A 130,380-nucleotide genomic window follows, 5' to 3' on the forward strand; every position below is an offset into this window, starting at 1 on the left:
ACGTTGATAAGCGTACAGCTTGGTCCATCGAATTTTCTGAATCCCTACAAACCTAAATCCCCTGTCCTTCATTTTCCCGATATATTCAGTTTTTGGTTTAGTTGCAATCTCTTGCTTCCTTTTTCATCACTCTTTTGTAATAGCATTGATCGATAAATAAGGGTTGGCAATGAATTCAATTAATTGCACCGACAAATCCAACATGTAGATACATTTGCTTCATTTCAAGGGACAAAAGCATAATTAATTAATATTAATTATGTCTTCAGAATTAATCAATTAATATGTCTCTTGTTATACGGTCTGACAGATCTTTATTCATGATATTAGTCAACCATGTTCATATTTATAATAAAAAGTAAAAATTTTGGCATAAAAAACTATATTTTTTCATTGGTGACCCAAATAAAATATCTGTCTTACAAAATTGACATGTCAGACCGTCTCAAATGAATTTTTGTGTTAGTCGTTCTAGTTCCAAATATATAATTCATTGTCTATATTTTTTAATTTTATCGATTCTTTTACTAATTTATTCTTATTCATTAAATAAATTATCTACTTCCAATGAATTTTGATATCCTATTAAAACACTCATTAAAGAAATATGAGCCAAAAGTAGACAAATTTAATTTTTTTTAATAATTTTCTTAATCCACATAAAAGACACAACTAAACCTATGTATATTGGATAGATGGAGTATCGTCTTGATAAGCGAGAAATCAATCATATTCAAACATTATATTCGTATCAACGTATGATATTACATCGAACAAGAGATTTTCTTTAGAAATAAATTTAGGTATTTAAGTTTGGAGGTCGTGTCTGGATGAATTAATTACGCCGCAAACTCATGTTTATCATTCTGAAATTACGTAGAAGCGTCACATTTATTTATTTATTTTTTAACTTTTTTGCAAATACATTAATCTCACATTAAAATTGTAGTTTCAAATGTAGCGTGAACTATCTAGGCAAATGAGATAGTTCGAGTAGAACAATACATTCTACGTCCTACACATATATATTTGTTTGATTTTTCTCACGAATTAAGAAAGTATCGGAAGGACTTTACGACGAATTTTAAATTTTATCTTTATTTAATTAATTAAAAAATAGTTCAAAAAAATTGTTAATATGAGTATATCAGTAAATAAGAAGAAAAATTGTTTCTAAACGTATAAACTTAACTATATTTTTGAGATAATGGAGAAATTTTTGTATCATATAATATAGATGAAAATAGTATAAAAAATTTAAACGAAAATCTAGATGACAGTAATTTCAAAATACGTTGACCTTTCGCTATTGTATATTATTATTATTATTATTATTATTATTATTATATATTGATCAAATTATTATTATATCATTACATGAATTCCCTTATATCGCTCTCAATAAAATTTTCTGCATCTTACATGCGACATCAAAAGTCAAACGATGTGTGCTTCAAATTCAAAATTTTAAATTATTAAAAAAGAAGAAAAAAATATATAATTTATGGTTTCGGAAGTCAGTGTTTGTGTCACGTGCTTAGGTTGAATAAGTGACAGTGTCACAATTTAATGAAATAAATTTGCCAGACATGCAATTTCCCTAAAGCTTTCGAATTTGTACCAAATTAATGAAACCACTTGCCAGCAAGGAATCCTGATTTTATTAAATGGATTAAATAAATAAAACTCAATAAAAAGGCATAATACCAATACATTTTTTATTATAATGTATTACTCGATGTCGATGTATCACCAATGTGATCTATGCGTCTTCATCCTCACAAAAGACTAAAAAAATCAAATAAAAATTCATGATTAAGAGCAAAATCGAAAAATACAAATATGCATCACGAAAATAATACATTTTTCTTAAAGTTTTATAATTTTTGGTGCATTAAAGTTCTTGATAGCAACATGTGAATATGCCGAAATTACGTAAAAGGTATTTGAATTTTCGGTTATGAGTAGGTTTGATGTGAGACCGTCTCACGGATACTAATCTATGAGACGAGTCAAATCTACCCATATTTACAATAAAAAGTAATATTCTTAGCATAAAAAATTATACTTTTTCATGGATAACCTAAATAAGAGATTCGTCTTACAAATTCGACCCGTGAGACCGTCTCACACAAGTTTTTGCCTTCATTTATATATATGAGACGGTGCTACGTTCAAAGATTATGATATGATCTTTATAAATATATAGACTAGATAACATGCATGTGAAATGTGAATAGTGCTTCTTCTTTTTTTTTTTTTTATATGCTTGAAATTTGAATATGCAAGAAATCGGACGTACGGAAAATAATAATAAAAGAGGACCAAACATACAGTAATTAATGCAGGGCTCTTTGATAATATATATTTTTTTTTGTGTATTTTGACATTTTTGTCCAAAATTCTTGATAATAAATTAAATGTACAACTCCAACATGTTAATGTATCACCGGACTTCACATGTAATTATGCATATATATTTTTCATCAGGACTTTTAAAATTATGTATACATTTATATATTTAATAAAAGAGGAAAATAATCATAAAAAAGTGTCATGATAAGTCGTCCACTTTGTTATTTGAAATGGAGTAGGTATGTTGTGAGATGGTTTTACGAATCTTTATCTGTGAGATGTGTCAACCCTACCGATATTGATAATAAAAAATAATATTCTTAGCATAAAAAATTATACTTTTTCATGGACGACTCAAATAAAAGATCCATATCACAAATTATGATCCGTGAGATCGTCAACGATAAAAACATATGCTATTGTATAAAGATTTATGTCATAGAATTTGGAATAATAAATCTTTGAATTAATTATCATGATACACATGGAAATCACATTTTTATAATTACCGTGATTATTTAATGAATCGTATCGGATAAATATGACATATAATCATGAAATTATAGCTAATAGTAAATCATATTTTTCGTGCAATACATAAAGTTATTTCTATATAGAAAAATCATGACATGCATTTTCATATATTACATTAAATTTGTAACCTCAGAAAGTATTATAAAATGTGACAAATAGATTTACCGACTAACCATTCGTTTGTGTTTAAATTTAATGTCGAAAAGATAAAACAAATTAGCCACCATTAATTCTATAATAAATTAATTAATAATAATAAAAAAAAACAGATTGTAAAGCGGATCCCTATCCACCCGCTTTGCTATAAATCCATCTCTTTTTCTTGGTTTGCCCTGTTTGCACTTCACTGTAAACTTCACTCAAGTTTCCACCTTTCTCACTTTAAAGAAACCCAATCTTCGATCCTCAGGCAAAGTTTGAGATCAACAACCGAAAGCTGGATTCTTTTCTTCTTTTCCTTGTTGTTAAAGACCCCATCTCCCCTCATGGTTGATGTGGACAGGAGGATGGCCGGGCTGAACGCTTCCCACGTGGCCGGACTCCGCCGTCTATCCGCACGGGCCGCCTCTTCCGCTCCGTCCACGCCGCGCAAAAGCCTCCTATCTTTCTCGTCGTTGGCGGAGAAAGTGATCCGCCATTTGAAGAGCTCGGGTGTTAGAGTCCAAGCTGGTTTATCGGTGTCGGAGTTCGCGTTAGCCGAAGCCGAGTTCGGGTTTGCATTCCCACCGGACCTGAAAGCGGTTCTGTCGTTGGGTTTGCCCGTGGGGACCGGGTTTCCCGACTGGCGGTCATCGGGCTCGGCCAGGCTTCACCTCCGAACCTCCATTGAACTTCCTGTTGCTTCAATCTCTTTCCACATAGCTCGAAATGTTCTATGGTCTAAGTCGTGGGGCCCGCGCCCGTCCAACCCGGAGAAGGCCCTGAAGATAGCCCGGAACGCTCTCAAACAAGCCCCGCTTTTGATCCCCGTCTTCAACCGTTGTTACATCCCTTGCAACCCTTGTTTGGCAGGAAACCCTATTTTCTACGTAGATGAGAACAGAATCTTCTGTTGCGGGTTTGATTTGTCAGACTTTTTTGATCGCGAATCCTCTCTCTTCAAACCGAGTCGGGATTCAAGTATTCTATCAACCTACCGCTCAGGAAGCGAGCTGAACTCAGCTGGATCATCGAGCAGCTTCTCCAGGAGAAGCCTTGACGCGATCTCCGGCGGGCGGACGCCACGGTGGGTGGAGTTCTGGAGCGACGCCGCCGTGGATCGCCGGCAGAGGAACTCTAACTCATCCTCCTCATCCTCATCATCACCCGACAGGTACCGCGACATACCAAGATCCGAAATGCCCAAATGGGTCGAAGAATACGTGACCGAAATCGGGTCGGTTTTGAAACAAGGAGGTTGGAAGGAATCCGACGTCTCGGAGATCATACACGTGTCGGCATCCGGGTTCTTCGAAGGCGAGATGGTTATGGTGGATAACGAGGCCGTGTTGGATGCTTTGCTGCTGAAAGCGGATCGGTTATCAGATACACTCCTGAAATCCGGGTGGAGCTCCGAAGAGGTTTCGGATGCTCTTGGTTTCAATTTCCGACGGGAGAAGGAGAAGAAACCGGTGAAGATGCTGTCTCCTGAGCTGGTCGAGAGGATTGGGAAACTGGCTGTGGCGGTGAACCGGTCTTCGTCGTCCTCAACCGGTTCGCTGTCTTAGTAAACCCGGGGAACATCGAGATTGCCTCGTGTTCCCAGCTAGCGTCGTGCCTCAATTGGATACAAAAATATTTCTTAGGAAGTTGTAAAAGGTTGAATAAAGTAAGACAAATGGTATAGAAATTAGAAATTATGAATATTTTTGGGGGAAAAAACAGAAAAGAAAATGATTACACACTATACGTGTAATACGAAATTAAAAAGGTATTATACCGTTACTCCGAATCTGTCTTCAATTTTATTGATTCAAACGTCTGTTTTACTCTACATTCTGAAATTTTAGTTGTGTAATAATATATATTATGTTAGTGAGATTTCTATAAACTTTTTCGCTGAATCATTTTCACACGAAGATAAGAGTCACGCGACTGCTGGACTAGCTCAAATACTTCACTTTCTTCTGCAAACAAATTTAGAAGGAAAATTTTCTTGGGGAAATGTATAAATAAAACATAATAATATAAAAAAAATTACGGAGTGACACAGATATCAAACCAAGGGGCGCACGTGTGCTCAAAAAGACGTAGAATGGGTCCCATATCTTGGGGATTGTAAAATAATGTTTTTAAAAATTATATTTTTGAAAGAGTTGGGAGATCGACTGGGATTCGTGAGTGACCTTCCCTCTCCAAGTGTCACAAATAAATGGTGCGTCGAAATAGTCGGCATGTTCCACATTCGGGTCCTAAGCCATCCACCTATTTAGTTAAGGATTCAACAAACTTAACATTTTTGTATTACTCCATTTTATACAATAATTTGTCAAAGAAAATGGAGTAAGGATTATACATAGTTATGTTATCTTTATTTTTCGATTTATCACCTCATCCTATGTCATGAGTGGAACATATTAAAAACAGAGTGAGGATCATTGCAAAAATTAAAGTAATTAATTTGTTATATGATAAAAGAAAAATTACAAGTGGAAAATGGGTATTGAAAAAGAAATATGAGGGATGAAAAGGCAAATGTGTATAATATATTCTTTTGAGAGGAGATAGGAGTTGACAGACAGGAAATAAAGAGAAGCCACTGTGTTATCCACATTCGAGTGGGAAACCTGACACCTAATTCTTGACGTCTTAACCTTCAAGAGACACAACAACGAGGTGGGTGGTGTTTGCTCCTCCCTAACTTCAACTTTTGTCGCATTTATTATATTTCTTGTCTTTTCTATCGGCGAACAATTCTATGTTTTTATAAAATATACACAAAATAACATTTTGTCTTGAGATATATAGAAATTCCACATCGACCATTCCTATAAAACATAAGCAAATTAGTCCATAATGGGATCAATCAGCATATAACATAACCACAGTTGTCCCATCACCATGGTCAAGACTGTCATCATATGATCTCACGAGTCCTGTTATTATTTAAGACAACAAAACATATAGAGGAGGATGATTAGGTCAATACCTTCTCTCGATAAAACATACAAAAATAACACACAACTTTTTAGATCAAAAGTGAATTATAAGAAATGATTAAAATTTCGAAATAGATGTAGCTCATGGCTCGTAGCAATCCAACATGGAGATTTTTGAATTTTCTTTTTGTTGCACACATTGAAATCGACTTGTATCGTAAATATCTTTTTTTACAGACGTTTTATGTGGTTTGTTTTTTAAAATGCTGAGTATCATTGCCACAAATAAACTCCATCGAATTTTACATTTTAATTTGAAGTGTTCATGTTCTTGACAGGTTAGAACTAATTCACATGACATTTATTCTTACTAAAACACAATACCAGTTGCATGACAGGAAGACATGGGAGATGCATGCCCCTCTGCCGCCCGTAATGGTGGCGATTTCATCACTTGTCCACCGCGGGCGTGGCACATTTATGTATGTGAGACGAGATTGTGTGTGTATGGCGAGACAGTGAAACATCTACAGATTTATGATAAGCTTAATTATAATACTATAATTTGATATGTGGTTCATGCAATGTATTTATAGGAAGGAGGGGCCACTCTTGATATCTTATTTTATTTGGAAATTTGGATGGTGACTACACCGGCACATCTAATTTAAGTGCAGACTTATTGCAAACTGTTGGTGTGTTATTAAATAATATTTATTTTGAGGAAATTAAATAATATATTTTTTTAAAATAATCCTGTTTATAGATGTAGGGTCCCATCCTTCCAAGTCCATTGTCCTTTTTCCCTGCGTTTCTGGCCAATTATTTTGGTGGAAGATTTGAATCATGTTGGTTGGCCTTTTGATCCATTGTCAATTAGGAAATCTATCGTATTGAATTTGTACAAGATATTAATAGTTTAAATTTTGAAAGTAACAAAAAATAAGATATATAATTTACTCCAAGTTATGTTACAAGAAAAAATCCATGTGTGGGCAGTTCCTGAAATTTTATCGATTAAATAGTTCGAAGTTTTTAAGCAACAAATTTGAATTAGCTCGAATAATGTTCTTCGAGTGTTTATTACAACTATCTAATTCGAGGTTTTCTGTGCGTGCTTCAAAACATAGTCTCAAACTGAATTTGCGTCCGAATTATTTCGTTGCATTATGCATAAAATGTGCTGGAGAATGAATTTGAATATGTAACTCATAGAGTTTGATAATTAAATTCAAATCGAAACAATGGAATGCGAATTGTAATTATAAAACAAGCTAAACTTGATTGCAAAATAGTTCATTTTGTGGGTTTAATGGAGAAAAAAAGGTTTCAATTTCAAATTCAATCTAGTAGAATTCAGGAAAGCTGAGATTTGAATTTTTTTAACTCCATAATTTGTCCAATTTTTTTTCCAATAACAATTGGAGCCATTTCCATGTATAATTAGAGCGTATAAATATTTTAATTACATGTCACGACTCCTATCCCAAAATGCAGCAGCATGACACCGTTCAATTGCCACCAATTAAAATTCTATACAAGTTTCCCTATAATTCAATCTCCTTCCGCGGTCTCACTTTGAATCCTATACAGCTTGCAGAACTTCAGTTTCATCTGTTTTCTTTGCGATTTTTGGTGGAAGCTTTAAAACCTTTACGCGAAATACCGCCTGCAATGGCTTCCATACAACACGTCAATGTGACGAAAACCAAGGGCCGTTCAAGAACATAAAGTATCAAGATCCAGTTAAAGCCTAAAGGATGATGTAAGATTAAACAAGACGACGGCCCAAAAAGAGGGACAGTGTATCGTGCTCTTTCTACGTTTTTTGCAACAAAATATGGGGATGAGAATTGAGAAACTAGGTAATGATGTAAAAACTCTGACCTTCTTATCAGACCCAAATTCAATCACATCCGTAGGATGAAAACGAGTAGGGACATTGGGTGACACACGATATCGCCTGTCCTCGTTGCTGTAAAATTTTCTACACTTAGTATGTAGATTCATGTCACATCATGCGTATAGAAGTGGGAAAAATGCATTCCAAGACATACTCAGATATCCAGGTGCCATATTCACTCCTTAAGTCAGTTACGAAGAAGGCTCCATCTTTATAGCTTATTCGAGCATGTGTTTTGGAAACCTGAAGTGTCGCAATTGAAGGAAAAAATGAAACTTCCGGAAAATTATAAAAGGGAAATGAGAATTCAGTGAACTTGCCTGAGGTGAAGGTATACATACTGATACTCCAGCAAAATTTGGGTGGTGTACATTCCTACGATTGAAAAGGGTATGCTATAAGTATCACAGTCTAATATAGACATGTAAGCAAATGAATCACACGGTTTCTTTCATAAGCTGTAGACGAAAAGGCATACCCAATAACATATGGATTCTTCTCATCTCGGCTTAGAATGATGGTATCAGTTGCAGCGGTTGAATCTTCAATGGAAAATAGAAACCAACTATACACACGACAGGGCAACAGTTGAGCAAATCGATAAAGGAATAGTACCTCGTCCACGTTGAAATGTTTGGGGAATGGGTCTATAAAGATGTAAAAAAAAGAATTCTTCTAGCATTTGGATGAATGCAAGATAATTGCTAGCAGAACCCATGAGTGCGATGCGTGACAAAATGAAGAAAGTATTCTCTTCATAAATTTAAGGTTATGATATACTCACTCTGCATCCAGAGCTCGCTCTAGAGCATCATCATCTGTAAACCATCTTCGTAACTGGTCATTGGCCTTCACGAGTAATAGATACGACACATTAGTCACCTGGTCATCATACCATAATCATAGAACACAAACTGCAATTTTATTCCAAGTTTATTGGCTTACTTTATCAGAAAGTCTGCACTGCAGCGTTCTTCCTTCAAGTTTTGAACTGAAAGCCATACAATTCATTCATTATATTCAACATTCTCTCCACATCACGAAAAGTCCAAATATAAAATTGTCGATTTGTCGTGCGTGTACACGCGCACACACATGTTTTTCTATCACACTTGGTGCAAATAAAGGTTACACAGCTTAGACGTCATGTTTTTCAACACTAAGTGCTTCCAACCAAATTCATATTAAACATCCCGGTTCCAATACATCTCATAAAAAAATTAAAATCTTGTAACACACTTATTCAATCCATCGGTGGAAACCAAAAATCATACCAAATATATTGACAAATAAAGGAAAATAAGATCTCACCCATTACCACCAAGAACCCAACTCAACATTAAAGGCATAGCAATGTCGACAAAAAATCTCCCACCAACTCTTCCGGGATGTGGTATTCTAAATTTTGTCAGGAACTACAAAACCAAATACCGACTTTCATCAACTTCTAAAATTTCTGGACCATACCCGGATATTCTCAATCTTCTCATGCATTAAATTCACATTCTTACCGACAGCGGACCGAGACCAACACCAAGGTATGCTTTGTAAGTTGTTGCCATAATTGCAGCCATCCTTGCTAGTCCATGAATGACTGCAACTCTTATTTTTCGAGCATTCTCATATCTGAAGAAAGCCAACAAATGCTTTGAAGTTTTGGTGGGTGATCTTCATGAAACTTTAACGAGGCTTATGGAGACAGCAGTAAGGGAAACAAATACATTACACCTTTTCAAAGCAGAGGCTATATCCATTGGCCTACTAGACTCGATACTTTCTTTCCATACTTTATCAAGCTCCAGTGATAGTTGATATCCATCCTGAATTCATAACATATTATTTCAATATTATCGCCTTTTAGTTCAAAATCAGAAAAGATTCGTGATCCGGAAATAAATTCAATATCCATGCACATGATGGAATTCTTATATATACATATTTTTAGTGGTCCACAGTCTTTTTAAAAAGTTCTATAATCAAATAAAGGCAGTGTGTACCTTAAGAAAATGGTAGAGAAGTTCAGAAAAAGAACTGTTCAAAATACATCATACCTCAATTGCCATGCATCCCCCTTGACCCAAGTTTGGTTGCATGGCATGGACAGAATCACCAAGTAACGTGACACGGCCCTTTCCCCATGTTAAGGCTGGGGTCCGGTCATATATATCACGACGGAGAATTGCATCATCATCCGTGGTGAGTAATAGATCTATGACATTATCACACCAACCTCCAAACAATTTAAGTAGCCTCTCCTTTTTACCTAAAAGATCAAGAGAATCACTCCTTTTAAGGATGAAACTTCATCCTAGCTGTACAACTCAAATAATTTAAATTTATCATGGCATCGATAAGTATCCTTCTTTCAAGGCAGTATTTATGCCATAAAATCAGAATTCAGTTATAAGTAAAATTAACAGTTGACTATCATTCATCTTTCCACTCAGGGGTGTCACATACGTCCCAGACTGGATAAGCTCGGTGAACTATATACTAGAAGGTTTTTCCCAGTGAAATTGCCTGGCCGGAGTCAACTGAAGAGAAACAAATATCGAATCAGTAAGGGGTAAAGCTGGAGATTGTTTACCTCCGACATCTACACCACCTGGCGGTTCATTATGAAACGCATACCATTGCATCTTTCCTCCCCCAACATCTGAAGAAACAAAGTATTGTTTGTGGCCCAGGAATACTCGGTACCTGTAAGAGAATTGCAAACTTAGTGGCCTTACTCAATATCATAGACAAGGAAATGTTACAGACATTGGAACGAGAATAGACAACATACCCAACCGTCTCTATATCAGCAGGAACAAAATCTGCTATTCCGGTGTAACAAGTGTACCCTGAGTATATAGCTTCACTTGGGCCAAACAGAGTTTTCCTCACCTGTGCTAGCATTAACAGTGATACCAGAATCACGAGCATAAGAATTCGGAGTCAAATTTCAATATTTCATGATTCATTTTTTTTTATTCTTTGTTTTTCTGCTCTACATTCAGTTTTTGGTCGAGCGGAATTGTATCTAATCATCATTATAATCATAGCACATTCCCGCTAGTTGCGGGATCGACTGCATGGATATTAGTTCTCCAAGCTAAGCGATTTTCTCACATGTCATCCCTTAAACCAAGATCTAATATATGCTCCTTAAGACCTTTATCCAAGTTTCCAATGGATAATCGGAATCGTATCACACATATAAAGTAAAAAGTACCTTCGACCGTATCCCATCAGCACCAACAAGAAGATCACCCTCATAACACTGCCCATTCTCAAGCTTCACAGTAACCTGAATTTGTGCAAAGTATTAGTCGTACCAAAGCAGACACGGGATCAACATTAATTTTTTTGGGATACGTTAGGGCGTGGAGCGCTTAATAGACCTAGAAAATATGCGATATTGATGAATTTTCATTTGGATTTGCATTGGGATCTAGCAAGCTACTAAACCAGTGAAGAAAGGTGTAACTTGAGACTACCTTTTCACCGTCATCTTTGAAGTCCACTACATTGCTTTCATTAATAATAATATCTGAGCCAACTGCATAGGCAAGAATTTGTTGCAAAGTCATGCGGCTAATGACTCTGGTGACGGGAAGTCCCCGCTCCGCTGCGGGAGTGAACGTGTCAAACTTGACGTACCTGATTATAAACAGTATCATTTTATGCACTTAAATCACATAAAATGGGAAAAGAAAAGTCACATCTTCCTTTCGCAAACAAAGATAACAAAAATAACTGCTGCATCGACGACCCCTCCCTCCGCTTTCCATATAGTATGTATATGATTAAGGAAACCAAACCGATTCCTCGAGTAAGAATTCTTCATCATTTACAGATTAACCAAGAGAAAAGAGAAACACTAGATAGCATAATCAGGGAAACAAAAATGGTGACAGTGTAAGGCAAAAAACATGGATTCGTGTCATATATTTGAAAGGACAGGATATTGATAACAATAGTACAAAGCCCACAACCATTAAGGGAGAGCACTTTAGAATTTATAACTGCAAGATTCATTTTCGGTCTTTCTGCTACCATCCAAACATACAATAATACACCGCTTAATGAGGAACATCCAGACAGATATTGCACAAGCATGATATACCACGGATACAAAGGCAACACTTTGAGCAGAAACAGGGCGAGGAGGGAAGCACTCAAAACCAAAAAAAAAGTAGATTTTTTTTCCATGACGTAAGAGTTCATCATCCTCGCCTCCTAACCCCAATTATCAGTCCTTAGCAGTACGAAAGTACTTTATAGTTCTATTGGACACTTGAAGCATTCTACTCATCCATGAAAACACGAAAAAGACCAGCACGAAATGTTTGGAAGGAATTAGCATGGTTTCAGATAATAACCAAGTGAAGTTTTAATTTTTACAAAAAAATTGCATTTATTTTCGGAGCTGCTTCTATACCCTTTGTTAATTAATTCACTGCCTAGCCCCACCAAACACCGTTTTAAACCGCGGGTGAATCAAATATTTGGCAGATAATATCCTTCTAAACGACAACTCAGCACAACTAAATCTAGAAACCTACCAATTACCAGAGATCCCATCCACCAAACCGTTAATTCGATCACCGGTGATGCAGCCGGCGCTCATTATTTCCTCGGCAACATCCATATCTATAGCCTCCAAAGCAGCCAATGCATTGCTCTGTATCTGAATTGGCCCTCTATACTGCCCCTCCCCTCTGATAGCACTCAAATCCCTCTCGAACACCACCACGTCAAACCCCCGCTTTTTAGCAGCCAAAGCCAGAACCAGCCCACCAATCCCGCCGCCAGCCACCAGAATCCTCAGCTTCTTCACCGTGTCTTTCGAGACTCCACCGCTAACAGAAGCCTCACACTCTGGGACTTCCACTACAGCAGCCTTCACTTTCGTTTGTTTCCTGTGGTGCCCATTTTCTTGGTAACTCAAGTAGGATTTCTGGCCCGGAAAAGCGCAGACTTCTGCTGGGATATCTTTGAATACCAGAGATGGGGAATGGGTTCTTGAAAACAGCGATGTAGATGGATTGATTGAGTGATAGAGTACAGATGAAGTCATCTTTCTAGAACTAGGCAAACATACCGAACAAAATTCAGTGTATCAGTATTAAAGCACCAGTCTTTTTTGTGGTAAAACACCGAAATTTCGAGAATTGAATGAAGAAGCAGAACCAATAAAAACTGGTGTGGTCTTCGCAATCTTCTATCCTCGAAATTCGATTAGCTCGAATAGAAATTCGGAGGATATATAGTGAGAGCGACGGTTACGGTTTTGGGTGGTGGGGCTGTAAGAAATCTGAGCCAATCCCATCATAGCAGAAGAAGCAACGGTGGAGATTTCATGGCAATGCCATGTTGCCCAGCTCTCTGTCAGCATATTCAAGTGTCCAAACTTGGTGGTCTGGAGATGAGATCTTTACTTCATTTTATATATTTAATTTCAAAAAAAAAATGGGTCTTATATATAAATAGACAAATCTTGATCGTTCATCTTATCATAGAGACAATATCTATATGAGTAGAATGAAATAAACCGGTTGGAAGGATGAGTAGGATGGCTAAAAGAACAGCAAAATTAATTTGTTTTACATTAATTGTTGATTAAATCACAAATTGGTATATCAATTTTTGTGAATGATCTAATAGGTACCCAATTCCAACTCATTTCTAATTAAAAAAGTTTGTGTATTAATTTGTCATTTAAAAATAATTCATATATCAAATTATTTTTTACTCAATAATAAAATGTTACCTAATTTGTTTACTTTAGAATAATTTAAGGAATAAAACTTTCTTGAGTATTATTCCACTCATATTTTAAAAAATCATCTCGATTCAAAAAATCCTTACCATACAACTTATAAGTCATGTCAATAAACTTATTGAAATCAAAATTAGTCATTTAATGCCCTAACTATATACTCCTATTCTCTTCAATTCCTAATACTCATAAAAATGAGTCGATTTTGAAACCGGACTTTAACCCAACTGGTCTTAATTGTGTAGAGGTTTGTATCGATGTGTGTTCGAGTTCAATACTCATAAAAATAATGGTCGGGTTTAGAAAATAATTATCTTAAAAAAACTTCTTGTATGTAGACAAGTTGGATCTATCTCAAATTTAACCGTCACACCATTCAAATAGTGCCACGTACGCCTCTAGTGACCAATCGATAAACTTCAAATATCCCTTTTAAAAAAAGTGTTATATGTGGTCGAAGCCTACAACGACAGCAACATTTCCTATCTGTGATCAAATCATGTCCAGAAAAATTAAGATTTTTTTTAAAAAGTAAAATAATTTTGTTTTTTTTTTTATAAAAAAAGGCTACTCTACAAGTTTCTAATGAGTTCTAAATATGATTATCATAAATTATAATTTTATTTTTAGATATTAGAAAATTATAATAATTGAATAGGGCTTTTTCTGGTGGCGACAATTGACCGGGACCAACATAATTTCATAGTTTTCTCTAATTTTCTTGCTTCACTCGTTTCATATAGTTGACAATTTCATGACAATTGATATCCATAATTATAGAAGTAACTGGATAAATTATTATAAGCCTAAAAAAAATGGGAATGTATATATAATTTAAGAGAAAGTTTGACGATATAAATACGAATTTAAGCTCTAAAATTATGCTACAAATATGTTCAAGAATTTTTTAGTATAAGTTCGAATAATTCGATATTTTCACTGATTTAACTCGAAAGTTCAAAATTTAAATACAGTAGACCTCAACTATTGGCCCATGTTATATATCTGGAAACATTGAAACCCCATTGATTCCAGTGCAAAAGGCCCATGTAAAAAGTTAGGATATACATGTAGTTTACAAAATGCCCAAATTTATTAGGCCCAATGGAATGAAGAAGTTTTTCTTCACAAAAAGAAAGTAGGGAAGACCGAGGAAAAAAGTAAGGTAAAACTAGGAAGTCGGTATGATAAATGAAATTTGGGATTGTTTTGTCAGTCATATGTATTTTAGTTTCAAATTAATTTGGATGATGTACAAAACTCTCTCTTTTCCCCATATTAGGGATGACAACGAGTCATGTTAGAATTTGATCTTATATTAAACCCTCTTCGCTGGGATGAGTTTAAACCTGGTTAAGTAAGTCCGAGAACAGCCCTGAAATTTGATGGACCATACCCACCACTCTATATTACATATAATACAAGAGTAGGTCTCTCGTAAGACCGTCTCACGAATTTTTGTCTGTAAGACGGGTCAACCCTACCAATATTCACAATAAAAAGTAATACTCTTTGCATAAAAAGTAATATTTTTTTCATGGATGATCTAAATAAGAGATTTTTCTCACAAAATACGACATGTGAGACCGTCTAACACAAATTTTTTATCATAATATAAATATATAAGTATACATATACACGTACATATTTATGGTTAAGAATATTTTTACATTTTTATTTATTGAATCATGTATATTTTAATATCTAAATTTAACTCATAATATTTTAGGATTGAAATAATTTTATTTTATAATGATATGTTTTAAATTTTAAATATATAATTATAAATTTTATTTTGTTATAAATTGAATATAAATCAATATATTTTAACTTATGACAATAGTTTTTCCTAAATATTATTAACATAAATTTGGAAAGTAAATTTAATGATTTATTAATTTCTAAAAAATTTGTTGTATAATGATTAAATTTCAAAAAAGTATATAATTTTTAGCAGATATAAGTCTGATTGGAACCACTAGATTTCATGGTGGGGGTAGGTGTCGGTTTTGGCGAACAACTCCATATCTGTCTCATTATCATCTCTACTCTCGTCTGTGTGATTTATGCGCTAAGATATCATCGAATCAACTAAATCACATTTATTTCAAGTATTTTGAGCGTAGCTCACATAGGGGAAAAATCAAGCATTTGTTTTATGGAACATATTTTAGATGATATCGTTCGATGTATCAAGTTTTCTTTATCCGCAACAAAAAAAAAAATTTAAAAATAAGTTATATTTTGCCAATCAAAAAAATTATATTTAAATTTCTACCAACCTGATTTTATTATCATTTGACGAGGAAAAAATATTCAATTATCATATTTTGAAATATCAGTTGAATTGATATAATATGCGTTACTGACCAATTCGAGACGATTGATCTTTAAAATATTATATTTTCAGGATTTCCCAATAAAAATGAGTTTGCAATCAACAAAAGCTACGCAGCATTTGTCCTTAAAATTACATGTAACAAAATCCATCACTTCAAATGATGGCAACAACCTTAACTTCTCCAAACAGTTTCCTTTTCAATGAATACATTTCATTTTATTCCCATCTCAAGTCCACCCATACATGATTTGCAAAGATTCTCGAAATTTTATTGGTTGGAAATTGTACACTGTCTACGTATGCATTAGATATGCAAGAATTGGGCACACATAATTAAATAGTTTGATGAAGACACATTTAGTTTTTTTTTTTTTTTTTAAATATTCAATAGCATAATATTGTCATAATTTACAAAAATAAAAAATAAAAAAAAAAGGTCCAAAACAATTTTAGAAAAATTCTATACAATCCAATAACACCCCGGATTAGAAAACAAAATATACTAATGTATGAACAACTTGATTAGCCAACCGCGTACAATGTTGAACCACAAACGAAGAAGCTTGCCTGTTTTATTGTTGTATATACTTCCATAACAACATCAGAAACATTTGTTTCCATCAAGTTATTAGGCCATCCAAAAAGATACATCAGCGTCACGCAATATAGGAAAGTGAAATTCAATAACACTAGTGTTAGATCAATATAGGGAAAAAACAAACACGAAAGATTAAAAAAAAATCCCAAAATATTTGAAGTTAACTATTCTATTCCTAGGTACAGTTTGGTACATAGGATATGATAAGTAAGGGATATACAGTATAAAGATAAATCAATGATAAATATAATGATAAGATAATATGTTGAATGTTTGGTATGATTTTAACTAGAGTGATTAAATTTATATATTGACATGTAATGACAAAATTAACCCTATCATAAAAACTTATATTTCATTGTTATCAAGATCTTGTAATTGTACTTTTTTTTTTATTTTTTTTATAATCTTTTTCATATCGAATGAGCCTAGTAACTATTTGTGTGTGTATATATATGTATCTATATATTTGTATATATGTATGTATTTAATAAACATTTAACATTAACTTAAATGTATTTAAACAAATGGGGGTAATTAAGTAATTTGTAGTATATTTTATCATTAAATTAAAACTATCACACCTCTTACTAAAGATGTTTTATCCTTCTAAAAATGTATTTCTCAAGGGCCCATGATATTATCATGGGCTTTTTAAAAACGTACCAAACGTGGGAATGCGGATTTTTATCAATCTCACCCTTATCTCATGTACCAAACAATGCCCAAAGTCAATATCAAATATAATTAGGAACTAGCATAGTTGCCAACATAATCCAAAGTCTGTAGCCAAAGAGTCCCTGTATTTGCATGTATTGTCACATGGGATTGCATTTTGGACGCAGACAACCTTGTCCCTCTCCCATGTCTTGAGCCAAATCAACTGCTCTATGTGCCAACTCATAATGCCAGAACAATCCTCATGCTTCCAGAGCAATTAAATGCTCATAGACAGATAAAACCTCTTGAAAATTCACGTCTCATTTATGCTTAGAATCGATCCTCGGTTGTCAAAAACCTCTTGTTTTTTATGACATGATCACTTCCACATGGAGGAAATATACTAGGTTCAAATACTCCACCCTAGTTGTTTTTGTCTATATATATATCGGTTAATCCAAGATTTTTTGGGTAGAAAAGATACTGGATGGGACGAGACTTGTCAATGGAATTAGGTGATCTCGGATTTTCTAACAATAATTTTTATTTTTTGTTTAAAGATATTATGAAATTGGATTTTGATAATCTTATACGAAAATATAAACCAATCTAATTTCTATACTTTAAGGCATAGTTTGGTATACGAGATAAGGAAGAGATTGATAAATAAAATTCTTTATCCCAAGTTTGGTACATTTTTAGAAAGCCTTATAATATCATGAACCCTTGATAAATAACTTTATATAAGGATAAAATATCACTTCTATTATGTTTGATAATTTTAATTTAATGATAAAATACATTACAAATAACTTAATTGTCTTCAATTTATAAAAACCGTAAACCCTATCTTCTCTCATTTCACGTGTGCTTCCATCGATCCTTCACTTGTGCTTTTTCATAGACTAGTCATACTACATTCCATACTTTGGTTTTTGAAATTATAAAATTTATTATGATAAGGTTAATTTTGTCATTACGATCTAATATATAAATTTAATCACTTTTCTTAAAATCATACTAGACATTAAATATAATATCATACATCTTATTTATCTTTAATCAATCATTATATTATATATCACATATTTATCCTATCATGATATACCAAACTATGCCTAAGAGATTGTGTAATATGTCATGCTAATAAGCTATATTATATATGAAGGGTAAATGAATAAATTGAGCACAGAGTTGCTCTGGCATTATGAGAATTGCTCTGGCATTATCAGAAGCCATTCTTCTTCCTCTCATCATGAACTCTATTATTACAGAGTCGATCAAAATTCCTCCGACAAAAACATTATCTATCCCCCATTTTTCAGCCACCCTTTTCGCTTCTTCTCAACATCGACTCTAAGAATTCAACGAGAATGGCGAAAGAGACATGAGCGGAAGTGAAAGTACTGTTCGTAGATTTATGCGGCTCATATTCTGAATTCCGACGCGGAAAAAGGTAATTCTATTGAAAGTATAGCTAATTTCGCCTCTATCTGCTTCATCATTCTATGGTCCCATATGTTTACTTGCTCTGTGTGCGCTTCTCTCTTTGTGTTTTGTGTAGCATTAAAAACAGGAACTTTTTGGGAAATGTGATGGCGAGCTATTTTGAAAATGAAAGGGTGGATTTAATGTGTGGTATTAGGAGGATGGGTAGTGGATTTTAAAGCTTAAAGTTGTGTTCTCTGATGAAAAATGTCAATATCTTGGAAGCTTTTATGTTTACTCTTACACTCCAATCACGAGCCTTTCTGTGGTCCATGCCCAATAAAATTAAGGCGTGTATCCAAGACTTCATTTATAGAGCGAGTAATGTATTTTTGAGGTCTTGGGAGAGTTTTAGACTCGGGAAAATTATGATTTTGTAGACAATCATTACTGTCTCTAGCCATAGGATCAAGAAGTTGCAGGACTTTGAAACAATTCGAAACTGTGTAAGTTCTATTTGGTCTGTTCAGACCTTTGTTAGGCGTTAAGGTTTGTGATATAGCTTCGAGTTACTAGTTTTTTGAGCATTTGAATGTAAGTCTTACCCTGTTATTACTTCTAGACTGATTCTACAAGGACTTCAAGATTTCACGAAAATTGGATTTTTGGAGCAATGAGGAAGTACTCAGGGTCGTTTAGGCACTCCGGTGCCTATACGAGCCCAGGAACACCTGAATATGGTGGTACCATAGACGAAGTTCCGAAAGGATGGAATTCCGAGCGAGTGCCACTGGCAACAAGTAGTGGTGGTCGAAGGCATATTAGTGCTGCTGCTTTGATACCCTTTAACAGTGGGAGGGCTCTGCCTTCGAAATGGGACGATGCTGAGAGATGGATTACGAGCCCTGTTTCAGGTCATAGTCCTTTCAACACTTTTGCAGCTCAATCTCAGAGGCACCCAAAGTCGAAGAGTGGCCCATTGGGATCTCCCGGACTTGTATACCTATCCAACTATTCACCCACCATGGATGGTGGCAGTGTCAAGAATTTCATGGGAAATTTACCGCTTACTACTGGGGTACTGGTACCTGAAGGTTTATCCATTCAGTATGATGCTAGGATCATTTCAAAATCAGATTCTCCGTACCCTGGAAATAATATAAATCGGAGTACTAGTGTGCCTGGGGCGTCAGATATTCTCAGTGAAACTATGTTTCCTACTTCTCAAGGTACATATGACGTTCTCTCGTATGATAATTCTACGATAAAACTAGTTGCACGAAAAGTCATGTTTTCAATTGACGAATTGAACATCTAGGAGACATACTTGACCGAACAGAGGAGGAAGGCCTAGTTTCCCCGGATGTTTCGCGAAGGGATATGGCAACTCAAATGAGTCCAGAAGGAAGCACTCATTCATCTACCAAAGGGAGACTATCATTCTCCATTTTTCCTTCATCTGGATCAGTCCCAAACGACAATGTTTCTGCAAAAGATGAAGTTAGAGATGTCCAGGTAGACAAAGGCACGAGTACTGGCAGGGACACCAAGAAACAAGGACTAAGGAAGATGAAAGATTCAAGAAATACTGAAGACTTACCCTCACCTTGGAGTAGTGCTGAAGCAAGAAAAAACGTCAGGTGTGTCAATATGGGAGCCCGATTACCTGAATATTTGCTAATTAAGGATCACAAATTAGAGAATTTGTAAAATTCCAAAAGGATTCAAGATAACAAGGTTTCTTCTTGGATTTCGCAGGTTGCAAAGAGAAGAGGCCAAGATCAGTGCTTGGGAGAATTTGCAGCAGGCTAAATCTGAAGCAGCAGTTCAAAAACTCGAGGTTCGTGTTGTAGCATCACACCAATTTAGCTGTGTTAAATGACCTGGTGTATTTTATTTTATTTCTTCTTCTTCTTCTTTTTGGAAAAAAAAAATAAAAATTCAGTCTTGTGTAGGATGTTAGTTGAATTGTATCGACCCTTGCTAACAATTCTGTTTCCTTAGATGAAGCTAGAAAAGATGCGATCAGCCTCGATGGACAAAATCTTGAAGGAGCTCGAAATCTCGCAGGCAAGAGCTCAAACCATGAGAAACTCACTGGTGGAAAATCAAACTTCTCAAACTTCTATATTTGTGAAAATGCGCTCTTTCAGCCATCGCTTTCTTTGCCATAGGAATTAGTAGTTTATGGAATAATGTTTCTTTCCTGGTTCGCTATCAAATTTAAAACTTCCTCGTGCTTTCTTGACCTCAAATATTGTTTGTCAATATGATTGATTTATTTCTGGCGCCAGTTAAGTTTTTACTGCACTGGCAAACGGGAAGTACCGTCGTATTGCGGTTTCTAATTATTCAGGTTCCATTTTAACAGCATCAATCATTATTTGAATCGATTTGAACTAAATTATATCCCTTGAAATGAGAAAAAAATGATTTAATAAGCAAAACAGTCAAACTAATTATTCAACAATTTTTTTATAAGATATTATTAAAAATATAAAGGAATAAATTTTATTAAATATTTTATAATGTATTTAAATTAATTTGCAATTATGATTTCGCACAGCTCCGGTTGATTATTTTTAGAAATCGAACATTAAGGCTGGGTTCCAAAATCAAAAAGTTATATTCATAATTAGTTTTCAAAAATTAATTTACTGTTCTGATTCCACGCATTTCAGGATGATTAATTTTAGGAACCAAAACCAAACATCAAAAGCTGAAACTGTGGTTGGGTGTAATCCCATAGGGCTGGCTGTTGGCACTTGCGTCCTGAACTTGGTTTGTGCTATCTAACCCTAATGTAAAACGTGTAACACAGTAGGAAACATCGTTCAATAACTTCCAATTTAACAAGTTAAATTCTAAAGAACAACGAATCAATAACTCACATGTTTACGTAACCGACTAATGGATGAATAAGATAAAACATTTGGCTTCATGATCATCCACGAATCCCAAAAGCAATGGTTCACATTTCATAAACAAGACCAGACGTAGATGCAGCCGCCTTTCGGCAACTAATAAGGCCTGTACCTGTAATCTGGGCGTGATGGTCTACCACCACCCATACTGCCACCCGCTCCATAACCCCACTATCAAACAAACATACACAACATAGAAAGGATCGAGTGTTAGCACAATGGTGAGAATATTATAACGAAAATTTGATTCCAGGACCAACTGTACTCACATCGTCGAAATCCAGGCTGCCGTACATTCTTCCATAACTGCTACGCATATGTCCACCATACCCTGGTCCACCATAGCCATATGGCTCGGGAGGATTACTCGCCATGAAATTACTACTGGGGCTAGGATCATCAATTGGTGTAGCAGAATCAATTGCAACCTGCAATGCATCGGATTAAAACCTCTATATTACTAATACTCGTACTATTTCTCATTTACAATTACCATGTATGTTGAAGACCTAACAAATACAATGCATGTTACATCAAATATCTGTAAATAGAAACGGGCATTTCACCAACAAAGAGATAATATCCACAAATGTAAGAATAACATATATATATATATATATATATACCAACAAAGAGATAATATCCGCAAATGTAAGAATAACATATATCTATATATATATATATATATATATATATATATATATATATATATATTGAAACTGAACGTAGGGGCAGATGTCATCTACAAAGAATAATGCATCAAAATGAATTGTTGATGGGGTATTTAATTTGTGAAGATCTTTTGAGGCTGCCATTGGCAGGACATCTCTGGTAAACTGATGGAAGTGAAAAACACATCCTGCCGTCTGTCAGATAACCAAGTGATCACTTTTCTGTTTGTCAAGTATTACCGGATAAATCAGTCCTAAGTTTTAGGTACTTTCTCACAAGTGACGAGTCAAACTGAACCCGCTAGACCGGCACATCAAGCATTGCCCGACGTGTTCAAGATTTTACATTGCAGAAAACTTAAGGAAAATTACGAATCACGATGTTTTGAAACCTAAATCTGTACACATCGGGAGCATAAAACATCTGTAAAAATCATAACTTCCTGGACAGAGTCACACCTGGTGCCCACATATTTCATGAGATCTTCTAGCTACGCGGTCTGCAACACCATCATCAGCAAAAGTTACAAAACCAAATCCTCGATGACCAGTCCTCTTGGGATCCTATGCAAAGTACGACAATTCACACAATTATTTAAACAAGTACAGATACATATGAGCTATCACATCTATTTCTTACCTTTGGAACATAAACATCTAAAATACGACCAAATCTGCCAAAATACTGACGAAGATCTTCTGCACTTGCCTCCTGAGGAAGCCTGCCAACAAAAACCTTTTTGCCCATCCCACGAGGTGGCTCGCCTCCTTAATCAACAATTATACAACTGAGTGCAACACATCGTTTAAAAGATAATCAAGATTGCTTTCAGGAAGTAACTTACTTCCATAAAAAGGACCAGGATGATGATCATACAAGGTTGGAGCACCAAGCGCAGCATATCTAGTTGCAGCACTAATGTAAGCATTATAAGCTCCATATCCTCCTCCTCTTCCACCGCCGCCCCCGCCGCCACCCCCACCCCCACCCTGACCCTGAGGCATTCTGCTAACAGGTCTAACATCATCCTCCTACAGTATATTATCATTATCAAGTGAACAAGGAGACTCTAACTATACAATGAATTTACGAATTTAACTAGAATTTTAAAATAAAATTGTAGCTACCTTTGGAGTAGCCCTGTCCACAACTACAGTTGATCCTCCCAATTCGTGTGTGTCAGCCATCAGATCATCCACTGCATCTGTGATTATAAAAGACAGGATGGAAGGTGGGTTCTGCAGTAAAAACAATAAAAAGGCAAAAAATGGCATTGCCTGCACACCAAATGCATACTAAAAAAGAGTCATGAACACTGCATCAACTAATCATATTCAAAAGCTTAACCTTTCCAGTGTTCTAATTTCTAAAATTGGCCACATGGATACGTAAGAATTTCCAAAATCATGAAAACGCCTTAGCTTAAATTTTCTTTGCAATTCAAAAGGAATAGGATTATGATAGTGAATTCGTAATTTCGTACAGTTAAGAACCACATGGACAAGCCAAATTACAATCCAGCAAGAGATGCATGGAAAGGAACACCACTAAAAGCCAACAACTTAAGAAAATAGCTAATTACAGCAAGATGAAAGGATGTGGGCATTTGACGTTTCTTGAAAAGACGCAAGAAGGATATACTGGTACCATATTTCATGCATTTGAATAATTGGACATGTGCAAATAGAACCTACACCTAATAAACTTCTCACAAAGGTTTCAAAAGGTACCCATAAAAATCATACAGAAAAAAGTAAATAAGACTATAAGAACAACATTAACAATAAAATTACCAGCAACTGAAAAGGTGATGAATCCAATTCCACGATGACCTTTGGTATTTGGATCCTGAGAACAAAAATTGGATGATACGATGCTACATATTTCAAACTGCCATTCATAGGAAATGAGATAGAAGTATTAACCTTTGGCATGTATAAATCTGTTATGTCACCGTACTTTTCAAAATGGCTGCAAAATAATATAACATAAATCACATTTAATCTCGTCAAGTGTAAATCCACACCCAATCCCCACTGAAAATCAACAAATTGAACAAAACAAGCGAGCGAGAATTGGTATACGAGGTCCAAGGAACCTTCTAAATGCAGCTTCAGTGACAGATGGTAGAATCCTCGCCACAAAAATCCTGGTCACTTTCTTTGATGGTGCTCTCATCTCCTCCTGCGAACAGCACATAGAAGATTCAAATAGAACATCAGGGTTATTACCAGCCACCAACAAAAAACAAATGGGTTATGGACAGGTTCAGGACTTTGAAATGGATATTGTGGAACAGCTGAATGATTTAAGAAGGTAACCTTAGGCGTGGCTATTTTGACTTCCAAAACCCTATTGCCAAGGAAGTGCTCGCTAGTTAATGCAGCCTGTAGCATGCGCACACAGAATATATGTTATCACAATGCTGCTTGAAATTCTGCTCTCACGCACACATAGAAAAACACAATGGACAGTTGAATGAACATTGAAATTCAAACCATGCGGAATAACATAAGAGGGTTACAATCATGTGTCAAAGCAGTGCATTACATTACCTTGGCATCCTCAATAGCAGCAAACGTTACATATCCAAAGCCTCGCGAACGGCCTGTGGACCGCTCCTGAAATCATTACATCAAAAAAGATAAGGGATGCCTTTAAACATTGAACCCAACAATATCATAACTATAAGAACTGAGAAAGTATAATTACGTTCTCAATGCAGCACCTAGAAAAATATGAAGACATATCATAAAAATTTGATTACCGCCCAAAAATCAAATAAAACAGTTCCAGGTATAAAAAATTAATGAGAAATCAACAAAAAATAAAACAGAAATTTCCCACAATTTTGCGTTCGTGGGGGAGACAATTTATCAATTCCTTCCTACTTGGAGTCCAAAAACGAAACATAGAAGCCTAAATCTTATGAAAATATAAAAAACATTAAGCCTGTAAACTCCAGAACAATAGTCAAGAGGTGTCGGACACCAAAACCAGATCTTTATAACCAAAACAGCAAAGAACTAACCTTCATCACGATACAATCTTCTAAATCCCCAAACTTGCTCATGTATTCTCTCAACCCTTCAGTATCCACATCCCAGGGAACTCCCAAAACCTAAAGAGGAAAACCAAAGCACATGCACAAATTCATAAACTCGATATAGAACATCGCTTTCTTGGTCCCATTGACGAAAATCTGTAAACTTACGACAAGCTTCCGATCAGACATGACGATTGACGAAATAGATGTGGCCGCTCTCGAATTCCTCCCCTCTCTCTCTCAATAACCCTCAATCGCTCAAGCACTCTTCCTGCACACAACAATAATAGGCACACCTCTTTCTCACAACACACAATCAGCACAAGATACCAAATCAAACTCACCATTTTTTTTTTCCGATCCTTGATACTGAAGACAGATAAAATACCTCAAGAAAAAACAGGATTCATAAAGGAAATGACTCTGAATAGCTTCGGGGCACTCATCACTAACCTTTCGATTCGATTGGGAATCAAAACCCTAAAGTCGCTCGATCGCTCGCGCTCTCAATCGCTCGCCGCGCAGCCTTCCGCGGTTATAAGCTCGCCTGAATTTTGTTTTCCACTTTACATATGGCCAAAAGAGGAAATAGCGATTTATCCCGTATACTAACACGCTTTTCCTTTTTCTTTTTCTTTTTCTTTTTTTGGTCAAGGAAATAGAAACAATGAAACTTGGAAGTTCAGAGTAAGGTCAAGACTCATTTGATACCGATACCCTAAATTTGGCTTGAGATCTTAGTCGTCCCATTATTATTAATAAACATTAATAAAGACTCCACTCATGCAAGTTGGTTGGTGTGTTATTTATTTTAAATTTATGCAATATATACACTTGTAAGACATGATTAGGAATGTAAACGAACCAAATTGTTGTGAACTATTCGAAGCTCGATTCGATAAAAGCTCATTTGAGCTCGTTTAATGAGGCTCGTTAAGATAAACAAACCAAACTCAAGCTTTACAGTATTCGGCTCATTAGCTCGTGAACATGTTCGTTGGTAAGTTCATGAGTAATCTTTTAGATGAAAAAATAATAGTTTTGATATTTGATTTATTGATTTTGCATATTTTTTATTAAATATATAAAAAAATCTATTAAATTTATTTATTATAATAAATTTAAAAATTTTAATAAGAATAATATATTTTTCTTTAAGTATATAAATTATTTTTTAATTAATTTAATGAAAATTTAAATGTATAGTTCATATTTATTAAGCTTGTTTAGGCTCGATAAAGGCTTGAATAAGCTCGTGAGTCATACATATATTCGTTAAATAAAGCTCGAGCTCGGCTCGATATAAATGAACCAAGCTCAAACATTAAAGAGTTCGGCTCGGATCGACTCGATTACATCCTTTGACATGATAGAGCCAACAGACTTGATCATGGTCTGCTTTTGTTTTTTTGGTTACTTTTTTTTTTCAAAATTGACATAGATTCTGATCACATCGTATGAATAAAAACCCTCGTGCATTTTCATTTTACAATTTAGGAACTAGAGTACGTAAGATCCAGCATCATTTCCTCGTCCAACATTCTCAAATATTGGAACATTGATTCAACAGTTGGGTTTAAAAATATGTGGATCTTTTATGTTTTGTTAATAGTCAAATAAAGTTAAGCTCATAAAAGTGATCTAAATAAGGCTACGGGTTATTTAGACTTTAATGTTGTCTTTTACGTGTAGAGGCTAAATGGGTTTTTTTTTTTTATTTGAATGATGAGTGATGATATGGTAAAAATCCTATCATAGCATTAATTATATTTTAGAGATGTCACAAAATATTATATGGATATGCAGAAATTTAGTTACCATGTATTACAAAATTCCATATCAACTAAGACTCTACACCTATAAATAAAGGGCTCCTAAACCCTAATCAAGGTACGATTTCATGTACAATTAGCGGAGTCATCTCACACGTTTTCTTTGATACACAGTTATATTTTTGGAGTGGTTTGATTCGGTATATTGAAGAATTGGTTCGTGATTATCGATTCAAGGTATTTTTATGGATGCGCATTTTTTGAGCCCATCAATGACGCCGTATGTGGGAACGAAATTTATTCCCATGATTGGATCTACTGGTTGAATTGAGAAAAAGAACAAAGAGAAAACCCATCACCGCACCCTATCATATACATGGAACAAAATACACTGCAATTCCCCCACCAAGCCGCCAGATACCCACTCGTGATTTCTTAACCAGCCGGAAAAATCAAACAAGACATGTATTCCCCAACGCATATCCGATCGTCACTGAACCCCCCCTCCATGCCACGTTTTTTCTAGAACTCTGCCACGTGAACTACATAGGTCTCCCCACCACAAAGCCCACATCGCCGCTCCTTAACGGTTCGTCACTTTCGATCCTTCGCTATTACACTCACTGTCGAGAACCACAGTTCGAGTTGTCGACCCACAAGCATGCTTCACCGTACGCTGTTCAGTTAAGCACCAGTCTTGCTCTTCGCTTCGCCATCTCAGCCGCATAACTATGGACCCAACAGATTTCTTGATTGGATTGTCACTAAGTCGATGATCATGTCTCCTCGAGATCTGTGATTTGTTTTTCAATTCTCGCATGCTGCATTCTAATTGTTCCATGGAATGCTTGAGTTAACCGATCTCAGACACGCATACCTCATGAAAGATTTCAACGATTTGACAGAATTACGGTGCTCAGATTGGTGTTAAGGATGAATCTATGCTTGTTGGCAGCCATAATTAAGCCGGAGTGGTATTGAAAACCCCGAGTTGAGTTCTTTCAATCGAAGGTTTTCAAGAACTGTTATCAGCCTTGTTCTTCTAGAGGCCATCAATGTTTCGTTCGAGTGCTTGTATGTTTCACATTCTTCCAACCAAGGAATTTCTTTAACATTTTTATTTATTTCCCATTGCTATAATTTAATTGCTGAACAACAGCTTCAAATTGTGGAGCTATAGTTAAGCTATTCTGCTGCCTAGTCTTAGGATAAATGGATTAGAGCTTATTTGTCTTACCCTTTATGTTGCATGATGTAGTTAGTGTGATTTGAAAAATAAGTATCATTTTAGGATAAAAGGGATACACTTACTAAAGAAATTATTTACTATGAATTGGAATATTCATAGGAGATTTGATTTTTTTTTTTCTTACTATCAAGGCTCCTTGGTTCGAACTTATGGGCTTGGTTGCAGAAATTGAAGGGGCTGCCTTTATCTTTTGATTCTCCTGACTTTATAGGTTGAAATGTGTTCTTACACTTAATGGAGTTTCCGGGGGAAAACAAGAAAATTTCATCACCGTGTGCAGCCACCGTCCTCCTCACTCATAATACTCTATCAAAGATTAGGCTGAGAATCCATCTTCGAGGCATGCATTATATATTTTCTAATGGTGTGGCTTCGAAGCATCACTTATGGGCTCGCTACTTCAGAAGATAAGTGTTAATTGTTTTTACTGCTCAATTATGTTAAATATTATTTTATAAACTTTGTTTCATTGTTGACAAAGGGACATGTATCATTTGATAAATATGGATACACCCACTCACATCCTAAAAGACTGAAACACATAATATATTTATTTTCCATGTGATATTTTGATCTCGCCACTCGAAACAAATTAATTATGTAGTTAATTTTACATTGTACTATGTATACTCGGTTTTGAGTTGTATGCATTAAAAAGTAAGATTTCTTGAACAACCGCCCGAGATTCATTAATGTTGTTATATGCACTCGTATGACTATATTTTTGTGAATTATTTTAGCAAAAGTGAGTTTTAGAGAAGCTAAGGGTTTCTTTAGTTAGCTTAGAAGGAAGTAATGAATTGGTTGACTGCAACAATATCCTTAAGTTACTTTTAACCAACTTATGCATATTCTTTGACAATCTAGAATGTCTCAAGAGCCAACCTTTATCATTATGCTAGGATACTCCCTTGCAGGTTGTGTAAGATTACCTATCGCTCCATTGTTACTCGTCTATGATAATTTATTTGCCTTGAACCACCTAAATCGAGCTAGGTGAATTTTTCGAATTGGGTTATTCACTTATTGATTTCGGGAATCATATTATTCATTGGGATTCATTGACTTTTTGGATCTTCATAGCTAAAGTATGCTGAATTTTTACTCCATGTTTCCATTGTCTAGTTGATAGAGCCGTGATGATTCAACTGAATTTTATTATGTTTGAGACTATGCTGACTCAATTTAGTATGACCTCTATATTGTTTTGTTTATTTTTAATGTAACTAGCTCGTAACTAGCTGCATGAGCTTGAGATCAAATTTCATGTGATATTTTAGATTTTTATGATGAATTATTTAATCTGAGCCAAATATGCCCAACCTCATACATAATTTCATCAAGTACTTGTCATGCTCGATTTTATTAAAATCACGATATTTCTCTCACTATATTTGAAGCTTTACAAAGCTCATAATATTTTATCAATGGGATAAGTTTCATGTACTTGAGATTTTATCATTATCCGAACAAGGATTTTTTATAATAAAGTTCTTACGTTGCATCATCCAATTCAAATATTTGAGATAATTATTTTCTGCTCTCTTTTGTCTCGTTTTTTGTGCTTCATTGCAGTGTCCTACAGCATGCTCGATGCACCGTGCCTGGGCTCCACTCATGTGATTTTCACTATCAGGCACCCCATCTCAGCCCCTCAGTAAGCCCGACATCGCTCGGCACCTCAGTAAGCCCGACCTTGCTCGGCACATCAGTAAAGCCCGACCTTGCTCGGCACTTCAGTAAGCCCGACCTTGCTCGGCACCTCAGTAAGCCCGACCCAGCTCGGCACCTCAGTAAGCCCGACCTTGCTCGGCACCTCAGTAAGCCCAAATCTGCTTGGCAATTACATAAGCCCGACTTTGCTCGGCACCTCAGTAAGCTCGACCTTGCTCGGCACCTCAGTAAGCCCGACCTTGCTCAGCACCTCAATGCAATTACATAAGTCCGACCTTGCTCGGCACCTCAGTAAGTCCAACTCTGCTTGGCACCTCAGTAAGCCCGACCCAGCTCGGCACCTCAGTAAGCCCGACCTTGCTCGGCACCTCAGTAAGTCCAACTCTGCTTGGCAATTACATAAGCCCGACTTTGCTCGGCACCTCAGTAAGCCCGACCTTGCTCGACACCTCAGTAAGCTCGACCTTGCTCGGCACCTCAGTAAGCCCGACCTTGCTCGGCACCTCAATGCAATTACATAAGCTCGACTTTGCTCGGCACTCAGATATTATCTATAACTCTTTATTTGAGCTTGGTTTTCAGCAGACTATTATCTATAGCTCTTTATTTGAGCTCGGTTTTCAGCATGATCTTATCTATAACTCTTTATTTGAGCTCAATTTTCAGCAGACTATTATCTATAGCTCTTTATTTGAGCTTGGTTTTCAGCAGACTATTATTTATAGCTCTTTATTTGAGCTCGGTTTTCAGCATGATCTTATCTATAACTCTTTATTTAAGCTCGATTTTGAGCAGACTATTATCTATAGCTCTTTATTTGAGCTCGGTATTCAGCTGGATATTATTTATAGCTCTTTATTTGAGCTCGGTTTTTAGGAGGATTATAGCTCTTTATTTGAGCTTGGTTTTCAGCAGTCTTTGATCTATAGCTCTTTATTTGTGCTCGATTTTCAGGAAGATATTATCTATAGCTCTTCATTTGAGCTCGATTTTCAATAGGATCTTATTTATACTTAGCTCGGTTATTAGCAGGATATTCTTTATGGCTCTTCATCTGAGCTTGACTTTCAGTAGTCGATATATCTCGAACTTCTTGTTTATGCTGGTCTCAACATCTTGACTCGGTTTTTATTAAGAGTATAGCCACTCTTGGCTCTTTTGACTCTCTAGCGACTCAATAGGAAAGAGCATATATTTGACTACCAATTCAGTAACAGATGACTACGTTGACCGTTTGTTTGGCTCACCTCAAAAAGTACACTCCACAACAAACGCTCAAAGGACACTATTACATGCAACTAGAATATTATCTTACATACTCTAAAATATAATTCATTCATTTAACGTTCCTCCATCATTTCACTCGTCGTCACTTTTTTGCGGGGGGTACTAGTGATGATATGGTAAAAATCCTATCATATCATTAATTATATTTTAGAGGTGTCACAAAATATTATATGGATATGCAGAAATCTAGTTACCATGTATTACAAAATTCTATATCAACTAAGACTCTACACCTATAAATAAAGGGCTCCTAAACCCTAATCAAGGTACGATTTCATGTACAATTATTTACATCAGTCTTATATTTTTCCCTCAAATAATATACTGACTTGAGCGTCGGAGTGGCTTCGCCTTCGGGCGGAGTCATCTCACACGTTTTCTTTGATACACAGTTATATTTTTGGAGTGGTTTGATTCGGTATATTGAAGAATTGGTTCGTGATCATCGATTCAAGGTATTTTTATGGATGCGCATTTTTTGAGCGCATCAATGAGCTTAAATAGAAACTCTACATATAAATAAGGAGTCATGTTCCAGATTACACGACGAAGTTATGTTATACTATATTTTATCAATAATTAGATATCTGTAGTTAGAGAGCGTGAGAGAAAGTAAAAGACTCTTAAAATAAATCGTGTTGATCTGGAATATCGAGTCACATGTATCTATATAGATACCATTTTTTTTTCTTGACTAACGTGTATGATTTGATTATGGTTTTCATGTTGGACTTAGGCTTATTGGGCTATTGGGCTTGTTCTTTGAATGAGAAATTGGACAAGGCTTAGTAGATGGCAAGTGGGAAATGTCCCACATTTAAAAATGAATATAGCATTGGTGAGTTTATATTGTGTTATACTTTATGGAGGTGTAACAATGATTGGTCAAGAGGCTCTCTCTGCACAGGCGCAGGGGGTGCAAATCATGGGCCCGATTTGCAGTGGAAAAAGGCTTGACTTGTGTGCAGGCGTACGTGCGCGTCGAATGTCGGACCGATCAAGGCAAAATTTTCCCACCAAGGCTTACCTAGCTTTTGCTATTTTTTATTTTCGAAATGGTCTGTGACCTTTGGTGCTTCAGCTGGGACAGTTTCAGTTGACCTTTGGTGTTCCAACTGAAATGCCCTTTGGTGTTTCAGCTAGCCAGACCTTTGGCCTTTCGTATGGCCAGCCGTAACTGTCCTGATGAGTGCCTATAAATAGAGGCAGCCTTAAGTCTTTCAAAAAAGATCCAACACACTCTCCTATATTCTGAAATTTTCGAAGCTTTACTTGTTCTGCTGTCTCGGCTGCCGCTGCTTCCACCGGCTGCTGCTCTTCGGTCGCCACACTGTCTCGTGATAAAGTTCAGGTACTGCTTCAGTTCGTCGTCGTGGTGCCTTGTGCTACGGTACTGCTGGTTTTCCGTTGTATCCTGGGAAACAGACGTCCACGTTCATCCTCGAAGCACACACCTGAGGGGACGAATCTGTTTTAAGGACACTATATTACATACAGGCCTCGGTTTGCTTATTTTAAGCTTAGCGATACTGTTTCTTTTTGACGTTGTTTTCTTTCCTTGTTCCTTTCTGTTTGTGCGTACATTTTGTACAACATTTCAAGCATCATTGGGTTTAGCTCGAACATATATGGATGATAAAAGATACGTATATACAAAAAATGTGAGTCATTGACCAAGGTCAATGGTGGACCGTACTGTCAATGGTCAACAATTGACTTTGACAAAAAGCATTTAAATTTTATTTAAGAAAGATGTCAATTTGGGTTAATATTAAATTAAAATAATATAACCATTAAGATATATATAATTTTTTAGAATGGGATAGTTACGCTAGTTAGACAATATTTGAATTTGTGCTTCATTCCATCTTCGCATCATATGCGTTGGATTGCCTCGCCGTGCTCCACCTCAATTTCATATCACTACCATTGCCGGCTGCCGCCTATGCATGCGGCGTCTGCCACCAGGACCCTTGTTTCATCCAAGACAACCATGCACGGCGGTGCACGTTCTAGTACTGAATCAATTATCAAAACAATATGGCTTCGGATGGTAGAAGGTGCATTTGTGGTCAAGGCTGCGGTGGAGCTAAGGCGAAGCATGGCGAGACGATGAAGGCACCAGGATTAAAACCACCATCTCCAGCGTGAATTTTTTCTTTACTCAATTGCTACAGCCACCATCTTCGAGTCTCTGAAATTCCTGATGCAGCGAATCAGAAGAGAAACAAAACAATTAAAAACCTGAATTAAAAGAAAAAATAACATGAATCTGAATACTGAATGTAGTGTTGAACATAAGTAATAGACTTGTGTAAATCCTAATTATCTGATCTTATACCGAGAGTATAATTAATAGTCGCAGGCAAAATTTGTGTGAAACGGTCTCACGGGTCGTATTCAGGGGCGGATTTAGTGTAGGGCGAACGGGGGCCACGGCCCCCCCAAAAAATTTAAATTTTTTTTTTAGTATATATTAATTTTTTTAAACTAAATATATAAACAGATATATATATACATGGCCCCCCCAAAATGAAAGATACGCCCATGTATCTCAGTGGCTAAAGTCAATTATGACGTTTGCTCCACCCGATTTCGAAACCTGAATCCGTCTTTTTTTTTGGATTAGCGACGGTTGTGACGGAAACCGTCGCAAAATCCGCGACGGTTTATTATAACCGTCGCCATATAGCGATGGTTGTTGAAAAACCGTCGCAATATAGCGACGGTTGTTCAATAAACTAAGCGGCCCCCCCTCTGTCGGAATCCTAGATCCGCCCCTGGTCGTATTTGTGAGACGGATCTCTTATTTGGATCATCTATGAAAAAGTATTATTTTTTATGCTAAGAGTATTACTTTTTATTGTGAATATGGATAAGGTTGACCCGTCTCACCGATATGATCCGTGATACGGTCTCACAAGAAACCTACTCGTAGTCCTAATGTAATTAAGATACTAATTGTAATGCAAATACAATACTTTATAAAACATTATCATCGTCGTTCAAATGAAGAAAAAAAACCACACAGGGTTAATAATTTTTTTCCTGAAATTAATCATCAAAATTAGCAAAAATGATCATTATAATTTTAATCTGATATGTTTACTGTTTTGCAATTTTATTTTTTTATATTGTCAAATTTAATCTTAGTCCTGTATTTTTCAACATTTTTTGCAATTTTATTCAAATTTCTAAGAGAATACTGATGTTGCATGCACTCATTATATATGTCAGCGCCACATCAAAAAATAGAAAAAAGATAGCGGATCGAAACTGAAATTTCACAATGTGGGGAAAACCAAAATCGCAACATATAAGTACATCTTATCAAAATTTCAATTTTGGCTTAAAATTATTTCAAACAAAATTTGCGACTATCTCAGTTGTATTTAAGAGAATGGTTTTTAAAGTGGATAATTTTTTAATGATTGGTGATATTTTTTTATAGTTATTATCTACTTTAACTATTAAAATTCAATGAGCTGAAATTAAACCATGGTGTATAAATAAATTTATCGATAAAATCCTCTCTTGAATTTTTTTTAATTGATGCTCATGCTTTTTAAGTGTTTTTACATGAAATTATATCGAAAAATAAAAATATGCAGCGTGTGTAAAAGATTTTTAAGCAATTCAAATTTTGCACGATATCATGTTCAGATTTTTTAAACCATATGTAACGTGCATAAAAGATTTATCATGGAGAAGCTTTAGCTGTAAATTTACTCGTTCGTGAGCTTTTTAACCTATTATAGTCCAATATTTTGGTTACTCGATTTTATTTGGAATTTTTTCTTTAACATTCCTCGTTTCCATTTGAGGGAAAGATCTCTGGGATGTTTAAATGCCAAATCGATAAAAAAAAAAAAAAAAAAAAGGAACTTTGTTTAATTTAATTAATTCTCATATATACATATACATATACATATACATATATATAGTCTTAAAAAAGAGAGATGTGTTCAGTCCCAGTTTGATAACGAGTTGTATCTTTTTACAAAAAGTACTTTGTTGTATATGAGGCCTTGGATGGGCCACGAATTTGTCCATGTAGTTCATAGCAGAGGTCACATGTTAATGAAAAAACAAACATTGAATTATTGCACCCTATCATAGAGCAGAGGTAATTGATTGATAATTCCTTTTATCCTTAGGTTAGAAAGCAAAAAACAAACTTGGGATATGAACAAATATAAATGAAAATTTTACTTTTAAGTGTATAATTATTGGAGTAGGTCTCTTGTGAGACGGTCTCACGAATCTTTATCTGTGAGATGACTCAATACTACTGATATTCATAATAAAAAATGATGCTCTTAGCATAAAAAGTAATAATTTTTCATGAATGACCCAAATAAGAGATTCGTCTAACAAAATATGATACATGAGACCGTCTCGCACAAGTTTTTGCCTAATTATTGATTTACTTTCATGACCTTGATTGATGTCAACCTGGCAAATCGGGTAATAGCCGGGTGGGCGATTTGCCAAGTCAAGTGTTTGGATATATGTGCGGATGTTCTTGCAAGTTACTGATGGTCCGGGGTGGTTGAGTTCCCTGTCACCTGGAGGACAGTGCCCGGGATGATTTGAGTAATAACCCTGAAAACACAGAACGTTAGGGAAGCGCCGGAAGTTGTTCCGGCGTATCCACTCCGACGCTCAAGTCAGTAATGTACGCAAAGGAAAACTTAGAGGGAGTAAGAATATTTGTGAGTGCTTGTGAGTATTCCAAAAAGAGTTACCTCCTCTGTAGTACTTACGGGGGGTCTTTATAGATGAGGCAGGTAGATGACTTACCCGCCGAATTCGGATAGTGGTCCATGATTCGGGGTCATGGGCCACGTTGTCAAGTAGTGGGACACGTACTAAGAGTTGACCTGGTCATGGAATGGGGTAAAATAGGCTCCGCGATGTCAGGAAGACGTGGTGATCAAGGAGAGAATGCGTCTTTTTCTCGGGTGTTTTCCACCCGAGTGCCTCTGAGGTGTTTCTTGAGCCGGGAAGTTTTTACCCCGGATATTAGCTGATTACTCCCCGGGCGTCCTTCCCACCAGGTCACTGAAGGTAATTGTACTTCAATATCTTTTCCCCGTTCTGATCTTGCCCGAGTTCGAGAACCTTCCGGGTCAGGGTCCATACCCGGGCCCGGGTTCTCTTGGGGGCATCACCACTCCCTCCTAAAAAAGTCGGGCTAGAGTCTATCTCGCTGTCCCGATTAATAAAAGATGTTCTCCTGGTGATACAGGAGTCTTCTATGACTCTGCAGATGTGGATACCCTTGCTGATGTCGTCGTAAGCCCTAAAATTCAAATTTATTTTCAACGTTCCGCGTTTCGAGGGCTGTTACAATATCTCGATATTGACGCCTGTCTTTTCGCCTGCCCTGCGCAACTTCCAATATTCACCCTAGCCGTAGATATATTCGAGAATCAACGATCGGGATATATTCCTCTTTCCTATATATATCTGGTATCCCCTATCCCTTGCTAATTACTTTCATAAATATGGCCGATGCTAGCAGCTCGAGAACTCCCGGGATGACCGAAGCCCTTAGGGAGCCCAATCTGGAAGTTCAAAAGTCCATCATAGAAGATGAAGTACTGAACGAAGTTCTTGGCTATTGGGAAGAGCTTCAAGAACTGAAACTTCTTTACGATTCCGGGGAAGCCACCACTCCTGCCCTGGCATCCAAACTAAGGAAAGTGCGCAAACAACTACACTTAGCTGAGTGGGTGGACATCTTCACGGATGGTCATGTATATCAGCTGATGCTTCGGAAGGAATTGAAGCTCCTGAAGAACATTCTCGGCTCTTCCAGCTTCATGCAAGGCTCCACTCCCCCGCTGTCGGCTTGGTTGAAGATACGAATAATTGTAATAGAAGAGAAATATGACGATGTAGTATGCGCCAATGTATATGGTTGAATAAGAATTTATTTTAGTTCCTTTTCCTCTATCACCACTCGGCTTATAACCACTGTAAATCCAGTGACACATCATGAACGGGGCAAAACCATCTGAAATAATTTACTAAAAACTTCTGGACTTGATATCTCCCGGGCGATTAACCCCAATGCTGGGGCCTTGCGTTCCCCGGGCTGTGAATCACCTGCGGGAGCCTCGGGCTTCCCGGGCTCCATGAAATGCCGGGGACTCGTGTTCCCCGGGCTTGGATGAGTGCCGATACCCTAAGACTTCCCGCCCCTCGGTATGGTGTCCCCTACACAAATTTCGATCTTTGATACTAAAGTTCCGCCGAGGGACGCCCCATTTCCCAAGGTAATAATGACGCTGTGACATTGATATTTGTTCGCGTCCCTTTGACTACCTGGAACAATTTTTCAGGCGTTTCCTGATCCAACACGCATGCTTAAACCAACGGTCGCGATTAATCTCTCCTCCATAAATGCGTAGTCGTTTCATATGGTTGGAAACTTTTCGGTTTCCTCCAGACTACCGACCTTTTGCCTATAAATAAGTAGATGAAGGCGAAGTGAGAGCGATTGTTTCGATCATGCCGAGTTCAAGTGAAACTACTGTTAACAGCAGTCCGTATGGTCACTTGCCACCCTCTACGCGCGTTCATTTAGAGTCGTTGAAGAGGACCATCGAGGAGTTTATTCTGGCGAAAGTTATGTCCACTTGGCATAAGATTCATAATCTTGTGCAATCCTTCCAAGACGGTCTGGCCTTTACCAGGCCACAGAGAGCATTGGACAGGAGATACAAACGGATATTTTATGTGACGCACGTGACCGAGCTAGCCACTGATCAAGTTCTGCTTCAGGCGATGCTGCGGAAGGAGTGGAAACAGCTGCGCAAGCTTGCCGCTACCGAGTCCTTTGCCAACCTTCCCCTCCCTGAGCTTCATAGCTGGATGTCGGACTGAGAGGATCATGTAGGCTCTAGGCTGGCTACTGCGATATTTCACCGATTTTATTAATAAAATTTTATTTTGCGCACTTCGCTTGTGCTCTTCCTTCAAGTTTATGGATTTTAAAGTAAAAAACCGGGGTTTAAAACCTTTCGGACTAACGATAACTTGCCGGGGCCTCAAACCTCCCGGGCTCAAAATAACTTCAAAACTTTCCGGGTCTAAAATAACTTGCCGGGGCTTCAAATCTCCCGGGCTTAAAATAACTTGCCGGGGCTTCAAACCTCCCGGGCTTAAAATAACTCGCCGGGGCTTCAAACCTCCCGGGCGAGTTACGGGGCTTCAAACCTCCCGGGCTTAAAATAACCCGCCGGGGCTTCAAACCTCCCGGGCTTAAAATAACTCGCCGGGGCTTCAAACCTCCCTGGCTTAAAATGACTTGCCGGGGCTTCAAACCTCCCGGGTTCGAGGTAACATGCCCGTTATCTTTTTTGAGGGACATGTAGGATGTCATGATGACACGTGTTCCTTTTTCCTTTCTAACGGTCGGCAACGTTCCGTCTCCCGAGGACCCGATAAGTCTGACACCTTCATAATTACACGTCCTTTCACCTGCTAGGTGCGACTTACGATGCGAATCTGATCATTCATATCCCTCCAGATCAACGGCGGAGATCCGTGATCCGGGTGTGTTTTTCTGAACCGACGCGGACCTTTGGATCATGGCTAGATCTACGGCCCAGGTCGTTTTTCTGCTCCTATATATATCTCCTTCCCCAACCCGTCATTACTTTCGCCAATTTTCACTAAGCCTCCGCGTCTGCAACTCTGTCATACTGCCGATCAATCCCCAGCGATCAAACCACCACTTCTCTTCCAAACACCGCGTAAGTTCCCCTTTTTCCATTATGTCTTCCTCCCGTACTTCTTCTACTTCGGGTAACATCTATCAGGGCTCCTCGGAATTTGAGTCGGAGGCCCTGCGCGATAGTCCCCCGATTTCTGCCTCCCCCGTTTCTACTTTTCGTCCTCAAAATTCAACTCTTCCTTTTCCTCCCCTCAAAAAATCTAAAACTTCTCGCGGAGCTGGGCCCTCCCGTCCCCAGAAGAAAAAGAAGAAGGTAACTTCTTCGAAACCTTTAGCCCGGGCTATTCCTTCTCCTGCCCGGGCTACTGATTCTGGCCCCTTGCCATGGTTTTCTACCATGGTGAGCTCTCTCCGAGCCAAATCCGCCGAGGAGATCCGCATCCTTGGCTCCATCCCTGTTGACCATGCTATTGTCATCCCTGGTCCCAGTGATCGGGCTGACAAGCCACCAGAAGGGTATCTTACCTTCTTTCGAGACCAGGTCATCAATGGCCTCAGATTTCCCCTTCACCCTTTTTTCATTGGGATATCTTCCCTTCTTGGCATTCCTCTCAACCAATTTCACCCTAATGCCATTAGGATGATGACTTGTTTTTTCACCCTCCTCTCCATGCACCCCGACATTCCCCTTGAGCCTTGCCTTTTTAATTTTTTCTTTATCTGCTACATTGGCGATTACGCCTTTTCGTTCAAGACCCGGTCTCACCATAAACTTTTCGGAGATATTCCTTCTTCTGTCAAGGACTGGAAACGTCGGTTCTTTTACATTCGTCCTGCTAAACTCCCTGAATGCCCGATTGGGTTTATTTCTACCCTTCCTGATCAACCGGGTCTTCCTGAGAACCACCGCATACTTGACTCTTACACCCAGTGTGAGGAGGTGGTAGGCGGTAAGGTGTATAGCTCCTCTGCCCTCCTTGGTGAAAATTTATTGGTGACTTACGGTCTGAGCCCCGGGGTGGAGGAGCCTACCGATCGCATCATCGAAGAGTTCGATGCCTTTCGCCCCGGTAGGTTCCTTTCGCTAACCCTTATTGTGCTGCCTTTCCCTTGGTAGATCACATAATCTAACGGGCTGTTTTATTTCCTGCAGACGCTGAGATGAAAGAGGCCTTTGCCCAAAAGTTGGCTGAGGAAAAAGCGGCTAGGAAAGCTGCCCGGAAGGCCGCTGCTGCTGAAAGGAAGGCACGAGAGCAGCGGGGGTCTTCATCCCAGGCGGCTACTGAAGACCGGGTCGAGGAGGAGCTGGCATCCCAGATGCCTGTCGAAAAAGGGACCTTGGCTACTGCTGAGGCCGGGCAGGCTGGTACCTCTCCTAACGTCCAGACTGCCAAGACCTCCGAGCCCAAGGAGCGAGGGGTTATTCTAATCGAAGGGGAGGACGAGTCCTCAGACCGGCCCCTCCAAACCACTAAGAAAAGGAAAGCTTCAAAAGAGCTTGTCCGTGTTGAGCCCCGGGTGGTTCAGGGGTCCGGGCTTGTCCCGCCAATGTCTACAGATGGCACTACTTCCCCCTCCCCCGCAGTGCCCGAGACCATTTTCTCGGCCGGAAGTTCGTCGATAGGCTTCCACACGCTGAAGCGAGTGGCAACTCCTGCCGATGAGACCATGCTTCTGGCTTCGAAGGCCGGGGATCTGATGATGGAGAGTTTCAATCTCCTACTAGCTGTAAGTGTTTTCTTTCCACCACTCCTGCTTCTTTGCTTCATCTGTATACTTTCTTCCTTATGCATTTCTTGGTTTATTCCCAGAGCGGGCAAATGGCTAGAGCGGCCTTTGAGAAGATGGGTGCTTATCAAAAAAGCACTGAGGCCCGGGCAGCCTCCGCCCAGGCTCTCCATGATGAGGCCCAGGCCCGCATAGTTCAGCTCCAAGAGCTCCATGCGGATGCCCTCCTTGGCCAGAGCACCACAATAGACTGCTTGCAGGGCCAGCTCGGGGAGGCTCGGGCAGAAATCGTCTCGCTGAAGGCTCAATTGGAGAAGGCAGAGGCCAGGGTTGAAAAGTTAGATTTAGATGCACGGGCTGCCCTGGATAATTTCGTGCTGGCCACTCAGAGGGTGGCTGAGCTGGAGGCTACTCTTGCAGCCCGGGAAGCGGATCTTAAGGCTCGGGCCATTTTAGAAGAGGAGTGGCGGGCTGCTTTCCTTACTACTGCAGAATTTCAGCAGCTGGTGATAAATAAAGCATTTCCTTATTTCAAGGCGGGCTTTAATAAATGCAAAGCGCAAGTGAGGGAAGCCGGCCTTCTGCCTCTGGAAAAGAAAGGCATACTGGACTTAGCCCGGGCTGTTAACTCCCTGCCCGAGGACGGTGCTGAGCTCCCGGCTGAGGAGGAATCCGAGGTGGAGGAGGACTCGGGGCCAGAGACTGCTTCTTAATATTTTTTGCACTTCTTTCCTCTGGTAGTTGTAATACTTTTCCTTAATGAAATTTCTCCTATTCGTCCCTGGGTCTTTGTTTTGTAAATAAGAAGAATCCGTCAAGTGTTGGAAGGTAATCGGGCTTTCCAACTTAGTAATACATTGACATGAAGCCGGGGCATGGTACCACCCAGGCCCTTAATAATAAACTGAAGGGAAAGCCGGGGCGTGGTGTCACCCGGGCCCTTAATAATAAATTGAAGGGAAGCCGGGGCATGGTACCACCCGGACCCTTAATAATAAACTGAAGGGAAGCCGGAGCTTGGTACCACCCGGGCCCTTAATAATAAATTGAAGGGAAGCCGGGGCTTGGTCCCACCCGGGCCCTTAATAATAAATTGAAGGGAAGCCGGGGCTTGGTCCCACCCGGGCCCTTAATAATAAATTGAAGGGAAGCCGGGGCATGGTACCACCCGGGCCCTTAATAATAAACTGAAGGGAAAGCCGGGGCAAGGTACCACCCGGACCCTTAATAATAAACTGAAGGGAAGCCGGAGCTTGGTACCACCCGGGCCCTTAATAATAAATTGAAGGGAAGCCGGGGCTTGGTCCCACCCGGGCCTTTAATAATAAACTGAAGGGAAGCCGGGGCTTGGTCCCAACCGGGCCCTTAATAATAAATTGAAGGGAAGCCGGGGCTTGGTCCCACCCGGGCCCTTAATAATAAACTGAAGGGAAGCCGGGGCTTGGTCCCAACCCGGGCCCTTAATAATAAACTGAAGGGAAGCCGGGGCTTGGTCCCACCCGGGCCCTTAATAATAAATTGAAGGGAAGCCGGGGCATGGTACCACCCGGGCCCTTAATAATAAATTGAAGGGAAAGCCGGGGCAAGGTACCACCCGGACCCTTAATAATAAACTGAAGGGAAGCCGGAGCTTGGTACCACCCGGGCCCTTAATAATAAATTGAAGGGAAGCCGGGGCTTGGTCCCACCCGGGCCCTTAATAATAAACTGAAGGGAAGCCGGGGCTTGGTCCCAACCCGGGCCCTTAATAATAAACTGAAGGGAAGCCGGGGCTTGGTCCCACCCGGGCCCTTAATAATAAATTGAAGGGAAGCCGGGGCATGGTACCACCCGGGCCCTTAATAATAAACTGAAGGGAAAGCCGGGGCGTGGTGCCACCCGGGCCCTTAATAATAAATTGAAGGGAAGCCGGGGCATGGTCCCACCCGGGCCCTTAATAATAAATTGAAGGGAAGCCGGGGCATGGTACCACCCGGGCCCTTAATAATAAACTGAAGGGAAGCCGGGGCTTGGTACCACCCGGGCCCTTAATAATAAATTGGAGGGAAGCCGGGGCATGGTACCACCCGGGCCCTTAATAATAAACTGAAGGGAAAGCCGGGGCGTGGTGCCACCCGGGCCCTTAATAATAAATTGAAGGGAAACCGGGGCATGGTACCACCCGGGCCCTTTATAAATTGTTTGAGGGGAAGCCGGGGCATGGTACCACCCGGGCCCTTTATAATAAATTGAAGGGAGGCCGGGGCATGGTACCACCCGGGCCCTTTAAAATAAACTTTCCTGAAGCTTGCTTTTTATTGCCAAGTATTTACAAGGGATTTACAAAAACTTCTAAGGAAAATATTTCTTAAGATGGAAAGCATTCCAGGGCCTTTTGAGAGGACGGCCTTGCCCATCTTCAAGATAATAAGTGCTTGAGCTAACTTTGCGCACCACCTTGTAAGGACCTTCCCATCGGGCCTCAAGCTTGCCAACATCTCCAGCCGGATTTGCTTTTTTCAGGACCATATCTCCTATCTGGAATTCCCGATGTCGGACCCTTTGGTTATAAGTTTTCATCACCCGACGCCGATAAGCCTCCATTTTGATTGCCGCTCTTTCTCTCCTTTCTTCAATGAGATCGAGTTCATTGGCTCGGGCCTTATCATTATCCTCCGGATATGCGTGCACCCGGGTTGAGGTTTGCCCGATCTCGGCCGGGAGCACTGCTTCAGAACCATACACCAGGCTGAATGGTGTTTCCCCAGTAGCCGTTCGAGGTGTGGTACGGTATGCCCAAAGAACACTGGGCAACTCTTCTACCCAGTCTTTTCCAACTCCGTATAATCGAGCTCTGAGTGCCTGGACAATAGTGCGGTTGGTTACCTCAGTCTGCCCATTGGCTTGTGGGTAAGCAACTGAGGTAAAAGCCTGAGTAATCTTCATCTCCTCGCACCAAGCCCTGACTTTATTCCCCTGGAATTGCCTGCCGTTGTCAGATATAAGCTTTCGGGGAATCCCGAACCTGCAGACAATATTTTTCCATAGGAATTTAAGAACCTCTCCCTCCGTGATTTTAGCCAGGGGCTCTGCTTCCACCCATTTAGAGAAGTAATCAATCCCTACGAGCAAAAATTTTTTTTGAGCTCGGGCCACAGGGAAGGATCCCACGATATCCAGGCCCCACTGATCAAAAGGGCAAGAGGCCCGGATAGGCTTCATCAGGGCAGTTGGGTGGTGATTAATGTTGCTATACCTTTGGCATCCCTCACATGAGCGGACCACCCGGGCAGAATCTTGATGCATAGTAGGCCACCAGAATCCAGCGAGCAAAGCCTTCCTAGCCAGGGAGGTTGCTCCAAGATGATCTCCGCAGCAGCCCTCATGAATCTCCCTTAGAACATAAATGGACTCATCCCCGGAGATACACTTGAGAAGGGGACCTTGGAAAGACCGCCGGTATAGGATGTCATTGATCACAACAAAACGAGCTGCTCTCTTTTTTATTTGACTGGCCTCCTTGGCATCCTCGGGTAGATGGGACCGGGAGATGTAGTCAAGGATGGGGGTGGCCCAATCATCTTCCCGGGTTTTAGGAGGCTCGGTATCCACTGAGGATACCAGGCTAGTGTGGTAAGATATACCCGGCTCCCGATAATCAGCGAGTGAAGCCGCCATTTTTGCCAGGGCATCGGCTTCAGTATTTTTCTCTCGGGGAATCTGTTCTATGCTCCAATCTGTGAAATGTGACGATGATTCTCTGATGATAGTCAGATATTTTATAAACTTATCCTCCCGGGCCTCATATGCTCCTTTTACTTGTTGGGCTACCAACTGCGAATCCGTATAAATAATGACTCGGGCAGCTCCAACATCCCGGGCCGCTTTTATCCCGATGATAACGGCCTCGTATTCTGCTTCATTATTGGAGGCCCGGAAGTCCAACCTCACTGCCAACTGTATTTTTTCCTCGGTGGGTGATATCAATAGTACTCCCACTCCACTGCCATCTTTACAGGAGGCCCCGTCTGCAAATATTCTCCAAATTCCGCCAGCCTCGGGAACAATCATCTCGGTGATAAAATCTGACAAGGCCTGGGCCTTAATTGCCTTCCTGGGCTGGTACTCGATGTCATATTCTCCCAATTCTACAGTCCACTTTACTAGCCTTCCCGAGATCTCGGGCTGAGTCATGATTCTCCCGAGAGGGGTGTTAGTCAGCACAGTGATAGGATGGGACAAGAAGTATGGGCGGAGTTTCCGTGCTGTGATCACCAGAGCTAGGGCCACCTTCTCTACCTCCGTATATCTGGTCTCGGGCCCCTTGAGCGCGTGACTCACATAGTAGACCGGCCTTTGATCGGTACCTTCCTCTCGGATCAGTACAGAGCTAACAGCATGCTCAGTGGCCGAAAGGTACACCCAAAGTTTCTCCCCGGGTCCAGGCTTCTCAAGGACAGGAAGTCCGGCGAGATGATTCTTCAATTCTTCGAAAGCCTTCTCACATTTTTCATCCCAACCAAACTCTTTGGCTTTCCTTAGAGCTTGAAAAAAGGGGTAGCTCCGGTGTGCAGATCGAGAAATGAAACGTGATAAGGCGGCGATTTTCCCTGTGAGCCTCTGCACATCCTTGACTGACTTTGGGGATGCCATTTCAGTAATAGACTTGACTTTATCCGGATTGACCTCGATTCCTCTCTCGGTGACCATGAACCCGAGGAACTTGCCGCTCTTAACCCCAAACGTGCATTTGGCCGGGTTTAACCTCACCCCATACTCTCGGAGAGTAGAGAAAGTCTCTTCGAGGTCTGGGATGAGCTCATTGTGTGTCCGAGATTTCACCAAGATATCGTCCACGTAAACCTCTACATTTCGCCCGGCTTGCTTGGTGAATATCCTGTCCATCAATCTTTGATATGTGGCCCCGGCATTTTTTAATCCAAAGGGCATGACCACATAGCAAAAGGTTCCTCCCGAGGTAATGAAGCTAACCTTCTCCTGATCTTCCCGGGCCAAGGGGATCTGATGGTACCCCTGATAGGCATCCATGAAGCACAGCAATTCATACCCCGATGTCGAATCCACCAGTTGATCAATCCGGGGCAAGGGGTAGCAGTCTTTTGGGCACGCTTTATTCAAGTCCCTGAAATCAACGCACATTCGCCACTTACCGGATGATTTTGGAACCAAGACCACGTTGGATAACCAGGTGGGGAACTGGACCTCTCTGATCTGCCCGGCTTCCAATAATTCTCCCACCTGTTCCGCAATTATTTTGTCTTTTTCGAGACCAAAGTGCCTCTTCCTCTGCTTTATTGCCCGGGAGCCCGGGATGATATTTAACCTGTGCTCAGCCACGTGAGGGGAGATCCCTATCAATTCTGATGAGGACCATGCGAAGATATCCGCATTCTTTGTTAGGCACTGTAGTAATTGAGCCCGGGTTACTGGCTCAAGATCCCGGGCTATCCTTGTTGTTTTCAAGGGCTGCCCGGGTAAGATGCTTACTTCCTCCTGCTCCTCTCCCTCCACCATGTATACCTGTTGGGTAAAGTGCACCTCCTCCTTCCCTGGTCTCCTATTCTCTCCACTTCGTCGGGTTCTTTTATTTTCAACTTTGACGGTTTCCGCGTAGCACTTGCGGGAGGACGGCTGGTCCCCCTTTACTTCTCCAATTCTATTCCCCACTGGGAATTTTAGCTTCTGGTGGTAAGCCGAGGCCACGGCCCGCAAGGCATTCATAGCAGGCCTGCCCAAGATGATATTATAAGATGTGGGGGCATTTACCACCGTGAAAACCGTCATCACCGTCTTTCGAAGGTCTTCAGCTCCTATGGTGAGGGGCAAGGTGATTTCCCCCCGGGGATAAACAGTGTGACCAGCAAATCCGAATAACGCCGTTTCTACTGGCTGCAAACGGTAGTCTTCCAGGTTCATCTGATCCAGGGCCTCCAGGAAAATAACGTTCACTGAGCTCCCTGAATCGACGAAGACCCGGCGAATGTCATAATTTGCCACCTTCGCTTGGATGACTAGGGCATCGTTGTGTGGGAGACTGACTCCCTGAAGATCCCGAGGGCCGAAACTGATGACCGGTCCTTCACTCCTTACTGTATTTTCCACTCCGAAACTCTCATGCCGGGAATGTGCCTTTCTGGCTCGGTTGGAGTCTCCATCTGTCGATCCTCCCGAAATCATTTTAATCACCCCGAGGGTCGGTGACCTTCCTCCGTCCTTATTTTCCTTGCTTGGAGATACTTGACCGGTATCACCCTTCCTCTCCTGTCTGATCGGGCCTTTGTTCCCCGGCCCATACCCTGCATCCCTGTTCACCCATGGTGGTCCCCGGGATTTCTTCGTTACCTGCTCCGAAGCACCAGGGCCCGACTGGGAAGGGGCCCGCTTCATTTTCCGGCATTCGCTCGTGCTGTGGGCACATTCTCCGTGATAGGAGCATATTTTCGTGATATAGGACAGGTTTGGGGGCGACTGGTATGACCTGGCTTTCTTCTCATTGTCGCAAATATGGATTCCTTCACCCCGGTGTGGCTTCATTGGGGTGTATCGAGAAAAACGCCCAAGATTATTTCCTCGGGTGTGGTCATCAGTTTTTACCACCCGGTCACCCCTTTCTTTACGGGTAGATTCCCTTTTCTGCCGCTGTGCTTCCTCCATATTTATATACTTCTCTGCCCGGGACAGCAGATCTTCAAAATTCCCGGGCTGCTTCTTCACCAAAGACCTGAAAAAATCTCCCTCCTTGAGTCCCTGAGTGAACGCTGTAGTTTTGGTTTCAGGAGCACAAGCCGGCACCTCCAGGGATGCTTTATTGAACCGGCGAATGTACGCCCGAAGAGATTCATCACCGGATTGCTTTATCTCGAACAAGCTAAAGGCGGTCTTCTTATACCTCTTGCTGCTGCTAAAGTGGTGCAAGAAAGTGTCTCTGAAACCTGCAAAAGATTGTATGCTCCGGGGTTTCAACTTTTCGAACCACCTCTGGGCAGAGTCTACTAAAGTGGTGAGGAACACCTTGCACTTGATTTTGTCAGAGTAGCAATGTAACATGGCCACATTCTCAAACCGGGTGAGATGCTCGTCAGGGTCTGAGTTTCCATCATACTCCCGTATTTTGGTAGCTTTGAAATGGGCTGGGAGGGGCTCACTCACAATTTCCAGGGAGAAAGGGCATCCCTGGGAGGCATCCGGGGCTGAAACCTGAGATGACCCTGCTTTAGCTTCCAGCTCTTTCACTTTCTTCTTTAAATCTTCTAGCTCCTGGATCATAGCAAAGGTAGGAGCTTTGGAAAACGCCTGGGAATTCTCTTCTCGGTCTCTCTCTTTTTCAAGAGGAGACTCTCCCATTGCCTCATTTTCCTTTGAGTGACTGGATTCAGGTAGGCCCCTTTCGGCAAGAGCTTTTTGGACCGCAGCAGCTATCAACTGAGCCAACTCCTCTGGGAGGTGACTGGGCAATGAATTTTCTTGACCTCCTTCCGGATTTTGGGGACCAGAGTGGTTCCCCGTAGTTTTACGAGTGGTAACCATATCTACGTCTTTAGTTACAGTTTCCCACAGACGGCGCCAATGATGTCAACCTGGCAAATCGGGTAATAGCCGGGTGGGCGATTTGCCAAGTCAAGTGTTTGGATATATGTGCGGATGTTCTTGCAAGTTACTGATGGTCCGGGGTGGTTGAGTTCCCTGTCACCTGGAGGACAGTGCCCGGGATGATTTGAGTAATAACCCTGAAAACACAGAACGTTAGGGAAGCGCCGGAAGTTGTTCCGGCGTATCCACTCCGACGCTCAAGTCAGTAATGTACGCAAAGGAAAACTTAGAGGGAGTAAGAATATTTGTGAGTGCTTGTGAGTATTCCAAAAAGAGTTACCTCCTCTGTAGTACTTACGGGGGGTCTTTATAGATGAGGCGATGACTTACCCGCCGAATTCGGATAGTGGTCCATGATTCGGGGTCATGGGCCACGTTGTCAAGTAGTGGGACACGTACTAAGAGTTGACCTGGTCATGGAATGGGGTAAAATAGGCTCCGCGATGGTGATCAAGGAGAGAATGCGTCTTTTTCTCGGGTGTTTTCCACCCGAGTGCCTCTGAGGTGTTTCTTGAGCCGGGAAGTTTTTACCCCGGATATTAGCTGATTACTCCCCGGGCGTCCTTCCCACCAGGTCACTGAAGGTAATTGTACTTCAATATCTTTTCCCCGTTCTGATCTTGCCCGAGTTCGAGAACCTTCCGGGTCAGAGTCCATACCCGGGCCCGGGTTCTCTTGGGGGCATCATTGATATTTTTAAGGAAATTCATCTCTAATATTACTTTGAAGATCTAAGTCACACATCCGAAATCTAATAAGTTCAAATTAATCGATCTCGTGTGTTGATTCAACCAGACATGAGATATGTGACTTATTGTGCAATGTCCCCAGTGGTACGGCTCGCCAGCGCAAATACACATATAACTGAGCGCCACAGCTAACCAAATTGACAAACCACTAATATTGCTATATCTATTCCTCCGATGGCTTCCTCCAGGCACTTCCTCTTCATCCTCCCACTCATTCTCCTTATTTTCCTCGCTTCAGCTCAAACCGACAAATCCACATTCGGAATCACAGGAGACACGCTGAATCAGTACGAAGAGATGGAGGTGTCATTCTACGACGACGAGGAGGAGCTCGCAGAAGGAATAGACGAAGAACTCATGACACACGGAGCCTCGACTCGGAGGTCGTTGTTCTGGGGGAAAGCGATCAGGTACTACATCTCCTACGGCGCGCTGTCGGCGAACAGGATCCCGTGCCCGCCCAGATCTGGGAGGTCGTACTACACGCACAACTGCTACAGAGCCAGGGGCCCCGTGCATCCCTACACCCGAGGCTGCTCCGCCATCACCCGCTGCAGAAGGTAATCAGATTCCACTTGTCTGTGTGAGAGATTTACGTGTTTGGGGGGGGGAAACGTTGCAGATCTGTTGTTTGTTTGTTAATCAGTGAGATTTTCGAGTGTTGCGTTAATATTATCCCTTATAAGTGCGTTTAGACTTTATAAACCGCGCACATTATTTAATTATTAGTAAAAACATGCCCATATTTTATATATGTTATTATTATTTTTAATTTAATCAAATTATACTAAACAATTAATATGAAATTATGTGGTGTTAGTGTATTAAAATCAACTTCTGAAAGATATTCTCGAAAGATTAGGATAAGCAACAAATTTCAGAGAGATTTTCGGAAGATTAAGATAAGTAAAAAGATTAAAGTCAATTTTAGAAGAGATTTCCTGAAGATTTTTAATGTATACTAATAAAATATGAACATGCGTTGCAGTTGTTATTATTATTTCTAATTTGATCAAATAATACTAAATAATTAACACGAAATTATTTTCAATTTATGAAAGTTGTTCGATTTAAAAAAGAAATTTTATTTAAATTTTTTTCTATGTAAAATATGGTTTGACTTTAGGAGATTTTTAGTATGGTAAGAAGTTTAAATATGAAATTAAATATGGCAAAAACTTGTGTGAGACGATTTCATGGGTCGTATTTGTGAGACGGATCTCTTATTTGGGCCATCCATGAAAAATTATTACTTTTTATGCTAAGAGTATTATTTTTTATTGTGAATATGGGTAGGGTTGACCCGTCTCACGGATTAAGATTCGTGATACGGTCTCACATGAGACTTAGTCATTAAATATTTTGGTGTTCTCTAAAATAATTAATCTAAGAGTCTCACGCTTAATAATATAATATATATTACTATTATTTTGGATTTTTTTGAAAATGAATTTTTTTTACCAAATCATAACTAAGTGTGAGAAATTTAAAAACTATAACAATCCGTGGAATGTTCCCGGATTTGATAGTAAAAGGCAATATAATAAGACAATTGAACATTTCGTCAAAAATTACATAATAATATAGCAAAAACTTGTGTGAGACGGTCTCACGGGTTGTAATTGTGAGACGAATCTCTTATTTGGGTTACCCATGAAAAAGTATTACTTTTTATGCTAAGAGTATTACTTTTTAGTGTGAATATGGGTAAAGTTGACCCGTCTCACAAATTATGATCCGTATATGAGACTCACTCTAATAATATATGCTACAAATCATTATGCTTAACAATATATATTACATAAACAATTTTATTTAGAGTGAGTCTCATGTGAGACCGTCTCACGAATCTTAATCCGTGAGACAGATCAACCCTACCCATATTCACAATAAAAAGTAATACTCTTAGCATTAAAAGTAATACTTTTTCATGGATGACCCAAATAAGAGATCCATCTCACAAATACGATCCGTGAAACCGTCTTACACAAACTTTTGTCTTTTATTTAATAAAACTTGTGGCCCCAGGTTCCACAATCAGGTGGATGCCGTTGTCGTTGGCCTCTACTGTTACACAAATTATTTGCTTGTCTTGTGGAAGTATCATCATCTTGTCGGTAGATTGCGTTTCTAAATATCCTAGAAAAGGGATCGATGACATGACATCTCTCACGGGTTCAATTCAGGCACAAGTTGTTGGGGTTCAAAGTTCAGAAGTGCGGTAAAACTTGAAAATTTTGAATAAAATGGAGTTTGATAACCATGATCAAAGAACGGATTGTCTGTAATATTTGCCGGTGCAGTTGGTATTCCGGCTGTATAAAACTCACCAGAAGACCCTTCAATATATAGCCCACCGGATGAACATGGAAACCACTAGATAGACCAATACTACAAAACCCAGACGATGAACCAGTAGTATCCAACCCAACGGATGATCCAGAAATATCAAACCCACCACGTTGTCCAACAATATCAACCCTATCAGATGACTAATGCAAATTAAGTGAAAGCGTGATAAAATTTTGCTGAGGATTTGCTTGTCGAGCAACAAACATTTTGTGTGTATATGGACGGAAACCAAGCCCATGCATTGTAGCGACATAATGTGTACAATAATACATTCATACCACTTCATAAAATCATTATCGGGTTTCCCTGATCTCCCATAAACTTCACCTTGCACAACATACACGAACATTCGATTCCACATAAGAATTGCATTTTTTTTATATTCATTCCAATCAATATTGTGATGATTTATCCTTGTGATATTGTGTAGGTCACTATTGTCAAACGAATGCGTTAGAATAAGTTGTTTCATTCTGAACTATCGTATCACCCGATTGAGATAATATATCTACAATCTCGAAACTGGTTAAGGATTAAACACATCACCAGATACTATTATCGTATGGATCAATAATGATTTTACATCAATATCATTTAGTTGTACAGTGAAACTTAAAAAAGTTTTAAAAAAAACAAATTAAATTAATAATTTCAGAAGCACATCATCATTGTTTATACGATCAGAGAATCTCTATAAATGCAACTAAACATAGATTTTCACCTAATACATTAAAGAAGATATGATTCACTATGTGAAAAATGACATTTTACTTCGCCAGACGTTACTTCGGCAAAAATAAATAACGAAGTAATACGTTACCAATAACTTCAGTAATAACACAAGCGAAGTAAAATAATATATTTTACTTCGGATGTTTAAAAACACGGGCTTCACTGTATTTTTTTTTAAATATTTTACTTCGGCGTATCAATTTTGATGAAGTAAAAAATAATAAAAACAGTTGATACTGAAGTAAAAAGATGGGCGAAAAGTTTAATATCGAATTTTAGCGACGGTTGAAGAAAACCCGTCGCTAAATTACACATCGCCGACGGTTTAGTTTACACCGTCGCTAATGTTAGCGACGGTTTAAGAACACCCGTCGCATGATTTAAACAAGCGACTGTTTTCTTAAAACCGTTGCTATATTTAGCGGCAGTTTAAATTACACCGTCGCTAAACGTAGCGACGGATAAAAGTAACCCGTCGCTGATTTTAATTTTGGCGACTGTTTCTATCAAACCGTCGCAATTTTCAAAAAATTTCCACCCGCCCATTTTTCCCTCCATTTTCTTCCACCACTCTCTATAAATACATGCAAATTCTCTCCAATTTCTTCAACTTCACTTCACAACAATTAAATTTTTTCTCACTTACACGATTTTATATCTTCACAACACTTAAAATTTTTATTTCTTATACGATTTTACCACTTCACAATACTTAAAATTTTTATCTCTTACACGATTGTAACAATTCATAACACAGATTTATTAAATTATTAAATTTTTTTTTATTTTACCTAACATATTAGCGACGGAATTCATGTTAAAAACCGTCGCTAGGTAGCGACGGTTAATCTATGAATACCGTCGCTAAATATCGACGGTTTGTAACATGAATTCCGTTGCTAAATTAAGCGACGGCTATTTATAAACCGTCGCTATTTTTAATAAACCATCAAATTCAAAAACCAGCAAAAAGACTTCAGTAATTTCAATCATACAACTTCGGTTATTATACGAAGTAAAAGGTACATCTATTACTTCACGTCCATATATTTCGGCAATTAACTACCTTATTACTTCATATAATATGCGAAGTAAAAAGTGATTTTTCACATAGTGATTACATATACAAATATTTTTTAAAAAATTATTATATATATCAATTTTCAAATACTACCGTAGACTATAATGAGCAACAGGAAATATTTTGGGGTCACCAACAAGCGCAACAAGATATACACTATGTCTGGCAGGATTGAAACATTTAATTCTACTACATAACCATATATGTCAATAATAATAAATAAAGTTAAAAAAATAAACCAAATGATATAATCAAGATTCAAAACACATTATATACCTGCATGATATACAAAAACCCAATTATATTACATTTTCTGTAGGATTGCACTCGATCAATATCACAAGGTAGTTGTAAAAACAAATGTCTAACTCACCCTCCTTGATAATCTGAAAACATTATTCCTCCGATTATCATCAACGCTACACATCGACTATATTTGATCACATCAACCTACAACCTATCATTATCATAAAATATAGATTCACAATTAGTATGTAAAGAGGCCATAGACAAATGAGCGCCTTTAAAATACGACAGTAGATACTTATATCCTAACAAATCAAGTCATATGTGTTGTCATTCATTCATTATACTAGTGTACTGACGCACGCGTTGCGTGCTTGTATAATATTTTTTATAATTCATTTGATTTATATTTAAATGAGGATCAAAATATAATTATAATAAATATTGAGGGACTACAATGTAATTTTGATATATAAATTTAAAAATAAATTGAAAAAAAAAATGACTTCTGAGAATTGAACCTATAACCTGAACCCCAAAAACAATGATTCTATCCGCTGAACTATATATAACTTGTATTAAAATTTGAACATTTTATTAATATATATAATTAGTAAAACAGACCAAGACACCAAAATTAGTTACTCTAAGTTTCTCACACTTAATATAATAGTATAGATAAATAGTCAAAGATGAGGACTTACAGACTGCGTGAAGTTTTGCCATTGAAGTTAAATGTTATTTCTTACTAATGTACTTCTTCCACCAATTGAGGGGAACTTTGCTTCTGGAATTCTGTCCCGGAATCGTGATCTGGTGGGTGTAGACCAATAAATGACACAAAAGCGTCAGGGTCGGCGTATGACAATTATCTTCGTAGTTCGGTAATATCATAAATTCATTACAATACCTTCACAATATCAAAATTTTGCCTACTTGCTTAGTCTATAACTATTAAAAAAAATTCAGATTACATGCTTTCAGATTTTTTCTCATAACTTGACCAAAACTCAAAATTGTGATGGGTTTGAGGCGTGGTTGAAGATCGGTCCAAGTTTTGAGCGGCGTGAAATGCATCTTATTGTATGATAGTAAATTTACAGCGCTAATAACAAATGAGTCTAAGAATACCGAATAACCAAGATGAAAAAAATTTGAGAGAATAAAGAATCGAACAAAATATAAACCAGAAGGCGTATGATTCGAAAATATAAAACCAGAAGATGTAGGAGTCACGCGCACACAACGCCCTTCAACCAATCATATATAATCCCGAATCCAGCAAAAAGAAATGGAAAAAGTTTAAAACCAGAAGACATAGGAATTTTAAATTCATCTTTCACGGTGATTCATCATCCATTGGAAAATATAAACCTTGATTTAGAAGAAAAAATTGGAGAACATTCATAAGGGGAAAACATAAATTAACATTCATAAGAGGGGGAAATTCAAGCTAATATTCAGAACGTGCATCCTTTCTCGAGATTCTAAAATTCAGACGATAAATAAAAAAAAGGGGGAAACGATTATAAGGTGTTAAAATATATTACAGAATAGAGAAAGAGATAAAAATCAAACCTTCAAAAAGTTGAGGTGGTTGAAGCGGGATCAAGCGCGACGAAATTCTGAGGAGCAAAATTTTCACGGCAGAGAAGATCGTCACTATGGGTGGGAAGTTGAAGATGAGAAAATCTGAGGGTGAGGGATGCGGTTAAGAACGTGGAGTGATGTGGTGGTGATGAAGGGTATTTTAGGTATTTTAAAAAACAGACCAATTTAGTTACTCTAGCCTACTCCGCTTTAATAAATAGTAGAAGATGTGAATAGTCTAGTCCAGTTACCGGCTCATCATCAATTTTTAGGCTCAAATAATTGAAACATCTTATAACGTTATTGTTGCATCACAAAATCTAAAGTGAAATGTATATGTCTCACGGCATTACCGTTCAACATGAATAGTAATAAGATAATTATCAAAAACGCAAAGCCACATTGTAAAACACTATATAACCTCATATGATTAAATACGACAATACACGATTGCGTATATTATTGCCAAGATATAATATACAGATAATATCTGAACATTTCACTCGTACAATATTATCAACATTTTCAAAAAAAACTGCTTATAAGATATGCATTGCTTGTAAATACATAACACTATGATCGACTGGATCTCTATTTGTATCCATCATTAATACAATATATACATACTAAATTTAGTAATAAAAAATATAAATATTTATAAAAAAGAATATTATAAATAATAATAATTAGTTTATTAAATATAAAAATAAAATTAATAATTATAACATAATCATTAATAAATAAAATATAACATTTTTACGCATATTTTTTAAATATTCAAATATGAAGTTTGCGCAAGTGAGCAGCGGACGCTGCATCCTCAGACATGACCTGTAATTTACAGGTCCGCGTGGACCATCTGCAGCTGGGACACTGCAATTTTATTGGCATCAAATGCACCATTTTTTTAACCTTCGTTCCCAACAATGGCGTTTTGCAGTAATTTTGCAAAACGTCCGAAGTTACGGCAAAACGTTATTGCAAGAGCGGACGTTTGCAAAAATTGCAGCTTCCATTACCAATAGAATGGGACGCTGCAATGCAGCATCTCAGTAGTGTCTGTTGTTTAAGGCAGCTAACACGGACCGATTTGCAGGTCCATGTCTGACGCAGTACTAGTAGCATTCACTATCTTTGGAAGGGGACGATGCATGTGGTCCACACAATATTTTTTTGTGTAGGGGACCATGTGTACATTGTTGCAAAATTAATTGTGTATAAATTATTTATGTTGTGGATCTATCTAAGGATATTGTGATGCATTTATTTGTTTTCGGTTTAAATTATTATATGTTTAATCACTTGGTTGTGTACTACCAAAATTTTAAATTATAATGCGATTTCAATCTTTATATTTTCATTCATATTCATACTTTCATTCATTCACGGTCAACAATATAGTACTCACATTTGCACAAACTTCATATTTAAGTATTTGAAAACCACACATAAAAAGTATATCATTGATTTTATTACTATATTTAATAAATAAATTATTATTATTTATTATATATTTTTTCTAAGGCAAAAACTTGTGTGAGACGGTCTCACGGATCATATTTGTGAGACGGATCTCTTATTTGGGTTATCCATGAAAAATTATTACTTTTTATGCTAAGAGTATTTTTTTTTATTGTGAATATGGGTAGGGTTGACCCATCTCACGTATTAATATCCGTGAAACAGTCTTACATGAGACCCACTCTTTTTCTAAATATTTTTTTCAAATAATAATTTATTATTTATATCATTTAAGTTACATGATGACAGCAAATCGAGGTCCAGTCTATCCCAATGTTTTGTAATTGCAAATGACACATATTTCATCGCATTTTTTTTAAATTGTTGATCATGTAATATGAGTGAAGCGTTCGGATGATCTTATCTGTGTGTGATATCTTGACAATAATAAACATAATCGCGTGCTAATGTATTTAAATCGTATGTGGTTATATAGTGTTTTATAATGTGGTTTTCTCGTTTTTGATAACACATGCTCTTGTTAAACGATGACGTCGTGATACACATGGTTTAACTTTAGATGTGGTGAGATGAAAATTATGTTATAAGATGTTTCGATTATTTGGGATCTAAAAATTGAAGATGAATCGGTACTGGAGTAGACTATTCACATACAGTAAATGAATGCAACTTGTATGCCTCAATTAGCTAAGATATGAGCATCTACCATCGCATTTTAAAGACAGTCACTTATCTATGACCTCGTTACACGCTCATAGTGAATCTACAAGTATTAATAATGATATCTCAAAGGTTGATGTGATTAAATATAATTGATGTGCAGCGTTGATGATAATAAGATGAATAATGTTTCTAGATTATCAAAGAGGATGAATTCTCTTCTAACTTAATTTATAACTCCATGAAATAATACATGTAATGATTTCTGTTGCAACTTGCACATGGAGTAAGCTTTTTTCAATGAATGATTGGTATCATGAATCTGTTGAGATAAATAGGGACGATAATACACGGGTTTGGTCAATCCCAAGATACGTCCCACCGAGATAGAGTGAAGAGAGCTTTTAAATATTGTCAAATGATTGAAACAAAAAAGTTCACCTAACCATTTTAAAAACTTGTTAGGAAAAAAATTAATTCTAGGGTGAGACGAATTCACACAATTATTCACCATTCATGCACATGTAATTTCAAAATTAAAAGATCAATCTAAGTACAACTAGGCTGGAAAAAGTCGTTATGATCGAAATCCCAAGTTTGAACCGTAAAAACTTCACCCATTATACAAACCAGAAATCCAAGGAAAATAAAGAAATCTGAGCATAAATTTTCTTACACAAGGGATACATTTCTCTTGCGAACATTAACGTCATCTGTCCGTATGCGGACAGCCGAAGAGATTCAAATGCGGGTACCCGATATCGTATTATTTCCCTTGTTTGGCAAAGTGGGGTTAGCTTTTTCTTACCTTTTGTGATAATCGCAGGTTCTGTGTTCTCTGCATATAAAGCTGTTTTTGATCTCAGCTTTCCTCTTCGGATATTCTTTTTGCCTCAAGGTTTAAAATATGTAGCTTATTGCTTGTAACATCTTGTTTACCTTTTCCATTTTCTTACACATTTATCAAAGAAATCTTATGGGTTTTCCCTTGAATCGTGAGACAGATTGACGAAACTTGTTCCACCTCGAGTAATACTTGCGACGCAGGTTTGATCTGCGGCTCTTGTCCCGCGAATGGCAACACCCGGGCCCGATGCACTCGCGTTCAGCCGCTGATTCCCACCACCAAGGTACCCCATATATATCGTTTTTCCTGATCTTGATTGAATATGGGTTTGGATTTCTTATCTGGGTTTCTGGATCAGGTTAAAGGGTTGCCGTTTAACAAGTATTCATGGCTGACGACCCACAATTCGTACGCTCGGACCGGGTCGACATCGGGGACGGGCTCTGTTCTCTTGTCTCCCATCAATCAGGAAGATTCCGTCACCAATCAGCTCCAAGTAATGTGACAGTATTTTGATTTCATTGTTAGCTGAATATTTTTAAAAATTCGAAACTTTTGCAGAATGGTGTGCGAGGGCTTATGCTTGATATGTATGACTTCAACGATGACATTTGGTTGTGTCACTCCTTCGGCGGAAATTGTTTAAATGTCACCGCGTTTGTAAGTTCGTCTGTATATACCTTTCGAATTGTAGATTGTTTATTTGCTTACAACCTTGTCAGTTATTTATATGTTACATGTCTTTTGATATGTTACAACCAGCAACCTGCGATTAACGTGTTGAATGAAATTCAAGATTTTCTCGAAAAGAATCCGACCGAAATCGTCACCATATTCATTGAGGACTATGTGACATCTCCTCAAGGCTTGACGAAAGTGTTTAATGCATCTGGCCTGAGTCAATACTGGTTCCCTTTATCTGAAATGCCTAAAAACGGTGGAGATTGGCCGACGGTGGATGATATGGTTCAGAAGAATTATCGGTTGCTGGTCTTTACCTCTAAATCCTCGAAGGAGGCTTCTGAAAGTATAGCATATGAATGGAACTACGTGGTGGAAAATCAGTGTGAGTTGTAATCGTTCCTTGATTCGACCGTAAATTTAAAAACTTTAATTGACAATAGAGTGTCGGGCACTTTAAGAAAAATAGATATTCATAATGTTGTCACTCAAAGTTTTAAAACCATACAGCTTATGCGTGCAATGTTCGGTTTAATATACCACGCCGGTAGCTATTAGACAATGGCTGCTGTCCAACAAATTTACACGAGACCAAAATCTTGAAATATGACATGAATGGATAACTGTGTTTCCAGTTTTGTGTTATTGAAGAATGAATATCTTTAACTTGCAGCATGTTTACAAATTACAAGGAGCTGTTAATAAGTAATATTGTCAAAGTGCAGATGGTAACGGTGGGATGAATGGTTCTTGTTTCAGTCGTTCTGAATCATCCCCCATGAACACGACTTCAAAATCTTTGGTCTTGATGAACTACTTCCCAACGGATCCTAATGCAACAGAGGCTTGTGTAGACAATTCTAAGGATCTGGCCACTATGATGAAGACTTGTTATGACGCAGATGGTAAACGGTGGCCAAATTTCATCGCAGTTGATTTTTACCAGGTATAGGTACAGTACACGCGACTAGATTTATTTTTGCAATCTGAAGAACCTTAATAAGTAATATTGTCAAACTTTATGCAATCCTTTCTCAAGTCTTTCTTGCTTTCTTTTGTTGCAGAGGAGTGACGGGGGAGGTGCAGCCGAAGCTGTTGATGAAGCAAACGGACATATGACATGTGGTTGTGTCAGCATAGCCTATTGCAGGGTATGCTAGTTAGCCAAGTGACGATTTTTCATAATTTACATGTCGAAACACACATTTCTTGCATGTTTCTTGCAACATAAGAGTTATTGGACACTGATTTAGTCTAAGTAACTTATATGTGTACAAATTTTGGCAGGCGAATGCGACATCTGGTACATGTGACGTCCCCTTACTTTCGCCTCCACCACCGGCTCAATTACCTCCAGACGCCACCACAGCACAAGATCCTGGAAGTGGTTCCTGGATTATCAGACCACTCCGACTTCATCGGATTATTTTGATAATTTCAAACATGGTTCTCTTGCTGTGTAATTCCCACCTATTTGGCTACAATTCCTTTTCTATTTAAGAAACATACTGGAAATATACCGTTGGCTTGTGGCAGTCACCAGTGTTTTTGGCGGCAACCAGAGAGATATTTGTATGCTATGAATTTCACTGGATCACATTTTTTAATGAACAACACCTATTTGTTCATTTATTTACGTCTTTCCAATCTTTCTTTCACCTGAAACGAATATTATCATAAAATCGGACAGTTTAAATTTGGGTCACTTTGCAAGAATATAACCAGATAATCCTATTTTTGAAGAGTGTTGCACACCCATTTCTGCAAGAAGATAACCAGATAATCCTATGTTTTATCATCTCATCTTACATCGTCTCATTTTATAAGTATTACCGTGCTCTGAGTTATAATCTTATCATGAATTGGTTCAAATCGTTTGGGGGATTATCTTAATCAATACGCGGACAAATAAATACTATTAATTAACATATAATAAGATATATCAATCAAACAGCGATGTATAAAACCATTTCCCCACAATATTCTTATTTTTACAAGAAAATACATAATCAAGAATATTTATGTACAAATAATTAGATACAAGAAATATTGGTTTAATGTAATAAAATAATGTAGTTACATAAAGATCCATGGTATATCCGTAAAATTTTATTACATATCATTTAACATCTTATATTATAAAATTTAGATTTGTGACACTTATTATATAGTTTTTTAAAAAAATATTATCATCGTATATGCTATCCAAGGCGTCACATGATTCCCTATAATGGGCCGGTCAGACCAATATTGGTTCAATATTTACAGTCAGGCCCAAGTCCATTTAGCTTAACCTTCCCCCATTGGCAGCGGTAAGTGAGAAAGCACTGAATCCACTAACCAACTCCCGAGGGCATCCGGAAACGGACATGAAGGTGTGCGGTGGGGCTGGAATTTTAAATATTAAAATTTTTTAATATTTTAAATTGATATATCCGAATTAATATCATATTATTCTAAAATTTATATATATATATATATATATATATATAAAAATTGAGCTAGGCCGGATAAAGAACTACGTGGCTCCGCCTCTGACGCCTAGTGACGGAACTAGAAATATGACTCCCTCTAAATTAGAATTTTAAACTCTAAAATCTTTTAATATTTTAAATTGATTTACCTGAATTAATACAAAATTATTCCAAAATCATACAAAATTTACATATACATTTATAAAAAAAAAAAAAAAATTGGGCACACGGGCTTTTAAACCGAGTAAAGGTAAAGAACCATGTGGCTCCGCCTCTAGATGGAGTAGTGTTCGGACTTCCACACGCCGCCGCTTTACCCACTCTGATTTTCAGACACTGCCGTCCCACTCTGCGCTGCTACTCCTCTTCTTTCCTGGTACGGTAACCAGCCATTCCTGTTTTGTCTGTCTATACTACGGTGCATTTTCATTTTTTGGCTTCACGCTTAAATACACGCACAAACAGCTAAAGAGTTTCGGTGTGTGAATGGCAGACCACGTTCATTAGAAAAGATGTAGCTGCTACACAACCACCTGAGAATTTGAATCATCTTCTCAAATTGCTTCAGGTTAGCGGTTCGTTATTTTCTTGAGTATTTGCCGTTTTACTTGATATTTTTAAGAAATAAATTCGATTCAGTTTTGGATTGAGAGTGCTGCCACTTATGTTGCATGAAAAGTGATAGAAGTGGTAGCGTGCACTTTCAGGTAAGTGCTTAATTTTAGCGGTCGAAGTTCAAAGCGCCATCCTTTTAGTTGATAGTAACTGATAATCTTAAACCAAGAAGAATTTCTCAACAAGATTTTGTTCGTTTATATAAATTGAAATTTGAGGTAATATCATAGCTTTCAAACGCGATAAGAAGAACTGTTTTGTAGCACACATATTGCTTTGGCAAGGACAGAACGGTGAACAAAAGTTAACGATCGTGTATCCCATTTGCTAAGTGTGTTTATAATTCATGTATTGTTTTGGGTATGTATAAAAAAAAAGATCGGGCCCCTTAGAGTATGGGCTCTGATGTCGACCGACTCATGAGATTCGCCTCAAGTACGAGTCTGATTGCTGCTTCCATCTTCAATATTTGGCACTCTTGATCCTATGTTCATTTTGATACCGATACATGCGTAATATTTTGATTTTATTCTGGTTAGAAAGTTGCTAACTTAGCTCAATGGGAGGATGAGCAAATCGAGTACATTAAAGAGAAGGTTACAGCCGAGGGGAGGCAACTCAGGCAAGAAGATTTGGAAACGGGGGAGGAAGCCGCTCAAGTTTGGTCATGAGTGATGGATGATTCGTTTTCGTTTAATCGATCGAGCATCCTCTTTCTTATGCGTGACAAACCTGCTTATCTGCCTGCAGGTTTCATTGGATGAGGCTGCCTTTTTATTGGATCTAGCTTCAGTTGGAGGGACTTGGGATTAGTCTTTGGAGAGAATTGCCGAATGCTACAGAGAAGCCGAGCTCGAAGATATTGCGAAATTCATACTTTACAGAGATTGATGTTGAATGTAGGCATAAAATTTCTGTGCCTGTATCATTCCGAGATTATTTGTATATCGAATTTTGCTGTTGCTGCCAAATTATAGTTTCCAAGAGCCAACGAGAAGGAATATATGTTTCAAGCTTATGGTTCTGACTTCGCATTGCATGTGTGTTGGTGTTCAAAAAAGAATTGTTACATATGTTGGATAAACCTTTAATTTATGTAAATTAGAAAGAATAGGAAGATGTCTTATTTTAGAGCATCTTCCAAATCTATGCGACTTTTTGATTGAGAGAATTGGAGTAATCCCCCTATCATTTATTGTCTGTTTTTATATTAAACAAACAGGTAAGTCCGCCAAACCCCGCCATGTTACCCGCGGTGGAGGCCGAGTTTGGATTGAGTTATTCTAATTTAAATTCTTATTTTCGCTCCATCCATTGTTAGTTTAATTTTTTGTAGGAATAAATGTAACGTTTTTTAATTTTTTTATATTTGAAATTCAGATTTTAAATATTCGTTCTTATGCTTATCCCGTGAACATCACATATTATCATAGAACAAGTTTCAAATACATTCTCGTGCAAAATGTAAAATCAATTATAAATTTAGCGAAAATTCCCGTTCTAAATTTTTATGCGTCTTAATTTAAGAATGTAAGTGTTATTAAATTAACTATAATTTCAATTTATTTCAAATGATTCGATTCCTTCTTATCAATGATTCGAATCAAGATAATCAACCCATGGCCCTTTTATCGTAAAATAAAAAATTTCATGTTCCATCAAATCATATGAAAAGAAGATTCCGAGTGACCCGACCCGTAATCAATATTCTTGATGCCTACTTTTACCAAATTTCTTTTCAAAAAAAGCGGCACTATGGGAGACGATCACTTTTACAGTTGAGCTAGCTCAGACAATATTTTAAGAATCTAGGTATTTAAGTCTGAAAGTTCCTTGGGTCTAGTGTTGACAAGACGAAAGAAACTACTTTCCAGGTGTGGGATATTCTATGAGTGACGGTACATGGACATGGGTCAAAGCTCATGCTAGACTATACTAACGACTCATTATCGATAATGGTACATGGATATGGACCGAGACCCAAGTTGATTCTGCCTATTCACTTATCATCATCACATCAACACCCTCTAATGCTATCACCCCTAATTTTACATGTCTAATAATGTTATCCTAAGGGGTGGGCAATAGGTAAAACAATAGGCGAGGTACCTAATTTTGGTAAAAATAAAAATTATGAACTGTAAATCAAATGCATAATAATGATTCTTACCCATTTGCACACAAAAAAATGTTGGGGGCTTTAACTTCTACACCATACTGATTCCCCAAGAAAATTGTCTTCAATAATATTCTTCCACATTTTATTTTATCTTCTATGAATTTTCGGACAATAATATACACTCATACCAATGCTTTATATCCTCAGTTTACATTTTAATTACTACATCGGTTTTTTTCGATTACATGGAGTGAGGTTTTTTACGTACTTTTTTTTAAAGAAAAATTAAATTTATAAGCGAATATCATAAATCTCGAAATATATAAATATATAATTAGTTACTGATCGAAACATTAGTTTTAATGGGACAACGCTTATTCTTTAATAGTTTTTTTAATAAATGTCATTGCATTAGCATAGAGATTTACCAGTGTGTACGAGTTTCCACGTAATAAAAAACATAAATTTTGTATCATGTAATGTTTACCAATAACAATTTGTAAAATGAAAATATCATAATTTAGCTTGAATTTCTAGATATAAAAATGGGTTATATATAAACGAGATCAAACAATCATTTGGATTCCGAACATAATCCAAATCAGACATATAATTTATAAATATTTTCAATTTTTTTAAATTAAAGTAATTCTGAAATTAACCAAATCAGACATGATGTTCATATAATCTATCCCGCAAACACTGATTAATGATGTCAGGGGAAAAATTTTAGGGCCAAAGTCAGAACCTCGTAAGTGACTTGTTCAAATTATGGGGCTTAATGCATGAAACCATACTCTATCTATATGTACAGTCAAATAGATATTAGTCAATGAATTAAAAGACTATATTTAAATAATGTTTCGATAATTATAATATTCATTCAGTGAAACTCATAAATATATAGCATAAATAAAAATTTCAATGTGAATTTTGGGGAACAAAAATTAATATTAAGCTGAATAGTTTTCTTAAGAAAAAGTAGGTGAAGGGAAAAAAAGATTCCGAAATTAATTGATATAATTCTTTAAATTTAAATTATTTCTCTAAAATTATCTTTTCCTTGTTAAATTGATTTCATTTTGTGAGATTTTGTCCTTCTAGATAATGAGATAATTGTATAAATATATTCTAGATATAATATTTATAATGATGACATGGTATCATTAATGTTTAAATATAGTTTATTTCTAATTAAATTTGATATCATACATAATATCCCTAAATAGGGATATGGAAGTATGAAATATGATATCATATATAATATTCCGTTTGTTATGGTAATGTAAGTATTCGTAAGATCTAACCTAATATTTAGAAGTTCAAACTTCATAATATGTAAATTTTTTTATCAGAAATATCGATGATTTGTAGTTCATCCACAATAAATCATTTTTTTTTATTTTAATTTTTCTATGATGTTTAGTTTTCTAAAAATTTATTTTGAATTTATTCTTCTCAAAAAAATTAGGTAAATATGCATAAATTCATTAAAATAATTCAAATTTGAAAAAAATTACAATTGTTGATGATAATAAGTTTGAGTATGATGTGGATATCTGATCATCCGACAAGTATGACATGTAGATAAAAATTGAATAGCTTACGATGATGTGAATATAGATAAATATAATAAATGAGTATGATGACAGATAATATGAAATTCTACCCGAATCCGAATCATTATCATCCCTAAAAATTATGTTTTTGGAATTCGAAACACGATTGTAACAATCTCATATTCAAACATTAAAAAAAAGATAAATATAATAAATGAGTATGATGACAGATAATATGAAATTCTATCGAATCCGAACCATTATCATTATGTTTTTGGAATTCGAAACACGATTGTAACAATCTCATACTCAATTATTAAAAAAAAATATTTCATTATTAAATTATCAATTATTTTTACTCCAGTAATTTATAGCCAATCTTGTACATCTGAAATCGTGTTTTTAATAGATTATTTTATTTTACGTTTGTTGCACACACAAGACTATATTTTATTGGGTCTAGAATAGATGAGAAGCAAAATATGTATCTAGATATTTTGTAAAACCTAGTTTATTTAGAACGTGGATATAACCGACTTTGTACGGTCAAAGTATAACCACACAATTTAGATTATTATATACTTATAATAATAATATTTGTTTTTACATTATTAAAATAAAAGGCGCATGATTCTCCATTCATCGTAATCCTCTTCTATTTTTTTCACGAAAAGTGTCGAAGTTAAACCAATTGCTTTATAAATGAATAATTTATTATTTAATAAAATAATACAATTTATTATTTAATAAAATAATACAATGACGTGACGTCACAGATGACGAAATTTTGGAAATACTTTAATATTTTTTTTCCTGAACTGTGAATATTAAAAAGTCTTTGAGGATCAATTCTTCAAATCTTGATACGCATACAAGATTATTATTTCAATTTCATCTTCGGGATAACCAAAGGTTTTTCTGTTTTAATAATAAAATGAATTAATCCACGCAGGTTTATATCCATCCTAAATATTTGGCTTAATAATATGAATGTTGTTCCCCCATGGTTCACCCTCCAAAAGTAAAATTGGATGCGATCCAAATCTATGCACACTCAGAATAGAACTTCGAGCCAAATTAATCATGACTGCTTGTCTTCTGGAATAAATCATGCAGATGAAAAGTCGAGAATGTTATATACCCAAAACGTTTGGATATAGAGATCTCCGGGGAGGATCGGGTCGTGAGCATTGAATGATCCCAAGTCATGGATTAAGTCATGACAAGTTTTGGACCAGTCCGATAACAGCCAGACAAATGGATACCCGAGACATCATCTATCTGAGCTACCAGAAGCCTGAGCTCTCAGACGAGTTCCCGGATGATGACCCTTTACCTGAGTTACCTTGATAATATCACCGCACTCGAGTGCACAAATATGTTGTACCTTATCTTGGTAATCATTACAATCAAAATCATATGAATTTGATAGAGCGAAATGGACAGTTTGGTGTGTCAGAGAAGTTGGTGTCAAAAAACATGATATAGACAATCATCTTGCCATAATTAGTAAGTGGACACTAAAAACAATGTATCATTGACTTTTTTTCTATAAATACTAGGTTTGTTTAACATTAAAAGATTTATGATTCACATATATGCTGCCCACATCATTTACTAATCATTGACATAGTTTTCTCTGAGTTACATTGGTTTTCTTCGTTCATCTGATGACTTTAGCATCGGAGTGGCCTAGCCGAACTCACCTCTGACGCCTTTCACGTGATTATCTTTGTGTTTGCAGGTCAGTATATGCCTTTTCCGGGAGAAAAACCTTTGATTTAGACGTATCTCGGGTGTAAATATATATATATATATATATATAAATATATATATATTATATTATCTATACTATTATATTAAGTGTGAGGGACTTAGAATAACTACCTTTGAGGACACCAAAATATTTTATTCCCTAATTACCCTTCTTACTCTACTAAAAACCTTTTCAAGTCACTCCATATTTTAAATATAAAAAAATCAAAACAAAACTTCCCTTTTAAATCGAACAATTTTTATAAAATTGAAAATAATTTCATGTTATTTATTTAATATTATTTAATCAAAATAAAAATAATAATAGCACATGCAATGTATGTGAATCTTTTACTAGTATATATTAAGGTTGAGCACATGATAGTAACTACCTAGGAGGACACCAAATTTCTCTTCCAAATTTACCCTTATATGATACTAATATTACACTTTTGATTTTTGTTATTTTTTTTAAAAAAATTTCAACTCACACTTTTATTTTATTTGTTTATTTCAACAATTCAAATATCAATTTAGTTCTCTCCATAAATTTTCAAATTACACTTTAGTCCATCGATAATGATAAAAAAAATTGTACACACGCATCGCGTGTGCTTAATAACTAGTATATATAAAAGATCCATGTTAATTGATATATCCACTTAATTACTACTTTTTAGGGAAAAAAAATTTGATAAACATTTAAAAAAAAATCTTATTCGGGACTGTGGACTTTTGAAAGCTTTCGAAGATTTAGGTTACGTCCCTCTCGTCATAATAACAACGCATGTGTCTTTATTACTTTTGGCCATGAGAACTGATTCAAAGGACTTCTCCGATGCTGACAATTCATCACTATCCTCTCTAATCTCATTTCTCGTAAAAAAATTTACAAGTTTTGAAAAACTTTATTGATTCTTGATTTTCACTTCTGTAATCAATCTTCTAAACATAATCAATCAGTTTCAGTTAAAAAAAAATAAACTTGTTTGTTTCTTCACAAAAATTAAAAAAATAGTGAGAAAAATACAATTTATAGACTCCTTTTTTTAGGAGAAATTCCATTAACAATATCACAAGTCTTCACGTACAACAGCCTGACACACAAGGTAGTAGATTCAACAAATTTTTATCATTATTTAATTCAATTATAAAATGATCACATGTTTAATAAGAGAATATAATTAAAAAACAAGAAAATCTGATACTAAATATAGAAATTTTAAGCATAGCATTGAAATCTCTAGCAGATAAAGTTAACTAAAGAAAAGCTGCAAAAGCACTTCATTTTTGGTTTAATTATACCAGTTTTTACAGAGAGTCAGATAAACATATTCTTTTGACCAATCAAACTTGAAAAAAAAAAGAAGAATAAAAAAAATACTCTATAGCGAAGCTCAACGTGCTAATCTTTTGCAGACTTGCAGAAAAAACGGTGGCCTTTCTTGAGTTTCCGGGGAAAATTTCTTCAAGAACATATATATTTATATATTTATGAGGGTCGCATAAAAGAATGGATCCCATTTTTCTGCAGCCAATTCTGGTTCGGTGGGGATAGTATATTCTGGGCCTGTGGGAATCCTGATGATGCTGCAGCAGTAGCAAACACTTGAGCCTGATGATTCATTTGCCATTGCTGTTCATTTGTTGAGACATTACAAAAATCCACTCCTCCCCTGATTACATTCCTAACACCATTAATACTATTCGCGCCACTCCCCGGAAAATACTGCTGATGATGAATCTGTCACGTGTTATTCAGTTTCATGAAACATTATACACGAAGATGAACAAAATATGATCGAAGAATGAGACAATAATAAGGCGCGTACTTGATAATTCTGTGGGCTAAATGGTGTGGTGTACATTGGAAGAATGTGGGATTGGTTCTGTTTTCCGAATCGTCCGTTGTAGAGCGTCTCGCCGGAGGAATGGAGGTGTGTTTGGCTTAGAAGCTGCAAGGTTTCGGTCTCGTTGTATCCGTCTATTCGCTGATGATGAGCAGTTTCAGTTGAAGTCATTTGATGCTGGAAATTAAGCTGCATCTTTGTGATCATAATAGGGAAAAAAATTAACACCTTACAAGAAACTGTACGTATAAACGAGTGTCTATGTGTTTATGTATACCTCAGGCCTCAGTCCATGGCGTCTCCGATCAACTTCGAATTGATTGGACTTAGAGAGTTGATCTCTAAAACCCGATTCCCGACTCGATTTCGACGCTGAACTCCCCAGACTTAGGTCTAGATTGTAGTCTGTTGTTGCATTGCTTGGTGATACTATACACATACAAGAAAATTCTCCAAGAGTGAATTCATCCAAATTCAATCAGAAAGTAAAAATTTCGTCTAAAAATACCTGCCGATTTCATTTCTTCTTCATAAATGCTGGGATCAAAATTGGTAACAGCTTCCTTCCCATTACATTTTATGGCGGCTTTATCGTAAGCCCTATTCAAATTTAAAAAAAGCTCCCAAAGTCAATAAATTCGTCTATATTAATAAATTTCGGGAAAAAAAAAATCATGATTCTATCATCAAATTACTTGCAACTGTCGTAAAAATTATTTGTTATTAATTCCTAGCATGCACTTGGCCTTATCAAATATGTTGTCGGTCAAATTTAAGATAATATTAACAAAACGTAAAAAAACCCACCTGGCAGCTTCGACTTCTGTGTCGAAAAGACCCAAATAAACATATCTGTTTCAACAAAAGCAAGAAATAAACTCATAATCCCAATTTTAAGTATATTAAACAAGGATCAGCCAGCCAATAAACATAATCCCAAACGAGGGTTTTAAAGTATAATCATTAACTCACATATATAATTTAAAATAAAAATAAAAGGGTTACTTTTTCCCTAGAAATTGGCCCATTCTTGCTTCCCATCTACCACATTTGTGCAAAGTAACACCTCGATATTTAGAACTCCCTCTTGGATAACCAGTGCTCTGTCGCCTCAGCACATGCACAAATTCCTCCTTCGTTAAATTGCTGATCTGTAATTTAATTAACGAAATTAAATATTTCACAGACAAATCTTTTCGACACTGTTGTTAAACAGGAAAAGACACTGTACAAAATAATATATTTTAATTTAATTTTACAAGTGACTTGCCTGTTTTAAGTCATCTTCGTAATCTTCCAGGCTAAAGTTTATGTCTGCTTCAACTCCTCTGAATTTAATGGCTGCCTTATCATAGGCGCTGCGGTACATTTACATTTCAGATGTCCTTTCTGAAGATTTTTGTTCGAAGTAGTTCTGAAAATTTATGTTAAATGAATTATGATGATGGAGAGCAACTCACCGAGCTGCTGCATGCGCTGTATCGAATCCACCTAACACAAATTAAATGCACGAAAGATGAATATATTTCATTAATTTCATTGTTTTGCAGATTAGTTAGTGATGAAAATAATGTTTTCCAAGAAGAAAACCAACCTAGATAGACTTGTTTTCCGCAATCCCTGATCCAAGAAGAGAAATTATAAGTGAATAGAAAATGAAAAAGAAAAGATTTTTAATAAAGATGGGTATTACCAGATGTGGGATTCCCAGCGGCCAGTTCTCCGGTAGAAAGTGACTCCGCGGTACTGGGAGCTCCGGGACCTGGGTCCACGGCGGCTCTTCTTCTGAGGCTGAGAAACCTCCATCGTAGAATTCCCCGCGGCGGCGCCGTCGCTGGCTTCGAACTGGCAGAATTTGACTCCAACCCAGTGGGACCTGGGGATGTTGGTAAGTTCTCCACCTCTCATTCCCGACTCATCCACCGGGAAGAACTGCCGCGTCACCGGCGGAGATCCCGCACCGGCATCACCATCTTTAAGATCATTAGCCACAGAGAATCCAAAGATTCTGCTGTTCCTCTTCCTCCAGCCGCCCCTTTCAGCTTCCTCTTCTTCGGAAGCGTCCTCGATAACCACCGCCGATGAGCTGGAATTCGACACGGATCCAACCCACTTCACCTTCTCGTCCGAACACCCCTCCGATTCCTCACCCACCCTCCGATCCGGTGAATCATTAAGATTCCACATTCCACAAACCACAAAAGAAAAAGAACTAAAAAAAAAACAAAAATACGTCAAACACAACCACTGAACAAAACTACAGACGCCTTTCCCTCTTCTATTTCTCGTAAGTCTCCCCCTCTGCTACAATATCAAATAACTGTACACAGGCTCTGGAAGAACATAAAGAACCTACAACCATAGAGTAGAGAAAAAAAAGGCTTTTTCAAGAGAATTTCACCAACTGTTACGGTTTCCCATTTCCAACAGTAGGAGTAGATCTCTCATAATCACCATACATCTCCCCCAATCTAAGTTTCCCAATACCACATAGACAAGGCCTAATCACTACATGAATGGGGGTTAATTATAATAATCTAGCTAGAGCCTGTGAACCTAGAGAGGGAGAGGCATCCTTTTTCGCTGCTACGTCAATCAAGTCAGAAATAGTTCGAGGGTTTGTTTTATAAAACTCTTTCTATTTATATCACTCTGCTGTGCTGATGAAATTTACCATTCTCTTTCCTTAAAACTCTGTACGTACGTGTATGTATAAGTGTGTATATAGTTTTGTACGTTTTATTACACTTAGCTCTACCGTACTGTAAAATCTATTCATCAAATTTTTGTTCGACGTATAACTAATTCCAAAGAAAACACAAATAAATAGGTTTTTAGGGTTGTCCAAACACATTTATTCTTTTCTCCTTGCTTTTGAAAACTAAGAGATTTAAAATGCTAAAATTATTTTGAGTATGTCTTTTGTGAGACGATCTCACGAATCTTTATCTGTGACACATATCAACCTTAGCGATATTCACAATAAAAAGTAATACTCATAGCGTAAAAATTAATATTTTTTTATGGATGACCGAAATAAGATATCTGTCTTACAAAATACAACTCGTGAGATCGTCTCACACATTTTTTTTTCAAATATTTTTACATATGAGTTTTTGTTGCCATTTCATTGCATGTCGATCAAACATTTCACTGCTCCTTAAAATATCTTAATTATTATATTAATTTATTTTTCTCCAACGTAGCATATTTTTAATAGAAAGAACAACACCACTTTTCATTAAAAAATTGGGTGGAAAAAGACAGAACTATCTCTATCTTACGCAACTTTCCGACGTTAACCAAATCGAAAAGCAATTGCTTCTCTCTCCAAGGTATTTTTTTTTAAAAAAATAATAATTATCCCTAAAATACCCACCCACTAATAGAAGTAGACAGCACCTACACTCCATGGATAGTCTTACTACTCAATTACCTTGATTAGCAAAACTAATTATATTTTCTTTTTCATTCATTCATTCATTCCAAAAACCATCCAATCCAACCATTGATAAATTGGCAGTTAAATCATATTTAAGCCAAAATGTGAAGAAAGATCAAAACTAAGTTTTCATGATTAATAATATATAAAAAAAATTATTTAATTAATATAATTTAACTACATCTATCAAAACAATAAATGACGTAATATATAAACCTAGTAGATTTAAGATAAAATATGCGGATCTTGGAGTTCTAAAAATAACATAGGTGAATCAAAATTATAGTTATTAATATTTTTATATGCATATATTGCATACAAGAAGATCTAAGCATTGCCTGATTTTTTTATTTTTTTTTATCAAAATAGTATTTTTCTATCTTTTAATTATCAGTTATTTGACGGTCGATCTTATTGTATCAACATGCATTGTTTCTCGTTTTTATAAAATTATCATCTTTCTAGTGGAAACATGATAAAAATATATTTATTAATTATAAGATTAGAATTACAATTTCTAGAGATTTAAAAGGTTTTTCAATAACAATAATGTAGATAGATACATGTTGAATTGTCAAAATAAATTAAGAAACAATTTGTGTGAGACGAATATCTTGTTTTGGTCGGTCATCCATGAAAAGTATTACTTTTTATATTAAGAATATTATTTTTTATTGTGAATATCGATCCGATTTTATAAATGAAACATGTGAGTTGGGTCGGAAAATTATCGTATTATATAAAATAGAGGGGTTAAGATGGTAATGTTCGGATCCGCGACTGATTTGGCAACTTGAACTTCAATTTTCGGATGGGGGGATAATGGAGAAAAATGACCACGGGAGAGGGGCAGGAGGGTTCCGGTCTCAGAAAAGGAAAATGGAATAATGACAAGAAATGGAAAATATAGCGAGAAATGTCGAATCCGACGGGGTACGCTTTGTTGAGGCCCACCCCCCACCTTCCCTCATTTGTCATTTCACCCATCAATGCCTGTTGTACCTCTGTATTTATTCATCCCATCAAACCCCCCCCGCCCCCACTCTCACCTCCCCGCGCGTGTGCTTACCTGGCTCTGTTGTCACATCTCTAGTCTTAAATTACTCTTACGGCCTCTTCGTACAGACCAATATTTTGTTATAATCTGATTTTGTATTCGAAATATTGTCTTAAAATTAACATCGATCTTGTCATCATATTGATGTAAAAATAATGGTTCTTCCTTATTTTTTTAGAGAACAAAATTTCTATGAATTTATATCATTTATTCAACTATCTGAATTTGGTTTTTTATATTTTTCCTCGCAAAATCGTGAAAACATTAGCATTATATGAGCGATAAAATTATAATCAATTATAATAGTACAATTCGATATTTCAAATCGTACAATAATTCAAAAATAATTTTTCGATGAGCCTATCTAATAAAAATAATTATTACATCCCAACATATATATATATATATATATATATATATATATATATATATATATATATATATATATGTTAGTAAATATTAGAATTGTAACTCATTTTGTTTTTTAATATAAAAATTCATATCCCTAAATCAACTGTCATCGTCTAATTAACAAATTTATTCTTGAAAGAAAAATACTTTTAAAAGTACTATATATTCAAGCTGCTTTTATTTCAATATAAGATTGTGTAAAGATAATTTACAGTGATTACTAAAATAATTGAATATGATATACAATAGATATGATTAAGAGTCTGTTTATATTCGTGAGATGAGTTCACTCGAATCATATCTATAATAAAAAATAATATTTTTAACATGAAAAATAATATTCTCGTAAATTGAGTTGGATATGAAATATATATCATAAAATTAACTATGAGACAATCTCATGAGAATTTTTATTAATATTGTCGAGACTAGTTATGAGAACATGTGATTTATTTCTTTTTAACAATAAAAAAAGGCATGAGATTTATGGAGAGCCAATAAAAGAGTGTAAATGCAAGGCCATAAAAACATGTGAATGGTGACTAAAATGGAGAGTCCATATTCAAATTTATGGGAATCATAATTTACCTCCGTTGAGAAATAAATATTTTAACAAACATAGTGCAATTTTTCCCACCTCCCTCTAAATAATTCTGCTCCATTTGACGAAGCCTTTTATTTCCATTAATAGTGTGGAGCTTTCTCATTATTCTTTAGTCTCAATTTAGCTGTGTTTTTTAAAGTTACACATCAATAATGTATAATAATATCAGTAGGTGGAGAGGATTTTGTATAATTTGCCGTCTTTGGTGGAGCAAGTAATGGTTCTACCCTTGTAGGCAGTCTGAGTTATAATTATGTTTCGAAAACAGAATTTAAAAGATGACGATAATAATAATAATTATTATAATAATAAAGTTACTATTATTTAATAACATGCAAACCTGACTAGCATCATGTACATATTTTAGACATACAAGATTACTTTAAAGATTTCTTATTGATATCGAATGATGTGAATCTGCATGTTCGATCGAAATCTTGAGTATACGTGTTTGTTTGTCGCGTGAAACCACTAACGACATAGGTACTAACATATTGATATGTTTCATATACATTTCTTTTTTAATCTAAATATTTGGATGTGATTTTGAGCATGGAAGTTTTTTGATGTTTTTTTAGTGTAATTCAAGCTGAAAATCGGTCACGTCTCTTCGGATACTAGATAAATAGTTAAAGAAATTAAAGTGCATTTTAATTGGGTACTCAAATGTATTTGTATGCAAAATTGTGGTCAAACTATTCAAAATATGTGTTGCATAAATAATTTTCAAAGCTAATTTACCGTATTTTTTCCCCTTAATAAAAAGTTGATGTCATTTATTTATTTGTTTTTTTTTTATTCTCTATTATAGGATATTAATAAGAAAAGTAAGTAAACTAAAATTAAATCAAATTTTTGTTTTTCCCCCCGTGGACCACACATCCTTTAACCCATCTTTTTATCTCGGAATGCCCATTTTGGACATGGAATCAAACCTAACTTGGGCCTTGCTTCTATGTTGGGATAAAAATAAGAGGAAATATCATCTTATTAATTTACAACATAAATAAGTTATTAAATTGCATGAAAATTATTATAAATAGCTTACTTATTTATTTAATAGCTTACAACATAAATTAAGATTAAAATTGTACGATATAGAAGACCAAATCGCAAAGATATGTAAAATCAAAATATATTTTTCCCTATTTTTGTGTATTACTGTATTTCATATCGACTATTGCTGGATTGTCTAGCTCAATTAGCTTGTTGTTTTATAATGTGAAGCTCAAGTTAACTATTATATTTGAGTCATAAAAACAATAAATAAATGAAACTTTGATGTTTCTGAAAAAAACCCTAAACCCTAAAACCCCAAACCCTAATAGATTTTTAATCCCTACTATAGTAATAATAATAACTCACCGAGAATATTAATTTTCAATTTTTTCCGAAACAAAAACAAATGGAGCAATGCATTATACACAGAAGATAAATAAAATATCGAAAAGGGCCAATGGATTAGGTATAACTGAATTCTAATAAAAGTGTCGCCGAAACATTTTATAGTCGATAATAATTTCGATAGTAATGTTATAGTTCCACTCTAGGTATCTCCAACATCTTGCTTTACATGCAACAATGGGTTGCCATGCATATAATTGTTTCACGTCATATAATTTATAAACTTTACATTATAATTATGGTGGTGCATTTACAAATTGTCGGAACATAAATATCAACAAATTGATTAATTAAAGGGAAATTACAAAGATGTCAAGTGACTTCGATTCGTTTAATTTTTTTTGTCAAAGTGTTGAATAAACATATGGAAAATGCTATCGTGGTGTCGGAATCCAGATATTGTTGATATCGCTGAAAGTAAAATAAAAAATCTAACTTATTGGACTAAAACCAAAAATTTTTTACTTATGAAACTAAAAATCAAACAAACTAACTTAAATGATTATTTTGACAATTTCCACAATCATATAAAGAGATTAAAGTTTGACCTTAGTGCAATAAGTGTACAATAGGACGTTGGATGATCCCCACTTTTCATTTCTCGAGCAATACTATCATGAAAAATCAAACATACGAGAGTGTTGAAAATTGTTTAGGCGAAAAGTTTTAAGATTCTGAAGTCAAAGACTATAGAAAAAGGGAAAATAAAAAATGTGAGACCAAAAATAGATAGAATATGATGTGTACGTAGTAAAACTTTTGAGTTATGATGTGGTTTTATGTTATGCAAACTTCTAAAATACGTATTTTACGTATAAAGATTGTTAATTTGAAAGTGCATAATTTGTTTAGCTTAATTATTATTATATGATAGATAGCAAGAAGAGATTCCCTAATGTGTCCTAATTAATGCAAAAACACCTCAGTTTGTATTAAAAAAAATTCCGGTCTTTTATGTTTCACCTTTTTTTTTGTCGTGATTTTGTCGGCAATATTATCGAATTTAATTATAATTTTAGTCATTTTTATGATGAAAAGCTTATGTGATTAGACAGTTAGACACTTAATACCATATAAAATGACTAAAATCGAAAAAAAAAAAATGAAACCGAAACGAGTACTAAAATAAGTGTATCCGATGGCCAATACATACACATAATATGTGGACATGCATATTGTGGTCCATTAAAATAGTACATGGTCCCAAAAACCTCGAAAGCATACTTACCATTTTTGAATCCCAACACCACCATTTTCACGCACAAATCACCCATGAGTGGGCACTTTCTTTCTCTGTATATCGTACTTTGTTACTTAATCCAAGATTCAGGATTTTTTTTCCAATATATATATATATATAGACACACACACACACACGAAAGACAACTAACTCCTCGACTTTGCCAAAGTATATATTTTGAATATTTACTTGGCCATTATTCGTTTTTTTTATATAAATAAAAAAAAAGAGATCGTTTTTTTATTCGATTCTATAAATTATTAAAAGTGAAAGCAGAAAAGTATGAATGGACCACAATAGAATCCAACGTAAGTACATATTGTGCAAAAACCTTTGGATTTTTATCGCTTGGGATTTCTTGCACATGCATCATCCATATTCCTTCCTTGATTTTTCTTACGGAGGCAGTTTCAAATGAATCAAATATCTAACGAATACTTACTTCTCCTCAAATGCAGCTTTAGCGTAAAAGTATTTCAGACTCGTCTCTACGAGGATATACCACGATCTTTACTTCAAGGGTCCACTTCCTTTCTTCAAATATTTTTTTTAAAAATAAATTGGGATAATACACCTTTAGGTTGTGTCAGCGTCATATATAAGATTTTCATGTCGAAGTCGAATTTTATAAATTGACACTTGAAATAAAGTGTGTTTATTTATTTATTTTTGATTAAAGAGAGTTTAGGAAACAAAAATCATGGCGTGTAGACTTTCAATGAACCCATTATCTTTGGCTCATCCTTAGCTCAAATGGAAGACAGACCCATCAAAAGTCCATGTATCCTCCTATTTTAGCGTATGATTCATTCATTCAATATATTATTTTTCAGCAGCACCCTTAGCTGCTCCCGAGACTTCTGCGTCGGAGGAGCTACGCCGGGACGCCCTTCTGACCCTCTTCTAACGATCTTATTCGTAATTTCAGGCTCAAGACAATTTCGAAACCTGCGTCTAGACTAGTGACACTGGCTGGAATCGGACCCCAAATTTTCCGTGAGTATCATATATATATATATATATATATATATATATATATATATATATATATATATATATATATATATATATTTGTTGTGCCTAAAAAATAGTTAGGAAGCCCAAAAGATGAAGCCTAATATAGTTGCAGTTGGGCCAGCGCAAGAATGTTGTTGCCACTTACGGCCAGTACCCAATGTGGAAGAACGTGGAGTGATGGGAGAAGGGAAAACTGACGTGCGGAATGTGACAAAAGGGAGGGAAGGGAATCAGAGAAACCCCCGACAAAATCAACAAAAAATCGACAGCAATGTCTCTGCAAATTTGCTCTCATTTATTCTGTTGTCTATTTTATTTCCAGCAATCATCTTCCATAGATTTCTCTTGTAAAAACTTTATTCGAATTTATAAAAACATAACTAATGTTGATGTTGTTTATGGATTCCCCTTGTTAATTCCATTATTTTTCTCATTCCGTGATCTTAGTTTTGGAGCCATTTCGAAGGAATTAGAACGAATGATCGAATCGAGATCCGCAACGTTTGGTAAACGAAGTCAGATAATTTTCACAAATTTGGCACGAACACGTGCTTGGCACGCCCGCAAAATTTCGTGACAAACAATATTAGTTGTATATCTCACATCTTTTTATTTTTTTAGACTCATATTTTTATTTTTAAATAAATGATAACCCGCGATGTGCTATTATGAAAAACGAAAAAAAAAATAATATAGAAGAGAAACTAGGCCAAGACCTGTCCTTCCTTTTTTGAATAACTCAACTAAATTGGGCCTTTTGTTACAATAAGGCTTTAAGGTCCAGAGCCAACTTTCTCCTTCCCACTTTCAAGATGGGCCTTCATTAAGCCTAAAATGTTCTGATTAGGCCCAATTAATCTAAATTCGGAGCGAAGATATTTTTTAATTGTTGTCGTTTCAGGATCCCACTGCTCCAGCTGCCTCCGTGACACGAATTACCAAAATGATGTCAGCCTTGACGCCGGAGTCTCTCCCCCTCTCTTCTCTCAGCCCCACCTCCGCCGCTGCCACAGCCTGCTTCCCTGTACCTATTATCCCCGCTTGGACCGAAACTGTCGCCTCCCACGAATCATGTCTTAGTGACCAACCGAATTTCCAGCTCACATCGGCTCGTTGTTGCTGCCGCTGACTCCACTTTGACTGCCAGAGTTGTTCCCTTTTTTGCTTCCTTGTTCCCTCGTTTCATTGCATTTAATCTTTACGACTGTTACTTTGATTCTGTGTCTCATTTTTCTTATTAATTTTGTACGGCCGAGAAGGGGTGTTCACTCTGGGTGATTTCATGACAAAGAGAGAAGATTTGCATGTTGTAAAGCCCGCCACTACTGTCAATCAAGGTTTTTCTCTTCACCTGTTCATAGTTGTTTGTTTCATCATTATCTTGAAGATTTTATTTTGTAGTAAAAATTTAAGAATGCTTAAATTGCTTCTTCTTCTTTTTTATTTCTTTTTGTTTTTGTTTCGGTTTCTGAAATTATTTGTTGGAACAGCTTCGGAAATTCTTGTCCGGTGATTGACGATGAGTGAAAGTTGGTAAGAAAATTTTCAACTTTTACTATTTTGATCATTCTTACCTTTTAGGTAGAAAATTCTTTGATGGCAATCTCGTTTATGATCTATTACTTTGGTACTGAATTATGGTTAGGCAAATACTGAATTGCTGCTTGATAAATTAAATAATATTAGAATAAGGTTATATTGATCGGATTTCTTGGTCGTTATGATATCGGACTATGTTTGGCTCTAGTATTTGCCCTATGTTTTAATGAGGAGAAATGGTTTCATCATTGAACGATTATATTGAAAAGGGAAACTGGAAAAATTTGTTTCGAACTCCATATACTTAATTTGTATAATGTGTTGAGCAACTCAAACTAAGAATACGAATCTTGTTAACTTGTGTGTTTCAAAACCATGTTGATCAGAATAGATGGAGTCATGGACCATTTTCATGGAGGCAGGGAGAGACGATCTAGTTAGAAGTTCTCAATAAGTTTAGTGATGCAGTGACAAATATGCCAGTAAAAGAGCTGATTAGCACTTTGCCCTGTGCTGGAAAGCAGCAACACTTCATTGTGTAATATTGGATTCTATTGAGAAACACTCCCACTTCTTTATCCCAAATTTGTTTCTTTCTACATGTTTGTGGTATTTTTATGCCATGTATACCTTTGAAACAGTCGTAATATGTGAATTTAGAAATGTAATATTATAACGAGGCATGACAGAGCCTGTTTGTTATCTAGGTCGGTCTTGTGTCAGACTGCGATTCATTAGCGCTGGACTCTGTCTCAGGTAAATGATATACTTCATTTATAACTTTCATGCCCTACAACTAGATGGCTTCAATTTTTCATCTTCCTTGAATATTTTCCAGCATGCATCTCATCCAACTCATTTTTTGTGACTTCTTGCACTGCAACTTGAAATAATTTGTTAGGTTCTTTTATGGAAAGAGTGATTGTGTGGAACTTTATAAAATTTTAAGTATTTTTTCTCATTAAAATTTTTCTCCTTTTGTTTTATGTGAATATATCTTGATGTGTTCCTTAGACTTTAGAAATACTGCTTGTATACTGATGCATTCAGTTTGTAACAATAAAGAATTTTCCCACGTTACCATCTGGTACTGAAAGATCGGATACAGACATGTTTCCTGAAGTTGACAGCACTTGGAAGTATGTATAAATTTGCTTCTTGAATTTATGTATCTTTTTTGTATATACTGGTGCAGAGTAGTTTGCAAAAAGTTATAAATTAATGCTATCCATGGGAATAAATAGGATAAGAAGAAGTGGAGAAAACTTTATTTTGATTCCATGTTAGTATGTGTAACGAGTTTTTCAATTTTGAGTATATTTTTAAGGCACCCTATCAAGTTCTCGTCTCTCATTGGCTATTGATATCCCCTTACGCCGTACGTACTTGATGTACATACTCACACGGGATGTTGTCGAAAAAAAAAATTATTTTTAGAATGTTTCCCATTAAATTCTCGTGTCTCTGATGCTGAAAATCCGTTATAGACATTCAATGAATTACAAAAGTTGCTTAGCAAAACCAACGGAAAAGTGGTCGGTTATTTAATGACACCAACTCCGATGGTGGTTCGTTAAGCCACCAATCTCGAGGATGCTTCAAGGTTGTCGCTTTGTATATAATTCCTTTCATCGTATCATTCAAGTTTTTTTTCCCTTTTTTTCCGTATTTAAAGGCTAGACGCCAAAGTGTTACTAATGTATCTTGAATTTATAATCAGATTGCTACTCCAGACAAAATACCGCCTCATTTCTGTCGTCAATGGCGATGGCAAGCTGGTAATCACCAATACCTCATATTTTTGTTTGCATGTTATATATTTTTACCTTAAAACTATTATTTAGGAAAGGTTTAATTCCTCTTCACCTGATTGGCTAATTGTCGCTGTTTTGGAGGTTGGCATCATTACTCTAGGTAATGTTGTGAGAGCTGCTCTGCAATTTAAACAAGATGAAGATAAGGCATGAGCTTCGACATATGCTAAAAACTTGAGGTAATTTTCTCCCCATTTATTAAGTGTTGAGAACTGCACCTATAGAACTTGAGGGAGCAAGATAAGCTCCAAGATAAACTAACCAACAAAAAATCACTCCAATAATTGTTGTAACTAATTTATGTTGAGTTCGTTTAAATATTGAACCCTTGAGTACGAGTGATTATAATAATATACTTTTTTTTAATGTTGGAGCCTTGTGCAACTACATCTGATAGAGACTGTTATTATTTTTTAGTATATTTCCCATAATTTGGCCGGTGGTTGAAATTGCAAAATTATTGCTTGATATATATATATATATATATATATATATATATATATATATATATATATATATATATATGAGTGAATTTTGTCCAACAACTCCCATTAAGTTCAAATATGCTTGCATTTGAACTCAAAATGATTCTTCTTTAATAAATATATTTTTCTTTCCCTTTTTTAATATATCCTTGCTAATTCTTTTCCCATAAACCTACTGCCGAATAGGTCAGGCACACGACTCATGCTCGAAAGAGATTTCACGAGTTTGAACGAGCATCAGGCGAGGCAAATGTAAGTTATCCATTTTCTTTATGGATGGTGAAAGTTGCACATTGTTGGAAGGGGGTGATTTGTATTGGCTTTCTTGGATATATTTTCATCATCAAGCACTGTGTGTGCGCTTGCCGTTAGTATAGGTTTAGCCTTATCTTTTGGGTTTACTTACTATTGAATCAATATTAATAATATTGGTTGGAGAGTTATATTTTCTTCCAATGTGACTGATTGATCTATATATCTATAATGCGAATGATTTGAGGTTCAGGCACATTACTTTTCAAATTTTAGTATTTTTTGTCAGAAGCGTTGTCCTCATTTCTAATTCCTCAAATTTGTGTTTTCATATTGCGACTTCGGTGGTCTAAATTTTATGGATTTTAAACTCATCTTTAACATGGAGTTATTTGTATGGAATGTTATTATCTCAAATACTTCTTCAAATCCAAATTCTGCGATTCAAATGTGATCTTAGATCATTTGAGGGATGGGCTACGATTTGGAATTTATTTAGATTCAATTCATGTAAGGTGCTTTTGGATTAAGTCATTTTAAATAAATAAATAATTTCAAATATAATATAGTTGCAATTGAATTAAGTCATTTGAAAGTTTTGAATTTATTTTCATTGTTACCTTGTGGAAATTCAAATGATCTATCGTTTGTTTATTTACACTATAAAAATTTGAAATCTATTATGATCAATATAATTGTGATATAAATAAGTTGGAAGGTAGATCTAAATTTTTGTTAATTTATATGAAGTGTCTAAACAATTAAAATATATTCAAATTTGTTGATGTTAAATAAATCTGCCAAATAGAAGTCATAGTTATTGTAAATTTTTTATAAAGTAATAATGTTAGTGTCATAAAATTTATTAATTTAGAGATATCTTAATTAATCGATAAATTAATAATTTATTATTTTAAAGAGTTTTGTTAAAATTCATGAGCAAACATAAATTGAATTACATTTTAAAAAATCATTGTGTTACATCAATGTATGCGACATATTCTTTGAACTAATATAAATAAAAATTCATTGTACATATATATTTATAAAAATAAGTAAATTGTATAATTTGTTTTAATTAATTCAATTTAATCTATCTTAAATTGTATTGACTAATCAAATATAATTTCTTATACATGGAACAACAATATAATTAAATTTCATGGAAAACCGACAATAATATAATCATATTTTACTAATTTTGCCCGCATGGGCTTAGCTCAGTTGGTCAGCAGCAGTAAATCTTGGAGCAATGACCAGGGATCGAGTCTCGCAAGCGGCAGTGTGGGAGTTAAATTCCCTCCAATGAGGGGGAGCTCCTTGTGCGCGGCGTAGCATAAGGTCTAGCTGCTGCTGGTTGACTGAGTCACCATGATTTACCTCCTCTCACATTCCTGTCGGGCCGGGGATGAGGGGCACCTAAGGTGAGCGATTTTACCTTTTGGAGCAATATTTTACTAATTTTTTTCTAATTATTTTGTAATTTTAGAAAATTATTAATTTATAATATTGAAGATATCATAATTTACACATGTCTCTTAAGTTATTATCTTAAATTATTAATTTAGCTCATCGGCGTAAGTCGGGAATCGATAGAACATACCGTTGTAATATTAAAATTTGACAATATGTATTACTAAAATCTTAAAAAGATAGATATACAGAACAAAAAATTCAATTTTTGTCTATATACATGTGTATAATAAATACACGAGAGCGGATATAGTATAAAAATCGAAATACCTTACCAATCATTTAACTTATACAATGATTTATGTCGAGAATTTGATATTCATATATTCTTTTTTTCAACTATACGCACACATATTTAAAAGATTTTGATAAGTGTTTACTTATTTTTATTATATATCGATTTTTTTTACATAAAATTTATAGATTTTTTAATTATCAATCGATTTTTTAATCAGTTCTAATCAGATGACGATTTATTTATTTTCAACCGTTCACACAAATTTAAAACTAATTATCATTAATTTATGTGCCCAATGATATTTTTCCAGCTGAGATTGGAAAACGACTTGTCAAATGAGACTTCATTTCTTTTAATTTTATGAATTGATAAGTTGTTTTCAATAGATTATATATCAATAAGATAATTAATACATAAAAACTGAGCCATTTATTATATATATTCATGGACTATTTATATATACTAATAAGTGGTGACAGGTGATGTCGACCTTTATCTTCGTGTGTGTATTGAATCAGTTCAAATTTTGTATTCCATGTGTGTGTGTGTGTGTGATTTTTCTACGTTAATCTTTTGAAACCACCAACAAGAAATTTCTTAATACTTCTTGCTTCATTAGTCATTACACGAATGTTGAAATGTGTGTGTGTGTGTGTGTGTGTGTGTATATATATATATATAATATATATATATATATATATATATATATATATATATATATATATATATATATATATATATATATATATATATATATATATATATATATATATATATATATATATATATATATATTTGTGTGTGTGTGTGTGATTTGAATGAAACGAAAATATGCCGACAGATTGAGATGTAGCTAAACACACTACACCAAATTGATCTATATCTTAAATTCTAAATACATACAGAAATATAGACAATCTAAGGAGTTGGAGTGACTTATTTTATAGCACACTATAAAATTTCATTCAACACGAACCGAAATACTATATATTATAAAAAACTATTAAGTTAAAGTATATTCCTAAGTTCTCCTCTATACTTAATATATATGGTCTGGTTAATGATCTTGAGATCTTATAAAACAATGTTCATCGTAGGTCAATTTATTTAGGCATATTATTCCATTGATTCTGCGATAAAATATTTTATGATAATAAAGTTGAGACCAGTTTAAAACAAGACCCTAGTTTCTAAATAAATTTGGAAAAATAACTAAACTGGCATCATTTTTTGTCATTTTAAGAAATTAAATTAAATTTAGTTTTTGTCATATTATTTGCTCTTTTATTTTTATTTTTATTTTTTTTTTCTGAAATCATATTTTGTTGGAATACTTACTATTATTTCTAATGTGATGTATTGCTATCAAGACCGTAGATCTTGTTGACTGGTTTGATGTCATACCAACATTTCACTTGAAAGTAAAAAACAAGCATACAGTAATACCAAGTTTTGAACCGACAACAAAACTAAGATCAAGTTGTAGAATATTTTTTTTTAATATAAAATTCCCATATATTCACTCACATGTTACACATATTTGACCATGCTATCTCAATTTACGGCATTCCTCTATTAATTAACAGTTGTTTTTTACTACATTTCTTTTTTTTTTTTGGCAAAAATTTGTGTGAGACGGTAACGGATCGTATTTGTGAGGCGGATATCTTATTTGGGTCACCCATGAAAAAGTATTACTTTTTATGCTAAAAGTATTACTTTTTATTGTGAATATGGGTAGAGTTGACCCGTCTCACTAATTATGATCCGCGAGACGGTCTCATATGAGACTCACTCTTTTTTTTATGGTGCCATAAAAGGATGACCTGTCGTTTAAAATAACTGATGTGATTACCAATAAATATTGTGAAATATCCGATTTAAGAAAAACTAAAATTAAAAAAAAACTGAAAATTAGTGAACTAAAACCAAACTAATAACGAAAGAGATGCGATCGAGATTAACACAAGATTAATATTGAGGAAACATGAAACAACTCCAAAAATCCACTTGCACCCAACTGGAGCTTGCATCGGTAGGGCCATGGCTGTTCCTCCGCCCCCCCTCCATCACTCGGATCCCCACTCCCCCAATCATCATCGACACCTGCCATCACATGCAATATAATATTTTCACTCGATGCCCTTTTCAAAACATTAATTATTACATTATTAACAATAATTATCACCCACTAATTATAACATTGTGGGAATTATATTCAAGGAAACTGTTGTATCCAAATAAAAACTACGAGGTGCATGTTAATTGTACCGTCACACGCCCTCTGAGAAAACTCTACTACAAATTAACATCATTAATTAAGAACAACAACAACAAGAAGAATTAAAGAAGATACATGCGATTACATAATCTATATATAAATATATATATATATATATATATATATATATATATCTTGAATTTTTCCAGATCTTCACCAATATTCACCAGATGTGTCTTCGGGCTCTGGCTCTGGCTCTGGCTCTGACTCGGGCTCAGGCTCCTTGTTCAGATCAATCTCATCGTGGAACAAAGAGGGCTTCAGCGGCTGATGATTCGTTGCATGTTCCCTCTTGCCGACGCTCTGCAGCGCGTCCACCCTAGCACCGACCTCTGCCGCCACCCTCCTTATGGAGTCGGCGGAGAGGTCCTGCAGCCCGCCGGCTGACAGCTCGTCCGGGAAATTCATCTTCGCCGTCGGCCCGCGGAGGTAGTACACAGCCGTGTCGTAGGCTCTCGCCGCCGCCACTGGGGAGCAGTAAGACCCTAGCCAAATTCTCGATCGTTTGTTGGGCTCCCTTATCTCCGCCACCCACTTGCCCCACTTCCGCATCCTTATGCCCTTGTATGGCTTGTCGCTCCTCCTTCGTCCCGCCGCCCTGCTCGCGCTGCCACCCTCCATGTCTGCAAGAAAACCCTCTTCTTGATTTCTTGGTAATACAGGGTCCCGGTTAAATAGGAGGAAGGCTTCAAGAAAAGACAGAAATAGCAACGTGAGGCATGCGAAGAGCTGTGAAATCTGGCGTTGGCTGCGGCTTGAGGATCAAGGTTCTTGTCATCTGGGCGTACAGACACGTTAGTTTATCCTTAAAAGCCAGTTTAATGAGCAAAAACTAGCTTACAAAATGCACCGACACCGCCACAAATCTTCTTCTCTCTCCATCGTTTACGCTCTCTCTCTCTCTCTCCCCTCATATATATATATATATATATAGACAGTAGACTGCTTGGGGCCTATGTGTGTGTATCGGTGTAAGCATCTTTACAACGTCAGCCCTTCTTCTTTTCTTTTTATATAGTAGTTAATCAACCATTATATTTTATTGACAGGATTTCAGATATTGGAATTCCATAGGTGAATTAATTTTTTGTATTTATAATAAATTACAAATGAAATATTCTAAAATTATTTATTAATTAGTAATGTTTGGCTTAAAGATCAGATAAAGAATTTTCGGGAAATTATTTTTTATTGACAAATACTTGTGTGAGACGGTCTCACAGATCGTATTTGTGAGACGGATCTCTTATTTGGGTCATCTTATTTGGGTCATCAATGAAAAAATATTATTTTTTATGCTAAGAGTACTACTTTTTATTGAGAATATGGGTAGGGTTGACCCGTCTCACAGACTAGGATCCGTGAGACGGTCTCACATGAGACACACTCTTTTTTATTTGTGTTTGTTTTTGGTAATCTAATATTGGAAGTCAAAACTTAAAATGAGTAGTGGATCTAATGATTAAGATAAATTAATTTCATTTAAAATAAAATTTTTGTACTACTACATAATTCATCAAATACATAATCCTCAAAACATCAAAAACTATTTACTTTCTATAAATTTTTGGTCAAGAATTTAGATGAAGGGGGGGTTAGGTCGGTGGTCGGCAAATTGAAAGATACCCTTGTGACTTGACTTGGACTTGCATTTTGTTTATTACACACACACACAGGATATATGTTCAAAGTTTATATATAAATATCTTCCATACGATTTAGTTATTACAATAAAATTGGAATACCAATTGCCTTGTAAGGGATTTGTAAATTTTAAATATATAAATAATTAATAATATGAAAATAAAAAATTAATTTAATCTCAAGTGATAGCTACTTTTTTTTCCTGTTGACATGTTCAAAGTTCAGAAGTAAGTCCTCGAACTGGTCTGCCGGCTCAGTTGGACTAACTGACGAGTGGTTCAAGTAAAATTGTGTGGAATTAATTATCCATTTTTTCTTACCATATTTTATTTTTATTACAATAATTGAATATTAGATATTATGGGGTGGCTTTAATTTGTTGAGGCTCTTAATTTCTCTAAATTTCTGTAGGTACTCTAGAAATATAATATAATTTTGTATATTAATGTACCATGAAATAAAAAATATTGTAAAATGATGACATAAAAATATAAAATAGAACGATAATTGTTTTATGAAATAGAGAGGAATTACTGTGTTCTGGACTACAACCATAGATATACCGAAATGTAGATTATTATTTTTTTTGCATTTTTTGAATTAATACTATATATTCTACCATATTTATTTGGTTATTATTCCTGCTTACTCTATGACTTCAAAGAAATATTTGAAATGCATTTCATTTAATAAGTTCATTAGTATACAATCTTCGTCCATTATAAGCTTGAAAGAGCAACTAAGGAAGATTATTAAAGAGAAATTTAATTTTTTTGGCATGTTTTTTTATTTTTATTCTGTTGTAGGTCGATTTACAGTCTTAGTACACTAATTCGCATTCTCCCTCAATTTTAGTCATTTTTTACTGGAATAATAATGTGACATTAGAAAATGATGGTGTGTTACCGAAAATGATTGGCGTGGCTACGGACATTAATGCTGGAGTGTTCAATCTCGATCATATCAACATTTTCGGTGAAAAATAACTAAAAAATGAAAAAAAAAAATGCAACTTAACTGAAAACATGATCAAAATTTAAAAAACCTATAAATTACAAAATCAGAAATCTAATTTTCTCAATTATTAAATTATTCATTATAATGATTTGGGAAATAATAATTTAAACGATAATAATATGGATTGCTCGATGGAAAACATTAATGATTTTTATTTTATTTTATTTTTTAGGAAACAAGAGTTTCAAAGGAGCATTCTCTGTAAAACAGGAAGCCGATGTTTAGATTATGGCTTGCAATTCATAATTTTGATTAATCATGTATGTGTTAAAAGTCAACATCTAGACTTAATGAAATCAAATAGTAAGATTAAATGTTGAATATTAAATTATTACAAATTTTATCCTTGAACAACCATTTGATTTTTTAATTAAATCGTGATTTTCAGCAAAAAAAATTAGTTTTATTTTTTCTTGTTTTTGGGCATCAGATGGGGTAGCAAAGTCAATGTTCGAATAATATACTCCATTTATTGTTTCTTGTCTCGAACTTACAATTGTAAACAAATAATCCTACTCAAAATTAATTTTCTCGAAAATAAGAAATAATAATTCTCTGGGAACATGCACTCCAATGTATGTAGTTAATTATAACCTGACTATGTGTGGATTAATGAATTTAGATTTGTAAAAGAACGTATTTGAAATACGTGTATTTGAAAAGATTGGTTTTAGGAGTGGATTTGAAATTGAAGCATAAATTGGCTAAAATAAGATATTTCAAATTCTTCATTCTAATTTTGAACCAAATGAATACAATGGATTTGAGATATGGATTTGAAATCAAATTCACTCACATCTTTTATTCCAAACACATTTAGTATATTTTAGTTTGGTATTTATATGAAAGGAAAATATTGAAACTGGTCTTTGGAAGTTTCAGCCGTGATCTATCTTCTAACTAATCAAATTTAATTTAAAGTCTGATATTTTTTTCTTTTTCTTTTTTGGTTTTAGTCTTTTTTTCCCCTAAAGTTTGAAATCAACTCAATGTTAAAACAAGTCAAACCACATTGTTTGGATCAGTTTTCAGTCAATTATAGTTTGGGTTTATTTTAAAATCAACCAAATCGAAAAATGGTCTGGTTCGAGTATTGGATAAAAATAAACTGAACCAAACCATTTATATTAATATAAAAAAATTATGTGATAAAATTTGTTGATTTGGTTTGATTTTTCTTGAGTATAGAAATATTTCATTTGATTTTTAGTTTGCATTATGTTATAAGTTAATTTTGTAACAATACAACTATATAGTGATTTTTCTTAGGTATAGAAATATTTCATTTTATTTTCAGTTTGTATTCTATTATAAGTGTGCTTTCTAACAATACAATTATATTGAGAATTTATTCATCGCAGAGTTTAGCCCAAATAAACAAAATTCTATAACATACATAGTATTTTAATTTATAGTATTCGTGAGACCGTCTCACTGCCAGAGACCTACTCTCTTATAAAATATTCAACTCAATATTAAAAAAATTGAGTAAAAATTCATTAGTAATCCCAACACGCAATTAAAAATAACATTAAATTAAAACATCACACCCAAATTTTATCAAACAAACTAATCTCTCGAATATTCAAAACAAATCGGAAAAACTTCATATTTGTTAAGAAAAGAAATAGCTTCATTAATTCACTCAATAGTATGTTAATATTTTTTATACTTGGATCATTTAAAAATTATTGGATTAATTATTTTTTTAAAAAAATTGGCACAAAATTCCTGCAGGACATTAAATCTGCCCTTGCGATAATTCATACTCCATCGGAAGTATCACAGTAAAATCCCATTAATCTAACTGAATAGAATTTTTTTAAAAAAAAAATTCTAAATTCCGTTAGATTCAAGTTATATAATAAGATTGTAAATATGGGAATCTTCAAGAACAGTGGTTGACAGTTTTATGTAGTATTTAACAGTACTCATGTTGCAGAAAAGTACAGGGAATCAACAAATATTTTCTAAATAAGATCAGATTCAATTCAATGATTTAGTCCCAACTTTTGAACCCAAATTAAAAGGACATCAAAATCATTAATAAAGTCATTTACCAAATCCCAGTACAATATTAAAACGTGTTTTTGATGTTAATTGTCTTGATTCAAAGGATTTAATATTATTTTAATTTAATGTACATTGTTTAATTTCCTCCCCACCTCCTTCCCGCAAAAAAAAAAAAACAAGAAAAACAAAACAAATCAACAAAAAAAGGTTCAATTTTCTTGCACATACCCGAACCCTCGGGTAGAAGTAAGTTTGAGAATGAGACATGTTGCCGCCCACGTACAACTTCCGATGCAGATAAGTCAATAGTTGGTGAAGAAATCAATGGTCATGCACTAAATTTAAATACGGAGATGGAATAAAAAAATCAAAAGGAAATAAGGTCTGCTTATATATAATTATTAAGGTTGTGATTGGATGGATGAATTCGAAGATATTGATTTTATTTTACTTGATTTGCTACAAAATTGAAGTGAATTTGATCAAGTCATGTTATTATATAGTAGAGAAAATTTTAAAAAACGTGTCTCACATGAAAAAACTTGTGTGAGACAGATCAGGGAGCTGAAATTAAATTGAAGGTAAAAACTTGTGTGAGACAGATTTCTTATTTGGGTCACCCATGAAAAAATATTATTTTTTTATGCTAAGAGTATTATTTTTTATTGTGAATATGAGTAAGATTGACCTGTCTCACATATTATGATCCGTGAGACGATCTCACATACGACTCACTCTAAATTGAATTACCTGATCTTTGAAGTGATGATGTAATTTAAAAGGTGATTTCGTCTTAGGATTAAAAAATTGAATGGGTTCTCGCACTAAAATAAAGTCCAAGGATAAGATACCTTACTCGTGAAAAAGAAATTTGTTTTGAATTTTAAATTCTTTCCCATCTCTGGAAAATACAAATTTTTTTTGCTTTAGCACATCAAATTACTTGCTTTTAGCATAATTTTGAAGCTATTTGCTTGCTCTATCTTTGAAGATTGTATGTTTTTTATCAGTTGCTTCAACCTGTATTCAAGTAATATACATTTTTATGGTACTGATTAAATATTTGAGGAACATTATTAAGCACGAATTAGATTGTGAAAAGGGTAGGAGCTGAATTAAACAGCACACAAATTTCAATTTATGCCCAAAAACACAGTATTAAACCAGCACACAACATCAAAAGCACCATCTTTCATATATCAAAACACTGTTCAAACCGACTCGCCGTGCTACACTTTCCTTCGCAATCAATGTCGAACACAGTAGATTCAAGAACCTTTACGAGAAACAGCTTTGTAGAAGCTCTGACGGTTGAAAAAAAATATGTATTCATTTAAATAAGAGGTGGATACTGCTGGGCCTGCTGCCGAACTCTCTTCTTGTACTCGACAGCATCCTGCATGCAGACAGCGAGTGAATAAAACCTAGCCAACACCAAATTCGAAACGCTATATACTCGAAGATAATAAGTAGCTAATAGCATTCCCAGTGTTAGCCTGCCTATCCTTTCAACTAATTATGATTCTTGCATATTTCTATGCTCCAAATGGACTTCATCATTCCTGATGATTATCGACTTGGAAAAATGTTCGAAATAAGTATTATGCACGCAACATGTATAATATAGGTAATGTGTCAGAGAAGCTCTAGTACCTGGATAAACAGTTGGTACCCATCAGTCTGTGCTGGATCAGACGGATTTGGTTGATCCAACAAATCCTGGACGCCCACCAAAATTTGCTTCACCGTGATGGCAGGTCGCCACCCCTATTCATTAGAAACAAGTAAAGTTCTGATTTGCAGTACATGAAGTGAGCAGTGAGCCAATAATTGTCACAAGGCTAAAACCAACAAAATTGTACATACGCTATCCTCGTTTAGGATTGAGAGGCAAACGGTTCCGGATGGGTATATATTAGGATGAAAAAACCCTGGGGGAAATTTACACTTCGGTGGCTTGCTCGGATAATCTTCACTAAAGTGCATTGTAAGAGGGTAAAAACCTCCTTCCCAATCAGACTGCAAGATTTTTTATAATTAAACACACAAAGAAACAATCCAAATTAACGACTAGATGGTGACTGCTAGTAACCATATTTAACAAAGAAATTACGAACATCATTCCATCAAATCAGATATTTCACTTAGAACTCAACAATCTCAACCTAAAGAGTGGCCAAGAAAATGAATATCCTCTTTTCTCCGGCTTAATTTATCACATAATGATTTTAGTGATACACTTTTGTTAAGTCAAACTCAGGCAAAATGTTAACCTAAAAAATTTGGGCACTTGAAGCATACTTCGAGATAGATGGAACTTCTCATAATCACGTAGGGACAACCGAAAGTTATGCTTCGTCAGTTTTGATCAAATAAATATTGAACTTCGCATTCCTCGAAAACAAAAAGGTTATATGTGTTGAACTTTCTCATTCAATATGCTATCATCCAAATTTGGATGTAAAAAAGGATATATCTAGTATATCTGGCTTGTTAATTTAAAAATTGGCTATAGTAGCATATAACTGAGACAAACATGCATATAACTGAGATAAACATATCAACGAAGTCATACCACTATAAGATGACCATACTAATATCTTCAACAGTTCGACTATGTTAATCAAACCAAGTCTTGCTATTACAAGGTACACTGTTTATGTTCCATTGGTATCAAGATATACGAGCACTGCATGACCGTTAAGTTGCTTGTTCCAGTAAACCGTTAAGCTAATTAAGGTCATAAAAAATCAATGTCTTGCATCCTCGTCATATGATGAGCGCGAAAAGAGAAAAAAAATATTCCCAAGCCATCACATAAAGATGGTTTGCCACCAAAAAAGCACAATGAAACACATAATGGCCTACCAAAAAAGTAGAACAAAAGTCATAGGAGTTTAGAAGAATAAAGAGAAACAATCTGCTAACCACAATAATAATATGGGAAAATCAATCCTCTAGGTTATCATGTTTTCTGTTTTTTGTCGTTTAACTAGTCATTGTTAGGTCTAAGTCCTATAACTTTTCTTTTTGTTGGTTTTTAATTCTGTTTAGACATAGTCGGCGTTTTCAATGTCATGACAGCCCTTGACGACTACTAAGATCAAATTTGACAAATTATAGAACGAATCAGAAACACGGGACAACTTATGAAACCAAACGGGACAACCAGATAATAAAGTTGGGTATCATTGTTCTGAGAAGATGATAATCAACAGTTAGCAAGCCCCAGCATCGTATGTAATCATGCTTCTCATGAGTCATGTACATGTATATATAAAGATATCTTATTTAGACATTAAATCTATAACTCCAAGGATGCTGAAAACGTATCTAATGTTCAAATAAATGCTGCACATGCTGATCAAAATAACATCGGAGGATACCGTAAAATACTTACCCCGGCCTTACCAGGGATTGTGCAGTGCCATACCATCAAATTCACTGTACCATCGGGCAGAATCTCCGGTTTAGCCACAAAACCCTGGAAAATCCAAGGCATTTGACACAAAAAAAAAGTGTTCCGAATTAAACAACAAATCGACGAACATATATAAAATAAAATAAAAACAAACAACAAGATACGAAAAAAGTCACAATCGAACATGAGGATGATTCTTTCGCCAGGCTTTTCGTTCTTCAGCGAGCCGTCCTCGCGCGATTCCTCCAGACATTGTTCTCGAAAACAGAAGATTACTCTTCAATCTCAACAAAATTCCTTCAGACTACAAAGAGAGTGAGAAAATTACGAGTAAATTTTTGCACTGGATTTGATCTTCGGGGTTCGTGAATATATTTGAGAACGGACGGCTGAGATTTGATCCAGTATAAGGGTGGGCAAAGTCACGCGACTATTAGAAAGTAAGACCGAAAGCGTTGGATTAGTTTGAATCTTTTCTGGGGACCTTCTCGGGGAAAAGGTGGAAAAGGAAACGCGACTTTTGATTTTTAATTCTGGCGTGAAAAAGGAATTTCGTTAATTATTCTAAAAATTGAATATTTTTTTAAAAATTGTTGTATTCTTTGAAAATCCTAAAATATTATATTTTCAAAGAAAGATTTATTGGTAATAACTGAAATACAAGCCTTTTTTCAGCAGTTATAAAAAAAATGTTAACTTCATTATAGTTATTGAATTAATAAAAAAAATAACAATTAGATTATTTTTAGCAATTTTATTTTATTTTTGGAGTTATTGATATTCAATCTAATTTTTTTTTGTTGTAACGAGAACCCCGCATCCACTATCCGTAGTTGCTCATTAAAACACAATTTCTTCTTGACATTGAAAATTGTTAATACAAAATCGCCTTGCATGAATTAAAGAGCCCACCGTTCTTAAAATAATAATAATAATAATAATAATAATAATACTAATAATAATAATAATAATAATAATAATCGGGTCCTTAATTTGCACCCTCTGTGCATACGCGTGAAAGACAGCCTCTTGACCAATAATTCAATATAAGCTCACTAATGCTAAGATTATTTTCCACATTCTTCATTTCACATTTATCATTGAAAATTACGTTGCTCATAAACGTATATGAAATAAATATATTGTGTGGATCAGAAGTTAGTGTTGTACTCTGGTGTTGTCAACACGAGCACACAACATACCGCGGAAATTTATTTTTAACACACACGTGAACTTCAATGAATACACATCAGATTTAAATTATGCACAAATACGAATACTTGTGCAATGCTTCATGGCCAAAAATTCACTAGAAAAATTATGTAAATAATTTACACCAAACAATGCTAGTGAGAACAATATCAAAACTAAATTCCTTGACACGCCAAAGAATTATATAACTTCAGAGTAAATTACAACTTAAAGTCGGGATGCATAAACACAAACACGCAAAAACCGAAACCAAATGAAACACCACTTCTCAAAATTCGATCACTTAAGCTCTTCACGCGGACGTCTTCAAGTCCAAAAATTCAGCAGCGACGTCGACCCTTTTCCATCATCGATGGTCATATTTATATCAGACCTTGACCTAGATCTTCATAGATACTCCTTACCTACATACAAGAAAACAAGAATTTAATTAGAATCAAACTCTACACAAGATTGACATATATAATATATCTTGTAGATAATTTTCCAAATTATATTGAATAATTCCAAAAATATGATTAGGTATATCTAAGGAGACAAATCATTATTTTAATCTAGAAATGCAAAATAAAATATTGAGTAATTTGGAATCGAGGATTCCTTTCAATCATCTCTTTAAAAAGGTGTCAAGATATTTATCCTTAGAATTTATTGTAAGATAAATTCAGATACTGCATATTTTGCAGGCAACCGAAGGACCGAGCAATCGGGCCTGTGAGATGGTTCTGGCCCTAAAACAGAATTTCAGACAAGATAGAATGCAGGCAAATAAGAAAATTTGAACGTGAATCCCAACCAATCTTAGACGCAATAATATATGAACTTCCACAAAAAAGTAAAGACACTTCCAAGTTTATAAGTGCAACTGAAGGTATAATCCAAATAAGGTATTCCAATCTCTGTTAAATAATATGTACCGACAAAATAGGACTCCATTGTCCACATGGTAAAAAGGTACTAAGATGCCATAACTTTTTTTAACATGTGTACAGAAAATTGGCCCTCACCACCGCTGCCCAAATTGTAAGAAATAACAAGACTTGCATATTCTCTCATTAAATGTAATTAATATTTTACATTATTCTTTTTTAAAAAAATAAAAAAAAGAGAGAGAAAAAATCCAAAAATTATTTCACCTTCAAATAATGTGGCCAACTTCCACATCTCTCTCATGCCATCATGCCATGGACAACGAAACCTAAATAAGATCGGTTACCTTTGTTACTTCTCCCAATCCAAAGATCTTAATCATGAAATTCTGATATATTTTAAAATTAAACCAAAATTTTATCTCAAATTCCCATTTCGGAAATTATATTTAAAAAAAATTTGTAAGCTGGTATATTTTAGCTTTTTGTCAAATAAACCATCGAATTTTGGTATTAAAATAATAAATCAATACTTTTTCTGTTTCATTTTTATTTTATTTTTATAATGTTGATATTTCACAGAACATTAATGATGTAAACATTAAATATAATTGATCTGATGTTACGTCTTTACTCCGAAAAAACAAGATTAGTCAGGAAGAAACGACCCAACTTCCAGTCTTCCACAGCCTGTCAAACGAGGTTATTGGCTTTTTCTTTCTAAACCTAGAGTTAGACCGACCGACAAGGATTACAACTTTAAATGCATGCAAGCAATTAAGATTGCAGAAAACTTTTTACTGACACTGTCCAAGATAAATGTAGGGTTTAAGCATTTATTAATAAAACCAGTAGGCATTGAAGTTTTGGGTTACCATGCAGACCACTACTCACTCGAAAGCACATGGAGTAGTGGTCTGAATTAAATGGGTGTCGAGACCTAAAAACGAGCGCATGTAAGTGATCCCAACTCTTAGACATCTCAACCCCAAATTTAGATTTGCCAATTATTTTTAAGAAATTAAAGGATGATGAGTCCTCAATATCACAAAAAAAGAAAAAAAATGATGACATTTTTTGGTTTTAATCTTATGACATGTTAAAGTTTTGTTTTCGTACAATAAGATTTTCTTTTTCCTTTTTTTTTGTCTGAAACCACTAGTTTTATCGATGTTTTCACATGTGACTCACGTGACAAGAATAAACATGTATTACATATATTAAAATGATCTATCTAAGAAAAAAATAAGAGAATGTCAATTTTTTCTTTCCATTTTGAAATATTAAGGGTTATTTTCTTTATTTTCTCATTTATTTTTGCTTAGATGAATTTTAATGTGTGTAATATATGTTTTATTCGCGTCACATAAACTACTTAGGATAGCATCGATTCTAAGTAAGCCATACTCGATTGATCTAGTGGATTCTAGCGAAAAAAAATCTAAGCTATTTGATGAAAATCAAATTTTGATAGCTGATCTGATTTGGTTGTCAATTAATAAAATATTAACTTAACTATTATTTAATAATATTTATAAAAACAATTGTTGCATTATTGAGCTTCACAATAAAAAAACTATTTTCAAAAAATTATCAGAGTATCTCATATGAAAAACCCAAATGATCGGAAAATCGTTATTTTATTTTTTTAAAAAAATCAAATTAGTTTTTATAAAAGTGTTTTTTTTTTAAAAAAAACATTTATAGAATGTTCTAAAAGTTGATTTGAAAATAAATATGTATTTAAATAACTATATTATTAAAACGTTTTTAGAGATGAAAATGTGTTTGTTCAACTATTTAAAGAAAATTGTTAAAATTAATTTAAAAAAATTTGGATAATTATTCTAAAAAACATTTTCATTATCGTTAAACTCGTGTTTTTTATTCTAAAATATCAAAAAATACCTCTGAATTGTTCTTAAAAATTAAATTTGAAGAACCTTTTAAAAAATAATTTTTAAAGAACGTTTTACAAAAATATTATTCAAGCATATAAGTAAGACTGAGTGTTCGTCGAATTACTAAAAGCTATAATTGTTGGTAACGGTATAATTCAAATATTTTAAAATGCACAACAACACTACGTCATGTTTCGATTGCTTTGTACCCAACAATCTTTCTCTCGATAATTACACTCTTATATTCAATAAAAATTGAACTCGTGATCTCGGCTCTTATAACAACTGTAAGACTAAACGTTTGCCGCTTTATAAAAAATTATAGCTGGTGATAATGATGTTTTTATCTGCCTCAGCTTCACGGATGGGACGAGGACGAGAGCTGAGCACGCACGCTTAACACCTCGCGCTGCTTACGTCTCTCTAAGAATCAAATTTCAATTGCTCTACTAACTAATAACAATTATTTCACCTAGCAATATATTTTAAATTATTATAATTTTAACTTATACATCACTAAAAATATTATTTTAAAGTATTTTAATTTTAACTTGTACATCACTAAAAATATTATTTTAAAGTATTTGTCCAAATGATCCATAATCAGATATAAATTTTTGTTTTGCGATACCCTGCATCTGGTGGGAAGATGATATACGCACCACGGCAGCCGCTTGAGTCGTGTCAAAAGTCAACTCAGTTGTCTTTCATATTTATCTCTTAGATAAAAATAATAATAATTATTCATTTTAATATTATCCAACTAGAACTATATATGGTCCCCGATATTAAATTTACAAATTGATTAATACGGTGTTGATTGACTATTGAGTCCAACCAACTTTGATGATAAAAATTAAAAATATTTTATTGTAGTAGTACATTACCACAAAAGAGCGACACATTAGAAATAAACCGCCATTTGTTTCGAGAAAATATTATCGATAAATTTATCTAAACGGCACATATATCTTCTTTTTTTTTTTTTTAGAAAATGCACATAATTCTTAGAAATATAAAGATTAAACGTGGATATTTGAAATCTTAGAGTTTGGATTTTTAATGAACCAATTCTTGAAGTCGAGATTCGTATGGATCCGAGAGTTTCTCAAGGCCAAAAATAGAGATGGATCAAAGAATCTGCAATAAAGTACAAAGTTGTAACTTTAAAAATATTTCATGAAGAAAATAGCAGCCTACGTTTACTTTTATCAAACCCAAAACTTGTATTTGAGCTGAAATTAATTAGGCACAAGCCCGATAAGATAATTTGGTCTACAAAGTTTAATCAAAGCCTATTAATTATTCTAAATAATTTGATTTAGCTTGGTTGTCGGCCAGCGGGTTCATTTGATGATCGTGGGAAGTTGAAAAAAAACAAGAGTTCTGAAATGAAACAAAAAAAGGCTTAGAATAGATCATAAACAAGCCTTTTTACCCATAGTGGGTCTAATATGATACCGTCTCACGGATTCTAATCTGTGAGATGGATCAACCTTACTCATATTCACAGTAAAAAGTTATATTCTTGGCACAGAAAATAGGCAAAAACTCGTGTGAGACGGTCTTACGGGTCGTATTTGTAAGACGGATATCTTATTTGAATAATTCATGAAAAAATATTACTTTTTATGCTAAGAAAATTACTTTTTATTGTGAATATCAGTAGGGTTGACCCGTCTCACATGTAAAGCCTTATGTGACCGTCTCACAAAAGACCTACTCTAAAAAATAATACTTTTTCACAGATGACCCAAATAAGAGATTCGTCTCACAAATACGACCTGTGAGACCGTTTCACACAAATTTTTGTCTACTTCCCACGGATATATACTAAAATGGGAAACAGATATTTTACTCCCTGGATGTCTGGATATGGTTTTCTTTGTGTTTTTATCTTCAAGTTAGATAAGATATCAGTCTCTCTCACCTGATATATGTGACATCCAAACTTTCTCACGCCGAAATTTAATTTAAAGCAAAAGTAGACATATATGTGAGCAAATTTAAATATTTCACATTTGTAATTTAAGCCCAGTAATTTAAATTTCGATACGGTACATATTTTCCCCAAAATTATTAACAATGGAAAAACATGTCCACAGAGTCAAAATCCCCCATGGGGAAGGAGCTAGCAAGAGGACATCGTGATATATTTCACCAAAATTATTAACATTTTAAATTTATCGTAGTTTCGGAAGAACGGATATAGAACAGACATAGGAAAAAAATATTTGTAATATTCTGATCAGTTCGATCTTTGTAATATTATGACCAGTTCATGATCATAGGAAAAATATTTAAAAAGTTAAAGTTCCTATATATGCAGTAAAGGTCTGGGGATAGAAATAGGTGTAACAATGAAGAGGACATAACACATGAAGTGGAATTTAGACGAGTTTGAAGTGACAAATAATTATGATTGTAAATTGGATATCATGTATTTGATTATTGTTAGAACAGAGGGTGACTCTCAAGGTTAGCAGTTGTGAAGTACACTCAAAAGACTTTGTGCTTTGGATAGAGGTGCAGCTGGACAACTGGAAAAAGGCAAGAGTTAGTTCAACTGGCGGTTATCTCTTGTGGACAAGTATATATATACATATATCTTGGTTAAAGGAGGAGACAAGAGATTGCAGGAGAACGTAAATCAAGAAGTGCACCGATAGGGAGAAACATTGAGAGCATTTGAGAGATAGATCATTTGTGATTCAATTTTTGACTATTGTTTTGTGCGCTTGTAATCTGTTCTTTGTGATATTCATCAATAAAAGGTTTGGCTGGTTCCTTCCGTAGACGTAGGCGTTTCTCATCGCCGAACCACGTATATGATCGCGTCGTATCAAAAGCATTAGTGTTGATTCATTGTTGTGCCGTGATCGTGTTCATATCTATAGCTTATCGATTATTCTTCACAATTATTGTCACTATATATGATCCTAATACTAAAAATCTATATATGAAGTTCGTGGAAGAGAAAACAAACGGAAAATAAGATTGGTTCTAATAACTGAACAGCAGGAGAACTCGAGAAAGTACAAACTATGTGATAAAAGCTCCAATAGTCAACAGGAAGAGGGGTCCAAATTTGTACAAATTTGAGCAGCAAATAGCACAATGACACCGAAGTAGCCAACAACAAAAGTTCAAGCAAAAGTTGTAGCCAAACTATGTTTCAAGTACATGAAAAAACAGCTCACACTGAACAAGAATTCACCATTTTACTTCTTATCCAGTTCATTCGTAAGCTATAAATTTGAACTGCTATTACCGATTGATAACCTCCGAAAAGCACAAGCAACGAGAGTCCTTCCGGCAAGAAGGCTAAACCTAGACTTACTGGACGATCTACCTCCGTTACTCGTTGATGGAACATCAACTTCTGCTGGAGCAACATTCGCACCAACACCAGTTATTGTTCCATTGATTATTGATGGGAACTCTACCCCGTCATCATGGGCTCCTCCACCACTAGTACTCACCTCCATGGCCTCAGGTTCGATCTCATCGACATCCAAATTCACAGCCAGAGTTACCCTTCTGGCCCTCAGCCAGTCTGCAACTTCACTCGTCACTCCCTTGCACTTCTTCACTTTCATCTTCACCAAATTGGGACACCCAAAAGCGAACGCCTCAATCCCTGCATCTGTCACACGACAACCCTTTATGCAAAGCTTCTTCAATGCCACACATTTAACTGCAATACACGATATCTCGGGATCGCCTATTGTTTCACTTCCACAAAGGGCCAATCTTTCCAACTTTTGACAATTTGAAGCCATAGCCATCAAACTCACGGAACTCGGGTTCACCCCAATAAGAACCAGTTCCACAAGATTCACACAATTCTTGGCAATCGAAATCAGACCCTCATCGCCTATCCTGTTCGTCCTCCACCCATCTATATGTAGCTTCCTCAAAAGCTTACAAGTCTCGGCAATTGCCGAAATCCCATCATTCGAGCAGTCAGGAGCCTTTACCAGGTGCAAGATCTCCAAATCCGGGCACTTCGAAATAGCCATTAGCCCCACATCACTCACTTGCAGCCTCTCCAAATGTATCTCAGTCAAACAATTCTTCTTCCTAGTAATAGTTTCCAGTAACATATCCCAATCACCCAAACACCTCAAAACCTTCAAAGTTTTCAAATTTTTGGATCCAATCATCAATGACCCAAAACACTGGCCGTTGTAAAGCTCCTTGAGAGTAATTGACTTCAGCGACGATGCTGCAACCCCTGGTCCAATCATCTCAGCAGTATATAAATCATTAATTCCCCGCAAACGTTTAACCGAAAGTTCCTCGAGCGAATATGAATTATCCAACAGAGCGTTCATGCCTTTGGCTCCAAACATACACGATCCGCATGAAAATTTACGCAAATATTTACAATTTTGTGCTAAAGCCAACATTCCCTGATCAGAGATCTCACGGCAGCCGCGGAGCTTGAGGCGGGTGAGTTTGCGGCATCGGAGGGAAATCAAGGTCAACGCATCGTCGTTTATGCTAACGGACTTTCGGTCGCAGCGGAGGGCAAGCTTAGTGACCGAATCAAAACGGGCGAATATCACGGGGAGGTGAGTAGAAACCTCGTTTGTGCCGTTAAGAGCAAGGCGGATGCGGCTCTGTCCTTCAACGGCGAGCCAGCGTCGGCAGACCATGGAGCACCGGTTCCTGTCGCCGGAGCTCAAAGACTGGAATATTAGAGCTAAGCATTCATCGGGAATCTCGGACGAGTAATCGTGTCGTTGATCTACAGAGACGCCCACCGCAGGCCGTGGATTCGAGTCATCGGAGCAGGACTCTCGGATAAAGTTGGGATGAAGGATATGATTCGAACTCTCGGGCGAATAGTCTTGGATGGAGGCGCTTTGGCCCATTTCAGGTTGTTTCACGACGGCGAGAGGAAAAAACGCGCCGCCGGGGGGTAAGGGAATTTGGTGGTCGGATTGAGTTCAGATTTGGAAGATGAGGTGAATATAAATGTGTGGTATTAAAAGATTTGACCCGTCAAAAAGGGATAGGTATAAATTACAATGGAACTTTTTAATTTTTTTTTTGAAAAATACTATTATTAATTAATTTATAATCGAATACAAATATTTGAAATCACACTCTTTATTAATTTAAACAATTAAACAAATATAATATAACCTGAATACATTTTACTGTATCAAAATGTTTCAAGAGTTGCATAATTATATTAAGTTTTGGGAAATGTTGGATCCTACGAAGGTAATTCATACTTTATTATAGAAAAGCAAAATGATTACTTATTTGTAACTTTTTCCAATGCCAAGGTTCCCTTTATCCAGAATTTGGTGCTTTAATGCTTAGGATTCCAGTACCCCATTTCGACGTTGTCCAAGTGTCCACCCAGCGCCCATTTTAATAATTTAGCCCCAATAAATTTTGTCAAATTATCATAGATTTCAAAGGCCACTAACTGCGGATTTTAATAATAATAATAATAATATAAAAATCATGTTATATCACCAAAAAATATGGATTAAACCCCTAAAGAAAATTGTAGATGTATTCACTACAAGAAAAACGGGACTATTTTTTATAAACTAACTATCTTGAACAGCGATAGTTATGACAAAAAACTAAAACCTTAAAAAAAATACATATATCACTGTAAATTCATAATGCATAAAATATAGGCTTGCGGTGTGCAGATTGGCCAATTTATGCCCACATTTTGAATGAGTTGAAAAAATTTCAACCCAACCCATTTTAGTTATGTGACGGAACCGATCGATCTGATGAGTGCAATCCATATTAACGAGTCTAAAAATTACTCCAGAGATAGCAATCGCAGTATGATAATTAATATATACTATCTATGCTATTCTATTAAGTTTGAGATACTTAGAGTAACTAATTTGGTGTCATAGTCTGTTTTAATAATTATATATATTAATAAAATGTTAAAATTTTAATGCAAGTTATATGTCGTTCAGCGGATAGAGTTATTGTTTTTTGAGATTTAGGTTATAGGTTCAATTATCAATCAGGTCATTACTTTATTATTTTATTTTTTAATTTATATATCAAAATTATAGTGTGGTCCCATACTATTTCTTATAATTATATTTTGATCTTTGTTTAAATATAAATTAAATGAATTATAAAAATATTATGCAAGCACGCAACGCGTGCGTCGGTGTCCTAGTATATATTATTAACGGGAGATCATGGAATTGGATGTCGAGGATTATGGGCCCATATACGGTCATTTGCTTCTCATGAACGGGCTCAAAATGGGAAAATTGTTGGGCCCGTTTTAACGGCTTTACAATAACAAGTCTGAGTGTAGATTGAATAAATGGCATCTCTTGTCACGGACTTGACTTTTATGCGTTGAATTTTGCTACTCAGTTTTTCTGTATTTGTGAACATAAAAAACCAAAGCATAGATAGCATCAGATTTCATATATCCTTTTATCAAAATGATTCCTACTTCTATACCGTTTTTTAGGTGAGGGATACAGTTTATTGCAATTTGTTCTGGGAACTGAGACCTCGTCTCGATTTTTTGGGATCTTGGTGTCAAATAGACTATAAGTCATTTTTGTTTGAAAAACAATGAAAATCGAGTCAACGGAAAAAAATGCAAGTTCGCTCGAATGGGCATCCTATATATGATCCGGTCAAGTTTTTTTAATGAACTTATTTGATTTTTTTTTAAAAAAAAATCATTTCTCATTTTTAAAAAATACACTACTGTGCATATGATAATGTTTCAACACTGAGTGGATCATATAAACACGTAGTATCGGATGTTGAAAAATGGAGTCCCTCGTATATCAAAATAATGCCCCATCAGATGCATCCAATTTTTGTGTGCAATTGCTATAACTTTTTATAAAATGATAAACAACAATCTTACAATCTGTATCAGTGTCAATATCACGTGTTTCATTCTCATCGATTGCAAGAAGTACAATTATTATGATATTGATTGTTGTGATGCTGTAATCAATATTGTTATTGGAACAATCAAAACATGACACTTGAATTGCTATAGAGTTTTTAAAAAATTGAATCGAATTATCCCCACCAACTATAATTTTGATCGAAACCAAATACCCTCGATACTAAACGTAGAAATAAAAAAAATCGAGAGATGAGAGTTGACTATATAACTTTCATCCATCGCCATGGAGTCATGGACTTCACCTAACCGGGGTACCTGTAACTGGTAATTGTGAGTAAAAAGTTATCGGGCACAGACTTTGACCTTAATTTAAAATGGATAGAGTGATTTTGAATGGCTCAAAAATTGAATTTACAAGGCCTTCTTTTTCAGAGTGTCTGGGTATGCAAAGCATTGATTGAATGAAGCAAACATGTCTGAACTGAAAAGGACTTGTAATCCTCCAAAGACGAAAGGTGCTCAGACAAAGAATCGTATTGTTGGGGCTACAGGATAGCAACTTTTGAGCACTTGTAACTAAAGTCGCATTTGTTATTTGTTCCCATCAGCTTCAAAAACAAAAACAAAATCATCCACTAAAAAAACTTGTTTCTTTACATATTATATCAATATTACACTGGAACTTGAATCACTAGCTGTGATTGATGATATCTTACCCACAATTGGTCCCCGATGATAAAATCATTTTTAAATAAAATTGGTAGAGATATAGTTCACATAAATTTTTATATCTGGGGAGATAAATGAAATTCAACCTGCATCGCGCCTGTGGTCCCGTAAATACTCCATGTATCTCGTAGAAAGAGCCACTAAAAAAAGATGTTGAAGACATTAATAAAAGTAGCTATAGGTTGAAGGATAGTGTCATATAATATATATATATATATATATATATATATATATATATATATATATATATATATATATATATATATATATAAATAAATGAGGATTTTATTTCTTTTGAAAATCTACGTGTTTAGTGTGATACACTTATCCCACATCTTAAAAATGAAAGATTTAAAATGAGTTTATAATAGCTTACAATGGACTTCTATAGCAACTTAGGTTAATTATTTTCGTAAAACGAAGACGAATACGAAGTAGTTGCTATAGAGGTTCATTGTACAGTCACGCAGGCGTAGACGCGGGCTCGGGCCGTGACATTTAGAAACAACAAAGTGATCTTGAGCAATGTGAATGGTTCAGATACATCTTTTTGTTATCACCACAACCTGCATGACTACACCCGATTGAATATAGAACGATCCTTTTATGTTATCAGTAGTAACTCGGATTAATCTTTTTGGAATTACCCTGGAACATGTTTCTTTATCGAGTAGATTTTACGGGCGGTTTAAATTTTTTGGCAAATCGTTTCATATGGGTATTTAAAATGTTAGATTTTCCATCGACAACAGCTAGCCTGCATGCAAACCCCATTTGACAACAGAAGATATGATAGGTTTGTCGTTCTTTTTTTTTTTTTGTTTTTTTTAGTTTGGCTTCTGCGACTATTTCAGTCTCCAGTCTCTTTATTGCATGTGGTGCGTAACACATTTATTATACACACAAGTATTAACACTAGCTCAAACTCCTCTCTCTCTCGCTCAAATTAACAATCTCAAGAATTCCTTTGGTTGAGGCTTCGTTTCACAATATAAAGATTTTTGTGCTCGTATGTCTTTATCTTCACTTGCTGACGACACGTCGACACCTATTAGTTTTCTTAATTAATACGTGTTGTATGTTTTTGATTGGCTCGAGTATGCCCGATGTATTATTATCTTTCATGTTTCTACTTTAGTTTATGTTTATGTTGATTTTTCCATGGATGTCTGGTGTATTTGTATTTAGACATTTTGATCTATGAATTGATTTTTACGGGATAAAAAAAACTACAATTATCTAAACAAATTATATTATGGAGAAAATTAATAATTTTAACAACTTATTATGAATTTGAATTGAAAGAAATCTCTTGGGATTGAAAATGAGATTAGAGGGATGAATATACACTTTAAAATATTTTATTTTAAAACGAGCTATACTAGTCGGTTCTTTAAATGCTCAAAATGAACCCAACATTGATGAATTATATCAAGTTCGATTCTAAACCGAGTGGAAGAAACTCAATATAACCCCAAAAAACGAGTAAATATTTGGAAATAATTTAAACAGAGTGCAAGTTGAATGCATAAAACAATTTGATTGTAACATTTTATCTAACACTGTGTGTAACACTATTTTGGTTTTTGAAAGAAGACATAGAATGCTTCAACAATATCTATTAAAACAGTAACGATAATTAAATGCAATAAAATAAAAATTAACAAATTTGTTTATAGATGTTTGAAGATTAACCACTTCTGTGTTTTTTCACAATCTTAAGATCAGATCTGGGCGATGATTTGTAGATCATTGTTTTATATTCGTAACACATATTGAATAATTATATTTTCGAAGATTTAGCAGAAAGATATGTTAAAATACCATAACTGCTCCCTTCAAGCCTGATGTTATATTTTTGTCATCCAGTTGGAACTCGAGGCCTCTGATTAAGCACATATAACATCCGGATTCGTCTAGCTCTCCTAAAATATGACTTGTAACAATTTGAGATTTTCTATTTAATTGTTTGGCGGCTGAAATTATTTGGATAATTGTGCTATTGAAATTTCAGTTTGCTAAATTTCTAGCTTGACTAAATTTGCGTTTCATCCTGTCAAAACTTCCAAATTGACTTCTAGCAACTACACACTTAATGAAATATATTTACAACACAATAACAAGTTTTATTATTATTTGTTAGGATCAAGTGCTTATCACTAGGCCAAAAAAAGCTATAGCTGTTAGCTAAGGCGCAACTTTATTTCTATATACTTGTGGCAGCGCAGAATGCACCTACTCGGGTGCTAATGGGTCGGGCTGTTAGGCTCATGAGTCTGGAGAGGTACATGTCTATCTGTAGGTGTTGTATCATATCCCTTATAGATCATTCTTACCTTTTTTTCTACCAACGGTCTTGTCCCTAGTAGAAACAATATTATCCATTAAGATCTGGTGTCACTCTTTTAGCCAACCAGATCAAGTGGCGTAACGTTAGCAGTATGACGCATGAGAACTTTCCAAGAGATCAATCATCTCAGTATTACTCTCATTCATGCACGCTTAACTCGGCATTATTAAAATCAAGATTCCTAATGATTCTCAATCTAGCAAAATAATAATTTAAACATATTAGTTTAGGTTAATTTTATTTGAGTCGAGTCGCAAGTTTTTTTAATTCATGCAAAATATTATTAGCAAAAAAATAAATAAATAAATTTATATTAAGTGATGGAAAATTTAAAATTTCATTCAGAAAATCAAATAATTATTTATGCATATTAATATAGGTGTTTCAAGTAGATAATTGCGAGGATGTTGATACCAGAATCCTGAATATTTATCAAAGAAATTTAAAAATTAAAATGAAAGCGAAAGTTCAAGTTTTAAATAAATGGCAGTATGACGATATATATATTGCCCAAGAAAAAAGTATCAGTGTTTTCTGCAACAATATGTACACCCAGTATTTAATAAATGTGGGCTGCTTTACAGTATTATCATACAATATTATAAAATATAATTGTAATTAGTTATATAGACAGGATAGGACTAAAATATTCTTTATTATTATGGACTCAGAAAAGGTTGTAAGCATTTAAATACTCAACATATATATAATATAATTAATGCACATCGATAATTCGATACAGATAATATATTCATTTTATTATTAATTTTTTGAATAAGGCGATATATATATTTATAGAATTTTTTTACATCTTGCCATCTCTAGTGGCAAACACTTCTTAATTTCATATCATATGACATAGAGTTGTGTTTTTTTTAGTACAAAAAGGGGCGATGATTGAACATAGGACCTACTATTACACGGGTGAGACCTCTACTATTGGGATACAAGTCCGATCTCGACGTAGAGTTGTGTTATATCATGCAATATTTTTTAAAGTTTGTTATACTTAGTTTTACTGAATTATCAAAATTATTCCATGAAGTTCCATTATTCATAAGAAAAAAATGTATTATATTTGTTTCTTTGTAATTTTGGTATTTTATGTTATCAAATGACAGTCTTAATTTACTATTTTTATGAATTTAATAAAATTTTCAACGTTGTACTGATGTGACATCAATGAGACATTGATGTAGTGACATATATCAGTATTTATTATAAAAAAATGAATAAAATTGTTAAAAATTAGACTAATGCTGAAATTTAATAACATAAATGATTAAGGCAAAAACTCGTGTGAGACGGTATCACGGGTCGTATTTTGTGAGACGAATATCTTATTTGGGTCATCCATAAAAAAATATTACTTTTTATGCTAAGAATATTACTTTTTATTGTGAATACCTGTAGGATTGACCTGTCTCACAGATAAAGATTCGTGAGATCGTCTCACAAGAGACCTACTCAATGATTAAAATCGCAAAGATAGAAAAATATGTGACAAAAATACAAATTTCCATATTTATGATATTTATTTTGCACATAAAATGTGTATATATCATAAACAATTTCTATAGAACCGCACATGGCATAACAAAGACATCAATTGAACACAATAAATTCCTACATTGCATGCAATAATTAATTAGAGATGACGATTTTATGATGTAGTCTACCCTATTGTTTTTTTTTTCATGCGTACATTAATTTTCCATCATATACAATATTCTTGGACAGCTAATTGTTTACGTATCATACAGCCAATAAGACGTACAATTAAGTAACCCTTCGTGCAAAACTTTATGATAATTTTCATTAATTTGATAGGGCTGGCCTACGCACAATAATTAGCACTTATTTTCCATCATTTTATTTGGTGAAGAGAGAAATGAGGCCATCGAGATAACTAAATTTTTTAAAATATTATTTACAATTTTTATTCAAAAATATAAATTTTACAAAGTGAAATTTATTCGTCTAGAAACCATGCTTGAATGAATATTAATTTGAAAAAATTATAATTTTAATCACGTAAGTTGATATGTACGTTCAATATTTTATGTTTTTAAACATGTATCTTGTCCAAATTTTGTTTTCATCCCCTAACTTGATATTTTTTTTTCTTTTTTCGCTTAAAACCATTAAAATCATGAATATTTTTAATTTAGAATTGAAGTTCTATTTCGTAGCTTATGTGACGAAAATAATGACTATATTATATACTCAGATATGATAAATCAACAAAATAAGTAAATGTGGTAAATAAAATAACACAATGATTTATGGATGCTAGGAGAGTCAAGATCCTACTTTATCATTTCTTCCACTTAGAAAGAATTTTATTAGAAGACTTTGGGTTAATAATACTTTATAACAATCTGTTTCAACCTTATAACTTATCGACTACCTAAGTCAAAACTCCTAGTTGAATTCTTACAACAGGTTGAGACACACATTCAAACAACCAATACAACACTGATGTAACAATATAATGAATCATCATAATCAAACTATCGTTCGACTCTTCAAATGTTCTAGACATAAACGATTGAGCAGTTTCGACTAGAGCCCTTCATGATCCTTGGTGATCTGATAAATTTTCTTCGAAGTGAGAGTTGTCTTCTCATTTCAAAATATCGAGTAGTGTCTGGCTTTAGTTTTCTCCTTCATTTTTCTTAAATTTATTTTAATATGTATAATATATGATTTATTTTAACCACATAAGCCTTGCAGAAAAATATTGTCGTCAAATAAGTAATACTAAGTCGATTTAGTACTTTCGGGGTTAAAAAAAATGACAAAAAAAATTATTAGTTAGTAAATAAAAATCAAATTTCGATAAATTACAAGTTTAAAACTAAAAACATATAGAAGTAAAACCCTAGTTCTCCCCATTAAATTAATTTATAATCTTTTTACCCTAGATTAAGCCGACAGATCAGCCAGACATGCATATGTTAAATTAGCAATAAGTTTAGGTGAAGCCCTTGATTCTAGAGACATCAATAGGGAGGACAATAGCCTCGAGCGTTGAGTTCATTATTGTAGACATATAGAATTTAAGGGGTGTTAGATGGAGGCTTTAAGGGGTAAAAAAAAATGGTTTTTAATTCGACGTTAAATCTCACTTTTATTAATTAAAATTATTTCTAGCTTTTACTACTCGCCCAAATATATAAATATTTATATAATTGGTTTAATTTGTACTGTGACTTTCTTCAAATATATATTCACTTAATTTTTCCCAAAGAAATTATTTTACGTTAAATATTTTATCAACCCTCTTGAATATTTCATGGAACTTTCGACCATTTTGTGAGTTGTCACCTTTTAAAGACATTGCAATAATCGAGACCATAAACCCCCCCGTGGAACATACGTTACGTCTTTTAGTTCCACATGGGATTTAATTCCTTTATTGTTTTTTTTTTTGGAATTTAATTTTTAATTATAGTATTTTATTATAGTAATTTTTCGAATTATTGGATTAGTATATTACGGTCAAATTCGAGTGCAGTTTGACTGCGGAATGTTTACGGCATTAAGCAATAAACCAGAGGAGCGAGAATCTCCTATCAGTATTTTAGCTTTTGACTCGTTTATTAAAATTTTCTACTAATGTGCACTACTTAGATTGAATTTTAAAATCTAAAGAGTAGGAAAATATTAAAAAAAAAGATGAAAAAATTTATATTTTGTAGGGGGGACCGAGCGTTTGTTGTTTTACCAAAATTTATAGTTGCTGATGATGCTGCAACTCAAATATTCTAAATCATACAACAACCTAAATGCTTTTATGGATATTTTGATAACTATTAATTTTTAACTGTATATGAATAAAACCCATAGTGGCTTTTTGAAGATAAATCCTTGTATAAATATGAAGTCTAAAGATTTTGAATTAAGTTCCTATAATTCTAAAAAATAAAGATTTATTATTTTCCCAAGTTGAAATTAGTAGCTAACTTAGTTGCATTTTAATAATCATAATTAATAATGAGACATGATAATTGATTCCAAGTTGTAGATTTGGCTCAATGTCAATGCTTAGACAACATAAGTTAGATCTAGTTGTCATGATATAATTGAATTTGATAACTAATACATCAAATCTAAACTAATGACTAGCTTATCAAATATATGTATGTATATGCGTATATATTTCAAGAAGTTGATTTTTATCTTTCTTTTTTTTTTAAATAATTGTATTTTAGACTCAATTTCCATAATGGATATTTTTGGCATATAAATTCTATAAATATGTATCTTAAATATGACATTTGTCTTGTTCCAAATGCGATACTAAGGGTGCACACGAGTCAAGTTAAATTGAGTTCGATTCGTGAAAATAACAAGTTACTCGATGATAATTATGGTTAAACCCAATTCATGGTTTAAGCCTAGTGAGAGCCTAACCCAAATTAGGGTGCAGAATTAGCGGGAGCCGATTCTTCAATTATGTACTTTGAACACACTTTGGAACAAGTCGTATGGTCCATCAACTTGTGTGGAAGAAGCGAAAATTGTGAAGGTGGAAGGAAGGCTCATTCAAGAGGGGAAAAGCTTGCCTCTTATGGTTGATTCTCTAATTTTGGGATTAAGCTAAAGTGTATGTTATGTCAAGAAGAAATGGGAAAATGAAAAGTAAATTAAGATATTGCTGATAAAACACGAAAACAAAGGTCGTCGTGGATGTTTTTGGAGGAGGAGGGGCAAGCCGCAAGCTCATAGCTCGGGCGAGCCACGTGCAAGAAAGATAGGAAGAAACTGTTGAATGTCATGAGTAGGCGAGCCTTGGATGAATGTGTGGTCCTCTATCACATGAATATGGTTCCTCACCTCATACTTGTGGTCATCATATTTTTTCCTGTAATATTGGGTTTGCGAAATTCATTATTGAATTCATATATGTGGTCATCATATTTTTTCCTGTAATATTGGGTTTGCGAAATTCATTATTGAATTCATATATTGTTTTTAGCGACGTCCTCAGCTGCACCATTAACCATATATATTGAGTCTCGAACTTAAACATTAGAGAAGTTACGTTGTGATACTCTCCTGACCCTCTTATAACATTCCGATCATGATTTGGAAACACGAACCCAAGTCGATTTCGGATCTTAGAAAAGAACTGTCTGATTTTAGTATCACTTGATATCATGCTCTAAAATATTTGTAGTATAATAGAGTTCGAACTCAACCTCGAATTTGAAAAATTTTAGGTTTTTTATTTTAAGTTTAAATTTTGTATTTATATCGACGAAAATATCATTAATTTATTTATTATTTAAAGAAATCATTATATACAATTACTCGAGTAGTTCGAGTAGAAACAATTAAAACTCGAACTTACCTCAAGTTTAGTGAAATCAAGCTCAAATCGAGTTTTGAATGAATCGCTATTAATAGTTTGATCAGCATACATCTCTATGTTATGCTATGTTCAAATAATAAAATAGAGGACATTTATTTGTATTACAAAAAAATATCATAAATATGAATCACACCAAATGACCCTGTGTGGGTGTGGCAAGTTAAAATCTTGGAAAAGATGAAAACAAAAAGCAAAAAATAAAAAAATGAAAAAGAGGAAAAAGACAGGTGTGGAGAGTCGCACAGATTAAAAAACCCTCACTCCATAACAGCGCTCTCTCTACTCCTCTCCCCCATCCTCTCTTTTCAGTGTCTAAGGGAGGAAAAAAGGGCAAAAAACAAGCAAACGAAGATATGACAAAGAGCTCAAGATTCAATCTTTCGTTCTTTCCTCTCTCATATATAAGATAATGAGCAGGGGCTCCTGTGTCTTCTTCTCAGAAGAAGATGGTTTCTCATTTTCAAGAACAAGAATCCCTTCTCCAAAATTCGATCTTTGATACCCTTTACTGCGAGGAAGAGCGTTTTGATGAGGATTTGAGTGTTGGTTCTGGCTTCAGGGTGTCGGAAATCGATGATTTTAATGAGATTGGTGGAAAGCCCTTTGCTTTTCTTTGTGAGCGCGACCTTTTCTGGGACGATGACGAGCTTCTGAGCCTGTTGTCTAAGGAAAAAGAACAAGCCCATTTGGGTTGCGATGCGATACACTCGGATGGGTATTTGAAAATGGTGAGAAATGAGGCCGTTAAATGGATGTTAAAGGGTACTGCGTGCTATGGATTCACGGCCATGACTTCTGTTTTTGCTGTGAACTACTTTGATAGATTCATTGCAAGCGTTTGCTTCCAGAAGGATAAGCCATGGATGAGTCGGTTGCTTGCCGTTGCCTGTCTTTCCATCGCGGCAAAGGTCGAAGAGACGCAAGTGCCTCTTCTCGTAGACTTTCAGGTGCGTTTCTTCATCACCATTTATACCATTGCTCGTTTGCAATATATATGCTTATGTAAATGCCTCTAGCTGATTTTGGGCTTTCGCTTTTGTGTATCTAAGGTGGAAGAGTCTAAATATCTATTTGAGGCGAAGACTATTCAGAGAATGGAACTTTTGGTGCTTTCCACTCTCAAATGGAAGATGAACCCCGTGACTCCAATCTCATACATTGACCACATTGTTAGAAGAATGGGTTTGATTGGAAGCCTGCATTGGGAGTTTTTGGGGAGGTGCCGGAGTCTCATTCTCTCTATCATAACAGGTATGATATAGGTTGTTTTGCTGTAAAGATTCGACCTCACTATTAGGAATCGAGATTTTAATCCGAGATCTGATGTGTATTGATCTGTAATTATGTCTATCTTATAGTGATTTTTTCATGGTTCAAATGACTTGACTTCTGATGCAATTGTACTCATGAATGCAGATTGTAGGTTCATGCGCTATATTCCTTCGGTTATTGCTTCTGCCACAATGCTAAATGTTATTAGAGAGATTGAGCCTTGTAAAGTTTTGGAGTTCCGTAATCAGTTCCTGAGTTTGTTCAAAATGAACAAGGTTTGCTGAATTAATATGCTTTGGTGTTTAACATTGAGATCACGCCTTGGACTATACACCAAGATTAACATTCTTGATTGTGAATCATATAAACAGGAAAATTTGGACGAATGCCATGAACTTGTAAAGGAGATATTGGATGGTCATGTCCATAAACTTTGTCACAAACGCAAGCATGAGTCCATACCAAGCAGTCCAAGTGGTGTAGTTGACGCCTATTTTAGCTCTGACAGCTCTAATGACTTGTGGGCCGTTTCATCATCTGCTTCATCATCGCCAAAGCCTCTGTTTAAGAGAAGTAGAGCTCAGGATCAGCACATGAGGCTGGCTTCACTAAGCAGTCCCTGTTGGCGTGGCTAACCATCTTCTCATTGAACTCTCATTTGTCATTCATCTGATATTAGCCATGGTACTTCATAATTACTTTTTTGCTATGTTTTCTATCATAAGTCAGTCCAATTATGCGACATTTCAACTATTTGTTATTGTAATTCTTGCCAATCCCATGTGACGGGTCGACTTATTAATTTAACAATTGCCTCTCGTCATCTCTTTGATTGGGGGATGGAGAGTAATTTTGAGATTTTTGTCTTGAGCAATATTATCACAGACTGAGTATCTAATTCATTACAATAATGTACCTCTTTAGTTGATCAAGGATCAGAGACAGGGATGGGCGTCCCAAGTCTCTGGTTGTTTTTTCAAAGGAGGAAATTCTTGATATAAAGAATGTTTTTCAATGTTGGACAGGTTGGCAATCGACTGTTTTTCTTCTTGACAAGTATCTCTGTTATAGCATGTGGAGCCATGCTTTTGAATACACGGAAAATTTGTTTTAAATCTTCTATGTTTATTGTCTCATCTTGTGTTGTGTTCTGTAAAACATGATGTTTGCTATGTGTTTAATACACATAACACATCTTGAACATTCAGTTGGTGTTGTGTAGGCCGTAAAATATAGAATAGCAAACAATTTGCACCGGTAAATGATGTTGCGAGTTGCGACCAGACTTAACTCGTTTAATCAGTTTTTTCTTGCTTGAATATGGCTCAAGTAGCAGAAGCACACAATTTTAAGGAACAATCTAAATGGGAGGTGACATTTTCTTGCTTGGTTTCTATCCAAGTGACAAAAATAGAATAATCTATAATACGAAAGGCTACATTTTCCCATTATTAGCTTTGTTTGATTCCATTTGGATTATAGGTTAGATGATTGGATTCTGTATATATGTGAAAGCTTAACTGTGGTCTCGCACATGATATAATCTCAGTGTTTTCCAACTGTTCCTTTATATTATGTTTTTAGGCCCCGTTTGGTTTGATGGATAAAGTAGGTTTATATTATTTAACCTACTTTATCCCTCGTTTGGTACGCGTGATTATTTAACCCACTTTATCCCTCCTATGAATGATTATGTTATATTAGGCAGGTTAAAATAATACCTCCTCACCCCCTAGTATTATTTATCCTACTCTTAATCCATCCTATTTTTCCAATTTTACCCTTCTCTTAAATTCAAACTCACCATCACTTCCCGCCGCCTCAACGACCGTCGCCGGCCGACCGCCGCCCCCCGCCGGCCGCCGACCACCGCAAGCCGACCGCCGGCGCCGGCCGAAATTTCCGGCCGCAGCCCCCCGCCGGCCGTTTCCGGCCGGCCGCCGCCGCCGCGAAGGAGAAGGGCAATTTCGTCTTTTCATCAAAAAATTCAAAATTATCCTATATTTAAAAATCTTATCAAACATAATATTATTTTACCTCATATTAATCTATCCTACCACAATCATTTTCTTTATCATTTACATACTAATCATTGGTTTATCTTATCCTTCCAACCAAACGTAGCTTAGTCTTTTGTAGAATTTTAATATGGTGATTAAAATATTAACTTCAAAGATGAAGTATTTAATGTTAAAAGATTTTAATATTTTTTCTACATTTATTCAAATTTTCGAATCCTAATCTCCCTACTAATCGATAAAATTAGTAATATTTTACTAAATAAATAAAAATTCAACTGAAAAAGTCATTTTCATTTCGCTAAACCCGAAACTCCCACAATCTGTTGCTGCTATTTAACAGCATAACCCCTTCAATCATTCTCATTTTTCTTGAAGAATAAAAAATAAATAACAGACAATTATTGTATTTATGTTTGACATTTACTGCTTTAATATAGGTTGTTTTGTTGTATAATCTCTTTGCTTAATGTACAAAGTTATATGGATATTGATTGTAAAAATAATCACGGTTTATTTTGTTGGATAGCACCGTATTGCTGCTATATTTTGCAATACTCAAAATCTCATTCATTTGTCCTCCTTTCTTTGACATGAATCTGTCATTTATCTTAGTTTTTCCAACTTCATAAAAATATTTAATATTATTTCACGAGTGACCCAAATATAATATTCGTCTAACAAAATTGATATATTAGACAATCTCACCCAACTTTTTGTGTTCATATTAATAGTAATTATAAAACATTTTATAAGTTAATTTTATATATTTTAAAAAAAAAATTCATCCAATCACAAATACTTGATATAAAAGAAAGTAATTGTTTTGTGTGTATTATTACCAACACAATTTAATTAATAGCTTGGGAAGAGTATGAAATTACATTATTATAGTCCAAAATCAGCACAATAACTCACATATTTCAGTAGAATATTCACAGAAGAAACGAAAAGGAAAAAAATTAATATCATCATTACAATTGAGAATAAATGCATGATGAAGAAAATGAAAAACATGGGATCTTCTCAAGTGATTGGAGGACTTCTTTCATTGTTGGTCTCTTTTGTGGCACACAAGATATGCAACCATAGCCTAGCTTTAGGAGTGCCAACAAGGCATCTGTGTTACCCTCCATGTCAGCACGAATTGCCACATCAGCCATCCTCAACACCTTCTCTTTGTCTTCTTCTGTTGATGTAAGTGCCCCGATCGCTAGTCCGTGTCCTATTTCCTCGGATACGATGACTTTTCCGGTCAAAAGCTCGAGGAACACCACGCCGAAGGCGAACACATCCCATTTCGGATTGGGCTTAAGACTTCGTAACGATTCGGGAGCATGATAAGGTGAGATTCCCATCACACTAGGGCTCGGGCTCGGAGTAGGCCCAGTGGAACAGTCCTGAAAGCTGTCCCGCGAGGCTGTGGATCTCTTGCTCCCAAAATTCCGGGCTGATCCACCAGCTAATTTGGAACTATTATCGTCAGTTACCAGCCGTGCGAGCCCGAAATCTCCTATCTTAGGCTCCATGTTGTGACCCAAAAGAATGTTACTGGGCTTTAAGTTTCCATGTACATGCTTCTTCTCATGGATGTAACAAAGCCCACGGGCCACACCTTTTGCTATCTTGATCCGCATTTCCCAGGGCATATGACCAGGGGGAAAGCCAGATTTTCCTGAAAATAAAGACCCAAAATGCGCATGTAGGTATCTAGAAAGATTCTATTTGTCTATCACCAGTCCCTTTCCATGCAGATTAAATATAAATTTTTCCTGATGACAGTGGACTTAGCTGTCTTGCGCACGGGAATTAGATAATAAGCAACTGCCGCTGGACGAAGGTTGACTTGGCAATAGACACACACACACACATATGTACATTTCAGGTATACCTACTCCATCTCCATCGTTGTAAAGTTAGTCAAATCCGAGCCATCTTTATATAATTAGAAAAGCGAACTTAAAATATGAAAAAGTTATATAGATAACATATATGTTGACCCAGTATATTATATTTGAAAACCTCTACAAGTACAAGCTCCTATGGAGCTTATCCAGCCGAATTACAATGGAAGTACCCAAAATACGATAAAATTTAAAGTCTAAATTGTTTGCTGGCTGTGGCAAAAGTGGTGTGAATTTGATCCATTTTTCAAGGGTAGTTGCGTTGTTCAATCAATGCTAGCGTATTTATGTTCAACTCAAGTGCGACAATACCAATTAAAATCTCGTACTACTTACTACTTGTCCGTTTTATTCTTAAAATTTTATACCGTCGGAATATGTAAATTAAGTAGAGTACTTACTGTAACGCGCATTAGCCAGGCTGCCATTGGGAACGAAGTCGTAGATAATCAACTTCTCATCAGAACCCCAGTAGAACCCTCGAATCCTGATCAAATTCGGGTGCACCAATTTCGCGATCACTCGGATCTGGTTCTCGAAATCACTGAACCGCTCCAATCCGTTTTCTCCAATCCGGCGGACGGCGAACGCGGTTTCGTCTTCGAGCACTGCTTTGTACGTGATGCTGGACCCCGATGAGCCCAAAATGTAGGCCGAGGCTTTGAGCAGTGTCTCGAGCTCCAGTTCTTTTTCACCGTCAACTGTTACCAGAGATCCTTTTTTCTGTTCTTGGGGACTGTGCATTTCGTGATTCCTTGGCGGGTTTTCGGCTTCTTCGCTGTAGGAATTCGTGGTTACCGAGGATGTCTCTTCTTCATCTCCTGCGGATGGGTGTCTTTGTTTCTTTAAGCAAGTCCATGTTCTCAGCCAGTTGTCTTCTTCCGAGGATGATTTAGAGGACGTCCAGGCGAAGTCTTTTCCACTTTCTGTTTCCTTTTTGATGGTGATGTCCGGTTTCTTCTTTTTCTTCAGATTATACACGTAAATGAAAATCGATGCCAGGATTAGAATCCCAGCAGCGTCTCCTATGACTATTCCCAAGATTGCTCCAGTTCTCAGCCTAGTTCTTTTGCCTTTAGGTGGAGATTCAGCATCTCCGCCACCTGGTGCGAAGGTTTCTGGGTCTGAGTCTATAGTTTTCGGAATGGCAGCAATCGCAGGAGGAGAGTCTGGTGCAGAAGAAACATTAGGCTGTGTGGCTGCGGAGGATGGAATTGAACATAGATTGTTTAGTGGCTTCCCGCATAACCCCGTGTTGCCAGAGTATGAATTTATAGCTTGGTTAACGAAAAGATTGGAATCTGGGATCGGGCCTGTCAAATTATTGAACGAAAGATCTATGATGGCATTTGTGGGGATTTGTCTCCCAAACTCCGGCGGGATTTCGCCGGAGAGTCTGTTGAAGGAAACGTTAAAATACACAATTCTAGTCCCGCCAAAATCTGGGGGCAATGATCCGTTTATCAGATTGAAAGACAAATCTAATATACGAACCGAATTAAATCCACCAGGAATTGAACCAACAAAATAATTGTTCTTCAAAGAAACAACTGTTAAATTCGTAAGAGCTATCAAATTTCGCGGCAGGCTCCCCGCAAAAGCATTGTCGTAAAGATTAAGAACCTGAAGATTCTTCAACGTCCCCACTAGCTCTGGAAACTCTCCAGTGATCATGTTGTTCGAAACATCCAGAATTTGAAGCTCGGAAGCGCCGAACAGAGATTCAGGAATGGAACCATTAATGGAATTGCTCGAGAGATTAAGGTATCTGAGATTCTCGATCATTCCAAGAGACGACGAGATCGATCCCAGAAGCCCGCAACCCGGGAGTGACAATCCCGTCACCCGAAGATAAGCTTCCGCCGAGCCCCAAGTCCCGCAATTGATTCCATTCCATGAACATGGAGTCTCATCAAATTCATTCCAGTTCCGCAGAACTCCGAAAGGATCACTCAAAATACCGTACTTGAACGACAACAAGAGCAGCCCGTCAGCGTTCAGCCCGAAACATCGAGCCCGAAGCAGCATAATAAAAGCAAGATTTCTCCACCGCCATAAATGGAGGATATCGAAATTTGGAGAGCTCATGATTATGCACCACAATCAACCCACATGTCACATCTTTTTTCCCTTCCAGAAACAAGAGAGAACCACAGTTAAATCGAGACAAGAACGGAGATTTTCAGATAAAATCCAACGAAATAAACTGGTATTTAAGGTAGAGAAAGGGCCATGTGAGGAGGACGTAAGTGTGAAAGAAGATGCAATATATTGAAGGAAGAGTAACAGCTCACCACTTTTCTTACGAAAAATGCTCTGTTCTGACCTTGGCGATAGTATATATTAATGAAGGTGATGCTACTTCAAGAAAATATTAATGATATGACACTCATTTCTTTATATTATATAATATGATGATATGAATATGGGGGAGAATGGTATCTTAGCTACGTGACATGGAGGTGAAGTCAAGAAGTGTCCTTTATTTATATATATATATCTGTCCTGATTGGGCTTAAGTCCGTATCCATTACTCATTACTTATAAAACTTTTCCAGCTCAGATACCGGAGCTTTTGACTTCCCAAAATTAGAACCTAAGACCTCCTGGACTTATATAAATCTTGACAACAAACATTTATTCAAGCATTTGGCAAAATAACTTTGTGGATGAGACCCGAATAATACAAATAGGTTGATGGTATGTTATATTTAAAGTAACATTTTTTCAAATGATCAATTCGACAACTTATATTAAAATATCGAGAAAATGTTACTCTAAACATGACACAAACTGAATTGCACAACTATATATGGATTTATATAGCAACTTATATGAACATGAATTATAGGAATCCATTATTTCGAACATATATCTTCGACCAAAGAGAGATCCGAGTATCCAACTTGGCAGCAATTCATGATAAAATTATAGAAGCCAATAGCTGATGGGACAATTTCATTTTTAATAATTACCCAATAGATATTGTCATTTCTTTCTTTATCCACTCAACTTTCAAATTATTGTAGTGTGTCCACATATTTATTTTCGTTTAGTCAACTCATGCCTGAGAATTGTTTCTAAACCTCGGCCACCCATTTAAAACAGAGGAGACAATTTTCCCCCCTCGTGAGCTTTATCTAATTCGATATGTTTTTTTTTTTATCTCAAATGTAATGAAATTAGGGTTTTATATCATATCATAAGTCTTTTATATCATATTTTAAATCAATAATAAGATCGACTGAAGAATAATCATGGAACAACAATAGACCGGTTATTAAAATATTGAACTTCAGTGAATTAAATCGAGTTTGATCTTCAAATCAAATGAGAACACTCAAAATAGTATTTCGTAAAAACTTATTAAATATTTAAAAGATATGTAAAAATATTTTTGGTTGAAGCTTTTTGTCAAACACTCAAAATAATATTTCGTAAAAACTTATCAAAATCAAGATTTCTAGAGTTTCTAAACACAACATTAAATATAGTTAATTAAACTTAACTGAATCATGCGTAAGATCATATATTTATTTCTGGCAAAAAATAGTGTTTAGTAACAAAAATATACATCGAACGATAAATACACCGTTGAACTTGATAGTTTAATCGACATATGACAAAAATCCACATAATGTATCACACATACATGCCTAAAAATGCAAAATTTTCTAAAATTTACCATCACTTTGTCCCATGATGGGAGGATGGAGTATTCGTGTGTTATCAGAAGTTATAGTTAGATGATTCAAATTTGTTAAATTGAGTAATAACTCAAACGTAATTAGCAATCATTATTCTTCATCATAATAATTAAACCGACTTGTAATTTTTGTTTTTAGAATATGTGATCTTAATTAATTATGATATTAGTTGTGAGACATAACTTTTTTTGTTTCCACAAAAATTATAATTAGCAAAAACTATATAACTTAAATATTTTAAATTATAGAACAGTCTTGGACTCACGATATGGGCGCTCTTCCAAAAAGATAGATAATTATTGATACCAAACAATGACAGTCTTCATACTAGGAGTTCTTAAATTATCGGGTTAATAAAAATTTTTTGGGCCAATTAATTAGATATTATTGTATTGAATTGGAAGGATAATTACAGATCCTTAATCCGATCAATGTTTTATATTTTATATGTTTTACGCAGAAGATGGATCTGATTTGAATGTTGGAAACATTATTAAAGACAACTTTACGAGTAAAAAAAACGTTGGTATCATAAATTAAATTAATGGGATCTTCAGAAAATAAATTAGATTAATGGGTTTGATTTAGAAAGTACTAAAACTTTATTAGCCATGGCATACATACTGGCCTGCTGATCTCATTAAATATTAAGATTACTAAATATCTAATAAATATTTATAAACTATTTTTCTACAAATTATGGAAAACAAAATATAATAAATAAATTCAATTAACATTACGTAAAATGGAAAAAATAAGAATAAAATTTGTTTATCGTATTTTTTCCTCATGACGTTTTTTTTATCTAATCTATTTTATTCTCACAACTGCATTGATGTCATGTCAACATCACGTTGAAAAAAAAAACTAAAATTGACAAAAAAAAAAACAAATATAACGGACTAAAACTGAAATTTAACAACATAAATTATCAAAATCGTAAATAGACAAACATATAGTATAAAAAAAATAACATATAGAAACTGGACTACATATTTTGGATTTTTTTTTTTAAAGGGAGAAATAGAATCTACATATTTGGGATAACTGAAGTATGTTTTTCAGCATATATGCATGTTAATGAAAGAAAATTTTGGAAAATAACATATAATTTGTACACGAATCAACCTTCACGGTAAGGTCGATCTCGGTATAGGAAGGTGGGTGATAAAACCTTCCTCCAAGGATTTGGCCATGGGTGGATCCTGTTGTTTGAAAACACGAAGTTTATATCGAAGTTCAGTTAAGTAAAAATATTTGAGTTTTTACTATTTTTTAGAACTGAGGAAAGAGTTTGTTATAATTAAATTTCAATCTTAAAATTTCGTCCCAAACTCGAGATTTTTGAGTCGGGTGAACTATAATTAATCGTACGACATTTGCGTATGTTATGAAAACAGTCGTCATATGATGTTTGGGTTCTGATATAGTTAAATTTCTTTTGTTCATCCGATTATCGAACACTAACTCAAGAAATTGAACATAAATTTTTGACTTAAAGCTGAAAAAAAAGATGGCACGTGTTTGATTCAAGCACTATTTGATCATTCCTCTTGACTTAACACGATTTATCCTGTATGTAATTAAAGTAACCTGAAGTTGCCATAATTTTATTATTGCTTTCGATTTCCTTGGAAATCATAAATAAAGGGCGATGGTGGGGCCATGGAAATAATCAAATTAATTTTGGTGTAAAGTTCAAGGAAAATAATGATATAATTATACAGGCTCAGCTGTGATCGCACGTGGTTTGCCGCTTGCTTCTTAATTTTATCTAAATTATCGTCAAATACGCAGCCCAAAGAGTCGAATGTATGGGAGTTCGGAGTCCCCCCTTCTGAAAAATATGACAAATTCTTCTTTTTCTTTCAAGTTCATAAATCCAGAGTGTAACATGTTTTTTTATTATCATATAATTCCGGTTACGCTTCGGACCTAGATCTATGCATCACGGTTCATACAACAATGATGATGTCAATAATAATTTATTATTATTGGAGTTTTTCAAACGACGACTCCAATAATAGGAAACATATTATTAAATATATGTACTTTAAATATAATAAATAACTCATGATTATCTAATAAAATAATTTGAACACAAATCTAATTAGATGAATAATTTCAGTTGAGAATAAAATAATATTCGTATCAATTAAAAAACTCTATGATTTTTCCTCTCTTGTTTCAGTACTAATAAACAACTATTTGGTAGCCCACGTGTCGTTTCATTTATTAAAAAAAAAATTACATTTTTTCCCAGAAAAAAATATATATTGTACATCAAGTCTAGGTTCTCACATTAGAGGAGGGGGCTACGTTTCAACCCATCAATGAATTTTCAGCCTACAGACTAGGTCAACATTATACTAACTGTACTGTGTTTTTATATATATATATATATATGTAGATCTAACAAATATAGCCAGAGACGGAGATAGGTCACTTGAGTCCAATTGAAGCGGCCCACAAGCCCATAATACCGTTCAAAACGGGTAACCACACACTGCCAATCCACTAAGTGATTGACGCACTCATGCTCGTTTAGATATATAGAATATCGAGCTCGATTCAAATTTTTATTATGCTGAAGCTCGGCTTGTTTGAAAATTACAAAACTCTTGAATAGTTCGAGCTCGTTTATCATGTTTAATGAATTTGGAAAACGTATTCATCATCCAAAAAAAGGCCTAGAAGGTCTATAAAACAACTAAAATAATAGAGAGGAAAACAAGGGATCTCAATGAAATAAGATGCATTAAAGAAGAGTCGAATAGGGTGTTAGTGAATGAGCGAGTTGTGGTGGAAAAGGTATTTTAATCAAATTTATAATGAATAAGCTAAGAAACGAGGATATTAAAAAAAATTGTACTTATTTCTATGAAAGAAAATCGAGAGAAACGCATTTAATACGATATACATACACATACAAAAAGAGTCATATCCATATTAGGGGTGAGCTGGAATTCATAAATATATGGACATATTATATTGGTTGGTCGGTACAAATTAACTATAAATATAAATCAAATATACATGGGCCTAACAACTCGACCCATTAACATCCAAAAATGTGCACTCTGAACTGTCACAAGTATAAGAAAATGAAGTTGTGCATTTGCAAACAACGGTAGCTTTTGAATTTGTGATAAGTGTTCGATCCTAACAATTAATATCAGAGCGAAATCATAGCTTCAAGTCTCCCAAGTAACATATCAATGGTAAAGGGAATGCTTGGTTAAGCGTGGATGAATAAAATAATATTGAAATGAGTGACCTCCTGAAAAGTTCTCGTGCGTTAAACTGCTAACGTCACGCCGCTTGATATGGTCGTCTAGATGAGCCATAAAATTGTGATGCAGATCTCAACGTATATTACTGTATCTGCTGAGGACATGACCGATAGTAGAGAAATTGTAAAACCGAAAGATATGAGATAGTACCAACAGATAGACACACACCTCCATGTGACACATAGGTCTGACAGTCAGACCCAATATCACCCAAGTAGCTACATTATGTGTTGTCACGATTATAAGAAAATAAAGTTATATTTTGACTATCAACTATAATTTTGGACATGATAATAAAGTATTGATCTTTACACTCTTTATATAAAAGTTATGGTCCCCTTCGCATGCCACCAAAAGGCAGGACCCAAGATTATGATCCACCCGACCTAAAGTGGCCCGTTTTATAATTATTTGTACCCACAAACTAACCTAATAAAGACCTTGACCATATATTTTGTCCTATTATGACTTCTTCCTTTTTTTAATATCTTCCCATATTTTATATAATTATTTTCATGTTTATTATATATTTTATTGTGGACACACTTTGGGGGTTATATATACATATCAACCATCAATTAGTACCACTTTATTAAGTTCGTGTCTGATTTCATGCCTTATTTTGTGGGAAAAGGGCATGTTAAAGTCCCTCGAACCAAAAAATATGATACAAGAATTTATGTACTACAACATTTGGCTTCTTTTATGCAAATCAATTAAATTTTAGCCATAACTTCGAAAGATTTAAAGTGGCTATATCATCTTTGGCTGCTTTGATGTACATGCAGGGTTAGACTTATATTTTTTCTGTGTTACGCAATATATTGATCTACGTGAAAATAGAGTCTTGACCTCTTTTTGGTTATTGTATCTACCCAAGACAGGTTAGAATAAAAAATTTCACAAGATTGGAATAAATATCAAATTTTTGTTTATTTTTTAAAAAGTAGGCCAAAATTCGATAATATATATTAACTATTTTACATTAGCCAACTAACTTTTGATCATAACGCGTTTGGTCCTCAAACAACTGTTGAAGTTAATGTTTTTTAAAAAGGAAAAGAAAGATTTCATTAGTTTGACAAATTGAATGGACTTTAATAATTCGCATAAATGGAAAAATTGAATCGGTCATCCTTCTAAGTTCTAACATCAATACAGTTAGTGCAATCGATGCTGAATTCAAACTGTTTAATCAAATAATTAACATGATAGTAATACTAATAATAATAATAATATCAACATCAATCCTTAAATAATTTAATAATTATATCGATAAAATATTCTTAGAAATTCGAAATTTTTAGGAGAATTCAAGATAAATAAAATTGAAAAAAAGGAAATTATTTGAGAAAGATGGCCTATTTTGGGTAAATTGACCGTGTCCCGCATTTATTTCTCGAATCAAATCTCAACTATCCTATAATTTTTTATTACACAAATAGACTCACAACTTTGTCATGGAGGGAGTTGGTTGTGTGGGCAACGTCAGATCATATCGTATTTATCTTGTGTTTCTCTATCATAAAACAACGACCTTCACTTTCTGTGTGTGTGTGTGTGTGTGTGTGTGTTTGTGTTTGTGTTCTATCTTTTTTAATTGTAATTGGGGATTGATGGATCTCAAAACTGAATATAATTCTGGGCGGATATTGATGGATTTCGAACTCGATATCTGTTATAAATCTGGGAACATTTGATGCCATTGGGAAAGAGACTTGCAACATATATATTCGATTTTTTTTTACCAGATATATGTTAAAAAATTTAGAATAATTAAAAGTTTGGTTTTATGGTACCACTAATAATACCACATTTTGAGAAAGAAATGCAATGATTTTATCGAATATTTTTGTAAAGTCTCGTTGTATTAATATTTCCAACACACTTTTCTTGGTTACAGATGTGAAGTAGCTATAAATAAATTTGGTTGATTCCCAAATCCCAAGTACTTGAAACCTGTAGTTATTTGTAAAAGAAAATTGCTTAGTCATTTTTTATTTTAGAAAAAAAGAATTTTATTCGTAAGTTATGTTAGATCATATTGCGATCTAATGTGATTATATTTATTCCGTCGATGTATTACTACAAAAGATTTATAATGAGATGTTGTCTTCGGAATATTACACTAAGCTGTATACATAGCAAGAAAAATGTATGATATCATCAAAAATAATTAAATTTTTAGCTAATTTATTCTATAATTTCTCTTATTATTAATATCAATGAAAAGAATATTTTAGAAATCAGAGGAATATATATGTTTGTATCTCCCATTTGATAGTATAATTTGTCTCAGCCTGTGAACGTAGTACTGGGGCAGTTGGATCTGTGGTACGAGAGGAGGACGACAACGGGAATCAGGGGATCTGTACTTCAGTTGGCGTACCTACTGCTTTATTTTTTGTACCATTCAACCATCATCCATTCAAGATATCTTGAATCCCAATGTGTGACCTTATCTATTTTGTCTTTTAGGAATAAAAAGAACTTTTCTTCGGGAATAAAATAATGTTATTTTCTTCGGGAATAAAATAATGTTATTTTGCATTATATTAATCCTCAAAATTTATGTTAGATGAAATCACGGATAGTATTTCGTGAGACATATTTTTTATTTGGGTCATTCATGAAAAAAATATTACTTTTTATTGTGAATATTGGTAGGGTTGACTCGTCTCACATATAAAGATTCGTGAAACCGTCTCACAAGAGACATACTCATATTAATCTGAAATGTGTGCAATTACTCGTCTGATATTAATATTTCAAGTTTAAGATTTAATTGTAACAAACTTATAAGTTATAAACAATCAAAAAACAAATTTGTGGTTGAAGTCTATCAAGAGATGTCTGAGTTGGTGAAGGAAGAAACTAGTTGAGCCATTGATCAATGGTCATAATTGATTCCTCATACCAAAAAAATTTCAGACGAATCTGTCGTACATAACTCGTCAAGTGTGATAATTTGACTAACATGATTTGTGGATTACTACATCAACTCGAAAATTTATCCAATAAATAAAAAAAAGAAATCGTTATAATAAAAATAGTGCATGATTGAATCATTAATGTGGTTTATAAATTATTTATATTTACTTTTTACAAATCAACATATTTAATGTAAGGAATATTTGAGTGCAAAAATTTGTGTGATACGATCTCACAGATCGTATTTTGTGAAACATATCTCTTATTTAGGTAATCCATGAAAAAATATTACTTTTTATACTAAGAGTATTATTTTTTATTGTGAAAATCGATAGGATTGACCCGTCTCACAGATAAAGATTCATGAGACCGTCTTATAAAACCCTAAACTTCATACGGGACTTATACTTTTCATTTCCCATTTCATAGAGAGCCCTACTCATGTTTGAGTAACAAAAATGAGTGAAAGCAAGTGGGATATTGTTTTGGGAACTTTAATGCATGATAGCTGTCATACACCCAATTTCCCAATCTTTTCATGCAGTGGACCGTGCATTGTTTTCACTATTTCAATGACCGTTCAACTATTGCATCGACAAAATTTTATTTACCTAGAGGGCTTTTATATATGCGTATATAGTTTCGTGTCTAGATAATTAAAAAAAATTGCTAATTCAAAATAACAGCTTCAAATATAAATAAGGGGAAGTTGGTGAAAAATCCCTAATAAAAACATTTCTTTGGCTTCACTTCCTACCCACAAAATTGTGGTACTATGTCATACAAAATGTGGTACACTTCATGTGGAAATGTGGTACACTTCATGTGGAAATGTGGTACTAAAAAAGTACCTAGGGACTGAACACAAAAAAAAAAATGACGGCTGGGGACTGAACCCAAATTTCCCGTATAAATAATTGAAAGACCGCTGTTTTTGTTTTCGACAAAATAACACAAAAATATATTAATTAAACATGTCGGAAATTTGATAATAAAAACAGGAACTGTTACATTATTATCAAATATGATAATATCATTTATATAAAATATTAACTTGACAAACAATTAAAATTATTAATTGTACAACAGGAGATACTACCCAATTAGCTAGTTGAAGCAGAGTATTTTGTTACCTACTTGGTTGGGTTTTCATCTCAAATTTGTCTAAAAACTTCAAGAAAAAATTGTATCATTGTTAAAAATAGTATCTGAATATAAAATTACAAAACGATTAAGCAGTGAAAGGAGAAATTTAATAATTTGATCTCGAATATGATTTGGGAGATGTTATCTATATGAGTAATGTTTTCATCCATTTAACACATGATATATGTTTTGAGCGATAAATCATGATTATCTATCTATACATTATGTTTGAATGAATGATTATGATTAATCCATTTAATACATTTATTATATAATAAATAGATAAAAACAATACTGATACGAAAAACATGAACAAAACCCTTGAATATAGTAGAAATTTTTATATCGG

The 130,380-nt window shown here is 35.3% G+C and overlaps 14 protein-coding genes and 2 long non-coding RNA genes across 44 annotated transcripts; 9 read left to right on the forward strand and 7 right to left on the reverse strand.

The window, feature by feature from the left end:
• Positions 1-3,187: 3,187 nt before the first annotated feature.
• Positions 3,188-4,840, forward strand: LOC140821288 (uncharacterized). Its single transcript, XM_073181739.1, has one exon. It carries the CDS (start codon positions 3,375-3,377, stop codon positions 4,593-4,595), a length of 1,221 nt encoding a protein of 406 aa, XP_073037840.1. The 5' UTR covers positions 3,188-3,374; the 3' UTR covers positions 4,596-4,840.
• Positions 4,841-7,315: 2,475 nt separating this feature from the next.
• LOC140821281 (zeaxanthin epoxidase, chloroplastic-like) lies at positions 7,316-13,147 on the reverse strand. The gene is made up of 16 exons (XM_073181723.1): positions 12,420-13,147; positions 11,352-11,514; positions 11,087-11,161; positions 10,658-10,758; positions 10,457-10,569; positions 9,921-10,132; positions 9,598-9,689; positions 9,381-9,495; positions 9,181-9,284; positions 8,815-8,860; positions 8,654-8,718; positions 8,348-8,434; positions 8,190-8,244; positions 8,024-8,112; positions 7,854-7,941; positions 7,316-7,635 (listed from the first exon to the last, which is right to left on the reverse strand). The coding sequence occupies exons 1-16, from the start codon at positions 12,932-12,934 to the stop codon at positions 7,552-7,554; spliced, it is 2,004 nt and encodes a 667-aa protein (XP_073037824.1). The 5' UTR covers positions 12,935-13,147; the 3' UTR covers positions 7,316-7,551.
• LOC140821282 (uncharacterized) lies at positions 7,981-8,245 on the forward strand. Its single transcript, XR_012115691.1, has 2 exons — positions 7,981-8,117; positions 8,195-8,245. It is a non-coding gene; the product is annotated as an uncharacterized lncRNA (long non-coding RNA).
• Positions 13,148-18,531: 5,384 nt separating the features above from the next.
• Positions 18,532-21,031, forward strand: LOC140821320 (uncharacterized). Of its 4 annotated transcripts, none has more exons than XM_073181793.1 (5): positions 18,532-18,691; positions 19,335-19,892; positions 19,982-20,303; positions 20,422-20,503; positions 20,668-21,031. In XM_073181793.1, exons 2-5 carry the CDS (start codon positions 19,337-19,339, stop codon positions 20,842-20,844), a joined length of 1,137 nt encoding a protein of 378 aa, XP_073037894.1. In that variant the 5' UTR covers positions 18,532-18,691; positions 19,335-19,336; the 3' UTR covers positions 20,845-21,031. The 4 variants fall into 4 exon arrangements, with proteins under 4 accessions (XP_073037894.1, XP_073037891.1, XP_073037893.1 ...); XM_073181790.1 differs by having other exon boundaries at positions 18,533-18,691; positions 19,286-19,892; XM_073181792.1 differs by having other exon boundaries at positions 18,533-18,691; positions 19,300-19,892.
• Positions 21,032-21,483: 452 nt separating this feature from the next.
• On the reverse strand, positions 21,484-25,902 carry LOC140821302 (uncharacterized). Of its 4 annotated transcripts, none has more exons than XM_073181759.1 (14): positions 25,759-25,902; positions 25,474-25,576; positions 25,291-25,380; positions 24,815-24,880; positions 24,581-24,646; positions 24,358-24,443; positions 24,185-24,230; positions 24,053-24,107; positions 23,387-23,463; positions 23,104-23,290; positions 22,899-23,026; positions 22,718-22,822; positions 21,857-22,015; positions 21,484-21,758 (listed from the first exon to the last, which is right to left on the reverse strand). In XM_073181759.1, exons 2-14 carry the CDS (start codon positions 25,492-25,494, stop codon positions 21,684-21,686), a joined length of 1,161 nt encoding a protein of 386 aa, XP_073037860.1. In that variant the 5' UTR covers positions 25,495-25,576; positions 25,759-25,902; the 3' UTR covers positions 21,484-21,683. The 4 variants fall into 4 exon arrangements, with proteins under 4 accessions (XP_073037860.1, XP_073037862.1, XP_073037861.1 ...); XM_073181761.1 differs by having other exon boundaries at positions 25,694-25,871; XM_073181760.1 differs by having other exon boundaries at positions 25,474-25,603; positions 25,759-25,861.
• Positions 25,903-39,319: 13,417 nt separating this feature from the next.
• On the forward strand, positions 39,320-41,941 carry LOC140821301 (uncharacterized). The gene is made up of 2 exons (XM_073181757.1): positions 39,320-40,702; positions 40,786-41,941. The coding sequence occupies exons 1-2, from the start codon at positions 40,136-40,138 to the stop codon at positions 41,413-41,415; spliced, it is 1,197 nt and encodes a 398-aa protein (XP_073037858.1). The 5' UTR covers positions 39,320-40,135; the 3' UTR covers positions 41,416-41,941.
• Positions 41,942-49,215: 7,274 nt separating this feature from the next.
• Positions 49,216-49,605, forward strand: LOC140821325 (protein RALF-like 34). Its single transcript, XM_073181797.1, has one exon. It carries the CDS (start codon positions 49,216-49,218, stop codon positions 49,603-49,605), a length of 390 nt encoding a protein of 129 aa, XP_073037898.1.
• Positions 49,606-57,750: 8,145 nt separating this feature from the next.
• Positions 57,751-60,229, forward strand: LOC140821312 (PI-PLC X domain-containing protein At5g67130-like). Its single transcript, XM_073181778.1, has 9 exons — positions 57,751-57,935; positions 58,011-58,082; positions 58,189-58,314; positions 58,390-58,527; positions 58,593-58,691; positions 58,794-59,097; positions 59,438-59,658; positions 59,777-59,863; positions 60,000-60,229. The coding sequence occupies exons 1-9, from the start codon at positions 57,906-57,908 to the stop codon at positions 60,210-60,212; spliced, it is 1,290 nt and encodes a 429-aa protein (XP_073037879.1). The 5' UTR covers positions 57,751-57,905; the 3' UTR covers positions 60,213-60,229.
• Positions 60,230-61,477: 1,248 nt separating this feature from the next.
• On the forward strand, positions 61,478-62,972 carry LOC140821324 (uncharacterized). The gene is made up of 3 exons (XR_012115715.1): positions 61,478-61,562; positions 61,680-61,754; positions 62,341-62,972. It is a non-coding gene; the product is annotated as an uncharacterized lncRNA (long non-coding RNA).
• Positions 62,973-68,495: 5,523 nt separating this feature from the next.
• On the reverse strand, positions 68,496-71,715 carry LOC140821298 (floral homeotic protein APETALA 2-like). Of its 2 annotated transcripts, none has more exons than XM_073181753.1 (10): positions 70,778-71,715; positions 70,679-70,704; positions 70,545-70,575; positions 70,355-70,442; positions 70,090-70,235; positions 69,892-69,936; positions 69,593-69,684; positions 69,362-69,513; positions 69,067-69,273; positions 68,496-68,978 (listed from the first exon to the last, which is right to left on the reverse strand). In XM_073181753.1, exons 1-10 carry the CDS (start codon positions 71,269-71,271, stop codon positions 68,727-68,729), a joined length of 1,533 nt encoding a protein of 510 aa, XP_073037854.1. In that variant the 5' UTR covers positions 71,272-71,715; the 3' UTR covers positions 68,496-68,726. The 2 variants fall into 2 exon arrangements, with proteins under 2 accessions (XP_073037854.1, XP_073037853.1); XM_073181752.1 differs by having other exon boundaries at positions 69,067-69,279; positions 70,778-71,714.
• A 7,553-nt stretch (positions 71,716-79,268) lies between these two features.
• Positions 79,269-82,428, forward strand: LOC140821291 (CBS domain-containing protein CBSX1, chloroplastic-like). 22 transcript variants are annotated; one of them, XR_012115699.1, is made up of 7 exons: positions 79,269-79,407; positions 79,519-79,596; positions 79,750-79,792; positions 80,185-81,401; positions 81,519-81,576; positions 81,694-81,791; positions 82,284-82,421. XR_012115699.1 is itself a non-coding variant. In XM_073181743.1 (5 exons), exons 1-4 carry the CDS (start codon positions 79,542-79,544, stop codon positions 81,763-81,765), a joined length of 234 nt encoding a protein of 77 aa, XP_073037844.1. In that variant the 5' UTR covers positions 79,417-79,541; the 3' UTR covers positions 81,766-81,791; positions 82,284-82,325. The 22 variants fall into 22 exon arrangements, 1 of the variants encoding a protein (XP_073037844.1); XR_012115702.1 differs by lacking the exon at positions 79,750-79,792 and having other exon boundaries at positions 79,393-79,619; positions 80,185-80,407; positions 80,506-80,554; positions 80,864-81,401; XR_012115706.1 differs by lacking the exon at positions 79,750-79,792 and having other exon boundaries at positions 79,393-79,619; positions 80,185-80,407; positions 80,506-80,554; positions 81,236-81,401.
• A 3,700-nt stretch (positions 82,429-86,128) lies between these two features.
• Positions 86,129-87,248, reverse strand: LOC140821292 (ethylene-responsive transcription factor ERF011-like). Its single transcript, XM_073181745.1, has one exon. It carries the CDS (start codon positions 86,960-86,962, stop codon positions 86,495-86,497), a length of 468 nt encoding a protein of 155 aa, XP_073037846.1. The 5' UTR covers positions 86,963-87,248; the 3' UTR covers positions 86,129-86,494.
• Positions 87,249-92,186: 4,938 nt separating this feature from the next.
• On the reverse strand, positions 92,187-94,796 carry LOC140821280 (SUMO-conjugating enzyme SCE1-like). Its single transcript, XM_073181721.1, has 5 exons — positions 94,621-94,796; positions 94,416-94,499; positions 92,882-93,034; positions 92,669-92,782; positions 92,187-92,411 (listed from the first exon to the last, which is right to left on the reverse strand). Exons 1-5 carry the CDS (start codon positions 94,687-94,689, stop codon positions 92,349-92,351), a joined length of 483 nt encoding a protein of 160 aa, XP_073037822.1. The 5' UTR covers positions 94,690-94,796; the 3' UTR covers positions 92,187-92,348.
• Positions 94,797-101,442: 6,646 nt separating this feature from the next.
• LOC140821279 (F-box protein At1g47056-like) lies at positions 101,443-103,418 on the reverse strand. Its single transcript, XM_073181720.1, has one exon. It carries the CDS (start codon positions 103,296-103,298, stop codon positions 101,667-101,669), a length of 1,632 nt encoding a protein of 543 aa, XP_073037821.1. The 5' UTR covers positions 103,299-103,418; the 3' UTR covers positions 101,443-101,666.
• A 10,577-nt stretch (positions 103,419-113,995) lies between these two features.
• On the forward strand, positions 113,996-115,890 carry LOC140821305 (cyclin-D3-2-like). The gene is made up of 4 exons (XM_073181765.1): positions 113,996-114,707; positions 114,810-115,011; positions 115,177-115,307; positions 115,404-115,890. Exons 1-4 carry the CDS (start codon positions 114,207-114,209, stop codon positions 115,665-115,667), a joined length of 1,098 nt encoding a protein of 365 aa, XP_073037866.1. The 5' UTR covers positions 113,996-114,206; the 3' UTR covers positions 115,668-115,890.
• Positions 115,891-117,915: 2,025 nt separating this feature from the next.
• LOC140821308 (probable LRR receptor-like serine/threonine-protein kinase At4g37250) lies at positions 117,916-121,343 on the reverse strand. Its single transcript, XM_073181773.1, has 3 exons — positions 121,249-121,343; positions 119,356-121,084; positions 117,916-118,725 (listed from the first exon to the last, which is right to left on the reverse strand). Exons 2-3 carry the CDS (start codon positions 121,040-121,042, stop codon positions 118,025-118,027), a joined length of 2,388 nt encoding a protein of 795 aa, XP_073037874.1. The 5' UTR covers positions 121,043-121,084; positions 121,249-121,343; the 3' UTR covers positions 117,916-118,024.
• Between the last annotated feature and the right edge of the window lie 9,037 nt (positions 121,344-130,380).

This window comes from Primulina eburnea, unplaced genomic scaffold (assembly GCF_022965805.1).
Source record: "Primulina eburnea isolate SZY01 unplaced genomic scaffold, ASM2296580v1 ctg507_ERROPOS390280, whole genome shotgun sequence".
Classification (NCBI taxonomy): Eukaryota; Viridiplantae; Streptophyta; class Magnoliopsida; order Lamiales; family Gesneriaceae; genus Primulina; species Primulina eburnea.

Coding starts and splice junctions, on each gene's coding strand:
- LOC140821288 (XM_073181739.1), top strand. CDS start 3,375: ATGGTTGATGTGGACAGGAGGATGGCCGGGCTGAACGCTTCCCACGTG.
- LOC140821281 (XM_073181723.1), bottom strand. CDS start 12,934: ATGACTTCATCTGTACTCTATCACTCAATCAATCCATCTACATCGCTG. Junction 9,496..9,597: donor ATAGCCTCTGCTTTGAAAAG/GTGTAATGTATT, acceptor GGCTTTCTTCAG/ATATGAGAATGCTCGAAAAA. Junction 7,636..7,853: donor AATTTGGGTCTGATAAGAAG/GTCAGAGTTTTT, acceptor AAGCCATTGCAG/GCGGTATTTCGCGTAAAGGT.
- LOC140821320 (XM_073181793.1), top strand. CDS start 19,337: ATGAGGAAGTACTCAGGGTCGTTTAGGCACTCCGGTGCCTATACGAGC. Junction 19,893..19,981: donor TATGTTTCCTACTTCTCAAG/GTACATATGACG, acceptor TTGAACATCTAG/GAGACATACTTGACCGAACA. Junction 20,504..20,667: donor CAGCAGTTCAAAAACTCGAG/GTTCGTGTTGTA, acceptor CTGTTTCCTTAG/ATGAAGCTAGAAAAGATGCG.
- LOC140821302 (XM_073181759.1), bottom strand. CDS start 25,494: ATGTCTGATCGGAAGCTTGTC. Junction 23,027..23,103: donor TCCTGGTCCTTTTTATGGAA/GTAAGTTACTTC, acceptor TTGTTGATTAAG/GAGGCGAGCCACCTCGTGGG. Junction 21,759..21,856: donor GCAGCCTGGATTTCGACGAT/GTGAGTACAGTT, acceptor TTTGTTTGATAG/TGGGGTTATGGAGCGGGTGG.
- LOC140821301 (XM_073181757.1), top strand. CDS start 40,136: ATGAAAGAGGCCTTTGCCCAAAAGTTGGCTGAGGAAAAAGCGGCTAGG. Junction 40,703..40,785: donor GTTTCAATCTCCTACTAGCT/GTAAGTGTTTTC, acceptor GTTTATTCCCAG/AGCGGGCAAATGGCTAGAGC.
- LOC140821325 (XM_073181797.1), top strand. CDS start 49,216: ATGGCTTCCTCCAGGCACTTCCTCTTCATCCTCCCACTCATTCTCCTT.
- LOC140821312 (XM_073181778.1), top strand. CDS start 57,906: ATGCGGACAGCCGAAGAGATTCAAATGCGG. Junction 59,659..59,776: donor TCGCAGTTGATTTTTACCAG/GTATAGGTACAG, acceptor CTTTTGTTGCAG/AGGAGTGACGGGGGAGGTGC. Junction 59,864..59,999: donor TCAGCATAGCCTATTGCAGG/GTATGCTAGTTA, acceptor AAATTTTGGCAG/GCGAATGCGACATCTGGTAC.
- LOC140821298 (XM_073181752.1), bottom strand. CDS start 71,271: ATGTGGAATCTTAATGATTCACCGGATCGGAGGGTGGGTGAGGAATCG. Junction 70,443..70,544: donor ACAGCGCATGCAGCAGCTCG/GTGAGTTGCTCT, acceptor AATGTACCGCAG/CGCCTATGATAAGGCAGCCA. Junction 70,236..70,354: donor ACGAAGATGACTTAAAACAG/GCAAGTCACTTG, acceptor ATTAAATTACAG/ATCAGCAATTTAACGAAGGA.
- LOC140821291 (XM_073181743.1), top strand. CDS start 79,542: ATGACAAAGAGAGAAGATTTGCATGTTGTAAAGCCCGCCACTACTGTC. Junction 79,597..80,505: donor CGCCACTACTGTCAATCAAG/GTTTTTCTCTTC, acceptor TTTGTTATCTAG/GTCGGTCTTGTGTCAGACTG. Junction 80,555..81,518: donor AGCGCTGGACTCTGTCTCAG/GTAAATGATATA, acceptor ATTTATAATCAG/ATTGCTACTCCAGACAAAAT.
- LOC140821292 (XM_073181745.1), bottom strand. CDS start 86,962: ATGGAGGGTGGCAGCGCGAGCAGGGCGGCGGGACGAAGGAGGAGCGAC.
- LOC140821280 (XM_073181721.1), bottom strand. CDS start 94,689: ATGTCTGGAGGAATCGCGCGAGGACGGCTCGCTGAAGAACGAAAAGCC. Junction 93,035..94,415: donor CAATCCCTGGTAAGGCCGGG/GTAAGTATTTTA, acceptor AAAATCTTGCAG/TCTGATTGGGAAGGAGGTTT. Junction 92,783..92,881: donor CAATCCTAAACGAGGATAGC/GTATGTACAATT, acceptor TCTAATGAATAG/GGGTGGCGACCTGCCATCAC.
- LOC140821279 (XM_073181720.1), bottom strand. CDS start 103,298: ATGGGCCAAAGCGCCTCCATCCAAGACTATTCGCCCGAGAGTTCGAAT.
- LOC140821305 (XM_073181765.1), top strand. CDS start 114,207: ATGGTTTCTCATTTTCAAGAACAAGAATCCCTTCTCCAAAATTCGATC. Junction 114,708..114,809: donor CTCTTCTCGTAGACTTTCAG/GTGCGTTTCTTC, acceptor TGTGTATCTAAG/GTGGAAGAGTCTAAATATCT. Junction 115,012..115,176: donor CATTCTCTCTATCATAACAG/GTATGATATAGG, acceptor TCATGAATGCAG/ATTGTAGGTTCATGCGCTAT.
- LOC140821308 (XM_073181773.1), bottom strand. CDS start 121,042: ATGAGCTCTCCAAATTTCGATATCCTCCATTTATGGCGGTGGAGAAAT. Junction 118,726..119,355: donor CCTGGCTAATGCGCGTTACA/GTAAGTACTCTA, acceptor CTTTATTTTCAG/GAAAATCTGGCTTTCCCCCT.